Source organism: Arachis ipaensis, chromosome B4, assembly GCF_059453495.1.
Source record: "Arachis ipaensis isolate K30076 ecotype BB chromosome B4, ASM5945349v1, whole genome shotgun sequence".
Taxonomy (NCBI): Eukaryota; Viridiplantae; Streptophyta; class Magnoliopsida; order Fabales; family Fabaceae; genus Arachis; species Arachis ipaensis.
In genome coordinates this window covers 132,240,366-132,384,544 of record NC_142439.1, presented here as the reverse complement: position 1 = coordinate 132,384,544, position 144,179 = coordinate 132,240,366, and the positions used below count along the sequence as shown (strand labels likewise).

General features: G+C 32.9%; 9 protein-coding genes, 4 long non-coding RNA genes, 1 other non-coding gene and 1 pseudogene across 15 annotated transcripts; 8 read left to right on the top strand and 7 right to left on the bottom strand.

Moving 5' to 3' along the window:
• Positions 1 to 9,228: 9,228 nt before the first annotated feature.
• LOC148569272 (small nucleolar RNA R71) lies at positions 9,229 to 9,336 on the bottom strand. Its single transcript, XR_015881871.1, has one exon. It is a non-coding gene; the product is annotated as a small nucleolar RNA R71 (small nucleolar RNA).
• A 25,564-nt stretch (positions 9,337 to 34,900) lies between these two features.
• On the bottom strand, positions 34,901 to 35,559 carry LOC107637083 (uncharacterized; annotated as a pseudogene).
• A 635-nt stretch (positions 35,560 to 36,194) lies between these two features.
• On the top strand, positions 36,195 to 40,615 carry LOC107634979 (acetyl-coenzyme A carboxylase carboxyl transferase subunit alpha, chloroplastic). Its single transcript, XM_016338322.3, has 11 exons — positions 36,195 to 36,480; positions 36,563 to 36,998; positions 37,108 to 37,182; positions 37,694 to 37,801; positions 37,904 to 38,064; positions 38,279 to 38,393; positions 38,500 to 38,654; positions 38,748 to 38,799; positions 38,884 to 38,952; positions 39,049 to 39,126; positions 39,494 to 40,615. The coding sequence occupies exons 2-11, from the start codon at positions 36,606 to 36,608 to the stop codon at positions 40,484 to 40,486; spliced, it is 2,199 nt and encodes a 732-aa protein (XP_016193808.1). The 5' UTR covers positions 36,195 to 36,480; positions 36,563 to 36,605; the 3' UTR covers positions 40,487 to 40,615.
• Positions 40,616 to 41,706: 1,091 nt separating this feature from the next.
• LOC107634978 (DEAD-box ATP-dependent RNA helicase 8) lies at positions 41,707 to 47,321 on the top strand. The gene is made up of 10 exons (XM_016338321.3): positions 41,707 to 42,572; positions 43,415 to 43,475; positions 44,028 to 44,262; positions 44,759 to 44,997; positions 45,331 to 45,582; positions 45,670 to 45,850; positions 46,183 to 46,271; positions 46,352 to 46,425; positions 46,502 to 46,629; positions 46,819 to 47,321. Exons 1-9 carry the CDS (start codon positions 42,268 to 42,270, stop codon positions 46,578 to 46,580), a joined length of 1,515 nt encoding a protein of 504 aa, XP_016193807.1. The 5' UTR covers positions 41,707 to 42,267; the 3' UTR covers positions 46,581 to 46,629; positions 46,819 to 47,321.
• A 7,258-nt stretch (positions 47,322 to 54,579) lies between these two features.
• Positions 54,580 to 58,054, top strand: MYB17 (myb domain protein 17). Its single transcript, XM_088483596.1, has 3 exons — positions 54,580 to 54,898; positions 56,074 to 56,203; positions 57,189 to 58,054. Exons 1-3 carry the CDS (start codon positions 54,763 to 54,765, stop codon positions 57,871 to 57,873), a joined length of 951 nt encoding a protein of 316 aa, XP_088339722.1. The 5' UTR covers positions 54,580 to 54,762; the 3' UTR covers positions 57,874 to 58,054.
• Positions 58,055 to 60,384: 2,330 nt separating this feature from the next.
• Positions 60,385 to 62,908, bottom strand: LOC148569271 (remorin-like). Its single transcript, XM_088483597.1, has 5 exons — positions 62,701 to 62,908; positions 61,935 to 61,976; positions 61,477 to 61,564; positions 61,267 to 61,348; positions 60,385 to 60,770 (listed from the first exon to the last, which is right to left on the bottom strand). Exons 1-5 carry the CDS (start codon positions 62,843 to 62,845, stop codon positions 60,573 to 60,575), a joined length of 555 nt encoding a protein of 184 aa, XP_088339723.1. The 5' UTR covers positions 62,846 to 62,908; the 3' UTR covers positions 60,385 to 60,572.
• Positions 62,909 to 65,866: 2,958 nt separating this feature from the next.
• Positions 65,867 to 67,532, bottom strand: LOC107634802 (uncharacterized). Its single transcript, XR_015881113.1, has 4 exons — positions 67,437 to 67,532; positions 67,252 to 67,356; positions 66,305 to 66,500; positions 65,867 to 66,195 (listed from the first exon to the last, which is right to left on the bottom strand). It is a non-coding gene; the product is annotated as an uncharacterized LOC107634802 (long non-coding RNA).
• Positions 67,533 to 76,862: 9,330 nt separating this feature from the next.
• On the top strand, positions 76,863 to 83,440 carry LOC107637082 (DEAD-box ATP-dependent RNA helicase 50). 2 transcript variants are annotated; one of them, XM_088483594.1, is made up of 10 exons: positions 76,863 to 76,956; positions 77,576 to 77,931; positions 78,683 to 78,903; positions 79,159 to 79,487; positions 80,601 to 80,795; positions 81,194 to 81,381; positions 81,899 to 82,112; positions 82,464 to 82,595; positions 82,698 to 82,873; positions 82,976 to 83,440. In XM_088483594.1, the coding sequence occupies exons 3-10, from the start codon at positions 78,729 to 78,731 to the stop codon at positions 83,205 to 83,207; spliced, it is 1,641 nt and encodes a 546-aa protein (XP_088339720.1). In that variant the 5' UTR covers positions 76,863 to 76,956; positions 77,576 to 77,931; positions 78,683 to 78,728; the 3' UTR covers positions 83,208 to 83,440. The 2 variants fall into 2 exon arrangements, with proteins under 2 accessions (XP_088339720.1, XP_088339721.1); XM_088483595.1 differs by lacking the exon at positions 77,576 to 77,931 and having other exon boundaries at positions 76,866 to 76,956.
• A 2,567-nt stretch (positions 83,441 to 86,007) lies between these two features.
• On the top strand, positions 86,008 to 88,394 carry LOC107637081 (LIM domain-containing protein PLIM2c-like). The gene is made up of 5 exons (XM_016340532.3): positions 86,008 to 86,336; positions 87,091 to 87,190; positions 87,304 to 87,332; positions 87,424 to 87,513; positions 87,807 to 88,394. Exons 1-5 carry the CDS (start codon positions 86,202 to 86,204, stop codon positions 88,137 to 88,139), a joined length of 687 nt encoding a protein of 228 aa, XP_016196018.2. The 5' UTR covers positions 86,008 to 86,201; the 3' UTR covers positions 88,140 to 88,394.
• A 1,604-nt stretch (positions 88,395 to 89,998) lies between these two features.
• On the top strand, positions 89,999 to 91,938 carry LOC148569270 (uncharacterized). The gene is made up of 3 exons (XR_015881270.1): positions 89,999 to 90,586; positions 91,076 to 91,499; positions 91,625 to 91,938. It is a non-coding gene; the product is annotated as an uncharacterized LOC148569270 (long non-coding RNA).
• A 4,401-nt stretch (positions 91,939 to 96,339) lies between these two features.
• Positions 96,340 to 97,083, top strand: LOC148569269 (uncharacterized). The gene is made up of 2 exons (XM_088484971.1): positions 96,340 to 96,956; positions 97,011 to 97,083. The coding sequence occupies exons 1-2, from the start codon at positions 96,340 to 96,342 to the stop codon at positions 97,081 to 97,083; spliced, it is 690 nt and encodes a 229-aa protein (XP_088341097.1).
• A 3,566-nt stretch (positions 97,084 to 100,649) lies between these two features.
• Positions 100,650 to 104,775, top strand: LOC107634976 (uncharacterized). The gene is made up of 12 exons (XM_088483955.1): positions 100,650 to 101,101; positions 101,174 to 101,302; positions 101,384 to 101,476; positions 101,627 to 101,706; positions 101,790 to 101,903; positions 102,464 to 102,537; positions 102,805 to 102,881; positions 103,189 to 103,272; positions 103,361 to 103,453; positions 103,567 to 103,674; positions 103,768 to 103,839; positions 104,069 to 104,775. Exons 1-12 carry the CDS (start codon positions 100,799 to 100,801, stop codon positions 104,516 to 104,518), a joined length of 1,677 nt encoding a protein of 558 aa, XP_088340081.1. The 5' UTR covers positions 100,650 to 100,798; the 3' UTR covers positions 104,519 to 104,775.
• A 1,395-nt stretch (positions 104,776 to 106,170) lies between these two features.
• On the bottom strand, positions 106,171 to 107,140 carry LOC148569268 (uncharacterized). The gene is made up of 2 exons (XR_015881402.1): positions 107,007 to 107,140; positions 106,171 to 106,453 (listed from the first exon to the last, which is right to left on the bottom strand). It is a non-coding gene; the product is annotated as an uncharacterized LOC148569268 (long non-coding RNA).
• Positions 107,141 to 112,210: 5,070 nt separating this feature from the next.
• On the bottom strand, positions 112,211 to 113,120 carry LOC110270771 (uncharacterized). Its single transcript, XR_002360404.2, has 2 exons — positions 113,054 to 113,120; positions 112,211 to 112,505 (listed from the first exon to the last, which is right to left on the bottom strand). It is a non-coding gene; the product is annotated as an uncharacterized LOC110270771 (long non-coding RNA).
• A 6,166-nt stretch (positions 113,121 to 119,286) lies between these two features.
• On the bottom strand, positions 119,287 to 138,555 carry LOC107637080 (phosphoenolpyruvate carboxykinase (ATP) 1-like). The gene is made up of 7 exons (XM_088484970.1): positions 138,492 to 138,555; positions 138,313 to 138,372; positions 138,057 to 138,155; positions 136,995 to 137,177; positions 136,743 to 136,911; positions 136,470 to 136,660; positions 119,287 to 119,381 (listed from the first exon to the last, which is right to left on the bottom strand). The coding sequence occupies exons 1-7, from the start codon at positions 138,553 to 138,555 to the stop codon at positions 119,287 to 119,289; spliced, it is 861 nt and encodes a 286-aa protein (XP_088341096.1).
• Positions 138,556 to 144,179: the final 5,624 nt, after the last annotated feature.

Here is a 144,179-nt window from a genome sequence, read left to right as displayed (position 1 = left end):
GGCCATTCCCGTTTAGTAACCTGGTTGCTTATACTCTGCAAACATCATAGCAAGTTTTTTTTTTTTTTTCTGAAATGATTTGTTTAACAATTCAAGTAGAAGGTAATGTGTGTTGGGATTTGGATCTTCTCCATTTCCTTAGAATTAATATTTATGATGTCAGATTTTATAAGGAGAAAATACAATAACTACATGCCTGCATTTCCTCAGTGAATTTTCCATGGAGTTCTTCTTTCAGACTTTTAAAAGAGGCTTCTATTATCTGTGGCAAGGTTGAAACTACCAAAGATACTTCCTCTAACTTCTCTTGGCTTGTAAACTTGCACAGTGTTCAGATAACAATTTTAAGTTCCCATCAATGCTTGCTTTGATTTCTTCTTGTCCTTTTATCTGGTTTAAAACGTCTCTTAGCTGAATGAACATAGATCAGTTAAGAAATAATGCAAGACAAAAGAGAAATTAGTTATTATTAAACCACTCTTCCACCTTAACTCATGACAACAATAAAGACGTTTCATGACCCACAAATTCAGCCCAACAGAATACACAAATTAAATTATAATTTAGTCTTTATCTTATCTTTATCTTTATCTTTATCTTTATCTTTATCCTTATCTTTATCTACTTTTATCTTTCATAGGCCAATACTCTATATATACTTAGTTTTACCTTCATAATTTAAAATTCATTCAATCAACAATCAATAAAATTTCATCTTTTCTTTTTCACAATTCTTTTATTTTCCCATTCTTTCACAATTTTATTATGGCATCAGAGCTCCTCTTGAGCTCTGCTGACATCCATGGATCAAGGAGAAATGGCACACCAGCAACTTCATCCGGAGCCTCTTTTGGACCTTTCGTCAGCCCAACACTTTTCTTTCATGGCACTTCCTTTCAATGAAAAAGCTCATCCTTCAAACCAACTTGAGCTTTTGCCAAGTCCAACTACTCATTATCTTTGTTCTTTTAATACCTTTTCTACGGTTAACAATTCTTCAAATCGAGATTCATTCTTGAATACTTGGATCATTGATTCTGGTGCCACAGATTACATTGCATCAAATTTGTCTTGGTTTATTTCTTACACACAAATTTCTCCTATTATTGTTCATTTACCAAATGGTTCTCGAACTACTGTTTCTTATAAAGGCATCGTTCGATTTTCACCATCCTTGGTTCTTCATGATGTTCTTTATTTACCTCATTTCAACTTTAATATTATCTCTGTTTCAAAAATTACTTCAGCACTCATATGTGAACTCACTTTTTCATCTTCTTCTTGCACTCTACAGAGCAACAATTTGGGGACAATTGATTTGGCCAGAATGAGAGAGGAATTATATATCTTTGAACCAAATTTCGGTAAAAATTCATCCACTACACACTCCATAAATTCCATCCAATCTCCACCCATTACACCTTCCAATATATGGCATTTTCGTTTAGGACACCTTTCTGGGCAAAGACTTAATCATTTACATAAACAATTTCCTTTTATCTCTATGCATCATGACGAGGCTTGTGACATTTGTCATCTTTCTAAACAAAAAAGACTTTCATTTTCTCAAAGTTTTAACAAAGCCAATGCAAGTTTTGATTTATTACACTTTGATATTTGGGGTCCGTTTCGACAAAATTTTATTCATAATCATAAATATTTTTTTACTATTGTTGATGATTTTAGCCGCTTTACATGGGTTACTTTATTAAAATCAAAAGGAGAAGTACAAAATCAAATAAAAAATTTTATTACTTTAATTGAAACACAATTCAACTCCAAAGTCAAAACTATTCGTTCCGATAATGGACCAGAATTTATTTTACCTGATTTTTATGCTTCAAAGGGCATTATTCATCAACGTAGTTGTGTTGAAACTCCTCAACAAAATGGAAGGGTAGAACGCAAGCATCAACATATTTTGAATATAGCTCAATTATGAAGGAGGAGCAGCAAAGACAAGGAAGAGACATAGAAGAGCTCAAGGACATCACTAAGGTGGACTCATTCCTTGTTCTTACTTTTTCTGTTTTTCGTTTTCTATGTTATGTGCTTATCTATGTTTGTGTCTTCATTACATGATCATTAGTAGTTAGTAACTTTGTCTTAAAGTTATGAATGTCCTATGAATCCATCGCCTCTCTTAAATAAAAATTGTTTTAATTTAAAAGAACAAGAAGTACATGAGTTTCGAATTTATCCTTGAACTTAGCTTAATTATATTGATGTGGTGACAATGCTTCTTGTTTTCTGAATGAATGCTTGAACAATGCATATGTCTTTTGAAGTTGTTGTTTAAGAATGTTAAATATGTTGGCTCTTGAAAGAATGATGACTAGGAGACATGTTATTTGATAATCTGAAAAATCATAAAAATGATTCTTGAAGCAAGAAAAAGAAGCAAAGAACAAAGCTTGCAGAAAAAAAAATAGGCGAAAAAAATAGAAAGAAAAAGAAAAAGCAAGCAGAAAAAGCCAAAAGCTCTTGAAACCAAGAGGCAAGAGCAAAAAGCCAATAACCCTTAAAACCAAAAGGCAAGGAAAAAGGATCCCAAGGCTTTGAGCATCAGTGGATAGGAGGGCCTAAAGGAATAAAATCCTGGTCTAAGCGGCTAAACCAAGCTGTCCCTAGCCATGTGCTTGTGGCGTGAAGGTGTCAAGTGAAAACTTGAGACTGAGCGGTTAAAGTCAAGGTCCAAAGTAAAAGAAGAGTGTGCTTAAGAACCCTGGACACCTCTAATTGGGGACTTTAGCAAAGCTGAGTCACAATCTGAAAAGGTTCACCCAATTATGTGTCTGTGGCATTTATGTATCCGGTGGTAATACTGGAAAACAAAGTGCTTAGGGCCACGGCCAAGACTCATAAAACAGCTGTGTTCAAGAATCATCATACTGAACTAGGAGAGTCAATAACACTATCTGAACTCTGAGTTCCTATAGATGCCAATCATTCTGAACCTCAATGGATAAAGTGAGATGCCAAAACTATTCAAGAGGCAAAAAGCTATAAGTCCCGCTCATTTGATTGGAGCTATGTTTCATTAATAGTTTGGAATTTATAGTATATTCTATTATTTTTATCCTATTTTGATTTTCAGTTGCTTGGGGACAAGCAACAATTTAAGTTTGGTGTTGTGATGAGCGGATAATTTATACGCTTTTTGGCATTGTTTTTAGTATATTTTTAGTAGAATCTAGTTACTTTTAGGGATGCTTTTAATAGATTTTATGTTAAATTCACATTTCTGAACTTTACTATGAGTTTGTGTGTTTTTCTGTAATTTCAGGTATTTTCTGACTGAAATTGAGGGACTTGAGCAAAAATCAGATTCAGAGGTTGAAGAAGGACTACTGATACTGTTGGATTCTGACCTCCCTGCACTCAAAGAGGATTTTCTGGAGTTACAGAACTCGAAATGGCGCGCTTCCAATTGCGTTGGAAAGTAGACATCCAGGGCTTTCCAGCAATATATAATAGTCCATACTTTGGCCAAGAATAGACGATGTAAACTGGCGTTCAACGCCAGCTCTCTGCCCAAATCTGGCGTCCAGCGCCAGAAAAGGATCCAAAACCAGAGTTGAACGCCAGAAATGGATCAAAACCTGGCGTTCAACTCCACAAATGGCCTCTGCACGTGGAAAGTTAAGGCTCGGCCCAAGCACACACCAAGTGGGTCCCAAAAGTGGATTTATGCATCAATTACTTACTCATGTAAACCCTAGTAGCTAGTTTATTATAAATAGGACCTTTTACTATTGTATTTGACATCTTTGGATTACCTTATGATCCTTTGATCACGTTTTGGGGGCTGGCCATCTCGGCCATGCCTGGACCTTCACTTATGTATTTTCAACGGTAGAGTTTCTACACTCCATAGATTAAGGTGTGGAGCTCTGCTGTTCCTCAAAGATTAATGCAAGTATTACTGTTTTCTATTCAATTCATCTTATTTTGCTTCTAAGATATCCATTCGCACCCAAGAACGTGATGAAGGTGATGATTATGTGTGACGCTCATCACCATCTCCCCTATGAACACGTGCCTGACAAACACTTCCGTTCTACATGAAATAAGCTAGAATGAATATCTCTTAGATCTCCTAACCAGAATCTTCGTGGCGTAAGCTAGAATGATGGCGGCATTCAAGAGAATCCGGAAAGTCTAAACCTTGTCTGTGGTATTCCGAGTAGGATTCGATGAATGAATGACTGTGACGAGCTCCTAACTCGCGATTGCAGGGCGTTAGTGACAGACGCAAAAGGATAGTAAATCCTATTCCAGCATGATCGAGAACCGACAGATGAATAGCCGTGCCGTGACAGGGTGCGTGAGCATATTATTCACTGAGAGGATAAGATGAAGCCATTGACAAGGGTGATGCCTCCAGACGATTAGCCGTGCCGTGACAGGGCATTGGATCATTTTCCCGAGAGATGACCGAAAGTAGCCATTGACAGTGGTGATGTATCACATAAAGCCAGCCATGGAAAGGAGTAAGACTGATTGGATGAAGATAGCAGGAAAGCAGAGGTTCAGAGGAACGAAAAGCATCTCCGTTCGCTTATCTGAAATTCCTACCAATGAATTACATAAGTATTTCTATCCCTTCTTTTATTTATTATTCGAAAACACCATTATCACTTTATATCTGCCTGACTGAGATTTACAAGGTGACCATAGCTTGCTTCATACCAACAATCTCCGTGGGATTCGACCCTTACTCACGTAAGGTATTACTTGGACGACCCAGTGCACTTGCTGGTTAGTTGTATCGAAGTTGTGAACCATGGTATTGGCACCATGTTCTTGGCGCCATTGCCAGGGAAAGAAAGAGTCATGAATTTTACATAATTAAAGTGTAATCACGATTACGCGTACCAAGTTGCTCACGTTGCCAGGGATTGTTTGAGCCTGGACATCACAATTTCGTGCACCAAGTTTTTGTGTGATGAGCGGATAATTTATACGCTTTTTGGCATTGTTTTTAGTATATTTTTAGTAGAATCTAGTTACTTTTAGGGATGTTTTTAATAGATTTTATGTTAAATTCACATTTCTGGACTTTACTATGAGTTTGTGTATTTTTCTGTGATTTCAGGTATTTTCTGACTGAAATTGAGGGACTTGAGCAAAAATCAGATTCAGAGGTTGAAGAAGGACTACTGATACTGTTGGATTCTGACCTCCCTGCACTCAAAGTAGATTTTCTGGATCTACAGAACTCGAAATGGCGCGCTTCTAATTGCGTTGGAAAGTAGACATCCAGGGCTTTCCAGCAATATATAATAGTCCATACTTTGGCCAAGAATAAACGACGTAAACTGGCGTTCAACGCCAGCTCTCTGCCCAAATCTGGCGTCCAGCGCCAGAAAAGGATCCAAAACCAGAGTTGAACGCCAGAAATGGATCAAAATCTGGCGTTCAACTCCACAAATGGCCTCTGCACGTGGAAAGTTAAGGCTCGGCCCAAGCACACACCAAGTGGGTCCCAGAAGTGGATTTATGCATCAATTACTTACTCATGTAAACCCTAGTAGCTAGTTTGTTATAAATAGGACCTCTTACTATTGTATTTGACATATTTGGATTACCTTATGATCCTTTGATCACGTTTTGGGGGCTGGCCATCTCGTCCATGCCTGGACCTTCACTTATGTATTTTCAACGGTAGAGTTTCTACACTCCATAGATTAAGGTGTGGAGCTCTGCTGTTCCTCAAAGATTAATGCAAGTACTACTGTTTTCTATTCAATTCATCTTATTTCGCTTATAAGATATCCATTCGCACCCAAGAACGTGATGAAGGTGATGATTATGTGTGACGCTCATCACCATCTCCCCTATGAACACGTGCCTGACAAACACTTCTGTTCTACATGAAATAAGCTAGAATGAATATCTCTTAGATCTCCTAACCAGAATCTTCGTGGCGTAAGCTAGAATGATGGCGGCATTCAAGAGAATCCGGAAAGTCTAAACCTTGTCTGTGGTATTCCGAGTAGGATTCGATGAATGAATGACTGTGACGAGCTCCTAACTCGCGATTGCAGGGCGTTAGTGACAGACGCAAAAGGATAGTAAATCCTATTCCAGCATGATCGAGAACCGACAGATGAATAGCCGTGCCGTGACAGGGTGCGTGAGCATATTATTCACTGAGAGGATAAGATGAAGCCATTGACAAGGGTGATGCCTCCAGACGATTAGCCGTGCCGTGACAGGGCATTGGATCATTTTCCCGAGAGATGACCGAAAGTAGCCATTGACAATGGTGATGTATCACATAAAGCCAGCCATGGAAAGGAGTAAGACTGATTGGATGAAGATAGCAGGAAAGCAGAGGTTCAGAGGAACGAAAAGCATCTCCGTTCGCTTATCTGAAATTCCTACCAATGAATTACATAAGTATTTCTATCCCTTCTTTTATTTATTATTCGAAAACACCATTATCACTTTATATCTGCCTGACTGAGATTTACAAGGTGACCATAGCTTGCTTCATACCAACAATCTCCGTGGGATTCGACCCTTACTCACGTAAGGTATTACTTGGACGACCCAGTGCACTTGCTGGTTAGTTGTATCGAAGTTGTGAACCATGGTATTGGCACCATGTTTTTGGCGCCATTGCCAGGGAAAGAAAGAGTCATGAATTTTACATAATTAAAGTGTAATCACGATTACGCGTACCAAGTTGCTCACGTTGCCAGGGATTGTTTGAGCCTGGACATCACAATTTCGTGCACCAAGTTTTTAGCGCCGTTGCCGGGGATTTAATTGTTCCTGTTTGGCGCCAAGAATCGTCTGAGATCCCAATCCCGGCAACAACACCAAGTTTTTGGCGCCGTTGCCGGGGATTGTTTGAGTTTGGACAACTGACGGTTCATCTTGTTGCTCAGATTGGGTAACTTTCTTTTCGTTTTCTTTTCAAAAATTTTTCAAAAATATTTCAAAAAAAAATTTTTTTCATCTGTTTTCGGAAAAAAAAAAAAAGAGAGGGTTCTAAAATAAAAATGTTTTCAAAAATATATTTTCCTTTCAGAATTTTTAAGAATGAATTCTAGTGTTTCATGGAGCATGTTGAAGCCTGGCTGGCTGTAAAGCCATGTCTAATTCCTTTGGGAATGAGTATGTCAGGCGTGTCATGTCTGAGTTACATACTAAAGCTTGGCTGGCTATTAAGCCATGCCTGACCCTTTGATTGGAGCTTTAGAGCATAAGATTCCTGGAATTCATATTAAAAATTTTGGAATCCTTATTTTCTTTTTCAAAATAATTTTTCGAAAAATATAAAATAAAAATCCAAAAAAATTAGAAAATCATAAAAATCAAAAATATTTTTGTGTTTCTTGTTTGAGTCTTGAGTCATATCATAAGTTTGGTGTCACTTGCATATGCATCTTGCATTTTTTCGAAAATTTCATGCATTCATAGTGTTCTTCATGATCTTCAAGTTGTTCTTGGTAAGTCTTCTTGTTTGATCTTGATGATTTTTTGTTTTGTGTTGTATGGTGTTTATCATATGCATTCTTGAATTCTTAGTGCGTAAGCATTAAAGAATTCTAAGTTTGGTGTCTTGCATGTTTTCTTTGCATTAAAAATTTTTCAAAATTGTGTCTATGATGTTCATCTTGACATTCATAGTGTTCTTGGTGTTCATCTTGACATTCATAGCATTCTTGCATGCATTCATTGTTTTGATCTAAAAATTTCATGCATTGCATAATTTTCATGTTTTTCATAAAAATTTCAAAAATCAAAAAAATATATTTCCCTTTTTCTCTCATCAAATTCGAAAATTTGAGTTGACTTTTTAAAAAATTTTTAAAAATCAAGTTGTTTCTTATGAGTCAAATCAAATTTTCAATTTGAAAATCTTATCTTTTTCAAAATCTTTTTCAAAAATCAAATCTTTTTCAAAATTCTTAGTTATTTTCGAAAATTAAAAAAATATTTTTCAAAAATCTTTTTCTTATTTTTATATCAAATTTTCGAAAATAACATAATCAATTAATGTTTTGATTCAAAAATTTGAAGTTTGTTACTTGCTTGTTAAGAAAGATTCAAACTTTAAGTTCTAGAATCATATCTTGTGATTTCTTATGAATCAAGTCATTAATTGTGATTTTAAAATTCAAATCTTTTTCAAAACTAATTTCAATCATATCCTTTCAAAAATATCTTCTTATCTTATCTTTTTCAAAAATATCTTTTCAAAATATCTTTTCTAACTTCCTAACTTCTTATCTTTTCAAAATTTGTTTCAACTAACTAACTAACTTTTTGTTTGTTTCTTAACTTTTTCAAAACTACCTAGCTAAATCTCTCTCTCTAATTTTCGAAAATATCTTCCCTCTTTTTCAAAAATTTCTTTTTAATTAACTAATTATTTTTATTTTTAATTTAAAAAAAATTTTCGAAAAAATACTAACAATTTTCAAAAACCATTTTCGAAAATCACTAACTCTTTTTCAAAATAATTTTCGAAAATTATCCCTCCCCCATCTTATTCTATTTATTCATTCATATCCTAACATCTCATCTCACATCTCTGCCATCCTCACAGTTGTGTTTCTTCCATTATATTACATTCTTTGTCTCCCCCTCTTCTTCTACTCACACAGGGATCCCTATACTGTGGTATAAAGAATCTCTATTATTATTATTATTTTTCTGTGCCCTCTTCTTTGTCATATGAGCAGGAGCAAGGATAAGAACATTCTTGTGGAAGCAGATCCAGAACCTGAAAAGACTCTGAAGAGAAAATTAAGAAAAGCTAAAATACAACAATCCAGAGATAACCTTTCAGAAATTTTCGAACAGAAAAAGGAGATGGCAGCCGAAAATAATAATAATGTAAGGAAGATGCTTGGTGACTTTACTGCACCTAATTCCAATTTACATGGAAGAAGCATCTCCATTCCTGCCATTGGAGCAAACAATTTTGAGCTGAAACCTCAATTAGTTTCTCTGATGCAGCAGAACTGCAAGTTTCATGGACTTCCATCTGAAGATCCTTTTCAGTTCTTAACTGAATTCTTGCAGATATGTGATACTGTTAAGACTAATGGAGTAGATCCTGAAGTCTACAGGCTCATGCTTTTCCCTTTTGCTGTAAGAGACAGAGCTAGATTATGGTTGGATTCTCAACCCAAAGACAGCCTGAACTCTTGGGATAAGCTGGTCACGGCTTTCTTAGCCAAGTACTTTCCTCCCCAAAAGCTGAGCAAGCTTAGAGCTGATGTTCAAACCTTCAGACAGAAAGAAGGTGAATCCCTCTATGAAGCTTGGGAAAGATACAAACAGTTGACCAAAAAGTGTCCTTCTGACATGCTTTCAGAATGGACCATCCTGGATATATTTTATGATGGTTTATCTGAGCTATCAAAGATGTCACTGGACACTTCTGCAGGTGGATCCATTCACCTAAAGAAAACGCCTGCAGAAGCTCAAGAACTCATTGACATGGTTGCTAATAACCAGTTCATGTACACTTCTGAAAGGAATCCTGTGAGTAATGGGACGCCTATGAAGAAGGGAGTTCTTGAAGTTGATACTCTGAATGCCATATTGGCTCAGAATAAAATATTGACTCAGCAAGTCAATATGATCTCTCAGAGTCTGCATGGAATGCAAGCTGCATCCAACAGTACTCAAGAGGCTTCTTATGCAGAAGAAGCTTATGATCCTGAGAACCCTGCAATAGCAGAGGTGAATTACTTAGGTGAACCTTATGGAAACACCTATAACTCATCATGGAGAAATCATCCAAATTTCTCATGGAAGGATCAAAAGCCTCAACAAGGCTTTAATAATGGTAGAAGAAACAGGTTTAACAATAATAAACCTTTTCCATCATCCACTCAGCAACAGACAGAGAACTCTGAACAAAATGCTTCTAATTTAGCAAATCTAGTCTCTGATCTATCCAAGGCTACTGTGAGTTTCATGAATGAAACGAGGTCTTCCATTAGAAATCTGGAAGAACAAGTGGGCCAGCTGAGTAAAAGGATCACTGAAATCCCTCCTAGTACTCTCCCAAGCAATACAGAAGAGAACCCAAAAGGAGAGTGCAAGGCCATTGACATAAGCACCATGTCCAAACCTGTGAGGAGAGGAGAGGACGTGAATCCCAAGGAGGAAGACCTCCTAGGACGTCCAGTGATCAATAAGGAGCTTCCCTCTGAGGAACCAAAGGACTCTGAGGCTCATCTAGAGACCATAGAGATTCCATTGAACCTCCTTATGCCCTTCATGAGCTCTGATGAGTATTCCTCTTCTGAAGAGAATGAGGATGTTACTGAAGAGCAAACTGCCAAGTTTCTTGGTGCAATCATGAAGCTGAATGCCAAATTATTTGGCATTGATACTTGGGAAGTTGAACCTCCCTTGTTCATCAATGAACTAAGTGATCTGGATCAACTGACATTGCCTCAGAAGAGACAGGATCCTGGAAAGTTCATAATACCCTGTACCATAGGTACCATGATCTTTAAGGCTCTGTGTGACCTTGGTTCAGGAATAAACCTCATGCCCCTCTCTGTAATAGAGAAACTGGAAATCTATGGGGTGCAAGCTGCTAGAATCTCATTAGAGATGGCAGATAATTCAAGAAAACAGGCTTATGGACAAGTAGAGGACGTGTTAGTAAAGGTTGAAGGCCTTTACATCCCTGCTGATTTCATAGTGCTGGATACTGGAAAGGAAGAGGATGAATCCATTATCCTAGGAAGACCTTTCCTGGCCACAACAAGAGCTGTGATTAATGTTGACAGAGGTGAAATAGTCCTTCAATGGAATGAGGACTCCCTTGTGTTTAAAACTCAAGGATCTCCCTCTGCAACCATGGAGAGGAAGCATGAAAAGCTTCTCTCAAAGCAGAGTCAACCAGAACCCCCACAGTCAAACTCTAAGTTTGGTGTTGGGAGGCCACAACCAAACTCTAAGTTTGGTGTTGAACTCCCATATCCAAACTCTAAGTTTGGTGTTGGAGAGTTTCAACAAAGCTCTGCACATCTGTGAGGCTCCATGAGAGCCCACTGTCAAGCTATTGACATTAAAGAAGCGCTTGTTGGGAGGCAACCCAATTTTTATTTATCTAACTATATTTTCCTTAGTTATATGTCTTTGTAGGTTTATGATCATGTGGAGTCACAAAATAAATATAAAAATTGAAAACGGAATCAAAAACAGCAGAAGAAAAATCACACCCTGGAGGAGCATCTGTCTGGCGTTCAAACGCCAGAACAGAGCATGGTTCTGGCGCTGAACGCCCAGAATGGGCAGCATCCTGGCGCTGAACGCCCAGAACAAGCATGGTTCTGGCGTTCAACGCCAGAAATGGCAGCAAATGGGCGTTGAATGCCCAAAATGGGCACCAACCTGGCGCTAAACGCCCAGAGTTGTGTGCAAAGGCATTTTACATGCCTAAATTGGTGCAGGGATGTAAATGCCTTGACACCTCAAGATCTGTGGACCTCACAGGATCATCTCAGGATCTGTGGACCCCACAGGATCCCCACCTACCTCCACTCACTCTCTTCTCTCTTCTCAATCATCCTCTATTCCCAACAAACACTCTTCCCTATTAACCACTCACATCCATACACCCACTACCTTCAAAATTCAACATCTCTCTCTCTCAATCAATCCCACCCATATGGCCGAATACACACTCCCATCCATCTCCTCCATATCTTCTTCTTCTATTCTTTCTTCTTTTGCTCGAGGGCGAGCAACATTCTAAGTTTGGTGTGGTAAAAGCATAGCTTTTTTGTTTTTCCCATAACCATTGATGGCACCTAAGGCCAGAGAAACCTCTAGAAAGAGGAAAGGGAAGACAAAAGCTTCCATCAAGGGTCTATAGCTCAGTGGTAGAACATTTGACTGCAAATCAAGAGATCCCTGAGATACCTCAGGGGATACATTTTCTTCCACACAATTATTGGAAGCAACTAAGGGTGGAACATCAAGAGCACTCCATCATCCTTCAGGAAATCAGAGAAGATCTAAAAGCAATGAAGGAGGAGCAGCAAAGACAAGGAAGAGACATAGAAGAGCTCAAGGACATCACTAAGGTGGACTCATTCTTTGTTCTTACTTTCTCTGTTTTTTGTTTTCTATGTTATGTGCTTATCTATGTTTGTGTCTTCATTACATGATCATTAGTAGTTAGTAACTTTGTCTTAAAGTTATGAATGTCCTATGAATCCATCGCCTCTCTTAAATAAAAATTGTTTTAATTTAAAAGAACAAGAAGTACATGAGTTTTGAATTTATCCTTGAACTTAGCTTAATTATATTGATGTGGTGACAATGCTTCTTGTTTTCTGAATGAATGCTTGAACAGTGCATATGTCTTTTGAAGTTGTTGTTTAAGAATGTTAAATATGTTGGCTCTTGAAAGAATGATGACTAGGAGACATGTTATTTGATAATCTAAAAAATCATAAAAATGATTCTTGAAGCAAGAAAAAGCAACAAAGAACAAAGCTTGCAGAAATGTGATGAGCGAATAATTTGTACGCTTTTTGACATTGTTTTTAGTATGTTTTTAGTAGGATCTAGTTACTTTTAGGGATGTTTTCATTAGTTTTTATGTTAAATTCACATTTCTGGACTTTACTATGAATTTGTGTGTTTTTCTGTGATTTCAGATATTTTCTGGCTGAAATTGAGGGACTTGAGCAAAAATCAGATTCAGAGGTTGAAAAAGGACTGCTGATGCTGTTGGATTCTGACCTCCCTGCACTCAAAGTGGATTTTCTGGAGCTACAGAACTCGAAATGGCGCGCTTCCAATTGCGTTGGAAAGTAGACATCCAGGGCTTTCCAGCAATATATAATAGTCCATACTTTGGCCAAGAATAGACGACGTAAACTGGCGTTCAACGCCAGCTTTCTACCCAAATCTGGCGTCCAGCGCCAGAAAAGGAGCCAAAACCAGAGTTGAACGCCCAAACTGGCACAAAAGCTGGTGTTCAACTCCAAGAAAGATCTCTACACGTGTAACAATCAAAGCCCAGCCCAAGCACACACCAAATGGGCCCCGGAAGTGGATTTATGCATCAATTACTGACTCATGTAAACCCTAGTAGCTAGTTTATTATAAATAGGACCTTTTACTATTGTATTGGGCATCTTTGGATTACCTTATGATCCTTTGATCACGTTTTAGGGGGCTGACCATCTCGGCCATGCCTGGACTTTCACTTATGTATTTTCAACGGTAGAGTTTCTACACTCCATAGATTAAGGTGTGGAGCTCTGCTGTTCCTCAAAGATTAATGCAAAGTACTTCTGTTTTCTATTCAATTCTTCTTATTTCGCTTCTAAGATATCCATTCGCACCCAAGAACGTGATAAAGGTGATGATTATGTGTGACGCTCATCATCCTTCTCCCTTATGAACGCGTGCCTGACAAACACTTCCGTTCTACATGAAATAAGCTAGAATGAATGTCTCTTAGATCTCCTAACCAGAATCTTCGTGGCGTAAGCTAGAATGATGGCGGCATTCAAGAGAATCCGGAAGGTCTAAACCTTGTCTGTGGTATTCCAAGTAGGATTCAATGATTGAATGACTGTGACGAGCTCCGAACTCGCGATTGCAGGGCGTTAGTGACAGACGCAAAAGGATAGTAAATCCTATTCCGGCATGATCGAGAACCGACAGATGAATAGCCGTGCCGTGACAGGGTGCGTGAGCATATTATTCACTGAGAGGATAAGATGAAGCCATTGACAAGGGTGATGCCTCCAGACGATTAGTCGTGCCGTGACAGGGCATTGGATCATTTTCCCGTGAGATGACCGAAAGTAGCCATTGACAGTGGTGATGTATCACATAAAGCCAGCCATGGAAAGGAATGAGACTGATTGGATGAAGATAGCAGGAAAGCAGAGGTTCAGAGGAACGAAAAGCATCTCCATTCGCTTATCTGAAATTCCTACCAATGAATTACATAAGTACCTCTATCCCTATTCTATTATTTATTATTCGAAAACATCATTATCAATTTATATCTGCCTGACTGAGATTTGCAAGGTGACCATAGCTTGCTTCATACCAACAATCTCCGTGGGATTCGACCCTTACTCACGTAAGGTATTACTTGGACGACCCAGTGCACTTGCTGGTTAGTTGTATCGAAGTTGTGACAAATTATGAATGTGTAATCACGATTACGCGTACCAAGTTGCTCACGTGCCAGGAATAGTTTGAGCCTGGACATCACAATTTCGTGCACCACTCGTGCTCTTATGTTTCAATCTAATTTACCATCATCTTTTTGGTCTTATGCTGTTAGACATGTTGTTTATTTACTTAATAGAGTTCCATCATCCGCAATTAATTTAAAAACACCATTTGAGATTTTATTCAATCATCCACCAAATTATCATGACATTAAAGTTTTTAGATGTTTATGTTTTGTTTCTACCCAAATGGCAAACAGATCAAAATTTGATCCAAGAGCCAAAAAGGCTGTATTTATTGGCTTTCAATCTGGTTTTAAAGGGTATATTGTTTATGTTTTAGAAGATAAAAGAATTGAGATTTCTAGAAACGTGATTTTTTATGAAAAGATCTTGCCCTTAGTCACAAAAAATGTCCAATTTCAGACACTTAGCCCAACATTGCCAAACACACCTTCTCAAAAACAAGATTCAGTTAGTCTTCCAGTTGAACCCTCACCTATACCCATTGACCAAACTCCACCTAGTTCTTTATTTTCTCCAACAACCTCTCCTTCTTCTTCACTATCGTTTCCTAACCAAGTTGAACCCATGACCACCGAATCACTTTCAACACTAGACACCATCCACCATCACCTTCTCATCCCCCGTCACCTTCTTCACCACCTGAGCAACCCCATCCTCGTCATTCCAACCGGCCTCACCGACCTCCAGCATATCTCTCTGATTACTTGTGTAATTCCTCTCTCATCTCTACAAATCAATCTCCCTCAAAGTGCAAGTATCCTTTGTCTTCAGTCATGTCTTTTTCTTCTCTTTCATCTTCACATAAAAAGTTTCTTTTATCTCTACATTCTGACATTGAGCCAAAGTCTTTTAAGGACGCCAATCAACACTCTAATTGGCGTAGTGCTATGAAAGATGAGTTGGATGCTCTTGAGCTGAACAAAACTTGGCGTCTTGTTGATTGCCCTGCAGGGGTTAAGCCGGTTGGCTGTAAATGGGTCTATCGCATCAAACGTAAGCCTGATGGTTCAGTTGATCGATATAAAGCACGCCTTGTGGCTAAAGGATTCACTCAAACTGAAGGTGTTGATTTCTTGAAAACTTTCTCCCCTGTTGTCAAGCCTGCCACTATCAGATTAGTTTTGGCATTGGCCTCTATGAAGCATTGGCCTATACATCAGTTGGATGTCAATAATGCTTTCTTACATGGGGATCTTTCTGAGGATGTTTATATGACTCTGCCACCCGGATTTATATCTCTTCAACCGAATCAATGCTGTAAGCTACTAAAGTCACTGTATGGTTTACGACAATCTAGTCGTATGTGGTATGAGAAACTTTCTCATCTTTTGCTATCTCATGGATATTAGCAGATCTCATCTGATTATAGTTTATTTGTCAAATTCATTGGTGATCAAATTTCTATCCTTTTAGTCTATGTTGACGACATTGTTCTCACTGGTAATTCCATTTCTGAACTTGTTGCCATTAAGTCTATTTTGCACCAACACTTCCGAATTAAAGACTTGGGCCCATTAAAATATTTTTTGGGTATTGAAGTTGCTCAATCAGAGAAGGAAATTTGCTTATCTCAGAGAAAATATTGTCTTGATCTTTTGGAGGATTCTGGTTTATTAGGTGCTAAACCTGCCTCTGTTCCAATGGATAGTACCACAAGACTATATCAAGACAAAAGTCCCCTGCTATCCGACCCTTTTGTATATCGTCGTTTGGTTGGCCGTCTTATCTATCTCACCACTACTCGACTGGACATCATGTATGCCACTCAACAATTAAGTCAATTCATGGCATCTCCTACTGAATCTCATCTTCAAGCTGCCAAGCATGTGTTACGATATTTGAAAACTAGTCCCGGCAAAGGACTTTTCTTTCCAAGGGAATCAGAAATTCAGCTTCTCGGCTTTAGTGACTCTGATTGGGCCGGATGTCCTGACACTCGGCGATCTTTAACAGGTTATTGTTTCTTCTTAGGCAGTTCTTTAGTCTCTTGGAAGACCAAGAAACAAACCACCGTTGCCCGCTCTTCCACGGAAGCAGAATATCGTGCACTTACCAACACAACTTGTGAACTTCAATGGATACTAAATGTGTTACAATTTTTACACATCTCTCCTATCCGCCCACCAGTTTTATATTGTGATAATCAGAGTGCTCTTCATATTGCTACTAACCCGGTTTTTTATGAACGGACCAAATATTTAGAGGTTGATTGTCACTTGGTTCGACAAAAAGCTCAAGCTGGAGTGATAAAACTTCTCCCAATTCCCTCTTCTAGGCAACTAGCTGACATCTTCACCAAGCCTTTGTCTCCTCAACCCTTCCATCTTAATGTAAATAAGTTTAGTGTTCTTGACATCTTTCATCCTCCAGCTTGCGGGGGCGTATTAAACCACTCTTTCACCTTAGCCTATGACAATAATAAAGACGTCTCACGGTCCACAAATTCAGCCCAACAGAATACACAAATTAAATTATAATTTAGTCTTTATCTTATCTTATAATTATCTTTATCTTTATCTTTATCTTTATCTTTATCTACTTTTATCTTTCATAGGCCAATACTCTATATATACTTAGTTTTACCTTCATAATTTAAAATTCATTCAATCAACAATCAATAAAATTTCATCTTTTCTTTTTCACAATTCTTTTATTTTCCCATTCTTTCACAATTTTATTAGTTATTACCATTAGTTACAGTGAGTTATCATGAACGATCAACTTCTGCGGAATGCATTCCACTGAGTTGAAAGTGACAAGTTAAAATTATATAATTGTGAATCAAACTTATAAGTAACAGATGAGGCTGCAAAAATATACTTAGACTATAAGTATTTGAAATTAGATTTAACTTGGTTAACCAAACAAAGTCCAGGTTGAGCAAACAGACATCTTATATAGTTATATTTCAGAAAATAACATTTTTTAACAGAATATTTTGGAAAACAGTAATTATGACTTTAAGGTAAAAATACAACAAGATATGGTTCCTTTTCCAATCGTATGATTTTACTTGTATATTGAATATTAAAACACAACTTCCATAAATTTTTTCAGAACATTAAATGAATCACTTGCTCTCTAAATTATTTTCCTTTGTTCCTTTGTTTACTTGCATTACATCACTTTGAACAGAATCCAAAATCATTGCAAGCCTGCTCAATGAAGTTTCCATTATCCCAATTCTGTGTTCAAGTTTCTTCACTTAACTGATCTGCAAGAGCAAATAATGGAATTGAGCTGTAGAAGCAAAACTCATACTTTCATGAAGTGCCCTTACTTTTAGGATCTGCAGAATTCTATTTAGGCAAGAAATTGGATGAAGACATCAACTTAGGTTGTTGACCATCTTCCTGTGAGTATGTGAGACGGGGTAAGCAATAATTTCTCCTGGTAGATTTTTTATGTTTTTGAGAAAATGCTCTCTAGTAGGACTAAATAGTACAACAACATAAGATTAAAACTATGCAATGTAAACGTTCTTGTTTTAAAAATCAATTAAAGGCAATAAATAAAACAAACAAACAATCTTGTTTTACTTAAAAACGTCTAGTATTAGATAGTGGTGTTAAACCAGTGTTTCTACCAACCAGAATAATTAACATGGTTCTATACTTATAGCACGTTTCAAAAAACTAAACAAGATAAAACAAATATTATGAAAGGATTTCATAAACAAATGTTAGTTTTAGAAAATAAAATTATAAATTTATATTTCAGTATCATCTTAATTACCTTTATTGATTGTCCAAATATAATATTAATAAAAAGAAAATATTGCATCCATAAATTAAGTATATTCTAAACTCAATGCTAAACCAGCTTCATTGAATCTAAATAAGAGAACAATACAAGAAAATATACCTAATAGAAACCACCGATGGGGAGAGCAGCTTTTTTAGCCACTTCTGATTATGTATGGTTGCGTCGTAGAAGGCAGTAAAAAAATGACCATTATGCCGCCGATGTAAGCTAAACGTCGGTTTGGATTTCATAAAATAATTCCGTTGCAAGTATAGTTCTAAACCAACAAATAATCCGAATCAAAGTTTAATTTTGTTTGTCACAAGTGCAAATCAATAAAAAAATACCGAGAGTATTAGATCTCAGGTTGTTCTCCCTAGGAATTGCAATCAAGTACTCATCATTGGCTATGGGAATTGTGGTTTTAGATCACCATTGACAAGAAAATTAAAGGACAAGAAAGTAAATAAGCATGCAAAGAATTAAACTCAAAGCAATTAATTAAGGAAAAGAAAATTCAAATGCTAAAAAGAACCTCTTGGCAAGGGGTTGAGATTCAAGATTTTCTATTCTAGTCGTTGACCACAATCATGGCAATTATAAAGAATTAATCCTATTTAGTCAATCCTAACATCGAGGATAAGTCAAATAGGCATAATTGATCTCAATCTAGAAATTCTAGTCAACTCGCTAATTAACTTAGTGAAAGACTAGCATTAGTGGAAACCAAATCAACTAACAACCCTAAGTCCTCAATCCCAAGCCAAGAGTGCAAAATCTACACTAAAATTAGAAGAAATATTTTATCGAACACTTAAAAGGCATAAAAGTAAAATATGATCAATTACAAAAATTAATAGAAACTATAACTAACCAATGCATGAAATCATTACCAACAAGTTAAACAAACATATAAAACTCAAAACATCAATTTTATTAATGAAAAAAATTCAAGATTCAAAGGTTCAATATTCATAAACTAAGAAAACAAAACAAGCTAAATAACACAAAATTCTAAGAGAATTAAGATGTAAGAATATAAATTCAAGTATCAACACTATTATTAAACAAAACTAAAACTTAAAACTAATGAGAAAATAAACTAAAACCTAAGGAATTCTAAAGAGAAGTTGGAGCTTCTCTCTCTAGAATCCTTCTAAAACCTAAGAAAAAAAATGTAAAATGTAAATGTATATGTGTGTCTTTCTCCTCCCCTCTTTGGCACTCAAAATACATCAGAATATATGTGAGGGAGAGAGAAAGAAAAGGAAGGCTAAGAAAAGGAAGGCTAAGAGTTATTATAGGAAAGTTTTATTTCTATCCGTTGAAATTATAGCATATAACCACTATATAAACGTTTGTAGAATTTCAATTCAATCATCATCAACAATAACAACTACATTCACATCTTCTTTTCATATTATTATTATTATTTTATTTTATTTCCTTTTCTCTTTAGTAATTATATAGCGAGTGCATTATTGTGAGTAGTGTTCAATTTCATATTACTTTGTAGCTATTAGAAGTCAAAATTCCGCTGCAGACTCAACAATTGGTATCAAGAGCCAACGTTATATTATTCATTATTTAAGTGGTAAAATTCAATTTTGAATATAATGGCTTCTACTAGTAGTAATGTCAAAGTAGGAAAATATGAAATCGAGAAGTTCAATTGGAAAAATGATTTTTCCTATTAGAGGATGCAGATGAAAAATCTGCTTATATCACAAATTACACAAGGCACTGGCAGGAAAAGAGAAAAAGCCAGAGGAAATGAAAGATGAGGATTGGGAAGAATTAGATCTTGAGGTGCAGGCTGCAATAATCTTATGCCTTGAGAGGGATGTTGCTTTTTTGGTAAATGAAGAAGCAACTGCAGTAGGCGTTTGGTTAAAGTTAGAAAGTAACTTCATGACGAAGACTCTAACTAACAGGATCTACTTAAAATCCAAATTGTATACATGCAAGATGGAGAAAGGCACCTCAATCCAAGAATATATCAATAAGTTTGACAGGATCATATCAAACTTAAAGGATATAGATGTCAAGGTTGATGATGAAGATCAGACACTCATATTGTTACTTTCATTACCAAAGTCCTATGAAAATCTGGTGCAGACATTGATGCTGGTGGGTGACACTCTGACCATGGATGAGACGAGTGCATCACTTTTAGCGAATGATCTACATAAGGTTGCTACAAGTGTAATGTCATCTTCAAATGGAAGAGAGTATAATGATCAAGCACAAGGATTGTTCGCGGCTAGAGGAAGGACTAATGAAAGAGGAAAAGATAATAAGCGTGGAAAGTCTAGGCCAAAATCTAGACCTCACGCGGAGAGAACATGCTTTAAATGTGGTGAGGCTGGACATTTCAAAGCAAATTGTCCAAATAAGAAGATAACTTTCAAGAAACAGAACAACGACAACCCAAAAGAAAAGCAAGAAGCAAGCTGCGTCTCAAATGATGAGGAAGATTGTTACTCTGTGACAGAACAATCTTATGAAATCTTCGATAAGTGAATTCTTAATTCAGGAGCCTCTCACCATATGTATCCAAATAGGAAGTGGTTTACTACCTATGAAAGCATAAATGGTGGCACAGTTTTAATGGGCAATGATCATGCTTGTAAAACTGTGGGGTTGGGTACTGTAAGAATCAAGATGCATGATGGTGTCGTAAGAACCTTAAAGGATGTGAGACATATTCCAGACTTGCGGAAAAATCTAATCTCCATAGGTTTGTTGGAGAAAAATGGTTGCAAAATAGTTGCGGAAAATGGGGTACTGAAAGTTGTTCGTGGTTCTTTGGTAGTGATGAAAGGAGTTCGTCACGGTAATTTTTATTCTCTTTTGGGGACAACAGTTATAGGTGAGTTAGCAGTTGGAATCGGTGGAAGTAGAGATCAAACAGATTGCACGAGAATATGGCACATGCGGCTTGGACATATGTCAGAGAAAGGTCTATCATTACTTTGTAGACAAGGTTTGCTGAAGAATATGAAGAAACCACAAATGGAATTTTGTGAGCATTGTGTGTATGGAAAGGCACATAGGGTGAAGTTTTCTACAAGCAAGCACAAAAGCAGAGATTTGTTAGACTACGTGCATACTGATGTTTGGGGACCGGCTAAAGTTACTTCCAAGGGTGGTTCCAGGTATTTTGTTACTTTTGTTGATGATTATTCCAGGTATATTTGGATTTACTTCCTCAAACATAAGAATGAGGTATTCGACACTTTTAAGCGGTGGAGAGCAATGGTTGAAAATCGAACGGGTAGGAAGTTGAAAACTCTACGATCAGATAATGGCACAGAGTACACAGATGGAGCTTTCAAGGAGTTCTGTGATCGAGAAGACATTGCAAGACACTGGACAGTTAGAGAAACACCACAACAGAATGGAGTCGCCGAACGAATAAATCGTACGCTACTTGAGAAGGCAAGGTGTATGCACTCTAATTCCGGGTTAGGCAGAGAATGGTGGGCAGAATCGGTTGCTACAGCTTGCTACATAGTGAATCGATCCCCACATTCTTCTCTAGATGGAGACACACCTTATAAGGTGTGGTCAGGTGAACATGCAGATTACGAGAAACTCAGAGTCTTTGGATGCACAGCCTATTATCATGTCAAAGATAATAAGCTTGATGATAGAGCTAAGAAGGCAATCTTTTTGGGGTATCCAAGATGGGTTCAAGGCTATCGCCTTTGGAGTGTAAATGATTCTAAGTTTGTAATTAGCAGGGATGTTACCTTTGATGAACGATCTATGGTAGCTTTGTCTAAAGATGTGGTGCCAGATGATGGTGATGTTGGAAAAATTTCAAATACTCAAGTAGTGGAGATAGAGTCTAAATACCAACAAATAGACTCTAATAATGTTCAGGTGGAGCATCCTAATGCTACTCGAGATGACGCAGAGGATGAACTTGATCATGAGGAAATTCAGCGAGAAAATGCACATGCATTACAACAGCAGCAGCAGGATTCTTTGGCATCTACTAGGCCAAAGAGGAATTATAAATTTGTTCAGAAGTTCAGGTCAGACAAGCCTTTGAGACATTATGGGCAGCTAAACTTGGTAGATTATGCACTCTCAGTGGAGGATGATGAGCCGGTCACCTTCAAACATGCTATCAAAGACAAAGTTAGAGAGAGTTGGTTGGTCGCTATGGAGGAAGAGATGCAATCTCTTCATAAGAACAAGACATGGGATGTGGTCCCATTGTCCGTGGGAAAGACTGCAATTGGTTGTAAGTGGGTGTATAAAAGAAAAGAAGATCCTACTAAGTCAGATGGTACAAGATTCAAAGCTAGGTTAGTAGCAAAGGAATTTGCACAGAAAGAAGGTGTTGATTACAATGAGATATTTTCTCCAGTGGTGAAACACACTTCCATACGGGTGCTTTTAAGTGTTGTCGCTCATGGTGATCTTGAGTTAGAACAACTAGACGTGAAGACTGCGTTCTTGCAAGGTGACTTAGAGGAAGAAATCTACATGTATCAACCTGAGAGTTTCAAGGTTGAGGGTAAAGAAAGTCATGTATGTCGCTTGAGAAAATCGCTATATGGATTGAAACAATCTCCTCGGCAATGGTATAAGCGATTTGACTCCTTTATGTTGAAACAAGGTTTTTCCAGAAGTAATTATGATTGTTGTGTATACATTCGTACGCTTCCTGGAGGTGATTATATCTATCTTTTATTGTATGTGGATGACATGCTTATTGCCTCTAAGAGCAAGGTAGAGATAGATATGTTAAAAGTTCAACATGGTAAAGAATTTGAAACAAAAGACTTGGGTGCTGCACGAAAAATATTAGGCATGAAAATTAAAAGAGAGTGATCAAGCCAAAAATTGTTCTTGAGCCAAAGAGGATACATTGAGCGCGTCATTGAAAGATTTGAAATAAAAAATGCTAAATCGGTGGTAACGCCGTTGGCTCCACATTTTAGGCTCTCTGGTAAACAATCTCCCACAACAGCAGAAGATAAGTCTTACATGGAAAATGTACCTTATGCTAGTGCAGTCGGTAGCCTAATGTATGCTATGGTATGTATACGCCCAGATATTTCACAGGCAGTAAGTGTTGTTAGTAGGTTCATGGCAAACCCGGGTAAGGCACACTGGGAAGCAGTCAAGTGGATATTAAGATACTTGAAGGGCACCATTGACACAGGTTTATGCTTTAGTGGAAAATCATGTCAAATCAGCGGCTTTGTTGATTCTGATTATGGTGGTGATCTAGATAGAAGACGTTCTACGACTGGTTATGTATATAAAATACAAGGTGCTCCAGTTAGTTGGCGATCGATGTTACAAGCTACAGTGGCACTATCTACTACAGAAGCTGAGTACATGGCAGTAGCAGAAGGGGTGAAAGAAGCATTGTGGCTAAGAGGTCTTCTAGATGATTTGGGGTTGAAGCAAGATTGCGTGGATCTGAATTGTGATAGTCAAAGTGCAATTCATTTGGCTAAAAATCAGGTTCATCATGCTCGTACCAAGCATATTGATGTTAGATATCACTTCGTGCGTGATGTTATGGAGAAAGGTGACATTTCTCTTGTAAATGTACACACGGATGAAAATCTCGCTGACATGTTGACTAAAGTGGTGTCAGGAAGCAAGTTCCAACACTGTTTGAAATTGCTCAATATTGTTCCATGTTAGGCAGTCATTGTCAAATGATGCAACTGAATACGAATACCATTCTTTGATCGTCCAAAATTTGCGTAGATTTCAAATTGTGAACGAGGTGGAGAATTGTGAGGGAGAGAGAAAGAAAAGAAAGGCTAAGAAAAGGAAGGCTAAGAGTTATTATAGGAAAGTTTTATTTCTATCCGTTGAAATTATAGCATATAACCACTATATAAACGTTTGTAGAATTTCAATTCAATCATCATCAACAATAACAACTACATTCACATCTTCTTTTCATATTATTATTATTATTATTTTATTTTATTTCCTTTTCTCTTTAGTAATTATATAGCGAGTGCATTATTGTGAGTAGTGTTCAATTTCATATTACTTTGTAGCTATTAGAAGTCAAAATTCCGCTGCAGACTCAACAATATAGCAATTGGGGGCCTTTTGGAAGCTTAAAACGAAGATGCACGTGTTTCATTAAACCAAGTACGTGGAGGATTTTAGCGCACACGAAATTGGCTCGCTCAAGTGGGAATTTAGCTTACGCAAGATTTAGTAGCTCAGGCGAGAGACTCGCCCACGCAACAAATGTCGCCTACGTGAGACTTCAGCAAACTCCAATCCAAATTGCATCCCGAACTCGCTTCTTCGCTCCATTCTTTTTTATCCTTTGAATCCAATGAAGCACCTTAACCTTAAAATACTTAAACAAAATTGATCACGATATCGAATAGTATAAAAAAAGAATTAAAAACCAATGATTAAGAGCATACAGAGCATAATTTTCACTCATGAGTTCATTGGAAGCAATAAATGAAAAACTCCATGAATTAAACCAAAATTGTATAATTTGGTTGATAAAATCCATACTTTTCAATACAATTTATAACAATAAAATGGAGTTTATCAGCTACTCACAGCGGCCGCCACTGCACCTACCACGAAGGTGAGCAAGTTTCCACCTCTAAACATGTTGTTCCATGGCAGGTTAGTATTGCACTATAATATGCATACATCATACATATATACATCTTGCTGGCCAATTCAGTTATTCCAAATAAAAATTTTTTAGGGGTGGTTCTAAAAATAGGTTAATATATTTGTCCTGATAGATTAATTAGCTTTTATATCAGTATTAAAGATATTTTCAAATAGATAACATAAATGATACAAATTAAGGATATTTACTTGTTCTAATTAATATATAAGTTATACAATTAACAAATATATTCTGACCTTCGAAACCCCAATTGCAAGATTGAGAGATAAACCTGAAAAGTTTCAACATGAAAAATGCTTGAGTATGTGAGACGGGATACGCAAGAATTCCTGTTGGCAAATTTCTGATGTTCTTGAGAACATCCTCTCTGGTAGGACTAAAATAGTACAATAACATAAGATCAAAACATTTTTGTTTAAAAAATTAATTAAAGGCAATAAAAAAACAAACAAACAAACTTGTTTTACTTAAAAACGTCTAGTATCAGGATAGTGGTGTTAAGCCAGTGTTTCTACCAACCAGAACAATTAACAAGATTTTATACCTATAGCACGTTTTAAAAAGCTAAGTAGGGTATAACAAATGCTATGAAAGAATTTCATAAACAAATGTTAGTTTTAGAAACTGAGATTATAAGTTTATATTTTAGTATCATCTTAATTACTTTTATTGATTGTCCAAATATAATATTAATATAAAAAAATATTACATCCATAAATTAAGTATATTCTAAACTCAATCATAAACCAACTTCATTGAATCCAAATAAGAGAATAACACAAGAAAATACACCTAATGAAAACTACCGATGGGGAGAGCAGCTTTTTTAGTCGCTTTTGATTGCGTATGGTTGCATCGTAGAAGACAGCAAAAAAAATGGCCGTTCAGCCGCTCACAGCAGCTGCCACTGCACCTACCACGAAGGTGGATAGGTTTCCACCTCCAAACACGTTGTTCCATGGCAGGTTTGGTGTTGCCAATGTAATCTGCATACATCATACATACATACATTTTGTTGGCTAATTAAGTTATTCCAAATAAAATTTTTTTAGGGGTGGTTCTGAAAATAGTTTAATATATTTGTCCTGATAGATTAATTAGCTTTTATATTAGTATTCAAGATATTTTCAAATAGATAATATAAATGACACAAAATGAGGATATTTACTTGTTCTAATTAATATATGAGTTATACATTTAATAAATATATTCTGACTTTCGAAATCCCAATTGCAAGATTGAGAGGTAACCCTGAAAATTTTCAACACGAAAAATGCTTGAGTATGTGAGACGTAGTAAGCAAGAATTTCTCGTGACAGTTTTTTGATGTTCTTGAGAACATCCTCTCTAGTAGGACTAAAATAGTATAATAACATAAGATCAAAACTATGCAATGTAAATTTTTTTGTTTAAAAAATAAATTAAAGGCAATAAATAAAACAAACAAACAATCTTGTTTTACTTAAAAACGTCTAGTATCAGGATAGTAGTGTTAAGCCAGAATTTCTACCAATAAGAACAATTAACATAGTTTTATACCTATAGCATGTTTTCAAAAAGCAAAGCAGGGTAAAATAAATGTTGTGAAAGGATTTCATAAATAAATGTTAGTTTTAGAAAGTGAGATTATAAGTTTATATTTTAGTATCATCTTAATTACCTTTATTGATTGTCCAAGTTTAATATTAATATAAAGAAAATATTGCATCCATAAATTAAGTATATTCTAAACTCAATCCTAAACCAACTTCATTGAATCCAAATAAGAGAACAACACAAGAAAATATACCTAATGAAAACCACCGATGGGGAGAGTAGCTTTTTTAGCCGCTTCTGCGTATGATTGCATCATAGAAGGCAGCAAAAAAATGGCTATTCAGCCGCTCACGGCGGCCGCCACTGCACCTATCAAGAAGGCGGGAAGATTTTCGCCTCTAAACACGTTTTTCAATGACAAGCTTAGTTTTGCCACTATAATCTGCATACATCATACATACATACATCTTGTTGGCTAATTCAGTTATTTAAAATAAAAATTTTTTAGGGGTGATTTTGGAAATAGTTTAGTATATTTGTCCTAATAGATTAATTAGCTTTTATATCAGTATCAAAGATATTTTGAAATAGATAACATAAATGACACAAAGTAAGGATTTTTAATTGCTCTAATTAATATATGAGTTATATATTTAAAAAATATATTCTAACTTTCGAAACCTCAATTGCAAGATTGAGAGGTAACCCTGAAAATTTCCAACACGAAAAATGCATGAGTATGTGAGACGTAATAAGTAAGAATTTCTCCTGACAGTTTTATGATGTTCTTGAGAATATCCTCTCTAGTAGGACTAAAATAATATAATAACATAAGATCAAAACTATGCAATATAAACATTCTTATTTAAAAAATTAATTAAAGACAATAAATAAAATAAACAAACAATCTTTTTTTACTTAAAAACGTCTAATATCAGGATAGTGGTGCTAAGCCAGAGTTTCTATTAGCCAGAAAAATTAACATGATTTTATACATATAACACGTTTCAAAAAGCTAATCAGAGTAAAATAAATGCTGTTAAAGGATTTTATAAATAAATGTTTATTTTAGAAAGTGAGATTATAAGTTTATATTTTGGTATCATCTTAATAATCTTTATTAATGGTCTAAATATAATATTACTATAAAAAGAATATTACATCCATAAATTAAGTATATTTTAAACTCAATCCTAAACCAGTTTCATTTAATCCAAATAAGAAAACAACACAAGAAAATACACCTAATGAAAATCATCGATGGGGAGAACTGCTTTTTTAGCCGCTTCTGATTGCGTATGGTTGTGTCATAATAGGCAGCCGCTACTGTACCAACCAGGAAGGTGGGCAAATTTTTACATACAAACACGTTTCATGGCAGGCTTAGTGTTCCCACTATAATCTGCATACACTAATTACATACATATATCTTGTTGGCTAATTCAATTAATCCAAATAATTTTTTTGTGGTTCTGAAAATAGTTTAGTATATTTTTTCTGATAGATTAATTAGATTTAATACCGATATTGAATATATTATCAAATAGATAACATAAATGACATAAAGTAAGGATATTTACTTGCTCTAATTAATATATAAGTTAAATATTTAATAAATATATTTCTGACGAAACCCCAATTGCAAGATTGAGGGGTAAACCTAAAAACTTCTAACATGAAAAATGCTTTAGTATGTGAGACAGGGTAAGAAAGAATTTCTCCTAGCAAATTTCTGATGTTCTTGAGAACATCCTCTCTGGTAGGACTAAAATAGTATAATAACATAAGATCAAAACTATGCAATGTAAACATTCTTGTTTAAAAAATAAATTAAAGGCAATAAATAAAATAAACAAACAATCTTGTTTTACTTAAAAATGTCTAGTATCAGGATAGTGATAAGACACCGAGCTCCGTAATCGTCCAAGTTAGCGTAATACACCGAGCTCCGTACCAGTAGCCTATGGTATATAATGGTATTGCAACAGAGTAAAGCTTTCCATGCTCCTCACCATACACCTCGCTCCCCATCCAATCAGAGATGTACCAGAAGAACCTGAACAAGGCCACCCAGTTGAATGCCACAACCGCCATCAGCCGTAACATCGGTTTCTTTAGCCCCTTCGTGGTCCGAAATATTTTCGGAAGCATTTAACCACTGCCCATCTATCATCTTCCTCTTCTCTCTCACGTGACTCCTCCTTAGATAATGTCGGCTTGTCCTGGACATATGATAGAGCCACAGCCATCAAACGGTAGAAGAAGGATCAAGAAAATTGATAAGGTTTTCACATTTACGCGTGGCATGCTTTTGTCATAAATGACAACATATCATCGAATCTCCAAAAGAAGACGGCGAAGTAACATAGTTCATTTTCCACTGCTATGAAATGAGAAGTACATGTATGCCGGTCTAATCGTCCGTTGGTCTCTCCTGGTGTTACCTAAATTATTTATCAATAATAAGTTTACCATTGTAATTATTATTTTAGTGAGAGTACATAAAGAGTACATAGTATATAAGGTGCAATAACTCAACAAATATTTTTTAAGAGAATTTTTCATTCTCTTAAAAAAAAATTTTCTAATAACTGCATGTAACGTACGGTAAAGTAACGTCACATTAAAAAAATAAGGAAAAACCTTTATGGTTCGTGATGTTTTGTGCTGTCGTCTTCCCACAAATCTTATTCGTCAGCTTGATGGATGGTAACATAATTTGGTAATGCTGTTCGAATAACTCGTGAATAGCATAGTTTTTGAAATTCAACAATTTTAGGCTTGTTATACGCTCCAAAAGGAAGGTTAATATTTGTTGATTTATTACAACATCCCCTTAGAAATTTTTTTTTAAGAGAATGCAAAAATCTCCTTAGAAAATATTTGTTGAGTTATTACACCTTATATACCATGTACTCTTTATGTACTTTCACTAAAAAATAATTACAATGATTTTGTTTGAAGAATATTGATCTGAGTAGTCTTTTTCTCCACAGTGATATATTCTAGAGAATGCTGAATGTCTATTTTCTTCAAATACCTATGGTGAAAATGAATTGGCAATATAATGACAAACTAGAATTGGAACTAGCCCATTTCTATATATCAGCCAATAGACCGTGTTTAGGAATTGAATTCTCTTAGGAACATTCCAAAAGAGAATTTGATTCATCCCCCACCTTATTGTTAAGGGGATAATTGTCCCTTGTCTATATTTTATTTGGAGAAAATCCAGTTGACAATAGTATAGTTTTTGAATTTCAACAATTTTAGGCTTGTTACCCGCTCCAAAAGGAAGGTTAATATTTGTTGAGTTATTACAACATCTCCTTAGAAATTTTTTTTGTAAAGAGAATACAAAAATTTCCTTAGAAAATATTTGTTGAGTTATTACACCTTATATACTATGTACTCTTTATGTACTCTCACTCAAAAAATAATTACAATGGTTTTGTTTAAAGAATATTGATTTGAATAGTCTTCTTCTCCATAGTGGTATACTCTAGATAATGCTGGATGTCTATTTTCTTCACATACCATGGTGGAAATGAATTGGCAATATAATGACAACCTAGATTTGGGACTCGCTCATTTCTATATATCAGCCAATAAACCGTGTCCAGGAATTGAATTCTCTTGGGGACACTCCAAAAGAGAATTCAATTCATCCTCTACCTCATTGTTAAGGGGGTAATTGTCCTTAGATAATAACATAGTTTTTGAATTTCAACAATTTTAGTTGTTACCCACTCTAAAAGGAAGGTTAATATTTGTTGAGTTATTACAACATCCCCTTAGAAAATATTTTTTTAAAGAGAATGCAAAAATTTTTTTAGAAAATATTTGTTGACACCTTATATACTATGTACTCTTTATGTACTCTCACTAAAAAAATAATTACAATGGTAAACCTATTATTGATAAAGAAATAATCTAGGTAACAGCTAGCAAGGTCATCAAGGAAGTCTTTGTAGCGAGCATCTATCATGTTAATCGAAATCTCCAACATCCATAATCTGATCCCAAAAATAGCTAAGGCGCGTGGTCGAATTTTTTCGGAGAGGTTGTCCCCAAAGGCGTGGCCGATGTCTGCGGTGAAACCAATTGTCAAAAAAGCTATGGTGACGACAACGGCACCCGCAAAGATGAAAGGACAGTGCCGCCCGAGTTTACAGATTTCTCGGTTGCTGTAATAATTGAGGATAGGATGGAGAACAGAGCTACAAACGGCGTCGATGAGCCACACCAAAGAGGCCCATCTATCCAGTACTCCGAGGATCACGTAGCCTGTATTAGCCATGTTATCTGGATAGCGTTGACAAGGTGGATCCCGGCGGCCATAGTGCCCAGTGTTTAGGGGTGGTTATGAAAATAGTTTAGTATATTTGTCCTATAGATTAGTTAGTCTTTATATCAGTATAAAAAATATTTTCAAATAGATAAAATAAATTACACAAAGTAAGGAATAAGGGTATTTACTTGCTCTAATTAATATATAAGTTATACATTTAATGAATATATTCTGACCTTCGAAACTTCAATTGCAAGATTGAGAGGTAACCCTGAAAATTTTTAGGGTTAAGTATGATTTTGGTTCCCAACGTAGGGGTTGAAAATTTATTTCGTCCCTCGCCTTTTTTTCGCTCCAAAATGGTCCCCAAAGTTTCAGTTTGTTTTAAAATCGTCATTTTTACCAATTATATTTTTTTATTACCAAATTATCCTTTATTAAAAAAATTATAAAATAAAATAAATATAAAATAAATAAAAAAAAAAGAAAAAAAGAAAGAAAGGGGGATACAGAAGCGGGGTGGGAGAGGGGGGGAGGGGGGCCGAGAAAGGTGTGGGGGAGGGGGGAGGGTGGAGGGTGGAGAGAAGAGGGACGCCATGCCGCCGCACTGCCGCCCGCCGACCCCACCGCCGCACCGCTGACCTTTCTTCTTCTTCTTCTTCTTCTTCTTCTTCTTCTTCTTCTTCTTCTTCTTCTTCTTCTTCTTCCCCACCGCCGCACCGCCGCCCGCTGTTCGCCTCTTCTTCTTCTTCTTCTTCTTGCTGATTCTGGATTCTTGATGATGATGATGATTTTCTGATTCTGAGTAATATTGTTGTTTGATTTTTCTGGATTTTCTGAATTCTGGGTTTTGATGAGGATGACGATGATGATATTGATTTTCTGATGTTTTGGTTTTTCTGATGTTAATTTTTCTGGATTTTCTGATGTTTTGGTGTGATGGATGTTGGTGATGGAGTGGCAGTGGATGGGGGGTGGTGGTGGTTGTTCTGATTCTGAGTTCTGGTGGTGGTGGTGGTGGTGGTGGTGGTGGTTGTTCTGATTCTGAGTTCTGATAATGGTGGTGGTGGTGGTGGTAGTGGTAGTGGTGGTGGTAGTGGTAGGTGGTAGGTGGTGGTGGTTGTGGTGGTGCTGGTGGTTTGCATAATTTTGGGGAAGAAGGGAGAATTTTGGGGAAGAATGGATAGGGGCATTTTGGTCCGAAAGACGGTTTTAAAACAAACTGAAACTTTGGGGACCATTTTAGAGCAAAAAAAAAGGCGAGGGACGAAAAAAATTTTCAGCCCCTACGTTAGGGACCAAAATCATACTTAATCCAAATTTTTAACATGAAAAATGCTTTAGTATGTGAGATGGGGTAAGCAAGAATTCTTTCTGGAATATTTTTGATGTTCTTGAGAAAATCCTCTCTGGTAGGACTAAAATATTACAATAACATAATATAAAACTATGCAATGTAAATATTCTTGTTAAAAAAATAAATTAAAAGTAATAATAAAATAAACAAATAATCTTATTTTACTTAAAAACTTCTAGTATCAGGATAGTGGTGCTAAGCCACTGTTTCTACTAACCAGAACAATTAACATGATTTTATACTTATAGCACATTTCAAAAAGTTAAGTAGGATAAAACAAATGCTATGAAAGGATTTCATAAACAAATGTTAGTTTTAGAAAGACAGATTATAAATTTATATTTCAGTATCATCTTAATTAACTTTATTGATTGTCCAAATATTATATTAATATAAATAAAATGGTGATTTCTTCGATACCCAATTAATTTGAGGGTATTACATACTTTTTTTACATGTTCCAATTAATTGGTGATAAGTGTATTCGTTAATTTCAATCAGCAAATGAATTTTTAATTTTTTATAAATAAAAAATAATAAATTTAATACATGTATTAAATACTTTATATATACATATCTTAATACAGTGTACATACAGTTAACTATAAAAAATAATTGATCGTTCTTAAGGAAAATTTGTTATGTTGGCAACTTTGAATGGAAGAACAGTAAAAAAAAAAGATCGATTATTTTGGGTTCCAACAATAAAATCGGCGACTTTGAATCGAAGAACAGTAAAAAGAACGATGGATTGTTCTGGGTTACAGCAACAAGATCGACGACTTTTGAAGATTAGAAGGAGGAAAAAGAAGGTATATCTTGAGAGCGAAGGAGAGGGAAGAAGACGAAAACAAATTTTTTTCTGTGAATATAGAAAAGAGAAGAAGACGAATTTAGATGAAAATGATTAGGGTTCTATGTTCTTTCCTCTTTCTCCAGCAGCATATACAACGGTCCAATTCTAATTCTTTTTCTTTTTTTTTTTAAATAATTTATTTAAAGTTTACCACATATAGTTGTTTGATTTAACCAGAGTTAAATGTATGTACATTTTATTAAGATATATATATATATATATATATAAAGTATTTAATACATGTATTAAATTCATTATTTTTTATTTTTAAAAATTAAAAATTCATTTGTTTATTGAAATTAATGAATACACTTGTCACCAATTAAGTATATTCTAAACTCTATTCTAAATCAACTTCATTGAATCCAAATAAGAGAATAACACAAGAAATTACATCTAATGGAAACCACCGATAGAGAGAGCAGAAGGCAGCGAAAAATGGCTATTCCACTGCTCACGGCGGCCGCCACTGCACATACCAGAAGGCAGGAAGGTTTCCACCTCCAAACACGTTGTTTCTTGGCAAGCTTAGTGTTGCCAATAGGAGACTCGAACCCGCAACCTCTTAAATGAGTATGGGGAGACTATGCCATTTGAACTATAACTCATTGGTACAAAATAAAGATATTTACTTGCTCTAATTAATATATAAGTTATACATTTAATAAATATATTCTGACCTTCGAAACTCCAATTGCAAGATTGAGAGGTATCCTTGAAAATTTCCAACATAAAAAATGCTTGAGTTTGTGAGACGTAGTAAGCAAGATTTCTTCCTGGAAGTTTTCTGATGTTCTTGAGAACATCTTCTCAAGTAGGACTAAAATAATACAATAACATAATATCAAAACTATGCAATGTAAACATTCTTGTTTATAAACTTAATTAAAGACAATAGATAAAATAAACAAACAATCTTGTTTTACTTAAAAATGTCTAATGTCAGGATAGTGGTGTTAAGCCAAAATTTCTACTAGCCAAAAGAATTAACATAGTTTTATACCTATAACACGTTTCAAAAAAAGCTAATCAAGGTAAAACAAATGATATGAAAGAATTTTATAAACAAATGTTAGTTTGAGAAATTGAAATTATAAGTTTATAGTTTAGTATCATCTTAATTACCTTTATTAATTATCTAAATATAATATTAAGGTAAAAAAATATTGTATCTATAAATTAAGTATATTTTAAACTAAATTTTAAACAAGATTTATTGAATTCAAATAAGAGAATACAAGAAAATACACCTAATAAAAACCACCGATAGGGAGAATAGTTGTTTTAGCCGCTTCTAATTGCAAATGGTTGTGTCATAAAAAACAGCCAAAAAATGGCTATGTCCGTTTACGAAAGAAGAGAAGGTATCAGAATATAAAAGAAGAAAAATTAGGATTGAGAGTGGTGGAAAGAGAGAAAAAGTGGTAACTAGTAACAAAGATTATTTCAAAATGCCTAGAAATAAGACTCTTAGAAATAAGAATCTAGTAGGTTGGCTCTGAACATGCCTGAAAAAACAAGTATGATCCCCCTTTCTTGTTCTCTTAAAAAGAAAGTATAGGTTGGCTCCGATCATGCCTGGAAAAACAGGTACGATCCCTCTTTTAAAAAAGTTTCAATTTTTGCCAATTGTGAATTTTAGAAAAAAAAATTTAAGTTTTTGTGTTTGCAAAAAATGAAAATTACTTTGCAAAAAATGAAAATTATCAAACTTTGATAATTAAACTGACATATTGAAACTCATATTAATAATTAACTAATAGTAAAAAAATAATGAATTTTGATAATTCTATAATATTTTTAAAGAGGTAAATATCAAATCGGTATTCGAAAGATTCTGACGCTGACAAAATTGTATTTGATCTTTGTTATTGACAAAATATTTTTCGAAAGATTTTAAAATTTGACGAAAACGAACAACTGTTAATTGAGTTACCTGGAGTTAAAATTTAAAGGTGACATGTCAGTTAACAATTATAATAATTACAAAATTTACTCAATTTTAATTTTTATAATTTTAAAAACACCCCAATTTCAATTTTTTAAAAACCCTAATCCTTTTTCTTCTGAAACTCTCATCTCTTCCCCTTCCTCATCATCATCCACCAATTTTCTTTTCCAATTAAATCCTCTTCATTTTCATTGGTTGCTGCCTTTACCTTCTTCCTTCCTCTTACTCTTCTAACCAAAGATGCTTCTCTAATACTCAATTCTTTCTTCTCAAGACTCAATCCCTTTTTCATTTCTCATTTTTTTTCTCATATGCCATTAGCTCTTCCAAAAGCTTCTCCACTTCGTAGCTCTTCTTCTTTTCTTGATGTTGTTGATCACCACTTGATCCACCTGCCACCTCCGATGACAAACCAGAACCAGACTCATACTCAGAATTATCATCAACACAACTCACAAATGGATCTGCATTGATGGCACCACCAACACCAATAGTTCCTCCATGATTCAGATCGTAACCAAACTCTAAGTTGAGGTTCAGAGTGTTACCTGGTTGTTCATGTTGTTGTTGTTGTTGGTATCACCATATTGATACAAAGGAGGATGATTACTCAATCTTCAAATGGGAGGAGGAAGAATGTTTGGAATAATGTTACGAGATTGTTGAATGGAGTGCTCGTCATCCTCGTTGGGAAAGTTCACTTTAGCTTTCTTTCCGGAAATTTTATGAGCTTCTCTGTCATAGGCCATGGCAGCTTCTTTGGTGGTGTTGAAGGTTCCAAGCCAAATGCAAACACCTTTCCTTGGATCGCGAATCTCCGCCGTCCATTTTCCCTCTTCTCACACCTTCCCAATCGCAAACTGAATCATCATCTTAAGAACACAGGATCTTCCATGTGATACCTCTACAGCAGATCTCACATCTTCTGCCGCTATCACCACCACCATCACCACAATTATAACTAGAGCCTTGTTAATCACTACCTGATTCCCAAAAATGGCATCATTGAGAGGAAAAAGAAGAAGAAAAAAGGAGATTACGGTTTTAGAAAATGATGATGATTTAGAAAAAGAGATAAGAGTTTTAGGGGAAAAAAAAGAGGATTAGAGTTTTTAAAAAATTGAAATTGGGGTGTTTTTAAAATTATAAAAATTAAAAGTGAGTAAATTTTGTAATTATTATAATTATTAACTGATACGTCACCTTTAAACATTAATTTTAGGTAATTCAATTGGTAGTTGGTCGCTTTTGTCAAATTTTAAAATTTTTTGGAGATCATTTTGTCAATAACAAAAATCAAGTACCATTTTATCAGCGTCAGAATTTTTCGGATTCTGATTTGATATTTCCTCAATTTTTAAAAGAGAAATGAGATGAAAATAAAATTTGAGAAATGAAAAAAAGCACATGTGCATGATAGTGGGACCCTTTGTTGAGTGATGGGTGTGATCAGTTATCCATATTTGTGATGATGTGTACACTATCCTCAATTGTAAGGATTTACTTGTAATTTTAGCATTTCACAACACGTGTAACGCACTCTCCAATCACAACCTTTTTCTTCTCCCTAACCATCCAACTTAGTTGGAAACACCACCATCTATCAGAAATTCAGAATCCACACACAGTTTCTTTTATCCTAACACAATTCATCAGTGATCAATTAATATCATCTCTTCTTGAATCTCTCTCATAACTCACAACCCTTCAAATTTTCCAAGGTATTCACGTGCTTAGAGCTTTAGACAAATAATGGAAGTTGGCCTATAATTGTATTCTAAACACACTTCATATTTTCTTGTTTTGCTACTGAGAAGGCTTGAGGAGAAAAAAATAGTATAAAGGAAGTAATTTGTGTAATGGAAAAGGTAATCTGCATTCCTCTTTTTTTTTCTAATTTTTTCCTTTTTAATCTCTTTCTCACTTTCATTTTTCTTCTTTCAATGTTAGTTTGCATGTGCCTGTATATGAACAAGAAACTGAGCTATTGAAGATGAATACCATGTCACTCACAAGAGGGAATTATTATATGGATGGAAGATTGATTATTGAAGAACATGGAATTGAGTCAGCAAATCAATGTGTTGGAAAAGATTTTCTTGGAGGCTCAAGGGCAATTTGCATTTGGCCAAAATATTTAACTAGTTCAAGGAATAATACTAATACTAATCCTAATAACAATGGTAAGTGGCAAAGGTTCAATGTAGCTGCAAAGATTAGAAAGGGAAAGAAGCATGATTATCCATGGCCTGATAAGATGGATCCAAATATCAGTAGTGGATACTTGACTTACCTTTCTCACTTTAAGCCTCTGGCTGAGAAACCTAAACCTGTCACACTTGATTTTGAGAAACCACTTGTTGATCTAGAGAAAAAGATTATAGAGGTAATAATTAAGGAAAGAAGATCTCATTTTTAGTAGAGCAATATAATTTGATGAATTATTTGTATCATGCAGGTTTACGCTTAAAAACTTTGTCGAATATTCATGACAGGTACGTAGTATGGCAGATGACACCGGCTTAGACTTCAGCAATCAAATTGAGGCTCTGGAGAGCAAATATCAACAGGTAAATGGAAACATGTTTTGTTATGTTGTTAGATTATTAGATATTTGCATGAGATGTCTTAGGGTTTAATGATGACTTTGGTACCTTCTTGTATTTCTTCAGCTTCAATTGATTTCAATTTAAAATTGAATGTTATGAGGAATGCAGTAACTGAAACCAACATCAAAAGTATCATGGACTTATGATATATGCAATAAAAAACATTACCTTATTCAGCAGAGTATTTAGCTTTCTTTGTCAAATTTCATTGATATGGGTAATTTAGTTAAATTTACTGAAGACAGACCTAGCATAGATCTTGGTGCTGCAAACTATGCAGCTCATACTATACTAGGGACAAAACCAATGGCCAAATTTCATCGGTATATCTGTCGATAAATAACTTATCGGCAGAATATCTTTCTGTAAGTTCCTTGTTTGTTAGTAGTGAAACTTCTAACACAAGGAATTTCATATATTGACACAACTTCAAGATTGTCCTAATTCCAAATTTCTTTTAAGTTGAAAACAGGCTTTGAAAGATCTATACACACACTTAACACCATTCCAACGGTTGATGATTGCGCGACATCCAAATAGGCCAACAGTTCTTGATCATATACTTAACATCACAGAGAAGGTATATCAGAGGCTTGTTTGGTTTCTGTTTTCAATTTCTTTTCTTACTTTTATAGAAAATTTCCCACTTAATATTTTCTATGTTAATTTTGGAACCTTTTAGTGGGTAGAGCTTCATGGCGATCGAGCAGGCTATGATGATCCAGCTATTGTGACTGGTTTAGGGACTATGGATGGTAAAAGTTACATGTTCATAGGCCATCAGAAAGGTAGGAACACAAAGGAAAATATTACTCGAAACTTTGCAATGCCAACTCCTCATGGGTATGCTTCATCTTTCAATTGATTACACTCTACACCAAATAGTTATAAAAATAAAACTAAGAATTTAAACAATGATGTTTTATGAAAATTTAAGTCATTCTATGACCTCCTCCAAGATTAGTGGATATATCGCTTAATCACGGGAAGTTCAGTGTAATATATCCTCTTTGTTTTGAAGATTAATCAGCCTTCACGATTGTTGTTTTCGAAACAGTTACCGGAAAGCTTTGCGCATGATGAAATATGCAGATCACCATAAATTCCCTATAATTACATTTGTGGACACTCCTGGTGCCTATGCTGATCTAAAGTCTGAGGAACTTGGTCAAGTGTGTGTGTGCACATTCATTTTCTTTTCCATTAACCTTGGGAATTGGACTATTAGTACATAGTTTAATTTACTTCACATTGATTAATGTACATATGCTTGTGCAGGGTGAAGCAATAGCCCATAATTTGAGGACAATGTTTGGTCTCAAGGTACCTATACTAACAGTTGTAACCGGCGAAGGTGGTTCAGGTGGGGCACTTGCCATTGCTTGTGCCAATAAATTGTTCATGCTTGAGAATTCTGCCTTTTATGTAGCAAGGTAATTATATTAATTTCCCCTTCTTTTTGAAAAAAAAAATCACATATATATTGAATATTTTCTATTGTTTGTTGATGAACTTCTATCATCTAGCCCTGAAGCTTGTGCTGCAATATTGTGGAAGTCTTCCAAAGCTGCTCCTAAGGTAATCAATTTAAATCAGTTCTGATTTTTGGCTTACTTTGAACATTTGAGCAATTTTGTAGTGACTTTAGTTAGTTTTGTATAGGCTGCTGAAAAGCTAAGAATTACAGCTCAAGAACATTATAGACTTGGAATTGCTGATGGTGTTATTCCTGTAAGCAAATTGAAAATCCCTGCTAGAGATTTTGTCTCATGACCTTCTTTGTGTTTTGAGTTTTGAAATGATGTTAGTACTATGATCTTCATATAGGAACCATTAGGTGGTGCACATGTTGATCCTACTTGGACTTCTCAGCAAATTAAGCTTACACTCACTCAGGCCATGGAGGTAATTAATAAAACTAATCTCATCTTTGTGAACATGTGATTGCATTTTCTTCTAAATCAAGAAATCATAAAGAAAATTTGTGGAATTAAGGTTGTGCATGGAAACTGTCTCAAAACAAGATATACAGAAAAATGTGCAAATTTTGTCATAGGACAAAGACATGTTTGTTTTCGAATTATTCATTTTCTCTAAATAGATTTGTGTCTCATGGTATCTCTATATTTCTGTCTCGAGACAGTTACCAAAGAAGGGCTAATGCCTAAGCTATGACTCTTTGTATTTGCTCATTTGATCTAGTGGAAAAGATTTGGTTGTTTTTGTTGTTCTTATCTACCAATTATGCAAACATTGAAATCTTTTACAATAGGAGCTGACCAAAATGAATGAAGAAGAGTTGTTTCGCCATAGACATCTCAAGTTCCGGTCGATTGGAGGATTCCAAGAAGGCATACCTGTGGAGCCAGAGAGGAAGAGAAACATGAAGCCGTCCGATGTAAACTCGTCCACTCTTACTGATATCGAGTCAGAGCTCCAAACTCTGAGAAAGCAAATTTTAGAATCAAAGGGACCAACTGATCCTATCACGAATGAATCGATTCAGAAGCTTGTAAAAGAAGTAGATGAGGAGATCACCAAAGCAATCATTTCAATGGGGCTAGCAGAGAAAGTTCAATCAGTAAGAATGGAGTTATCTAAGAACTCAAACCAACCTCTTAGTACTAACATGGAGGAAAAAGTGGACAGAATCATGGAAGAGATAAATATGAAGATGGCGCAGCCGGGAGCATATCTAGGACTAAAACAGAAGCTTAAGAAGCTAGACACTATAAATAGTTTCATAGAGATGAAAGTAAAACAAGAGAAACTAAGAAACGAGCTCAACGAGAAACTCTCGGCCGATACCAAGGCGAAGATTGCAAGCCTGATGGATGCTCAGGAAAGGATGCCGGATCATGAATTGGTAGAGAAAGCAATGGAAGTTCAGAGAGAGTTGGAAGAGGTTTTGAAGTCAGCTAACTTGGAAATTGTTGGAGTGATGAAGAAGAATGTTGAAACTCCACCAGCAGATATAAAACAGAAGATTGTAGAGTTGAACAATGAGATCATTGGTGAAATTGATAGGGTGGTGAATGCAGAAGAAGGCCTTAAGGATCAAATTAAGGAACTGGAGAATATGATAGCACAAGGCTTGGATTCTAAGGATGTTGAGAAGATGGAAGCCGGCATAAAAGAGCGAATCCTCGCTGCTTTGGATGCTGCTGGAGTGAAGGAAAAGATTGAGAGAATGAAGGAGGAGGTAGAATCTTTGTCCATGGCAGGTTTTGAGGACAAGATTGGTGAGGAAAATGGTAGATGCTAAAGCAAGAATTGAATCATGATCATGTGTTTTTATGTCTAAATTATCATCTTAGTCAATATTGTAGAAATGAAGGGGTTAAATAACATCTTGTGATCTTGAGTTGCACATATATATACACCTGTTTATGCATATCAGTCTCGTTAGATAGTTTTGGATTCAACCTTATGCATTTTCAAGTTGAAAATTTGTTAAGTGAAAAGTAAAATTGGATAAAGAGTAAATTTTTTTACTAAATTTATAAAGAACTTGTGCATTGCACATAATAATTTTTTTTTTGTTGGAATTTTTCTTTACTAAAAAAAAACATCTTCACTCTTCACCAATAGCATTTCCCTCTCAAGTCTCAAGTTATGGTCTTTGTGAACTTTCATCAGCACCATATGCATGATTCACTATGCTATCTTGTTTCTACATTTCTTATATCAAATATTTCACTTCCAATTTTTTTATTATTTATTATTATTCCTTTTCCAAATCAGTAATATATTCTTACCTTAGAAACACTTTTTTTTTAGGGAAAAAATACAAATGATAGACCATTATGTTAAATATTTATTAAATTAAAAGAGTGTTTAAATAAGTTTTTTTTTTATTTTTATAAATATATTTATTAATCTTAGCCTTATTACTAGAGATGTTAAATATTAATTTATTACATTATTTAACTTATTTAACAAAATAAATTCTAAAAATAGACTATTTTCAAATTTTACTAATTAAGACAAAAAAGATAATCAATCAATAAGACCAAGCCCATTTGGAGACTCATTAATTTAGATATGTTTTATCTATGTGTGTAACCCATTGGCATGGAGTAAAGGAGTGCTTTACAAGGGTGTGGGACAGCTTTTGGCTTCGGAGGGAGGGAGTTGTGAGGTAGCTTTTGGCTGTACCAATGGAGCAAGAAATCGGAGGGAGGGAGTTGTGTGCCAAAAAAAATGAGGTACTAAATCGGAGAGTCCGAAATGTGAGGGATGAAAATTTTAAATTTAACAGTGAACTAATCGGACCCTCCGATTAGTTTTTTTTTTTAATTAGAAAACGGACCCTCCGAATTTGCATGAAAATTTATTTTTTTGAAAACGGACCGTCCGAGTTCTACCACTACAACTCCCTCGGTCCGAATTGTGTTTCACTGTCACCACATGCAGGTCAAGCACCTGTGTACTCCATAACGAGGCAAGACACCAAACTTACCTCCATATTAAAAATAAAAAACGCCATTTGGAGCCTAAGTCCCTAACCTATCAAATGCCGAATAAAAAAAAAGAAAAGAAAATCACACACTTTTTCTCTCTCTCTCTCTCTCTTCGAATTCTTCATCATTTCAACAAATCATCTCTCTCCTCCGATCAAAACTCAAAATCAAAATCAAACCTTTCAACTCTTCGCTGCTTACTAGATCTGTGTACAATAACAACACCACCACCGAAGAAAAAAGAACCATTTCCCCCTCCTCAAACCACCGGAAACCAAACCCTAAACTACCCAATTTTTTTTCGTTGGGTCCGCTTTCTTGTATGATTCGTTGAAAGTAAAAAAACTTCCAGATTTTCTCCCAGATTTTGTTAGTTTAGGTTTGAATTGAAACCTCATTTCCATTAGAAAAGAAAAAAACCCGTAAAGGGTTCGGCATCCAATATCTCAGCGATCCAGAGGATAGAAAACCCTAGCTTCGTAGTTTTAGAGAGAGAACAGATTCTTGTAAATTCTTTTTTCGTGTAGTGAAAATTCTTCTTTTTTCTTTTCCCTCTTGTTTGTGGGTTTGAAATTTGGTGGTGATGAACAACAATAGAGCGAGGTACCCACCTGGGATCGGATTAGGTCGTGGAAATGGTGGTTTCAACACTGGGTTTCAACCAAGGCCACCTCAACAACAGTATGTGCAAAGGCACATGGTTCAGCCGCAGCATCCTCATCAGTACCAGCACTATCAGCAGAATCAGCAACAACATCAACAACAACAGCAGCAACAACAACAACAACAGTGGTTGAGAAGGACCCAATTGGGTGGCGGTGGAAGTAATGACAATAACGTTGTTGAGGAGGTTGAGAAGACCGTACAGTCTGAAGCCGTGGACTCAAGGTTGTATTTTGATGCTTTCTTTGTGTAATTTGTGTTTTGGTACTTGCCCATATTTATTTATGAAGTTATTTGTATTTACTTTCTCAAATATCAGATTTTGTGTATTTCGGTGTATGCATTCTCTATGGACATGTATTTGTGTTGTTTGATCCATGTGACTGATTCCATTCTGTGGGAAAAGGTGGTTGTTGGTGGTGATGATGTGCATTTCATTTTGAAGAGGTTAATGAGTGCTAGAGTTATTGGCTAGAACGTGGGTTAGGATTTCATTGATGTTAGTCACTCTTTTCAGTGGGTGATAGCCAAACAGTGATTTAGAATATGTGCTGAATGATAGGAATAGCAGTGAGGCAATCTTCTTATATATGATATTTGTGATTAATGTTTGTTGATGCTGTACACCTGTTATTTAGACAGCTTGAGTATTTTCAGCTCAAGTTTTCTTCATTTCAATGGCGAAACCAGCATGCTACCTTGGATGCTAATTTGAATTTGCTGGTTTATCTACTATAGTTACTTTTGGTTTTGCTGCTACTTTCTATTTGGTGAAGACTTGAGTCATGCTAATTGAATTATGTGATTGGAATATTTGTGTGTAATATGGAAATTTGAAAGATGATGTCTTAAATGGGCGTAGAACATCAACTTTGATTACCAAACGAAATTTTTTATTGTCTAACATAACCAAAATTTTGTTGATATTCTGTTGCAAAATGTTTTATGATAAGGAGTGACATTTTCTTTCCTTTTTTTTGGTTGGATGAAGCTATAACACCTTTTGTTGCCTAAGGAAAAATGTGTTCTAATATTGTGAGGTCCTCAATTTGATTTCCTTTATTTAGTTCACAAGATTGGAAGGCAAGATTAAAGGTTCCACCGCCTGATACACGCTATAAGACTGAGGTATGATAATGAAAAGATTAAACTATTATCTTATGCTCCAAGTGATTGGTTATATGAAATATGGATTATTTTCTATCATATTTTGTTTGAGATATAAACTTTGTTTTTCCCTTTGAGATCCTTGAAGTGGTGCAACTATATATATATATATGATCTGGGGAATTTAGTTCATTATGTTGATTAATGCACCATTTTATGTACCCTGTGCTCTTTTTGGCATTTGAGATTGCCATCTTTCAGTACTTAGACATCGACTTTAAAATACAGCCATACATGCAAAACGTACAAACTGCATTTGCTATGACTTCCTTTGCAAGTTCTATTCTTTGTAAATGGTGAAATGGCATTTAATTTGGTGACTGTGTTAATTGTTTAAACATTTTATTCATGGGGTTCAGAGTTTTCATTTTTGTTGGATTTATGGGCAGTAGGATCCACACTTTGTACTTTTAGCTTCAATTTAGTACTTTTTGAAGACAAAAGGTTTGAAGTTAGTAATTATAGATTAACAACAAATTATATATTTATATCCCGATCTTCATTTTATTACAGGATGTAACGGCAACTAAAGGAAATGAATTCGAGGATTACTTTTTGAAGCGTGAGCTGCTCATGGGAATATATGAGAAGGGTTTTGAGAGACCTTCACCAATCCAAGAAGAAAGTATTCCAATTGCTCTTACTGGCAGTGACATTCTTGCAAGGGCTAAGAATGGAACAGGCAAAACAGCTGCATTTTGTATTCCTGCATTGGAAAAAATTGATCAAGATAATAATGTTATTCAAGGTATGCCTTTTTTACCATAAGCATTTAACAAGATGCGCTCTCATTGAAATTTTGTTTGTTCATTTTTTGTAATTCTTTCTGTATACTTTTGCTTCTTCCAAGCACTGAATTTGTCGTTAAAACTGGGAGAGAAGATAGGAAAGTTCCAGCAAGTTATATTTTTTTTCTAAATGTTCACTTTTCAGCTTTTTTATTAGAGGAAGATGCAAAAGATCCTTAGAACTGCTTTATTTCAATTAAACTTATTGAAATTCCTGTATGATTTCACTGATTTCTGGTTTGTAAGTTGTTGCACTTGAAAAGTAATGTAGTAATGAAACAAGGCATTGATGGATTTTGGTTGCCCAAAAAAAGAAAGAAAAGTAAAGGATATGTTTGATTGCTTGTTGATGCATGATTTGATTCTTCGTTATTCTTTAGTTCATGGCTAATGGGTTTTTGATCGAGTATTGATGTTATATTCTGGTAGTAAATTTGGATTTGTTCTATGATGCAGTTGTTATATTGGTCCCAACCAGAGAATTGGCCTTGCAGACTTCTCAAGTGTGTAAAGAACTCGGAAAACATTTGAAAATTCAGGTTATGGTAACAACTGGTGGTACCAGCCTAAAAGATGACATTATGCGATTATATCAACCAGTTCATTTGCTGGTTGGAACTCCAGGAAGAATTTTGGATCTTGCAAAGAAGGGCGTTTGTGTTTTGAAAGATTGCTCTATGCTAGTTATGGATGAGGTAATGAGTTCACCTGAAATGTATTAGATTATATAGTATCTCGGGGATAATCCTTAACTGTTTGAAAATGTTGTATATTAAAGGAGAGTAGGAGATTTAGGAAGATGACGGTAAAAAATGATTTTATGTTGATAGAAGGGATTGTCCTCTACATAGGTTCAGCCTGATCCACTAGGTTCTCTGATACCTGTTTATTGCATCTGGGATTTTTGTCGTAAATATTCACTTATCAGTAATCTCAGATTTTTCCGTTGCATTTTATTTTGTGGTACTTTTAACATCAGCCCGGTAATCCAATTTTGTCTATTGAAGCTCTATGCTGTTCTTTTTCAGGCTGATAAGCTTCTGTCCCCGGAGTTCCAACCTTCAATAGAGCAGCTGATTCAATTTCTTCCTCCAACCCGTCAAATCCTGATGTTTTCTGCAACATTTCCCGTTACTGTAAAGGACTTCAAAGATAGATATCTTCGAAAGCCATATATCATTAATCTTATGGATGAGCTAACTCTGAAGGGTATTACACAGTATTATGCATTTGTGGAAGAGAGACAGAAAGTCCACTGCCTAAATACTCTTTTCTCTAAGGTATGTGCTATCTATGTCAATACTGGATTTTCCCAATTTTACCAGCTGTGAATTTATTAACAAGTCAACAATGTCAATATTTTACAGCTTCAAATAAACCAGTCAATCATCTTCTGTAATTCAGTGAATCGGGTTGAACTCCTTGCCAAGAAAATAACAGAACTTGGATATTCTTGTTTCTATATTCATGCCAAGATGTTGCAAGACCACCGTAACAGAGTATTTCACGATTTTCGCAATGGTGCATGCAGGAATCTTGTTTGTACTGGTATGTTGTTGGCATTATAGCATGCTTGCTAAAGTTAGCAAAATTATTGAGTTCTTTGAGTTGAGTCAGGTTGATGCTTATCCTGCTTGATGTAGCCATCTAAAATATGCAAATTATTTCTGTGCCTGTTTACTTTATTTTCTTAGAATTATTATTAGTAATTTTCATTTTTGTATGTTTGACATCAATTTTCATTGGTCGAGTCACTGATTATGTAAGAAAAACTGACAGTGGATGCTGATCCCTTGTTAATTATACCTTATCAGTTGTTTTATTTTTCGAAGATAGATTGTCCTAACCATTTTTTAAAAAAAATCTTGTATCAACCGCAGATCTTTTTACTAGAGGTATAGACATCCAAGCAGTCAACGTTGTTATTAACTTTGATTTTCCGAAGAACTCAGAAACCTATCTGCACAGGGTATGCTTGATTTCTACTTTCTTCACTATATTGGTAGTGGTTCTTTCTACTCGTCCTTATTGATGTTCCTTTGATTTCAGGTTGGTCGTTCAGGAAGGTTTGGACACCTTGGTTTAGCAGTAAACTTGATTACATATGAGGATCGCTTCAATTTGTAAGTATTTGAGTTAGGTACAAAGCTAAGATATACTTTCTGCAGTTTTCTGATTTGTTTCCATCAATTTGTGCAGATATAGGATTGAACAAGAGCTTGGCACTGAAATAAAACAAATTCCACCACATATTGATCAGGCTATATATTGCCGGTGAGTGGTGCTAAATACCCGTGTCGGACCCTTGACAGTGGCGAATAGTCATGGTGAGTACTTAGTCTTGTTACTGAATTATCACTTCTGCAAATTGTTTTCATTGGAAACACAATGATCCCACAAGAGAGTTGTTGATGTCAAAATTTCGGTTGTTTCTACTTTGTTCACCAATTTGTTGTCTGTGATTCAGTTATATTTTTCTGTTGTGTTGTTGATTGCTGCATGTATGTTTTTTACAGGTTTTAATGAAATATGAGGGTCGTTCAAGCACGCGCGCATGATTTTAAATGTGTATATGCTATGAAAATTGTGGTATTGTCATTGTCAGACACTTCCATGAACGAACACTGTTTCGTTCATTTCTACTGTTGATACTTGAGAGCCCTGGGACATTATTAGGACCTTCAGCATGTTTAATGTTGACTTTTAAATGCCAGATAACATATGCAGATGTGTTTGTTACTAAATAGTCTTTTTCGTTTTGTTTGACTTTGTTGGTAATCCCCTCAACTATATTTAGGAATGTACCATGTTTGTTATGAAGATGTCCCTTGGAATTCTACTATGGTATTGTGGATTTCCCTATAAGGTTCTTAGTGGTGGTTGATATTTCAACATAGTATGTTACATGAACATTGTTTGTTTCATGGTGATCCTGGTTTGTGTTGATTGCATTCATGGTGATGAATGCAAAGTTGTAGCAGCATTTTGTATCCAAGGTTATGCTATTTTAATTTTTCAATGTGGTTCACTTCACAATTAGTATTGCACAATATAAGGTGCACATTTTGCATCTCCTTGTGGAAATTGCGAAGTTGCAAAACTCAATTTCATGGGTTATAAAATGGCTATTAGTTTCACGTGACATGCAATAGAAAACGATCATATCGGAATGTTGTAATTGTTTGTATAATGAATTAGTCTTACTAAAAACAATGTGAAGTTTAGCAATGAAGATGGGTGCTCATGTTTTTATTTTTTTAACCAATGAATCTGATGTTACAAACATTAGCACAAAGGATAAGCGTGTGTTTATTTTTCTTATTTATATGGCATAATTTATTGAACCAACACAAAGGGAGAGGACAAAAGATTTTTTCCTTTTTTTTGGGTCAGTGCCTGGTGCCAAACAAGGCCCAGGCCAAATCACAGAACCCATGCCCCGAACCGAACCGAACTTGATGGCTCAACATTTAACCTTAAGTTCTACCTTTGACCGAATCCGGCTGAGAAAATTAGAAAAGAAAATGTTACTTGAATATAAAAAAATGGTTTTTAAATTAATTATTATATATATAAATATATTATTTATTTAATTTTTAATGTGTATTTTATATTTTAACTTGTATTTTTGTATGAATAATTAATTTTTTATTTATACTTAAGTATGATTGAACTAAAGATAAAGGTGTAAAAATAGTATATTCTCTCCGTATTCATCTAAAATTGCAAGTTTGAGTGTCTCTATTTTTGGTAAAAAAAAAAAAAGTGTAAGTTAGTTATTTATATAAATTTATTTTGTAAAGATAATCACTAAAATGTCTTATCTATACGTAATATATTAATTTATTTAATTAAATATGTTAGCTTATTTAATAAATTTTAATTATTGTATTTATATGAAAATATTTTTATAAATAATAATTTTTTTAACAGTTCAGTTAATTTCAAGAATTTTTGCTTGTAGGTATTATTTAACAATACATGCATGAGTTTTTTTTTTATAAACAAACTAATTATACATTAATATTTTTTAAAAAAAAATCTTACATTTTCTATAAATAAGAAAATAAAAAATTGTAACAAAGGCGCTGCAGATGAGATTTTGTGTAGTAAAGATAAACTTTGAAAACGGCATGACTTCAACTTGCCGTTGAAGAAGTGTTTGACTGCATTTATTATTGGCACCTTTTTGTTGTGTGTTGGTTTATATTTGACCATCAGTTAGAATTTCCTTCTCCATCCAATTACCTAGTCAACACTCAACAGTGCCCGAGTGGCTATTCTTTAGTTGTACAAGATTAAAACAGCTATGAGGGAATTTTTTGAGAGTAAATAAGTAAAATAATTAAATAATATTTAATTATTTATAAATTTATAATTTTTATCATTTATAAATTTATTATTATTTTAAAGTAATTAATATATTATTTTATTAACTTTTTTATTTTGAATAAATTTAATATGTACAAAATTATTATGAATATTAAAAAGTTTTAGAACTAAAATAAAAATGCGTTTGCTCTTCCTGATTAGATAATGAAAAATAAATGTCTTATAGACACTTGTTAAAAAGTATTTTTTTTTGTTTGGAAATTGTAACACATGCAAAATGTTTCAGGTTTAATTATTTTTAAAACTTTTTTTATATTTTTACTTAATTTTTAATTTATTCTTTATAAATTAATTATTTGTAATTAAATTTTCATAGTGTCAAAGATGTAAACTAAATAAAACCTAATTAAAAAAATAGGTAAAGTATACTTTTTGTCCCTAAAGTTTGACAAAAGTTTTAAAAATACTCCTAAATTTTATTTTATTTCAATTTTGTCCCAGAAGTTTTTGATTTGTATCAAATATACCATCGACAGCTAAATTTTCAAAAATTTAAGACCAATCTAACAATAATACATGAAAATTATGCTTGATTTGCTTGTGTTGAGGGGTTTATTTTATGAAATTGTTGTTGAATCGGTCTAAGTTTTTTGAAAAATTAGCCGTTAGGAGTATTTTTGATGCAATTCGAAAATTTTTGGGACAAAATTGAAATAAAATAAAACTTAGAGATATTTTTAAAATTTTTGTCAAACTTCAGAACAAAAAGTATACTTCATCCTTACAAAAATTAAGTAAAATATCCGACTAATGTCTTATGTAGTTCTCCTCACATTATGTGAATCTGTAATAATGTGATGCCATAGCGTTTATTCTAAGACCCTTCATCGGCTAATATCATAGACATAGGATCCTGTTTTGAATTTTAAATTTCTACCAAGAAAATCATACGAAGAATTTTAGGTAGTCTTAGTTGTTGATCTTCGTTATAAAAATATATATAATATGTATTAATTAAAATTAATAATTAAATACTGATATTCTAAAAATATTTAAAAAAATTTTAAAATTATATCCCAAAATCATTCTAACAAAAACCATTTCCGTTAGAGTTATTTTAAAATAATTATGTTAGATATATATTAAAATTATTTATCAAAATTAATTATTAATATAAAATTAAAATATAAATTATATATTAAAAATAAGTTAAATTATATATGTATTTATATAAAAATATATAATAATTAATTTTAATATATAAATAATATTTTTTATTTTTAAGATATTAGAAAAGATTTGTACATATGATAAAAATTCGGAATATATTTTATGAAAATATGAATTTTCGTTTTTTATACAATATGTACAAAAGAAATTTTATAACCAACTTCTCAATTCATCTAAATATACAAATGAATCAAGTTTTTTAATAAAAATGTTAGTGAAGTATAAAATAAGAACAATGCTGTGTGCCAATGAGTAATAGCTCAAATGGCATAATCTCTCCATACTCAATTAAGAGGTTGTGGGTTCAAGTCTCCTATTTTTAGTAAAAAAAAAAAGAACAATGCTGTGAGTATTTTTCAATAGTTAGGGACGAAAATGTCTACGGAGCAAAAAGTCAGGGACCTATTTGTCCTTTTCTTTATAAAATATATATTAAAAATAAATTAAATAATATATATTTATATATAAATATATAATAGTTAATTTAATGACTTATTTTTATGTCTTTTTAATCAAATGAATATTTAGTAAATTGAACACTCAAATAATATAAATTGGTTTAAAATAAGGGTTGATTTTTTTTTTTTTTGTTATGAAAGTAAAAGTAGTGATATTCTTAATATTGTAATTTTTTATGTTTTTTAAAATTGTAGAAAATACACAAATAGGAGGGTCCGATTTTTGTACCTCTATAAATCGGACGATCCAATTTGTATACCTCTAAAAATCGAACGATTCAATTTCTGTACCTCTAATAAATTGGATAATCTAATTTCTATTTCTCTAATTAAAGTTTTACAATTAAAAATAATATCCTAATAATTCATATTTTAAAAAAACTCCAATATTAAAAATAAAAAAGTTCTAAAATAAGCATTACTGTAAGATGTAATAATCCAAAAAAGCTAGTGTGTCCGTACCTGGATGAAAATAAATGCACGTTACATTAAATGCTGATGTCCTTCTCCTGTAACTGTGTGAGTGTGTTGGATGTTTAATCCCAACACTGACTTTTCTGATAGAGAATCCTCCATTAATGCATTCCATTTTCTTCTCACTTCTCTATGCCATTAATGCTGTCACCATCATCATCTGCATTCTCTCTCTCATCCCTCTTCTGTGCAAACTGAAGAACCAAAATTTGCATTGCAACATTAAAAGCTTAATTGCTTTTTCATTCATTGTTTGTGCAACTTCTCTCCATGACAATGATGATGCAACTTCTCAATGTTAACAGCACTCACATTTATTGCTTGCTACTATCTTCCAATACATATCTTCATCTTTATCTCGTTTCATTAAAATCACATTTGCTTGCGGTATCGTCTGCAAATTATTGCTTGTAATAAATTCTATGCTCATTTAATACACATATCAAATAGTTTTCTATACATTTTTTATTTTAAGAATTTAGCTAATATAAATTTTTTTAATGTATTTGTTATTTATTTTTTAAGTAAAAAATTTAACAATTTCTACTCACGATAACCTTAACATGTATTCTAACTATAATTAATTTAGCGTATATTTTTTATTTTATAGAAATATTAAAGTTTTATAAATATTTGCTAACATACACTTTAGTGCGAATTTTTTATTTTAATATTAAAGAATAAATAGAGTTTTACGTTAATATTATAAAAAATAGTATTTTTTAGTATTTTAAAAGCGTCGTTCTGTATAAGTACAATAAGCAGAATATATATTGTATTGATAATACGTAATTTGTGTATTTATAATACTGTGATTTTAATATTAAAATAATATAATACATTTTCTGCGTATTATTTTTATAAATATTTTGGTTGATGAACTAAAAAAAATTTGCTCTGACAATTTATCCCCTATAAATTTTATAATCGCAAAATTTTGCAAAACACCGTAACTTTTAATATTAAAAGATTACACTCATCTTTATCCAATATCTAAAAAAATAACCCTTTAGTGCATGTTTCGAAATTTATTTGTTAGAAACAAGAAATTAAACTGGAGGAAAGATTTGTGTATTATTGAGTATAATCAAATTGTCTATTCAAATTGTCTACTCAAGTTGTCTGAAATGATACAATATAAAAGGGTATTTATAGGTGCTAAGAGAATCGTAATAATCAATGCATAATATTCTATAATAAATATTCTGTTGAAGGTGCGGAAGGGGAGTGTGAGAATAGAGCAAACTTAGAAACAGGGAGAAGAAAATGAGAGTACTTGTTCTCTCAGTGTTACAACAATCAGATATATATATTGGTCATCTAACCAACTGAGTTAGAATAATTAGGGGCTAACTATAATTTCTAACTAATTTGTTGTTTCTATTATAGGCTACTTGTCTAACTAATTTGTTGTTACAACTAGTAAATCAATTAACTACTAATTGCTAAGCTAGTATATCAAGTAACATATTCAAATATACTAAATAATTCTAATTGATCCTAATTATATTCTAACATCCCCTCAAACTCAAATGACAACTTGAGTTTGAAACATTTTTAAAACAACCAAATAAAAAATGCATAAACTAATAGAACGGATGCAGACGGAACTGCTGCTGTCGGAAGGAAACGCAGATGGAACTGCCGCGGGTGCAGACAGAACTGCCATAAGGAAGCGCAGATGGAGCTGCTGCTGTCTGAAGGAATCGCAGATGGAACTGCCGCTGTCTGAAGGAAGCGCAGACGGAACTGCCGCTTGTGTGAAGGAAGCGCAGACGGAACTGCCGCTTGTTTGAAGGAGGTGCAGATGGAACTGCCATAAAGAAACACAGACGAAACACACGGAACTGTCATGAGAAAACGCAGAACTGCCACGAGAGAACACAAACGAAACTGCCACGAGAGAACGCAGATGGAACTGCCACGAGAGAACGCAGACAGAACTACCTAAAGAGAGGGAAAACTATATGATTTCTTCATGAAAATAGGTAAGCAGCGGATGACAATGGTGTTTGATCATTCGACTCAAAAAAATACAGGACAGATAAAATATGCTAGTTGTTGAAGTGAAAATGTATCAATGGAGTTACAAAAGGTAAGGAAAAATGTCATAGAAAAAAAAAGTGAAAAAACTACGATGATTTCATCGCAAGAAAAATAATATATTCTCTTCGAGGAGGATACCATGGCTCTGATACCATATTAGAAATAAGAGACTAAACTGGAGGAAAGATTTGTGTATTATTGAATGTAATCAAATTGTCTATTCAAGTTGTCTGGAATGATACAATATAGAAGGGTATTTATAGGTGTTAAAAAAATCGTAATAATCAATGCATAATATTCTATAATAAATATTCAAATATACTAAATAATTCTAATGGATCCTAATTATATTCTAACATAATTTTTGTCCAAACTTTAATTATGAATTGAATAATTGAAAATATGATTAATTTTGTATGTTGAAGATAAGAGTCTTGCAATCATATATTTTAAGAACATATTTTAAAATATTAATTTATTTTATTTTTCTAATACTTCAGTTGTCGTTTTCATCGGATTTGGTTCTGTTTCTCTGAAATGAGAAATCATGGTAGGCTTGAGAAGTATTTAGATAGATTTTTTTTTCATAAACTAATAAAAAAATTATCACATACTCATGAATCACTTAAGTAGATAATATTTTTTTCATCTATTTATTAAGTAATTCGTTAAATAAAATTATATAATATATATCATAACAAAAATCTGTATGTAACTCTATAAATAAATAAAATACAACCCATATAAGTGTTTCATAAACTCTAAAGTGTATGTGTATCAATAATAGAGTATATTATTGTAATAAATGTTGATATATTTGTCACTTTATGAATAAATAGATTATAATATACTAGAATATTTTATGAGCATATATAATAAACTTCTTTTACTTAAAATCTTATTTCATCCTATATAACAAGAATATGAGTTAACTCGCCATATGATACAAAATTGATTCATCCAATGTTTTTTAATAGTGTTATTTGCAAATAAAATTTTACCTCCACATATAAGTAGATGCCACCAATTTTTTTTTTTCTTTTTAATAGTGTTATTGGCAAATATAAATTGTTGACAATAAACTTTTGACTAAAAATGTTAATATGAAAAAACTAATAAGTGTATATGCTTAAAAATGGTTCTGCTTGTGTAACTGACATATATACGAAAACATGCAATTTGTTGGGCCAAAAAATTCTTTTACGTAAAAGACGAAAAAACACGAGTCAACAAACAACAATAACAAAATTAATAAGTTTTTTCTTTCCAACAAAATTGTTTTTCTCTATAAAAGATTCTCACTGTATTAACTATTTTGACTTAGTTTTCTATAAAACATCATTTTTTCATCCATTTAAAATATGAGATTAATTTTGATATACTAACAGTATAAAATATCTTATACATTCGTATAATTATATTCGTCCATTTGAATAATTATTCTGTAATTAATAAAAATAATAATTATTTTTTATGATGTACATGTAGAACTATTTTATTCTGATAGTGTGTCAAAATTAAATTTTTAAAATATATTAACAGTAAATTTTTAATCTAAAATTTTATACACATCACCAAAATCCAGTCACCAGCCAAAATATACAAAATTTGATTTGTAATTTTCTATATATGTATGAAATTTACTAGCATGGTTGATTCCTATATTTATTGCTATGGAGCCAGCTTGAGAGTTTCTGATAGTCCTTACACACAAGTCCATATATTCAATAATAATGTCACCTCAAATCCCCTCAGAAAAAGATATCACTCTTCACACTCACTTTTTCAACATCCAAACTAGTCCTTCCCCTATTTATGCTCTACTTCCTTAGACCCTTCAACTCCCCTCTCTCTCTCTTTTCAGCATGAATTCAATTCAATTCTGTAAAGGTGATTAATACACAAAAGTGTAATTAAAGAATGGGAAGGAAGCCTTGCTGTGAGAAGAAGGGTTTGAAGAAAGGTCCATGGACTGCTGAAGAAGATGAAATCCTTTCTAACTATATCAAAAACAATGGTGGCCATGGTAGCTGGCGTTCTCTTCCTAAGATCACAGGTTTATTTAACTTTATATACATTTTCTATCATCCTTTAATTTATTTATTTAATTTGCTCTGTATATTCTGTTCTGTCTCTCATTTTTAGTTACTATAAACTTTGATTTTATTAGTAGTATTTTCAAAAGGGTAAAACTGTATTTTTAAACATGTTTATCAATTATTTTGAGAATGTATATGATGTATCTTGAATGACCTTTTTTTTTAATAATAAACATGGTGCATTTATCTTATAACTTCACTTTGAAATGGGGTTAGTTTAATAATGCTTGTTACTTTTTACAAATATTTGCCATGTTCTTTTTGGATGTTTTATCTATTCTGTCAACTATGTTGTGATTTTGTAGCATGTTTTGTTTTTCAAACACAAATATAAAGATAATAAATATAAAAATTCATTTAGTTATAAAGATAATTTTGTATATTTTTATCTCTGTCTTCCTCTATTTTTTTTTTCTCCATTTTATATATATTTTTCGTAGTGACAGAATCTAAAATTTAACCTTAGATTTATATTGACCACAACGAATTAAAGGGAATGAGAAAGTTCCATTTTTTTTATGAACTCTCTCTGCCACAGTAACAGATCAAGTACTAGCTTAACCAATAGAAAAGAAGTTGAAGCTTATTACTCCTTTTTCATGTTCTTAAAAAGTTAAAAGGCATGATTGAATATAAAAGGGAAGACAAAAATGTTATTGTATACTGAAAATTAGTTCCCAAATTAATTATTAATTTATAATGTATTTATATATAAATAATTTGTTTAACTTATTTTTAATATGTATTTTATATTTTTAATAAATTTATATAAATAACTAATTTAGTAATTGATTTTTGGTTTACACGCAATATGAACGAAAAAAAGATTCTTTGAAATATGAAGTATAAGACAAACTAACATTTAGGGCTGTACTTGAAGCTTTACATGGATCATGTTTGCATTACCATTTTTAATCTTTAATGTTTGTATATCCTTACCAAAACTTCAGCTTTTTAACCTACTTTCTTCAAAAACATTTTTTCTTTGCTTCTAACTATGTTGAAAGAAGGAGGGAAAAAAAGACACTTGATTATTTATTACTATATTCTTTTTTCTTTTTGCTTTTTTTTTTTATTTTAAAATCAAATTTGATACACATGAGCTTCTTGTTTTTGTTTCCATGGATTTCAGGACTCCTTCGTTGTGGTAAAAGTTGCAGACTTAGGTGGACAAATTATCTTAGACCTGACATTAAAAGGGGTCCCTTTACTTCTGAGGAAGAAAAACTTGTTATACAACTTCATGGCATCCTAGGAAACAGGTAATTAAGTAATTAATAAACCCTTTTTTTTATTTGTGGTGGTTATATTCATATATTTGGATAAAACATTGATCTAAATTTATAAGTATTTTATAGAAATTGATATTATTACTCCTATTTTGATAATATTACTTTTTTTTGGTACAAATTTATACAAACATATAATGAAAAAAAAAATCATGTATAGATTGATATTATGAAAAAAATAAAAGTGACAATATTATCAGCCGTATATCATTTGTGCTTATTATTAAGCTTTTTCCCCCGAAAAAAATTTCTTACCTTCAATACTATTTCATTATTGTCAATTTTTGTTTGGTGTTAAAATATTTGTTAGTAAAATTGTAAAGAAAATTTATCCCAATAATTGGCCAGGTAATACGAAGAGTAACATTATTTAATCAATTTATTAAGACAGATTAAAAAAGAGCACTGAACTTTCAAAAAAAAAAAGTGAGATTTAGAAGTGTAAACCTTACTTAATACCTTCCATAAAGAAAAGATTTCACAAAGTTTTTACGGATGCATTCAATTACGTACTGCTGCTGCATCATCAGTAAAAATAACTATCTTTTATATTTGTGAATGGTCATCTAAAAAAGAACAAATGTGATTGTATTGTAAAACGTTTTAGACTGTCAGTGTATTAAAATTAAGGAAAAGTATAGGTAAATAATGAAAATACTAAACAATGTGAACAATGGATATATTGGATGTTCATTTTATTAGGTGTGCGGATGGTTATTCTAATATTAAGATTTAGGTGGGTAATTTGGAAGTGTAGCGTGTTTTGATTTGATTGGTGGTTGTTCATGTTGTTCAATAAAATTATTGGTTACCTAGCATTATCCTAAAATTAATTATACTGCATAATACATTATGGCAAAGTCTTGATTGGTGAACCTTAAAATAATAACAATGTATTAAACGTTTAAAATTTGTTAGTAGCAAGAAATTTTCAACAAACTTGCCCAATTTTTTCCAGGTGGGCTGCTATTGCTTCTCAGTTACCAGGAAGAACAGATAATGAGATAAAGAATTTATGGAACACACACTTGAAGAAGCGGCTCAAGAACATGGGAATCGATCCGAAAACACACGAGCCGGTTGCCTCGCCACATTACCCCCTCGACAAGGCACACTCCTCGTCGATTTCCACGCGCCATATGGCTCAGTGGGAGAGTGCAAGGCTTGAAGCAGAGGCAAGGCTCTCAACAGAATCATCAAAATTTAACAAGAATAATCCTTCTTCGCTCGGCGAAGGCAAAAGTACTAATGAATCCGATTACTTCCTCCGGATTTGGAACTCGGAAGTAGGCGAGGCGTTTCGCAGTGTTGGTAAATCGGAAAACAAAGGTGGATGCTGCCAGAGTGATAGTCCTATTTCAGCAGGATCATGTTCTAACAAATGTGAATCAATTTATAATGTGACTGCAGAATTGGCCTTAAACCAGTTAGGTACCTCAAACAATGGAATTGGAGGGAATCATGTGAAGGAAGAGTTAGTGTTATGTGCTGAAGAAGAAGGTATGGTTGTTCATGGTTCTGATTCTTCATGCTCTAATGAATTGGAAGATTCATCTGACACTGCATTGCAGCTATTGTTAGATTTCCCCATAAACAATGACATGAGCTTCTTAGAGGGAAACTCTTTTGATTGCAACATTTAGTAGTTATGTTATGTTATGTATGATATTGTGTAATATTAATGTAGGTTTTGGTTTGGTATTTTGTAACACACTCGTATTTATTTTCTAAGATATTGAGGAATTATGTGAGAATGAGATTAGCTGGTTGTTGCTTGAATATATATATAATGGTTAATCAGCCATGCTGACATGGAAGAAATTTGATGTTAAATTCAAGCATTGACCTAAAGCTATGTTTGGATATGCTTATAAGATTGTTCTCTTCAATCACATACAATTTTGTAGAAACGAATATAAATATTGCTTCCCTAATCTTCATATTATTTTTTTTAGTAAAGTATCGTTTTTCTTCTCAACTTTTGGGATAAGTTTCAAAGTTATCCTAACGTTTGAATTGTCCTATTTAAATTTCTAACGTTTTAAAATTAACTAAATATTGTTCTGCCGTTAGAAATCTGATAACGGAATTAACAGCAGGACAAATTGAGATGATTTTGAAAAGTTAAGGGTTTAAATAGAACGAACACGTTGGGGACGAAAATAATATACAGAAATAAATTTAAATTTTATCCTTCAATAATATCAATTTTTTACGGTACATGGTTATTCAATTATTTTTTAATCACATCTAAGTAAATTACATTTAATAACATTAATTTTATTCTAAATAAATTTATTTTTTATAATTTTATTCTTAAAAATTTTTACTCATCATAAAATATTTGTAGAATGACCAGTACATAAACTTGTGGAAAAAAAATTGATAAATATACAGTAAAATAATGTGATTCTAGTTATTTTACAAACATTTTATGATGAGTAAAAATTTTTAAGAGTAGAATTATAAAAAAAATGAATTTATTTAGAATAAAAATAATGTGATTAAAAAAATTGAATAACTATGTACCATAAAAGATTTATATTAGTGAAGGATAAAATTAAAATTTATTTTTATGTATCATTTTCGTCCCCAACGTTTTCTTCCTATTTAAGTCCCTAACGTTTCAAAATCGTCTCAATTTTGTCCTACCGTCAATTCCGTTAACAGATTACTAACGGCAGGATAACATTGAGTCAATTTTAAAATGTTAGGGACTTAAATAGGACGATTGGATGATTTAAATGTTAGGAACAACTTTAAAACTTACCCCAAACGTTGGAGAAAAAAACGATAATTTACCTTTTTTTTTTTCATATTACAACACTCACTCACACTACATACTCACATACATAATATTAAAAACTTTTATTCACGTGTAAAGTCACAATTAAATCTTTGAAAATTTCGATTTGAACTAATTAGTCCCTAAAAAAAAGTACCAATTTGGTTCTTCAGAATAGCAAACAGAAGACACCTGATGTCCTTTTATTAATTCATTAACTAAAATTTATCGGTAATGCTTATATGTACTGTTAATTACTTTGATATGTCTATCTATAAAAGATAGTCATATAGATAATAATTTTTGGAACGAAATTTTACTTGTTTTAATAAGATTTGTGATAAATAGAAAGCAATTGATAAATGATATATGAAAACTCAAAAGATAATAAATGCTTTACTGTCTAAAACTACAACATTTTTCTGCTTATATTATATGACAAGAACGAAATATACATCACTGTAAATAATAAAATACGTGGATAATTCAGTTTCATTTTATATTATTTATTGACAGAAAGATATACATGTCCACCATTTACTATTTTGGAGGACCTAATTAATACTTTTTTTTTCTTCAAAGACTAATTAATTCAAAATCAACATCTTCAGAAATCTAATTGTCACTTTACTCTTTCAATTAGACTTAGAGAAGTCTCAAACTCAAATACACTTATAATAAGACAAAGATCATCATCATGACATAATTAGACTATGACCTTGTGGGATTTGGATCTTTTAAAGTTTGAATTTTATTTTAAAGAATAAAGAGTGATTTTCTACCCTTGAATAATTTTTCTTTTATATTTACTTTTAGTCCCACCTATGAAATCAATAGTGAGAAATCACACTTTACTCTCTAAAGTGAAATTCAAATTTTAGAGGATTCAAATCCGACCTTATGTGTGTAACCTTTATGTAAAATTTATGAATCCCTTCTCAATACTTACTAATAATATGTTCATTTGAAAATTTTATAAAACGTCATCTTTGCTGATATTTCTAAATCTTATATGTACCATATCAAAATTATGTTAAAATTTTGTTAGAATTGGTAAGACAAAAAATGTCTAATTAGACAAGACATTTAGTTGGTGCGCTTAACATGCAAAATTAAGAAAAAGAATGTGAAACTTATGCATACAATTTAGCCTATAAGTTTTATACATAGTTCAAGTTGGTATAACTTACTGAAATTTTCAAATTCAAGAAAATTTCACCCATTTTTCAAGTTTTTTTTTTTAGAGCTACATTCTCTGTTCACTTTCCTTTAAAATCCGAGTAGTTTAATGAGGATGATGCAATAGCAACAAAGAGAACTTAGAAAAAATAGAAACACAAACAATTACTTGATAAAAATTAGATTATTCTTATAGTAATAAATCATCAAAGAACACTTCATATTTTTGAATGTTCTACAAAACTTGGTGATTTATCTTTCCCCTAGTGCATTCTCTTCCACATAGAGAACGACCTAGACAAAATTTTCTAATACAAATCACTATTAACTTTCTTGACATCAAAGTCAGAAAATTAAACTAAAAGATAGCTAAATAATTTAGAAGCACCCCATGGTAGGTTTCTTTGGGGTGGTTCCGGTTGCGCGGTGCTTCGCGGCCATGTCCTCAATCTTAAGGACATTTTCGCCTCGCTTGGCTTCAATCACTGCCCTCTTCTCCTCTGCTTCTTGGTGAACCATGGCTGCCTTGTTCTTCATCTTTTCCGCATAGGCGGCTTTCTTTTTCTCAAGCTTTTCCTTTATGAAAAAGAAAGTAATGTTTAGAAATGTGTCTAAAACATTGAATCTCACTTTTTTTTAACCTAATTTCTAACATCATGATGCTCCAAGAAATTTTTTTATTGTATACCATGCACCATACTTCAGTTTCTTATCACGCAAGAAAACATAAACATCACCATTTCCTTACCTTTTCTCAAATATTTCTTTCATAAATATAAATAGTGGTTTTTTTTTAATCAAAATCACTTAGAAAAATTGTGTAATTAAGCATTTTTAAAAATTTATTCAAGTAAAATAGTCTTCGTAACGATAAAGAATGTCTTTCCTTCTTTGAATTTTATGCCAGCTGCGTAATGTATATTTAATATATTTATTTAGTCTATCACGGTCTTTGTTCAATATATTCTTAAATCATAAATATATATATTTATATATAAGTTATTTTTATCTAAATATAATTGATTCATTTTCTAGCAACGAAAAAAGCGCTGAAAAACAATTTAATTCTAACCTCAAATTTTTTGAGCTCAAGAAAAAGAGCTGCCTTCTTTTTATCTTCCCAAGCAACAACCGCAGCATGATGCTTCTCAGCCCTGTTAACAAGATCCAATAATAATGTCTTTAAAATTTAGCTTCAAGAATTTGGAGCATGAAAGAAAATTTGCAAAAAATTCGTAATATCTTTTTTTTTATATTATTTTATTATTTATTTTTCACTAACTTGTTGCCAATTTTGGTTTTTTCACTTTCTTCCCATGCCTTCACATAAGCCAATTTTTTCTCCTTTGTCACTTCTGCCAAAGCTACATCTGTAAAAGTAAAAATAACCAATTAATTTTTTCAAGTACTTATGAATCCAATACAAAAAATAAAAATAAAAAATATATTATTATTCAATTAAATCCTTTTGTTTATATCTAAATTTGTGCACAAATGCACAATTTTATCAAGAATATTTAATATTCGAACAGCCATTAATTTTGTTTATTTTTAAAAAAATGCTATTTCAAAAACTAAAACTAGTTTAATAATAACAACTGGAGATAAATTGTCCAAATTGCCATTTTAAATTTGTTAATATTTAACAACTAAAGACAAATTAGATAACTCTTCCATATGTTAGTTAGTTTCAAATTACTTTTAGTTGTCAAAATAATAAAAAAAAAATTTAATACTTACCCCTATCAAGGGATCCCCTTGACTCAAGCTTTTTAGGAGGGGCTGGAAGAAAACAGAAATCATGGTAAACAAACTGATATGAAAGGAAATTACAAAAGTATAGATATCAAAGAAGCACAATTAAAATATAAAAAGATTAAATCAAATCAACAAATTTATATTATGCTCAAACATAAATATATCTAAGCAAATGAAATAATTAAATTCCAAAAGTTGACTCTTTATAATAAGAATTAATATGTATTAATGCTTGTGTTGGACGCCATTATTTTAATAAAAAAAGATCTTTTTTAATAAATTTTTTTTTTATTTTTTAACGTGTTTGACAAATTTTTAGTAGTAAAAGTAAAAGTTCTAGAAAAATAAAAAAAAAAACATCTTTTTTGAGAATTTGTAATTTATATCTTTTTTTAAAAGATTTTTTTTTCTTAAAAAAATATTTTTCATATAATAAATAAACAAAAAAATACTTTTATATCGTTATACCCAAACATAATTGATAGATAAAAAGATTTTTTTGCATGAGATACCAAACATAAAATTACTTTTACTTTTCCATAGGATCTTTTAAAAAAAGATAACTCGAAAAAAGATTTTTTTAAAAAACTCACCCAAATAAACTCTTAGATAACATTTAGTTAAGATGATGCTTTTACACCAAGAATCCTTTCACAATAAGGAATGAAAAATTGAAAATTCATGTCTATTTTTTTTAATTAGGAAAAGTCTTCATGAAGGTATATCATGAAACATATGGCAAACTCACTTTGAGGCTGAGGCACAACAACAAGAGCTTTAGAATCATCAGAAGGTGTGGCATTGTTCAATGGCACTTCAGCAACAACCGGAGGCGAAGCCGGAGCCGAAACCAGAGCTGATTCGGCTTCCACCTTCACTTGTTGCTCTGCCATTGCTCTTGAAAAAAATTTGGATGAAATAACACCAAATTCACAAGAACAATGGCAGAAAGAGCAAGAAAGAGTGATTGATATTGGAGATGGAAACACTATTGAGTTTATATAGCATTGCAACTTCTTAATAATAGCTCCAAGAAAAATGGTAAGCCCCTCATACATCCGTGGAGAATGCAATGATTTACTTAGGAACATGCAAGAATTTTTCATGGTTGATATTGGATGTGGTTTGAAATCTATTGTATTCCTCTAAATTAATTTGGTCACTGGAAAATTAAATTGGAACATTTTGAAAATCATATGTTTAGACATTAGATACTATACGAGAGATTTCAAGTTAATGTAGAAATTTGTGTGAATATTGAAATTGTTGGATGGATGGACGTACATAACACTCTAATTAATGACTGCAGAATTTTTGTGATGACAAATATTTTTAGTATTTGTTTTGTTACGATGATAAATTTTTGGGTCCTTATACTGTACATATAAAAATTTGTACAGATTTACAGAGATTCTATTTTAATCATGGTTTTTTTGACATGTGTCCATCTTTTATCTTGTAAATGAAAAGTTGGCTCATGGCTGACTTTGAAGCCTGGAAATAAAACAAGCCTATTTATTTTAAGGGGATGCTCCCATAAAGTTACTGAAAATGACTTTTTATAAAGACGCCTACGTGGCATCATATTATTGGACTTTTTTAGTGAACCGATTTTTTAAAAATTTTTTAACTAACCAAATTAAAACCAATTTTAATATTCTAAAATCCGGCCAGACCGACCGGTCTAACCGGTTCAATAAAAAATCGATTTGAAAAATAATCTGGTCCACTTTCCAAACCCACCCCTTTCCCCTAACAAGTAACACTCGCCCATTTCCTTCCCCAATACGTGAATCATATATCACTATCACCTGAAGTCTGAACCCATAGCACCTTCCAAACTCACCCTACCAAAACCCTAAGTTCTCCCTGCAACTGTTCTGTCGCGGTGCCGCCGCTGTCCGTGCTGTCGGCGCCTCTGCTTCCTCTCTCGTAGTTCGGCGTCCTCCTTCCCCCTGTCCCCGTCCTCACTGGATTCTCTCGAACTTGGAGCAGCTCGCCGCTGTGTTGCCACTCGCCGGGCGCCGTCTATGTCGTCGTCGAAGGTTAGCGGCACTGCCTTCACTTCGGTTCTTCTCTTCCTTTTATGCCCTGTTGTTGGCTTTTGAATGTGACCTTGTTGATTTTTGAATGTGAAACTGTGACTGGGTTAATGGAAAATCAAATAATTGATTTTGTGTTGTTGCTCTTTTTTTAATTCCTGAAGCTTTTGTTGAAATTTTCTTGCTGCTGCTAAAAATAGAAATCAAATCATTACTGAAATTTTTGTTTAGCTTTATTGATTTCAGGTTTAGTGTGATTAGGGATTACTTGTTACTGATTTGTAACGATTGTTGCTGAATGCTAAAAATGAAAATCAAATCAAGTGTTGTTTGCCTGAATCTCTTGGTCTCAGTTTGTATGTCCATGAAGGGCTTCTTCAGCATTGCACACCACATGCTTGATTGAATGCCTATGTAATATTTTGCATTTTATTTATGTGTTGTATCTACTATAAAGATTAAATTGCGAAAATGTTAGGCACACTGTTCTTGGATGAGGCACTTTTGGCTATATTTTGATGCTTGTTCAACTTACAATTCATTAGCACATTGATTTTGTTGTTTTGTCAACACCTATAGGATTTCTATGTTCATAATTCTTGAATTTTGGGTGAATCCTCAATTTGTGTGCATTTAATTTGTTGTTTTCTACAAGTAAAGAACCTTCATCGACAGAATGTTATCTACTAAAAAAATGAAAATAGCTAACAACTTTGAGTATGCTTTATTTTTTGTTCTGGAAAAGAAGGATGGTATTTCAAAATTTATATAGGTTCCAATGAACAACATGTTCTAATAGATAAAGCATAATCCTAAGATGTAAGCTTATGATAGTACTGATGTAAGCATGGTCTGAGTAAATTGGTGCCATCTTCATTTGTCCACTATAGACATTTTAACATAGAGCAATACTTGAGATGCCAAATTTCCAAGGTCCCATCCACTTTAGGTAATTTGGGTTTGTAGCTTCTATCTATTTCTTTCCAGTAGCCCACCACTTGCCAATAACTGCTGGATGCCCCTCATAATTTTTTGTTCCTGGAGTTTTGAGTTATCACAGATAAAGCACTGTCTTTGTGATGAAAAAAGAAAAATTTTAATAACTCCATTTATTTATTCCTTTGAGAAACTGCTTTTAGATGGGCTTTCTGCTTTGCTTCTAGTATATTTTATGTTGGTCCTTGTTTTCAAGTTTGGATATGATCTTGCAGGGAAGATGATAAATGCTGTCTTTTTCTGGTCATCCTTTTTCTGTTCAAGTCGATACAAGCTCGCTTTGTCAATTGGCACATAGCAAATAGAGAAATCCAAGATTTTTCTCTCTTTTTGTCCGGATTCAGATGCTTTTTGGGCTCATGAACCTGGTTTATGATAGCAAATAGGAGGAAAGAAGTATTAGAATGTGAACATGGATGTTAAGCTTTTTGACAAACCCATTGCTTAGAAGGAGGCTTTGTTTCGTCGTGGTTTTGAGTCATGCTGTGTAAATACATTTAGAGATATGTATAGGAGAATCAATCAAGTACAAATCTGTAGCTTTGCTTCATTGTAAAAAATCAGAGAGTACAGCTTCAATGGATAATTTAACAAAGTCTTTAATTGTAATTAACTTTTTTATGGCTTTATTATGTGTTTATAATCTCAATGATGTAATCTTGAAAAATTTGTTTACAAGAGAATGATGCATGCCGTTCCAACCAAATCTCTAACTAATTAACTATCATTTCTCTCTCACAGAATCTAGTGGCTAAGACTTCAATTGAATACAAGTTATAAAACTTTGGGCAGAAATATAATTCCATATGATCCTATGCAACATTGTATATCAGAGAGTAAAATTACAGTGAATACCGCTTGAATGAACAGAGATTACCCAAAGAAAACAAGTTGTCGATTAACAAGAGTAATTGGAATTAATAAGATACATTCAATACTCAGCAATATATTCCAGATTTCCAATGTTACTTTTCCCCCAAAGTTGACTACAATTAAATCCCAGCGTAACCAACCACAGTAACACAACCATCCAGGTTTCTGCACTCAATAAAAGTAAGACAACTTTATTTGTATATCTGACATGTAAAACTGTCCCATGGTTGCCACTTACCCAGCTTGAGTGAAAGTGGAGATTCAGCATTTGAACTCACATAACTTGCCATATTAACAGTGACCTCTCCAAGGATACTAGACCTTGATGGTCCCTGTTAAGCCACATCATAATTCAAACAAACTTCTAACTGATAAAGAGACATCTTAACTACAAAGTAGAGTATACACAATAGGAAAAGCAAACAGCAATAGTATCAGCACCATGGCAACAATAAGCTTGAGGAGACATTCATCAATCTCCTTGAAAGAATTATCTCCTGGAAACAATACAAATTCTGAAAAAGAATCTGACCACTGACAACTCCCATATTGCACCAGCACCTTGCTTGACTTTGCAATAGCTTTACCACTTTCTACCGAAACAACAGAAACAAAGAGCTTCCCATCCCTTGGGTACCTACAAACAAGAGAATCAGCATTTGTTATTATTAACAGAACCATCTATTTCCTTTATTTCCCCGCACACTGAATTACTATTTAAAACAATTCTAAAATCAACATACAACTTTTTTAGCAGCAAAATTTGGATATAAAGAGTATAATTTTGGTGATTTAAACATTTCCCCCCTTGATTACAACTACTTTAGAACTTAAAGATAAGTCATCTTTGCTTACTTTTAACATGTCACTGTAGTCATTCAATATTATGATTTGTCCCACTGCTTAGTATTATTTTATTAATAATGTGAACAAAAATATGTATGAACACTTGTTATTCATATCAAACCAACAACCCAATCCGCTACTTGCATTTGATAAAACATTCAAGTCTCAAGGATTCTATATTATAGCTCAACAGAACAACTTCACTTTAGTTCACCTTAATTAATTATCATCCATTTCCAAAATACTAAACTTCTTCACATAATAAATTTCATCATCTTTGATAAAATTCAACAAATAAAGCACTAATTTTCGCTGTTTCTAAATTACAATAGTAGGATCTAAGATTCTGAGGCTTGCATTGCAAATTGCGCACCAAACGCATAATCAGTTCATCACCGCGGATCAATAATTGCGAACATACGAAGCGTATTAAGCTAACGTGAAAAAAAAAAAAAACAGAACTCTACTTCACACACTATTGCATTAGCATTTATCAACGTAAATGGAAGAATAAGGGAAAAATAAAAATTAAATTAAATTACCTGAAGAGCCTTAAAATGAGAGAATCAGAACTCAAATCTTGTATCAGCTGCAGATTTCGAATAAGCCTTGTTCTTACTCAACCGAAACATCCTCTCGTCTCTCTTCTGAATCACACTCGCGTTCATAATCGGTAACTGGTAAGGTTTCATGTGATTAATCGTAATGAATGGAATACAATACTTACCATTCCACGTTTCTTGGTGACTGCTTGTGCTTCGGTTCAAGGGTGTCGGAAGAGTACCCGTATGGATTGTGCGTTACAGCCACACCAGGATTCACCTGTGTTGATTTGCTTGAAATATGTCTATGTATGTTCCTATGGCTCCAGAGTAACATCTTCCACCAGAGTCTCTTACTTCCAGAAGGAAGAACTTGGCTTGAGGAATGCCTTCTCAACATAACTCTATTAGCACTGCAATGAGTCATCACAGACCTGGGCCTTTCAAGATTAGTAGCCACTTTACCTGCTGTAAGTTAAGTTCCTGTAAATTCTCGAAAGATTGCGACTTTGAATTTGGGAATTGATGAATTGTATTACCGAGAACATTCCTTCTTTCCAGGTTTGAGCATGATCGAGTGAGTTTGGGGGAATCTCAGAAGGCTGCAAATTATTTCACCATTTTACCGATAGGCTTGAATTTGGGCTTGGACAGGATAATGGATTAGGGTTAGAATTATTTTTTTATGGGGGTTTAATTGTATTTTTAAATTATTAGAAATTTAAATATTTGTAAAATTAAAAATTAAGGATATATTTGTCTTTTTATAAAAAATTCAAATATAACTCGGTTTATATTGTGTAAATTGATCGGAACAAACCGAATCTAATAATTATAATACGGACAATTAGGTTTATTATTTTTTTTAATAAACCGATTTTATTCTGAACTATTAAAAAATAGCTTATTAACCAGTTTAATAGAGATGTCCAATCATACTATGACACCTATAAACATCTTTAAATAAAGACATTTTTTGTGTCTTTATGTAAGTGGTCTCCTTTATTTTAAGGGTAAAGTATATTTTTTGTCCTTGATGTTTGCTAAAAATTTCAAAAATATCCCTAAGTTTTAATTTGTTTCAATTTTATCCCTTAAGTTTTCGATTTGCATCAATTTTATTCTTATAGTTAATTTTTTTATAATTAATATTTTTCTTTCCAATTATACCCTTGTCTATCCCCCCCCCCAACCATCATTATCATCATCACACTCCCCTCTGTTTTTCTCTCTCTCTATACCCCTCGTCTATCCCCCCACCGTCATCATCATCACACTCCCCTCTCTTTTTCTCTTTCTCTTTTCCCCATTCTCACCATCATCTCTCCCATCGTGAATAACCATTATCAACCTCCTTCTCCATCATCATCGGCCATACCCCTCTTTTTCCTTCTTTCTCCTTTTTCCTCCGACCCTCCATCTCCACCAGCGTCAACATCAGCCGCAAGTCCTTCCGCCTTGGAAAATTCGTCCAAGACCTCAACGCACTCCAAGTCCTACACAAACCGCACGTCTCCTCCGATCTCAACTTCTTTCTCTCCGTCGTCGACTTCGACAGCGAGGGAGTCTATTACTTCATTGAACAACTCGTGTGGCTCGCCAAATCGGGACCCATCGATCTGAAGTGGTCACGTTCGTTCAGAGGAGGTCCGAGGAGATGGACGGAGATGAAATAGGGTTAGGAGCACTGAAGCCAAACGGAGCTTCGAGGAGAATTTTGCGTTCTGTGAGGAGCAATAGGGTTAGGAAAAGTCGTGGAGTTGGTATGGTTTTTCAAAATTTCATGTCAATTTTTAGTTCAAATTAATGAAAATTTTTTTTCTGAAATGGTCATTGATGGGTACAAATTTGAGCTTGAACGCTGACAAAAGATAAATATTATTGTGGCTTGTGGTGGTGAAATATTACATTTATTTTTGCAGTTTTGTAATTGACACCAGCAATAGCCATGAGGACAGAGCATGAATTAGAAAAGAGAAAATAATGCTTATTCCAATTGAATGAGTACTCTTCATATTCTATGGGAACTTGAAAAGAAATGCTCCTTAATGTTAAATACAATTGAATAAGTACTCTTACATAAGAGCATCTCCAATGGTGAGTTCCTCTTTGACTTTTTTCTGATATATAGGAACTCTAACCATTGGAAGAGAGAAGGAGTGAGTTCCCGCACAAGGATCAAGGTAAGGGAGTCCCTCTAAACAGGGACTCAAATTAACCAATAACAACTTGCCATTTGGCAAGTTATTATAAAAAAATAATAATATAAAATCTGAAATAATTAAATAATTAAATAATAATTAAATTAGTAATAATTATAATAAAAATTATATTTTTATTTAATTAATAATTTATATTAATTATTTAAATAATAATTAATTAAATAATTAATTAGATTAAATAATTAAGTTTTTATTTAATTAATTATTTATATTATAATTAATATTGAATATTATTTATATTATTATATTAAATTATAATTAATTAAATTTACTTACATTAAAAAATAAATTTAATTTTTATACCTTATAAAATAATTTTTAGTTGAGTTGGTTATTTTTATTTTTAAAATTTAAAATGCTAATGATATTATTAAAATTAGCAGTTGTAAACACAAAACTATAAATTAGTATAATCTCGAATTATATATTGTGTATTATTATTATATATGAATTTATTTAATATTAATATCTTTTAATAATAAATTATTTTTAAATTTATAAATTTAAATAATATTATTGAAAAAAATTAATTATATTAATTTTAAGTATTTTAATTAATTAATTAAGTGGGACCACAATAGAGACTAAAGTTAGTTCCTCCTAATGGAGAAGAAAGAGATACTTTGAGTTCCTATTTATTGTTTATGACGCAAAAGCTGATGTGGAGTTACTTTTATGACAGGTGGGCCATAAACAGGAACTGGGATGAGTTCCCTACTGGAGATGGTCTAATGGTTGTAATGGAGAGTCGGAGGAGGAAAAAGAGAGGTATGGATGGAAAAGGAAGTTGATAGTAGTTGTTTGATGATGATGGTGGTGGAGCTCATGGTGAAGACGGAAAAGAGAAAGAGATGATGATGATGAAGATGATGGGATAGGAGAGGGGTATAATTGGAAAGAAAAATATTAATTATCAAAAAATTAACTATAAGGATAAAATTGATGCAAATCGAAAACTTAAGGGATAAAATTGAAACAAATTAAAACTTAGGGATATTTTTGAAACTTTTAACAAACATCAAGGACAAAAAATATACTTTACCCTTATTTTAAAATTTGTGTACGGTTCACCTACAAATACATTGATTTTTATACAAGTGTCTCAATAATTGATAGCATTGTTTATTTTATTTTGTTAATCCAAATAACCCAATAATTTTTTTCTTAGTATTTTATAATAATTTTGATCTCACATTTAAATATATATTTAACATTTTTTTTACAGGCATATTAGTAAATTCAAAATTTATAATGTTAGAATAAATAAAATTATGATATAACATAATATTTATTATTATAAATACTGATTTGATAAAAATTATTTTAAATTATAATTTATATTATACAAAGTATTGGAATAACTTAAACTATAGATTTTATATTTATAAATCTAAATGAATATAGTAAAAAAATTAAAAAATATTAGATAAATAAATTATTTTTATAATCAAATTCAAAAAGGTTTTTTTTTTTTTCTTATGTGCCTCCTCCTTATTGTTAACTTAAGGTGGTTTATATTGTGTCACAAAATTATTAAACTAATTTGATTAAACTTAAGTATCAAACCAACTTGGTGTAATTATGGTGTAATTATGTAACATCACCATATAATTATTTTCCAAAAAAAATGTGATACTCATATTACTATCCACTACAAATATTTTTATTGCAGATAATCATTGCGATTTTTTTTAAGGTTCTTTAAGAACAACTAAAATTAAATAAATGGTCAAATTAATCTCTATAAAAGATTACTTGTTCTTTAAATTGGTTCTTGAAATTTTTTTTAATCAAATAAGTGTATTAACCCATGACATGCACGTGATAAGATTAAAATTATAATTTTAAATTATTTTGTTAAAATTAATTTAAATTATAATAATTTGATTAATAAAAATATAATATGTTATGTATTATTTGTTTTTTCTTAATCTAGTATTAAATATATTAATTCTAAAATAGTTATTAATTGGTTTTAGTAATCTACTTTCTTTAATAAATCAAACATATATACTCAATGTGACCATAAATAACTTAATAATACTTAGACCCACCAACAAATTTTTATATGTTGTTTTACTGTCAAATAAGGACATATCAAAATTAGATCAAAATAAATAATAAATTATTAGAAAATTCTCTAATGCACAAAATTCTCTAATAAACAATAAATAATTTAAATCTACTAAAAAATAACTCAACACTTTTCTTTGATGCCTGCAAAACATATACCTGAAATAATATTATATCATTGTTAGTATACAGTTTTACAATCATCGAGGGCATTTACTATACATGACTCCTTCTTAAAAGTTATTCTACACACGTGTGCAATTGGAAGATAAATTACTGGACTTTATTTTATTTTTCTAAATTATTATAATTATGCATTATTCATTAAATGCTAATTGTAATATTGTAATATAATTATTAATAAAGATATTTTTCTAAAATAAATTTAGAAGAGAGAATAGTGCTTTTATTTTGGAGAAAAAATGAATTCATGAAGAATAGACACCTCACTTTTATTAGTTGATAATGTATTAAATATTGATTTTATATAATTATAATAAAAATATTTCTCTAAATTAGTATAATTATGCATTATTCGTTAAATGTTAATTGTAATATAATTATAATAAATATATTTTTCTAAAATAAATTTAAAAAAAAATAGTGATTTCATTTTAGAGAAAAAATGAATTCACGAGGAATTAACACCTCACTTTTATTAGTTGGAGAAAAAATCCAATTTTAGTATATTTTGTCATTATTATACATTTTTCTCTAATCATATATTCATTGTTTTCTTTTCTTTGTTTCAACATTTTGAACCTGGGTTTAACTTCTCGTAGTTCTCACTTCTCAGTCATTCTATTAGATGTAGTTGATAATTATTGAAATTCTTCGATTAATATAGAAGAAAAATATATTATTATATGATAGAATTAATATGAGTATATTTTATTATTAAATAAGCAAAGTTAATATAAAATAAAATTATACATAAGAAAAGCAAAGAAAATAAAATTAAAATAGCAAAAGTAATAAAAAGATTATTTTTATAATTTTGTTTTGTCATTTTTATGTATAGAAGAGTAGAAAATAGTAAATTTTTAACTAAATTAATTTATATTTGTTGTATTCAATTTAAATAAATAATAAATTATTTTATTTTAATTTATTCCTTAAATTTATATATCATAAAAATTAAATCAAATAATTAATATACATAATTTTAAATTATGTGATACTTAAATATCTATTCAAATCAATTAGTTGATATAATTAATTCATCATAATGAATTGTCTTTAGTGAGTTAAACAAAATAAAGCAGAAGCATACTACGTTGATTCTATCATTAAAGATAAAAATTCGATTTTTATATAATAGAATAGATTCGTTCTTTAAAGATTTTAAATTAATCATGTTAGTTTTTTTGTCACTTTGTTTATTGAAGGTATCAAAATTTACTAATGTAACATACACATATGAGTCTTAATTAACTATTAACATTATTAGTTTATGAAATTAGATCAAATCAACCCCAAATTAAGAAATTTCAATGCCTCAAGTTTTCTCTTCAATTAAATTTTGATTTGATCTAATTTCATAAACTAATAATGTTAATAGTCAATTAAGACTTCTAAATATATGTTGGATGTTATTTAATGTGTTATATCAACAAACAAAATCATTTAATTTAATCTAATTAATACAGTTGTTACAGAAAACAATTAAAACTAATATAAAAAAAATTAAAACTAATATAAAAGAAAAGACCTAGTACAGTGGTTCTTTTATTTATAGTTGACAAGTGCTTCTTCGTAATTTATGGAAGGCGTGGTGCTACATTCTATCAAGGCATGCCACCACAGGGTGTTTTGTTGGTTTGCTAGTTAATGTGCTATTTATTATATATATTATATATATACACAATTAAATTATTTTATATTTATTTAATTTAATTTTAGTTTTATACTCATTTTTTTAATTTATAATTCTTTAAAATTTATATAATTATTAAAATAAATATTAAATATTTTAATATTTACATTTACATATTAAAATATTAGTAAAAATATTCATTTTAAATTTTTTAGAATATTGAATCAAGTAGTAGGTCTTCGACAATTTTAACTTTGGACTAATTAGTAGGACATATAATTATCACCATTAAATTTCATATAATAAATTGGCAGAGGAACATAATGTGTCCACCGTTTATTATCATGGAGGACCAAATTGGTACTTTATTCTTTTTAAGGGCTAATTACTCCGAAGTTAAAAACTTCAAGGACCTAATGGTCACTTTACTCAACTTTTTACTATTTTATATTTTTTATTTATGTAGGACCGATTCTACCGATTCAATCAGTAATTTATCTATTAAACCAATAAACTAATGAACTAATAAACTAATGAACCAATAACTTGATCGGTTCGATCACCAGTTCGGCTCTGAAAATTATGGCTTCGGCAACTCTTTCCCTATCAGAGAAGTTGCGATTCAGCCATCCTATTAGGAATACAGAATGTTTTGGTTGAGAAAGATTGAGACAATTCTTACATTAATTTCTAATTTCTAATTTTTAATTTTTATGAGTAAAGGTACGCATTCGCACTATAATATATATTTTTAATGATTTAATATGGATGATCTTGGGATTAAAGCGACTAATGTAATAATATAAATAATAAATAAAATATATGAATTTTGTTCGTTATTATTTTAGTCAAATATAACAATAGAATCTAATAATTTTGGTTATTTTTAAAGAACATTCTAAAAAAATTATGTTGATTATTTTCAATTATATTTTGACAAATATTTTTATAATGAGTAGTACCATGAATATTATTCTTTTTTATATGTATCTAGATTTATAGATATAAAAAATATATCATGATTTTTTAATTTTAACAGTATAGATTTTGAATTTATTAATATACTTATAGAAAAAAAAAAGTGTAAAATGTATATTTAACTATGAGACTAAAATTATTGTAAAATATTGAAACAAAAGTTTATTGAGTTATTTGAATTAACAGAATTAAATAAATACTGCAATTGTTTTAAGAGACATGTATAGAAGCCAATTAATATGTATTCATATTATATGTGAACGTGAACAAGCTTCCAATATTAATAAATAAACTTGCTTCATCTTCAGACTTTAAGCCAAAGCTGAAAGCCAACTTTCATTCACAAAAGGATAGATATGTGTCAAAAATTGTATGAACAAAAAAGAATCTCTTTAACTCTATACAAATTTACATCTATATATTATAACTGTCCTAAATTTTTTTTGGTTACATAATGATGATAAATTTATATGTACTAATATACTAAAAAGTGAAAATTTAGGTGCAGTATTTTTATCTAATGACTCTCAATGATCAACTTCACGTGAAGTTGACTGCATATGAATTTTCACTATAATAAAAATGTAAATAAATTAAAGAAGAAGTATAGGAAGCCAATACATGTGTCGTACAATACATACAATGGGAGTTGATTTTACTAAAATAACACATTAATTATATTATTCACATTAGTATTTATTTATTTATTTTTAATATATTATTTCATTGTTTTTACTAAAATATCTCTACAATTTAATCAAAAAGACAAAAATATCCTTCTATTTGATTTTATAAAAAGACATAAATTTATTTATTTATGTGTTTGACAAAAATAATCCTATTAAATTTATCAAATTTCAAATAATTTAAAAAACAAAATGAAATTTGTTGTCCAAGACAAAACAAAACAAAATAAATCTGTTGTTCATCTTGTTCCCTTTTGCTACGTCTGGAAAGAAAAAGCAGTTCTTGATGAGTGACTCTTCCGTCTCTTCTCATTCATTCTCTGACTAACACCGCTCATTCTAGAAAGGCCCCGCCTCCCTTTTCTCCTGGTAAATGTTAGCATGCTTTAGCCTTGCTCATACCATTACTAATTGGAATGTCTTCAAACGGGACATGATTTTAATCACTTTTTTTTTCTTTGGTTCAATCTCTTTATTTTGTTTCTTTGTTCTTGTCAATGTCTGTTAATGGGAGGATTTCTCTTTTTTGGGTTCATATTTTAATAAGTATTTATGTGCTTAGAAGAGAATTGACTCTGTGGTTGGTGGACTAGCCTGGCTTGCTGGATTAATTAATTAATTAACAATCTTCATTCACTCTGAAACAGCAAGTCATGTCTCGGTTTCTTGTATCGTTCTGTGACTTATTTTGGGTTCAAGGCTTGATGTTTTGATGTTATGGTGGGAAACGTGGCTATACTATAATGATAAATGCTGGATTTGCAATTTACCTTGGTAAATACTTTAGTTACATAATCATGTGTACCAATCTTGCAATGGCCTCTTATTTCACTGAAATTTCACCATGTGAAGGATTATTTTTCTTTTTGGTAATAATTAGGCCCTGAAAGATTTATATATATTTGGTTTGAGGGATTATGTCAACAAGTTCATCCTTTAGGCCCTGTATGAAAAGCTCCTTCATTCTAATTCACCTGCTGCCCTTCCTCTCAACAGATCACTTCAGGTAGTTTATTCTTACTCTTGCATTCTTGAGTGAAACATTTGCCATATTTTTTATGTCCTAGGATTCAGAAAACAAATAATCGAACGGATAGAACAGGACTTCTTGGAACTACTAAAAAAGAAAGACAACTGCTACAGCAGAACCTCCAAAATTTGAGTATTAAGAATGACACTTCAAGGGATGATCTGTGATGTTATTGTTGATCTATTATTTTTAGTTTTTTACATTATAGTCTAGTTTTTATCTTTTGTTGCTGTCTTTGCTGTACTGTCTTGGTAGATTATGTTTGATTGAGAATTAATAACTATAATATAAATATATAGAGAAACTCAGTCAATGTTAATTCATTGTTTTTGATATTATTGTTATTGGTCTTTTTCGGTTATGGAAGGTGTTGATGCGAAGCAGTTACATAGCCATCTACACAACATAAGACCATATTAATATAATTATACTTTCAATTTTACTTACTAATGAAGGATTATACTCTCTCTACCATTCAACAACAAACAATATTCTACCTGTAAATAAATAAATAAATAAAATGAGGTCCAAGTGAAAATATCACAGGCTAATCACTTTGATAAAACCAAAATGTGACCAATTACCACTTATAACTACAATGAGGAAAGGAACAAAAGATATATATTAAGCAATGAATATTCATAAAAATATATTTAAGCAAGTATATCAAAGTTATTGTCATTTTGGATACTCATCAATTCCTACTTTATACAAATATAAAATTATTAGAAGCATGAGTAGCCCAACCGGCCCATACCCAACAGAAAACCCGAGTATATATATTAGATGCATGAGAAACCCAACCCGTTGCCGAGACAGAAACTCTAGAGTCTAGACACTTTCTTATCTGCCTCCTCCCTCAAAACCGTGACTCCTCAGCAACGCACGCTTCTCTGTTCTGTGAGTTCTCTTCTGTTTTCTGCTTCTTATATCTGTTTTTGCCACTGTCATGCTGTAAATTATTATCTGCTTGACACTCTCTTCTGAGTAAATGATCGATGTTATTATTGGTATTATTCTTTTTATTGATGTTTTTTATTTTGTTTTTGTTTTTATTTGGATTTTCTTTCTAATGTATGTTTGCAAAAGTATAACATTATCAAAATAGGAGCGATAATATTTATTTTCTGAAAATTATTGATGTTATTCTCTTAATTTTCCAGTTTATATTATTTTGGTTTTGTCATAGTTTAGTTTGATTAATTCCTTTTAGAGTTCTTGCTGCGGGGTTAGGTTGATGGTTTTCACCGCCGGTTTCTTATCTAAAGAATAGAATCACCTATGTGTTCTGTTTTTTCAAATAACATAGTGTAGATACTCTCTTGTTGCAATTTGAATTTCGGTTTTTCTGTTGGATCTCTAATTAATAGTTTCATTTTAGACCATTTTTATACAAGACGGGTTCTAAACTGTCTGAATCGGTCGGTTTTATAAGTGTCACCGGTTCGGCCATTACGCTTAAAACGACGCCGTTTTAATGTTTATAAAGAGGAAAAATCTTACCAACATTCTCTCGCAGTCGCAACCACTACCTCTTATCGCAGTCACGCCCTCTTCTCCGCTGGAAAGGAGCTGTTACCGCCGACGGGGACAGACCGTGGGTGCCGTTGCCGCTTGTGTAAGGTCTGTATCTCGGGCCCCATCGCATCGTTCCTCTTCTCGCCGTCGCCCGAAAGTCTACGTCCAGCTCCTCGCCTCGCATTCGCCGTCGCGAAGGTTGCTTGTCGTCGTCCCTTCGATCTCTCTCTCTTTCTCAAGTGTCTTTCTCTCCATCCGAGTTCGGTCGTTTCTGTAGCAAAGGTTTGCTCTCTGTCCGAGGCTCCGAGCTAACTTCCCTTCCTCGTCGCCGTCACTTCCATTCCACCCTCGCCACCGGTAGGCACTGCTGCTTCAATTTATTTTTTTCTGTTTTGTATTTTTGCTAATAATACTGATTCTGAGTTGCCGGGTTTACTGATACGGAGTTGCTGATTTTGTGGAATAATGGTTGAATGATTTGGTTGAATATTTTTTGCTGAGTAAATGTTGTTGATGGCTAATTTTTTTTGGCTGAATGTTGAAGATGGAAGAATCACAAAGTTCTCAATTTCAATTTCTAAGATTCGGAGTTGAGTTTGTGTACTAGATTATGAGTTGAGATTGTGTTCTTAGTTGGGATTGTTGCTTATGTGATTCTGAATTTAGTTTCGATGCTGAGTTTGGATTCTTTGCTTAGTTTTTTGGTTTTTGGATTCTGAGATGTTGTTGTTGATACTTGATTAGAAGTCTTTGTTGAAATTTTTTGTGATTCTGAATTCTTTGTTGCCGATGGTTTGAGTTTTTGTGTAAGTTTGGGTTTTCCACTGTTGCTAATTACTTAATTATTAGATGTTATTGTTGAAATTTTTTATTCTAAATTTTTGTTGCTGATGTGATGAGTATTGTTGCTGTTTACTTGATTAGAACTTAGAAGTTAATTAAAAATTTTTATTGTGAATTTTTAATGGTAAAATATGAATAAGTTATGATGTGAAATTGTAAAATTTTGAATTTTATTAGTTTAGAAATCATTGAATTTGAATATTTGAAATTGTATATTGAATTTTTAATAATTTTATTGTATATTTAATTAAACCAATTCAACCAGGGTTCGATCCCGGTGGAACCATTGAACCAGTCACTTGACCGGTTCAATGACCAGTTCGGTTCTCGCAACCTTGGTCCCCAGTTCCAATTACAATTCCAGACGATGGTGGTGGTGGGACTGGCCATCACTCTCTCAAAGGCCTTCACTGATTTCTCCTTGGCACACTACTCCCTCCATCACCACCACCACCACCGCCTTCTCCTCTCAGCAACAAGACATCGGTCTCTCTCTCTCTCTCTCTCTCTCTCTCTCTCTCTCTCTCTCTCTCTCTTGCATTCATTCAAACATGTGGTCGGGATGACATTTTTGCTAACATATATTTGTTATTTGTTATTATGGTTGGACAGCGGCAGGCATCCTCTCTCTCTCTCTCTCTCTCTCTCTCTCTCTCTCTCTCATACATTCATACAAACGTGGTTGGGATGACATTTTTGCTAACATATATGTTATTTGTTATTATGGTTGGACAATGGCAGGCATCCCAACAAGCATTGATTCGTCCTCATCCTCAATAAGCCCGAGTTTCGAAAGACTGAAAACTCAGAAAGTCAAAGCTCTCGTCCACAGGTCTAAGCAGCACAGAAACAGAAGCACTGACAATGGTCGACCACGTGATTCATCGCCAAACCCTCGTTCAAGAGGAGGATGGGGGGACGCTGGAGGATCCTTCCGTTCTCTTAATTCTCAGGAGCTTGCTCCCGACACCAACTTCTTCAGTGTCAAGTCCTTCAGGGAACTAGGCTGCGCTGACTACCTCATCCAATCACTCCAAAAGCTCTCTTTCCCGCGCCCTTCCAATGTACAGGTACTTCTTTCATTGTTGGAGTGTGGCTCTTCATTTATTCAGTTTTATGTGAATCATAGTTACATAGAAATCTGGCATGGGAACGGTATTCAGTGCGCGTTATGCAATATATAAATATTTTATGTGAAAAATATACACATGCTCAATTCCGCGGATGAAATAGTACGTGGTACGCACGAATTGTTATGCAATAGATTATCGAGTTAATACTCAAAGTGGTCCTTGAACTTGCAGTCGAGCCTCAATGTCGTTCCTGAATTTAAAATTGCCCCAAATTTGTTCCTAAACTTAACAACAGTCGTCCCTGAGATACTTTCCGGTGACGGAATAATGATGTGGTTAGATGGAGGGAATGCTAAAAGCTATGCTGCACTGGTAAAATGTCGCCATTTCATTTTTGGCGCCCAAATATAACATAAACGACATCCTTTAGGGTATTTTGATGTTAAAACCCCTCATAATATCTGGCCCCGAGGAAGCTAGATTGTGGCACTCCAGTCAGCCATCTTGGTCTCACTCATTGGGGATCAGAGACAGGAAGCGGGCTGATCCATGAAGCTCAATAAACGCTTTACTCCAATGAACAAACGAACCGAATCCTTCGGTGTAGCTATTTCCTTTTCTCTCAAAAGGTCAGCTAGCTTAGCTTCTCCTAAATTTGGATTTTGGATTTGGATTAAGGAATCTAGACATTCTTGCCAGTCATAACAACCAGAACGGGTTAGCCTTCGGTTGCCCTGGGTTTTAACTCCCCACAAAATACCCTAAACGATGCCGTTTATCTTCTATTTGGGCGCAAAACATGAAACGACGATGTTTTACCAGTCCAATGCGGCTTCCAGCGTGGCTTCCGTCCAACCACGTTATCATTTCGTCATCGGAAAGTATTTCAGGGACGACCGTTGTGAAGTTCAGGGACAAATTTAGGGCAATTTTAAGTTCAAGGATGACATTGAGGCTCGACTGCAAGTTCAGGGACCACTTTGAGTATTAACTCTAGATTATCTAATTAGTGAATTCATGTAACTATGATATAAATTATAAACTGTGTGATTGCTTTTTAGTTTTTATGCTGTGGCTGATTTCTATACTCTATAATTTGATTTCGTGTAGGCCATGGCATTTGCACCTGTTATTGCTGGAAAGACTTGTATTATAGCTGACCAAAGTGGTTCTGGAAAGACTTTAGCATATCTTGCACCAATAATTCAGCGTCTTCGGCAAGAAGAACTAGAAGGACACAGTAAATCCTCTCCTCAAGCTCCTAGAGTTGTCATACTAGCACCAACAGCTGAATTAGCTTCCCAGGTTGTTTTGCTTCTCTTATTGAGCCCCATTAAACAAATATTCACTTTCAAGTCAGTGGACCACTTTTAACATTTTTTACCATGTTTCTACATTATTGTTTAGAATCATGTTGGTTATTCAAGGACTTGTCTTAAGCTTTTAGTTATTTTTTGGGTAATTTCAAAATATGAGGTTACAAAAAATCCAAGAATAGTGTGTCTACTTGGGATTCAAAGTATGTCTCATTATTTCACATGATAGTATTTGAAACTCAGTCCCTAAAATCATAATACTCGTGGATTACGAGTATGCAGGGCCATGCCAATCATCTGACTGCACAAACACAAGTTTAGAAAAAGATGTGCAGTTTCATCATTTGGAGAGTGGTATAACTTTTGTTTGTCAAAAATTGCTTGCAGGTCTTAGATAATTGTCGATCACTGTCTAGATCTGGGGTTCCATTTAAATCTATGGTTGTCACAGGTGGCTTTCGACAAAGAACTCAACTGGAAACTTTACAACAGGGTGTTGATGTATTAATAGCTACACCTGGCCGTTTTTTGTTCCTTATGAAGGAAGGCTTCTTGCAGTTAACAAATCTAAGATGGTAAAAGCTGATCTCATTTGGGTTGAATTATAATTTAGCGTTGGTAATGTCAATATTCTGCTATGTTGGTTTTATCATTGAACTAACAATGATGCCATTATTAATGAGATAATTATGATTTTGCTGACCTAACGGACGGTTGGAGTTAGCTTAATCTGCTATCAACATGCATAAAGCATCCAATATGTGGAATTTACATTCTGTTGGTGTTGAAACTTGAACAATGTTTGATATCTGGAATAGATGTTAGCCACTGCAGATATATAACCATTGGGATAACAAACTTTTCTATTTCAACACTTAAATTTTTGTTTCCAATACATTGAGTACTTCAAAACCTTAAAAAATTTCCATTATCATCTTCTTAAAAAACACCCTTAGAATATCTTTTAGCAAAGTCCCTAATAACATGTACTAGATTTCTATGCCCGTTAGTTCCACTATCAATATTTGTAGAATTAATGATATTTTGTTTTCCAATTGTATAATTTGACCTAACTATAATAATTTGTTGCAGTGTTGTTTTGGATGAGGTAGATATTCTCTTTGGTGATGAGGATTTCGAAGTGGCTCTTCAAAGCTTGATCAATTCCTCACCCATAACTACACAATACTTGTTTGTGACTGCAACTCTACCAAGAGATGTTTACAGCAAACTGGTTGAAATTTTCCCCGATTGTGAAATGATCATGGGACCTAGTATGCACCGAATAAGCCCACGCCTTGAAGAGGTACATTCCAGTTGAGAAAACTGGAATCAGTATTCCTGTATGAGTTGAGCATGAGAAACCATTGCTGGACTGTGACTTGTTCTTCAGCTTTATTTACTTTGTTCTGTGATGTAGGATATGTCACTGCAGCTTCAAAAATATAAAATTGGTTTCTTTATATTCTAGAAATTCTGGTTCATTTTGGTGTCAAAGCCATGTAACATATAATGTCCTTTATAAATCATATTATAAACTTATAATGCAAGTGATATTTCCAATATAAACAGAATTGATAATTGAATCTTGTACCATTTTAAAGAATCATAAAATTCACGGTAAATGGCCATGCTGATTATTTTCTCATTTGTTCAGATCATAGTAGATTGCAGTGGAGAAGATGGGCAAGAAAAAACTACTGATACAGCATTTCTGAACAAGAAATCTGCTCTTCTGCAGCTTGCAGAGGAACGGCCTGTTCCAAGAACTATTGTGTTTTGCAACAAAGTATTTCAATTCCTATTTATACAATATTGAATGTTTGTTGCGATTATCTTTTTCTTTTTATTTATTTTATTTGGTTTATAATTATCTGGAAATAATTTGCAGATTGAAACATGCAGAAAAGTAGAGAATGCATTAAAGCGTATAGATAGAAAGGGAGCAGTTATACAAGTTCTACCTTTCCATGCTGCCATGACACAGGAATCAAGGCTTGCCAGTATGAAGGAGTTTGCACGTTCACCGTCAAAACAAGTGTCCCAGTTTATGGTTTGCACTGACCGGTATTCATCTGTTTTAAACTAAGTCTTGCATTTACAGTTGTCTATTCTGATAATGATATAAGTAAGTAGGGTGATGAAAGCATGGTAACTTGTTGAGTGCAGAGCATCAAGGGGAATAGACTTTTGGGGAGTGGAGCACGTGATACTGTTTGACTTCCCGAGGGATCCAAGCGAATATGTGAGGCGTGTCGGAAGAACGGCGAGAGGCGCAAAGGGTGTGGGGAAGGCATTCATATTCGTGGTAGGCAAGCAAGTATCGCTTGCACGCAAAATCATGGAAAGAAATAGGAAGGGTCACCCGTTACATGATGTCCCTTCTGCTGTTACCTTCTAGTTTTCAGGTCGGCGATGGTTTGCAATGCATGAACTCATTTTTAGTGTATGAATGAAGAAAAATTCACGTTTGTTAGTTATGGTAATGTGCGAAATCCAAAGCAACTATTAATTTATTCTGTGCTATTATCTTATACTAGTATAAAGCCCGGGCGTAGGTAGTGTACATTATCTATTTTATTGTATTTATATATAGTTTATTTATAAAAAGATTAATATATATTTATATTCTAATGTATATATATCAACTATGTTATCTTGTAGTGACTATATATTCATTAATATCAATAGTTATTACTTTTTCTTTGAAAATTTTTTTCTGCATATCAATAGTTATTACTTTTACTTTGAAAAATTTTTCCTGCATAAAATTCATTATATAGAGTAAAATATTGTTCCATTCTCTATTTTTGATAGTCGAAATAAACTTTTTTTTTATTTCATATTAGTAGATTTCACTTATATGTGAAAAAATTATTATGTATGGGAATTTTAAAAAAAATTGTAATACTATGATATTGTTATACATAAAAAAATATTAAATAATTTATACAAATAGTTTTTATTGTAATTACACAGACAATGATAATTAACTATGTGACATCAACTATATATTTAGACCCGAATTTAACTAATTCATGAACTATATATTTAAATAATCCGTAATCAAATAACAAATATAAAAGTTGCATCAATGTGTGTTATTTAATATTCATGAACTGCGTTGAAGTGTGTAGTAAAATTCTAATAAGCATATTAAAAGGTCTTTAGATCATGTCGTTGACACATAACGAACTATATTAATTGAATCATAATATTTACCGTTCTTGTAATGGAAAAAATAATGGTTATCATTATATCACCAACTTTCTATCACAATACTACTTTTAGTTATTTTAAGTATAAAATCACTATTACATTACCAATTCTCAATCATAATGCTACTTTTAGATACCTTAAGTATAAAATCACTACAATCCTTCCTTCTCTTATCTAATATGCGACTGCAAAGAACAACTAAATTTCTAGCTGATATACACACATTAATTACATTATCCTGCGATTCAAATATATGCAATTCCAAATCCGGACTCCTTTGTTTTCATGTGGTGTGAAATATTCCTTTTCATACGATCCCTAAGTGTGGCTTGTTTGATGTGACAAAACTCATGGATCGGTATACTTAATTTATTTTATTATATTTATGTATAATTTGTTTATAAAAAGTATTAATGTATATTTATTAATAAGATTAATTTACTTAGTATATAGATAAATTAAGTGATTAACTTCTTTTGTTATATCAATGTTTAGTGTTTATTTGGATGTCATTATTTTAATAAAAAAATCTTTTTTTAATAAAAATGATCTTTTTTTTTTTATTTTTTAGTATGTTTGACAAATTTTTAGTAGTAAAAGTAAAAGCACTAGAAATTTTTTTTTTTTTGAGAAGGTGCAATATACAATCTTTTTTTAAAAGATCTTTTTTCTTAAAAAAAAAGATATTTTTTATGTAATAAATAAACAAAAAAATACTTCTATATTATTATACCCAAACATAATTGATAGATAAAAAAATATTTTTGTATGAGATATCCAAACATAAAATTACTTTTACTTTTCTATAAGATCTTTTAAAAAAAAGATAACTCGAAAAAAGATATTTTCTTAAAAACTTACCCAAACAATTTTATTAAAAACTTAATATATATAAATTAGCATAGTTAATAATTTTTAATATGTTAGTTTACATTAATTTGTATATTTTTAATATTTTTTTTTCAATTAGTAACCTTTGAAGAAGCACATTTGAACTAAATCTATAAAAATATAAATACATTCCAATAAAAATTACTCAAATACCGCATAAACAAATTCCAATTACTAATTATATAAACTAATAATTTATTCTTAGAAGATTAAACATATTTATCATATAATTTCATTAGCATAATTATTTCAATGAAACAAAACAACAATTAAAATGTAGTTACTTAACATAATAGTTGATACAACAACATAATTAATATTTTTATTCTACTTAAACATATATAATTGGCTAATTTATTAAAGTTTCTGCCTTATCAATTCCAGTCTTTATTTCAAAAATTGTTTGCTTTTGCTTTGCATATTCAATATAAGATACACAAGTTTATCATAAAATATATTATTCTAGTATAAAAAAGATTAAGAATAAAAATTTTAATACCAATATTTTTAAATTAAGTAAAAATGAATACGATAATTTATTTTTAGACAATATTAAAAATAATATCACAAAGTAAAAAAATTACAGACCAAAAAATTATAACACTCTTCTATGTATACGTAAAAATTATAACATTTTTCTTAATATAGTACATTTTTTTCTCTTTCTTTAGGTGGAATCGTTAATATAATATTTTTCTTCACCGACTAAAATGAGATTTATAAAAAGAATAAAAATTAGACCAGATAAGAATCATGACTCATGATGCTATAGCCTCTGATAAACCCTTAAAAACAAATAAATATTATGTTTTTTCAAAAAAAAATTATGCACCAAAAAAAAAGGAAATAATAAATGTAGAAAGCAGATGGTGTTAATTATTATATTTGCTGGTATCTAATTGATCCCAAACAGTTGAACGGGTCTTCAGAGACAAACCTGTTTTCCCTCAAAAACACAAATTTATAACCACAAATGAAAGCACCAATAATCCATATTTTCCTCAAAATTTCTGAGGTCTCCAATCACTTGTTAATCATTGATAAATTACTTTGATTAGACAAATCAAAGACTTTGTTCAACACCCATTTTTGTCTTTTGAGGTTATGAGTACTATTCTCTCTTTTTGAGTTTCTCTTTAATCCTTAGATCCCGGGTTAAAGGAAAAAAATAAATAAATTACTAAAAACAATTTAGAAGAAAATAAAACACAAGGAATAAATTTCCTTAGCCTTGTTTTGAGTTATTGTTGAGAAAAGGAATAAAGAAAAAAAAAATATTTGCAAAATGTCATTCACAGGAACTTTGGACAAATGCAAGGCTTGTGACAAAACTGTTTATGTGGTTGATTTGTTAACTCTTGAAGGTATACCTTACCATAAAAACTGCTTCAGATGCACTCACTGCAAGGGTTATCTTACGGTATGTTTAATTCTCCAACACCCTTTTAAATCTTGCTTTTCAACTATGTTATGTTTATTTCTTTCATTCATTCATTCATTTCTTGTCACATTCTATTATTCTTGCCTGATCAACCATTTGTTGAAAGAAAGAACATAATACCTATCTTCTCTTAAAAACCATTTATCTCAAAATGTAAGCGGAGAAATATTTTATCTTCTAAAAACATATTTAGTATCGGTCTTAAAAATATCTGTAACAATTTATTTTAGAATTCAATTTTGATGCAAAAAAAATTATATAGGGATTTAATCATATTTTTTTGAAATAATCATTCACGTGATCAATGTAAAAAATTATTAATTTTAATGATATAACATTATATGATTAAATGTACATGTAAAATTGATTTATACGGGATTGATAAAAAATTTCATGTAATTGAGTAAAAGCGACAATAATTCCATTATTGCTAATTTTGTTCATGTTATTGGATGAATAATGAGACAACAAATGATGAGACATTTTTTAAAAATAAAAGAAGAAAATAAAAAATAATTAGTGGTGAAAAAGCGAGAATGTCTACAATAGGATTGAATAAGATACGATTTGAAGGGTTTTGTAGGTTCATTGATCGGGAATTAAAAAAGCATCAAAATTAAATTTTTTCATTTTATTTAAAAATTATATAAAGTATAAAATATGAGTAGCTATGATGTTCTTTAATTATGCATTAAATTGGTTGCATGAATAATACTAAGTTATGTTGGTTTAGATGAGTACCTATTCCTCAATGGATGGTGTCCTGTATTGCAAGACACACTTTGAACAGCTTTTCAAGGAATCTGGAAATTTTAGTAAGAACTTTCAAACAGGTAAAGATTCATATTCTACAACATCATCTTCTGATTCTGTAGTTCTCTGCCTTCTATTTTTGCTCTCTGGCTAATAAACTGTGTTGCATTTTTTGCGACGATTAACACGACAGCAAAGCCTTCTGAAAAATCAAATGATGGGGTATGTTTACGATCTCCAGGAACCTAATAAGAATGTGCATTACAATTTTGAGTGGTTAATTTCAATTTGAATGATTTTAATTAATTTGCAGAACAAGGCTCCAAGCAGACTCTCATCCATGTTTAGTGGAACTCTAGACAAATGCTCAGTTTGTGGAAAAACAGTGTATCCACTGGAGAAGGTTTGTGAAAATTATACAAAAGGGACTAGTAACTTTCATCACAAACTTGAACATTTTATGCATTTATTATCTGAAAAATTATTGTGTTTAACTTGTAGAATTTGTGTGCATTTTGTCTGACAGATGCGTAGCAGTTAAAATTTCGATTTAACTTTTAAAATCTTTTGATATTACAGTTTTAAATAAGCTAATTCATTTTATAAAATTTATGCTAAATTTAACGATTTAAATACTATTATTTAATTTATTTTTGTGATTTTACGTAAAGTCTCGATTTTCTCTATTTTGCATAGATGTCGCTGGAAGGAGAGTGCTATCACAAGACATGCTTTAGGTGTGCTCATGCAGGTTGTCCTCTGACACACTCCAACTATGCTGCCCTTGATGGTGTCCTGTATTGCAAGCACCATTTCCAGCAGCTTTTCATGGAGAAGGGTAACTACAACCATGTACTCCAGGCTGCTAAGGACAAAAAGGTCAATGCCACTCCACCTTCTGAACAAGCCGATGCTGAAGATGGCGAGAAGCCGGAGTCTGAGGAGAAGAAAGAGGAAGAAGAAGAAGCAGCTCATGAAGAAGAAGAATCTAAGGAAGAGGAAGAGGAAAAGAAAGATGAGGACACTTAGAGTGGTTGTCATGCATTGGAGAAGCATATATATGAAGTCAAGTTCTTTTTCTTATTAATTAAAATTTTACTGTCTAATATTTTTTCTTCACATATTGCTTTTATTTTTTCGCTTCAATTTTTATGTATTTATATACAAAAGAGAGATGTTCAGTACAATATATTGTTTTGTTCAATTTTGATGGAGGTTTAACTTCTCCAGGATATGTATGTCATTACTATGTAATAACTTTTGATAGTAAAGCAGGTAATACAAATATACAATGTTATGTACAATTTTCTCTCTACTTTTCAACAACAACTAATTTTAATGGAGAGAAAACTTATATGCAATTGATAAACAAATTGATAATTAAAAATTATTAAATGATAATTTGGATCTAGAATAAAATAGTAAAGTGAGGAGTTAATTACTTTTAAATTAATATAGTGGGACATGCTGTTTATGAAAGTTACAAAATCAATAACGATTAATTCTTTATTTTATTACTTTACTAACTTTTTCACTTTAGATAATCTAAATTTTAATAATTTAATTAAATATGTTAAATATAAAGATAACTATTCATGAATTTTTATTTTTTTAGCAGCATCTCATTTATGTCAAAGCAACTATTAGGATGTATTTGTTTATAGATAGAAGTATAGGACACTCATACAATAATATAAAGACATAAAATTATATCTAGTAGATGAGACATGGACATAATATTGTGTTTAAAAATATTAAATTAGTGCATTTTGAGTCTGTTTGAAAGAAAATATTATCCTTCCTAATAGAAAAGATATAGAGACACTAATAAAAGATATAATTAATTTTTTATTAGTTTTATTAATTTTTATAATTATATTTTTTCTTAAATTTTTTGTATGAAAAAAATTAGAGTAAATTAAATTTTGATAATTTGTTCTTTCTTATATTTAGTTTATCATTAAATAAAATACAATAATACTAATTTTTATATCTCTATCTTTTGTATTTTGTTTTTAGTGTCTTATTTTATTTTTTTTAGAATTAAAAACAATTTTAGAGTTTATTTGAATGAAAAGATAGAAGTATAGCAGAAAAAAAAGGTAGAAACAAAGAAAGAGGAACCAAAGAACGTAAAATTTTTAATACAATAATATTAAATTAACTATTTATATAAAATATATATTAAAAACAAAATATATCTTTAAAAATAAATTAAACATTAGATAAAAAAAAGGAAAGGATAAAAAAGATGAGTGTTTTAAAAAGGATAATATGAATTTTTTTTGTCGTTTTCTAATTTTAATCTATTTTCTATCTAGGTTTTGGATCCTCTAAATTTTGAATTTCACTTTAGGGTAAAATGTGATCTCGCCATTTATTTTATAGGTAAAACAAAAAAAATATATATATATAAAAACTATTTAAAGGTGAGCACACTTTATTCTTTCAAATAAAAATTTAAAATTTAAAGAATTTAAATTTTTCTATCTGAGGACAAAGGAAAGATTTTTGAGTGGATTTCACACTCATTTTACACTCAAAATTTTTAAGATTTTTATTAAAACAAACAAAAAATAAGAAATAATTGATATTTTTTTCTTATTTCCTCCTCTGCTTCTTTTTCTTTTATTTTCTATTTAAACAAACAAAACCTTAGTCTTAATGTAATGCACTAATGATATTAGTAAAATTTATATGTCAGTAGCAACAATAACTTTTTACAATTTACGAAAAACATAAATGACCAACGTAAAGCTTTTCGTAACAGCAAAATATATTTAGAACCTTCTACATTAATAGTTGTTTTTTTGCAATTTGCAAATTGTGTGGTATCAATATTTCAAAAATCAGATTGAATTGGCCGATTCAACTGAGAATGGGTTCTTTATTCGGTCTAGTTAATGCCAAGAATCATTTTTAAAAAATCGATAAAAAATTGGTCAAATCGAAAGTTTACTGATGAACTGACAGAATTGAACCAATTTTTAAAACTTTTGGTCTTTGATCCAGATCAAAATAGCGCTGTTTTGATATTTGTATATATCTAGAAAAAAAATCCAATTCAGCAGAAATTCCTCCCCTTTCTCTCTTCCAATTATAACGCAGAAGAAACCTAAACCTAAACGGATCAAAGGAGCAAAGCCATTGAGCCACCATCAGCCCTCATCACTATCGGCGTCAATGTGCTCTTCTCCTCGAAGGTGTACTCTTCTCCTCGCATCGCCAGAAGGTTGCTCTTCTCCTCGAAAGTGTGCTGTTTTCCTCACATTGCTAGAAGGTCGGTTCGGAGTTGCTGTTGGCGTCACCGGCTCTATCCTCGTCAAGCCTGCCTCTGTCTTCGTCGTCGTCAAGCCATCTCTCTCTCTGTGTCTCGAGTCATCTGTGTGTGTGTGTCAAACACACCGCGAAGTGCGAATATCCCTTTTCTGTCGTCGGACTCTTTGTCGTCTCTCTGTCGTCGTGGAATTCACAGGGTGATTATGTTATTCATTTCTTTTTGTTTCTTGAGCTCTTCAAATTTTTTTTTGTTAATTATAGTGATTCTGAATGGATATATTTTATATTTTACTGTTTTGGATTACGAATTTTGGTTGTTGGACAAAGTGTTTGTTTAGCGTCATTAAATCGATAAAAAGATATTTTTTTAATGAAAAATCTTTTTTATTTTTTAGTGTATTTGACAAATTTCTAATAGTAAAAGTAAAAGCATTAGAAAAAAAAAACATCTTTTTTAAGAAGTTACAATTTACATCTTTTTTTTAAAAGTTCGTTTTTTTCCTAAAAAAATATTTTTCACATAATAAATGAATAAAAAAATACTTTTATCTTATTTTACCTAAATATAATTGAGGGCAATTCACTTAAATAAATTGTTTCACCCTCAATATTACGTAAATACATTGTTTCCAAAACGAATACGCAAATACATTGATTCACGTATCTATATAAACCGCTACTGGCAGTAGCGGTTTACAGGTGAACAGAAACCGCTAGTACCAGCCGCGGTTTACGTGCAAAGGTGGCAGAACAGAAACCGCTAGTACCTGCCGCAGTTTACGTTTGATCTGGCTTGGTCATAAACCGCTGCTGCATTGGTGTGCGTGCGTTTATGTGCGTTGGTGTGCGTGCGTAAACCGCTAGAGCCTATAGCAGTTTACGTGTAGGATGGCTGCCTATATAAACCGTGGAGGCAGCCGTGAATTATTCATTTGGAGGGTTTGTGAGGTTGGTTAGAGAGAGGAAAGTCTAGAGAGAGGTCAGAGCAAGTTGAGAGCGGGTCCGAGGTATTTGAGCGGCGACCTCCGACGGGATATCATGGTAGACAGAAGGAGCTTGTACCGACTGAACGGTGTTGCGCATATTGCCGGTTCCATTGGTGACTAATGCGTGAGCATCTTTCCTATCTTTTCCTAGTGAATTTGCATCTAATTTGTTGAGTTTAATAAATAATTAATTATATTTTAGCCACTATGGATGCTACTTTGAGTCTTTTGCAATTCTGTTTATTTTAGGTAGCATTCGGCCGGATTTGATGGAGTTTCCGCAGAACAAGAATCAAAGGAGATGGTAGCGAGGAGCGACGCGTACGCGTGACTGACGCGTACGTGTGATTTGAAGATTTGCATAGCGACGCGTCCGCGTGACTCGCGAAAAAGACCATCGACGTGTACGCGTGGCTGACGCGTACACGTGACATGCGCCAGTGCAGAAAAACGCAGAAAAACGCTGGAGCGATTTCTTGGCTGTTTTGACCCAGTTTTCAGCCCAGAAAACACAGATTAAAAGCTGCAGAATGGACAAAGCAAGTGGTCCCCACCCATCAGCTGAAGACTTGTTAATTAATTCAAATTTAAATTCAAATATTATTTTTAGGAAAAGATATTATTTTTAGTTTTAGATATTAGATTTTAAATTATTAGGATTATATATAAAAGGAAGAAACCTTTCTTCCCAAGGAAGATCGAATTCTATACAAATTTACATTCCGTATTCCATAGCTTTTTACTCTGAACCATGAGCAACTAATCCTCCATTGTTAAGGTTAGGAGCTCTGTCTATTTGTATGGATTGATTTTATTGCTTTATCTATTTTAATTCATGTATGAATTTACAATTTAAGAATTATTTTCGCTCTTTATCTTATGAATTTGGGTGGAACGGACGTATGACTCTCTTTCTATTTGAGTTCTTGTATAACTTGAAAAAGCTCTTTACTTTAACAACAGCTTGAAAACATATTCTCCTAAATTTTAATTATCTAGATTTAACGAGATACGTGACATATAATCCTTTTATTTTTTGGTAATTAGAGTTTTTGTGGCATATAAACTGGAATTTGATCATGTAGCTTCTAATTGGAATTAATTGACCAAGGAATTGGCAGTTAATGAATTTTAGAGGAGACTAGAAAGGTCTAAGAAATTAGGGTCTAGTCACATATAGTTTGCCATAAATTAAATCGTACATAATTAAAATAGTTAGTAAGAAAAGTAAATCTGGAAAAATAGATAACTCTGAAGCCTTAACTGCCTTCTCAATATTTTATTCCCAACTTATTTATCTACTTATCTTTAATATTCTAAATTTACTGTTAATGCTTTTGAACTTCCAAACACTATTTTCTGTTTGTCTAACTAAGCCTGTCACTCAATTATTATTACTTAATCCATCAATCCTCGTGGGATCGACCCTTACTCACGTAAGGTATTACTTGGTACAACCCGGTGCACTTGCCGGTTAGTTTGTGGTTGTAAAAATCCGCACCAAGTTTTTGGCGCCGTTACCGGAGATTGACTGTGATTAACAACTATTAGTTGCTTGATTGTTTAGATTAGGCGTTTTAATTTTAATTTTATGTAAATATTGTTTTATTATTTTTCGAAAAAAATAAAAAAATTTTAAAATTAAAAAAAAAATTCCTTGTTTTCTTTTTTTCGTTAGCAAACCCCCTCCCCTGTTTCGTTTTCTTTCATTTTTTTTATTATTTAATAAATATAAAATAATATATATATATATATATATATTTTTTACATTAGTACTAATAAATTTTATTTTTAGTTTTTGAGATTAAGTTTGGTGTTATCCAGTTAATTTTATTTTAATGTTTTTGTTTATTTTTCCTTTTAATTTTTGACATTTTTTTTTATGGATAGGATCCAGCAGGACAGATCCGCATATGATTCCTCCCAATCGCCATAGATCTGCGCTACTACCTTCAGCTTCGCCAACCACACCTTCCGATAACTAGGTCTGAAACCATATGTCGCCTCCGTTGCCTCTTGCAACACCTTAATCGACACCAACGCATTAGCTCTAACCAATAGAAAGATTCTCGCACAGATGACATGATAATCAAGCTGCTTGTGGTCGCTCGATATCGATGTGGCCATACACGTGTGTGGTCCGTTGTACCTCCTAACTTCCCATGTGCTCTTCTTTTTCCGCATGACTATCCGAATCAACCACGTGCACCCGTTACCAAACTCCTTGCATCTCTCTTGGTATTTCAGATTGTCTGACTCCATAACCCTATACTCAACTCCACGCCGGATGCTGTAATCTTTTACGCTCAGCACGACTTCCTCTTTACTCTGGAACGATTGGCCAATCTAAAATTCAGTCAGAGGTGTCCCATCATGCATACCCTGCCCATCGAATGTTGCCTCTACATTCTGGTGTTGGCCGATAGCTTCCAAGTTCAAAGACGACAGGTGGGGAGGGTACTCTTGTGTTCCAGAACTGGAACCTCCATGGGTTGTACGTGTACCTCTTGGAATATCATCATCACTGTCTCCACCAATATCGACCAGCTCCTCATCCGAATCATCGTCACACAGCGCATTCTCAACTCCATCCGGTCCGGCCTCAAATTCAAAATCAGGCACAACAGGAGGCACACTTGCATGAACAGCCCCAGCATGTTCGGGCTCAAGAATCAGAACTGCCGCTGCTACCACAGGCATCGATGTCAAGGCACCACCGACTGTGGTCGACTGAGGATTCAGTGCCGATGCCCCGGAGCTCTCCACACCATCTTCCAACTTCGCAAGCAGCTCAGGTATCCTCACCTCCGAAAAACTACGCCAGCAGTGAAACAAGACCTGTAGGTCTTCATCCGACCCTATCACAAAGGTCTCATATCTCACACCAGTTGACACAACGACAATGGGAATCTTGTAAAACAACTTTTTTACCCACTTCGTCCCACAGGTACCGAACTTCCGTAATATGCTGAGCTTAATCTCTGCCAATGTACTCGAAGATCGGATAAAAATACTAAGCGGTTCTCTATCTGTGAATTTCACACCATGCCTTTTGCTCTTTTGAATTTTTCCAGAGCAGTAGACCAGAGCCACAAAACTATCCTCCCCTCCATTTGTGAATAACACTCTACCTCTCCACATTTGGCCCCTCCATGGTTTATATAGGCAGCCCCATTCACACATACTAAATGTAAACCGCTATAGGTTCTAGCGGTTTACGCACGCACATCAACGCACATAAACCGTTGCTGGCAGCAGTGGTTTATGACCAACTCAGATTGCACGTAAACCGCGGCTGGTACTAGCAATTTCTGTTCACCTGTAAACTGCTACTGCCAGTAGCGTTTATATAGATACGTGAATCAATGTATTTACGTATTCGTTTTGAAAACATTCTATTTACGTAATATTGAGAGTGAAACAATTTATTTAAATGAATTGTCCTATAATTAATAAATAAAATTTTTTTACATGGGATATCCAAATATAAAATTACTTTTATTTTATAAAAAATATTAAAAAATGATTTTTTTAAAAATAGCGTCCAAACAAATCCAAAATAGATTATGCATTTTGGTTGATTATGTTTAATATAATTGCCGGAGGGAATAGTTCAATTTGATTAACTCTATTGAATCTTAAATGTATAATTTACTATTTTTATTAATGTTAAATTTATTATTTTTGATTAACTCCGTTCAATTTGATTAACTATGAGTGTGCATTTTTTTATTGCTAGAATTTTATTTCTTTTGGATTGGGACATTAAAATACTTAACAATAAATATGATTTCTTATGAGAAGTGTCTTTTGTTTAGTTAAATATTTGTTTGTTTAACATTTTTATTGGTGGTAGAACATTATGTGGTTCTCATTTATGTAGGTTTTGATTTTTTTAGTTTTGATGTTTAAAGTTGTTTATGAATTTTTAATAATAAATTATAAAAAATTTATTGTATGAAAATTATAAAATTTTAAATTTTATTAATTAAAAAATTACTAAATTTAAATATTTAAAATTATATATTAAATTTTTAATAATTTTATTGTATATTTAATTAAATCGGTTCAATCACAATTTAATTCTAATTAGACTCTTAAATTAAATGAGTTATGCTACGTGTACACCAAAATTAGCCATAAAAGTCAGCCACTAGTATAAAATACATGCTGGAATACAAATACACATTGAAAACAAATTAAACCACACATGTATTTATACACAAATACATTGATGGTTGATTTTAGTGACTGATTTTAGTGTACAAATAGCATTTTTGTAAATTAAATCATTGAACAAATTACTTGACTGGTTCGGTTCTCACAACCTTAATTGGTATCATGCAATTTTTTTAGCAAGTGGCAAAACATGATAGGGTCATACTTAGATATTTCAGGATTTTTTATTTTAATAATAAAATAATTATAATAATTATTGAAAAAAATTTTAAAAATATTTACCGAAATAAATACTCATCTCTTATCTCGTTTACACTGTAAAAGAGATAATTTTGTACGTATTTCGTTTACAGTGTAAACGAGATATGACACGTCAGCCTGAAACGTCTATATCTCGTTTACAATGTAAACGAGATATACTTATAAAAGGATGTGTAACCTTTGGCATTCTCTACACACATTTTATATCTTTTTCTATCTCGTTTTTCTCATAAAAATAACGCAACAATGGCTAGTAACAGCGTATACATAGTTGTGTGTGTTTATCCTAATTATTGTATGAGAAATGGCAACAACGGGGTGACATTTGAGTGTGAGAATCCGATATTGTTGCGCACTCAACGTCTAAGTACGTTGTCGGACTTGAAGAGTTTGATATTGAGCAACCTCGGTGGTACAGAAGCGAGGGAGGTCGGAAGGGTGGGGTATAGGTTGCTAGCACCTATGGTAATGGAGTTTTCCAGTTTCGACTATTTCGACTTCTAGGGGACGAGCATGTTCGACTCATGTTCGACATCCATGGGAGGATCATGGCGGAACAGGTGATGGAGCTTTCTGTCGAGGTTGGAGATGTAGATTGTGGTGGTTCTGTACACTCGACCTATGTCCAGGACGACCGACCTCTTGCACCACCACCGATTCATCTTGCCATTCCAGTTGACGAGGTGGAGGAGGGCGACGAGGAGTCAGACGAAGAATACATGGCGGATAGTGCCGATAGTGATTCTTCCGAAGGGGGCGATAAGGAGGAATTTGTACCCGAGACGCCCGCCCAAACTGTGGCGCGCCATGTCTTGCCTCCACCTCACCCAATTCCGGCGCTATCGACAGCACTAAGTCGCTATCATAGTCTGGATCTGGACGCCATGCATGAGAGGACTCCGTTTTCTGATACGGGAGAAGAGGATTACAACCTAGATGGTGTGGAAGAGTTTCGGGTCGGCCAAAGGTTTAAATGCCGAGATGCAGTGCTACAGGATATGAAGAACTACAATATTCGAAGGAGTGCTGAGTACTGGGTGATCGAATTGGACCGATTAAAGTACCATGTGCAGTGCCGTCAAGCTGTGGATGGGTGTCAATGGAGCCTCCGTGTGGCCCTTCGACAGAACCTCAGATACTGGTAAGTTCAACTTTAATTGTGCTTTTGAGAACTTTTGTGCACTATATTAAGTAGGATCCTGGGGTTGTTGTGCATGGTAATATGGTATGGCTGGAGCCCTCTGGAGGGTGGAAATGTGGCATACTGATGTAAATGACCCTGAGGGTGAGATGGTGGAGCTGATGGAGGGGTCACCTGAGGCTATGATGACGTCAGCAACATACCATAGTCGTAGGAGGGCGGGGTCACATACTGGCTACCTGGCCGAAGACTCGCCCCATATCTGTGGCATCCAGGAGGTGGTCTGTGCAGGAGTGGATGGATGCTGGTACTGTCCGATACCCTGCTCCCTACCGGTCCGGAATGACTCGGCAATCCGATGCATCGAGGCTGGATCGGCAGTGTGAAGCTGGAAGGTGTCATCAAAGAAGATCTCGTCAACCATCTCCTCCTCCTGATGGATGCTGGATTGACCTGCATCATGCCAACTTGGCAGTGATGTGTCCCAGACTGCTCGATGATGCAACCCTCCAGAACCGGATGGTGGATACAGTGTGTGTGCCGGGGGAGGTGGAGGAGGCAAAGGAGGCAGACCCGGAGGTGAAGCCTCTCTGTCCGGTGTGATGTCTCCGTGATCCTCTTGGCGGTCGAACTCCACCTCCTCGTCAGACTCTACATCCAACCTAACCCGACGAGGCCTGACCTTCTCCCTCCTAACTGGCTCGCCAGGCCAACGCTCTCTAGCGCCTTTGTCCCTCCTAGCAGGTCGTCGGGTATCCTCCCTGCCCTCCCTCACACGTCTACGCTGATCCGGCATGCCTCAAGGAAGGTGGAGATTGTCCCTAGGCTGGCTAGCAATAGGCTGTACGTCTGGGGGCAACTCCACGAGTCTCGGATCCTCCAAAACCTCCTGACCCGACAGATGCCTAACACGGCAAGTCCCATGCCACCAATCATAGTACTCTCGGGTCAGCCTGGTGTCAAATGTATGATGTATGGAGATCCTACGACCGGGATCAAATTGCTTGCGCCAACCATCGTACCAATCCTCAAGTCGATCAGGCCACCAGACATCCTCACCACGGCCAGTGGACGTCAAGAACCTATCAGGAAAAACAAGAAGTTGTATAATCTACTGTCACGTAGTGACACACACGTCATAATTGGAATAATTGACATTTAAACTCAGATAAGCAATGATAAATAAGACATCACTTATACCTGTCAAGGTTCACCAGAGTGCCAGGAACTTGCTGCTCTCCATTGAACTGCTACTTCACCCGATCAACCTAGTGAAACTGCACAATGTTAAAACATACCAGCAGGACGGCTGACAACTATGTCCCCCACTCCTCCTCCTCAAGGAACCAAGGAGGGCACAGAGCCTGCAGAGCAGGGTCATCGTACACTCTCCATGCAAACTGAAAAAACCGTAATGGACATAATAATATAACATTAAGAATAAAATGAATATGTGGTGGTGGTAAACATTGAACTAACCTCGTTAAATCGTAACTGATCGATCGAAACCCTCCAATGTAGGACCCTGACCTTATGTTGATCCCTGCTCTGTTGCTGCAATCCAACCAACCTGACACCAACCAAGAGAATATAAACAGTTCCTTAAGTAACAGGTTGTAAGAAGTTACAAATTAATTTAACTAAATACAAAAATAAACATTTGTTACCTCGCAGCCATGGGATACTGGTAGATCCCTCTATCAGGTGGACACCACTGAGAAAATCTCTGGTAGATCCAAGACATCAATAATGGAGTACAGCCGGCAATGTCCGTGACGCTCCGCTGTGCCGCCGAACACAGTGACTGGTACGTCCAGGTCAGCACGGCCTATCCCCAAGACAACGCCCGGCACTACCCAGAGTCCCGGAGAAGAGGGAGCCAACGCACGTGGACCAAGTTTTTGACTTGTCCATCATCAGATATCCTCCGATCAGTAACATAATGTAGCACCTGGCGTAATGTCGGAGGGTCTCCAGATCGTCTGGAGGGGGCATCTGGCGGACACGATCCCGCAAACAAACAAGCTTGAGCGTGAACGACTCCTTTCTCTGCGCCGCATGCTGTGGAGCCACTGGAGGCTTGACACCAAGTAGCTGCTCCACCAACGCCCACGTCTCCGTGTGGTACCACCTACCGAAATCATGGAGGCACCTCCAACTGAGGCTTCGTGTGTGCGTAGACCTAGATGGTACACCACGTCCTGCAAGGTGATAGTGACCTCACCCCCGAGAGACAAAACGGGTGCGTCTTCAGACGCCATCGCTCCATGAATGTCGAAATCAAGGAATTGTCAAAAGTGAAATCCCTGAGGGGCACCGTGTCGCCGAATCCAGCCTCAGCCAGATATGTGACGATAGCGTCGGATGAAGGATGGGTATGACTCACTCGCCGGGACAGTAGAAGGCGAGACCTCTGAAGAATAAAAAAAAATTCAGCCTTATAAAAAAATAATTTTAAAATTTTTGTTTATTGAATTCTTACACTTTTTTATTAGTTTTGTAATTATATCAATTTAATATGATATACAAAACATCAAAGTTAAATAAATATTTCTTTCTAACTTAAATCCACTTCTACTTAAAAACATATTTCTATGTTTCTAACTTACACATCTTTCTAAATTACATAATACATACTAAACAAAACCTAACTAGAATGTTATAAGTAGCAACAACCTAGCACAAGTAAAACAGAGTTCCAAACTAATAATTATGTCGTAACAACCTTCTACAAGCAAATAGAGTTCTAAATTTCTACTAGAGACCTATTGCTAAAGCTACAAACTATGTTCTAATTCTTCGCGACTACCTTAACTATGGTCACAGACAAAAAAAATTCCATATGCTTATTGCACAAAATTAAACACAACAAAACTAACCTCAAAGTCGGCTATCCCGGAATAATAGGACGTCTCGTTCAGCCTGTTGATGTCTCCGTCGTTCCCCGCCTGGCGCGCCATCGCAGTATCAGTCGATTATATGGTCAGAAAGGGATAATAGAGAGGAGAAAGTGGTTGATAAGGTCAAATTGGAACCCATAAGCACGCTGTAAACTACATATACTTATAGGCGTCGACATGCCTTATCTCGTTTACCGTCTCGTTTACACTTTAAACGAGATATACACGTGTCAGGCTGGCGTGTCATATCTCATTTACAATGTAAACGAGATACATACAAAATTATATCGTTTACCGTATAAACGAGATAAAAGAGGTATTTATTTTGGTAAATATTTTTTAAATTATTTATTTAACTAATTATTATAATTATTTTTTATTAAAATAAAAAATCCGATATTTCATCTAATAGACTCATTTTAATAAGAAATACTAAATTTGGATGCATATTAAATTTTTTATCCCATTTTATGTGTAAAAGTATTTAAGATAAATTTATTATGCAATAATATAGAGAGAATAATTTACTTCTTTTATGTGTAAAAAAGATTTAAAATAAATTTATTATAATTACTTTATAATCTTTTTTATTTTTTTTAATACACTAACAATGTAAAGATATTTTATATAATTGTCTAATTATATTTAATTTTTTAAATAATTATTTATATGATAAATATAAATGCAATTATTTTTTTGACATAACGTTACGTAATTAGATGACATACTATCATAATATATCAAAATTAAATTTTATAATTAAATATATATTTTTAATTTTCAATTTTCAAATTTTAATTTTAATTTGTTAATTTGGGCAGAGATATTTATAGGTTTATATGGGGTTTCACCTCTGAGGCCTTGTTCCCGCCGCATTCCTTTCTGTTTGACAGTTAGCTCCATCCAAACGTTCTGTAAAGCAAACAACTTCACTTCAATTCAATGGAGAACCAGCGACACCAAGAAAGAGAACCAGAAGAACAAGTATTAGTAGTAGATGAGGTTGATGATGATGATGATGAAGAAGAGGAATCGTTTTCTTCGGATTCCGAGATTGGTGACGCCCTTGACTGGCTTGACTCCAAGGACGATGACGACGTCGTCGACGCTTCCTTCTCTCTCAATTCTCGCCGCCCCAACGCCCATGGCGGCCACCACCACGCCGCCGTCAACTCCTCCACCCTCCAGCCTCTCTCCAACCGCAACCAGAAGTTCACTCACCACATTCGTGCCTCTCCCTTAGAGGTAAACCCTAAAATTTAGGTTTTCACATATATAATTGGATTAATGACTCAAAATTTAGATTTGGTGGTGCAGGAGTGGGAAGGGAGGATGAATGTTGGCATGTCTAACTCTGTGAGTACGGCAATTCGTGGTAGTGTTCGAGAGATGGCCATTGGTAAAACTAAAACTACTGATAAGGCAGACCGCGCCACTGTTGAGCAGGTGATACTACCCTAATCACTCTTAAACTTGTCTGTTTGCCAAATATAATTATTACTATGCAACTAACTCTGGTTTTCCTAGGCAATTGATCCTAGAACGCGCATGGTTTTGTTCAAAATGCTTAACCGAGGTGTGTTTCATGATATCAATGGATGCATTTCAACTGGAAAGGAAGTATGTGGTGCACCAGAAACTTTTATTTTGTGTTTTCCTGTTTCTGAACATCATGGTTTAGGTTCCAAGATGATGTCTCAGACTATTCTGTTGTGACAATTAGTTACATGTCATATTGAGCTCGTTTCTTCCTTTTTCTTTGTTCTAAAGGCAAATGTTTATCATGCAACCAAATCTGATGGTCAAGAACTTGCAATTAAAGTATACAAAACATCCATTCTGGTTTTTAAGTAAGTATAATGAGTGTTACATCGTTCAAAGTTGCATTTTTATTAATTATATAAACTGAACTTTATTCTCTGAATGATATCAGGGATAGAGATAGATATGTGCAAGGAGACTACCGTTTTAGAAATGGATACTGCAGGCATAATCCCAGGAAAATGGTAAAAACATGGGCAGAGAAAGAAATGAGGAATCTTATGAGGTTTGCTTCCTTTTCTCCCCCTTGTTTGTTTCCCTGTTGGTTGGTTATGAACTTTACTAAAAGAAGTGCTATGAAAATTCATGTAAAAAATTAAATTAGATAATCAAAATAGTTGGAAAAGAAGGTAAACTGTAAACATATTTCTCAGTCAGATGTTCTTTACGGGGTTTTTTGTCATTAATCCTTTTGCCTTTAAGCTATGCATGAAGTGCTACGAACATTCATCTGGTTTTTCCTATCAAAATAAAAAAAACAGTTTAAAATTATTTGGGTTTATGGCAGTTACTTAACCAGGTACTAGAGTAATAATCATTTGTTACAGTTCAAAGATCTTTTATGGATTCGATGTATATCTGATAGGGAATAAACTGAAATGAACCTAGTAAATCTTTATGTGTGTTAGAGACTTAGAGGGCCAGTCCCATGTGCTTCAATTTTTTAAAGGTTTTACTTTACCTTTTCTTTTATTTTTCCAGTAAATCTGTATCAGAGAGTTTGGATCCATGCATACCTAACCTTAATTATTTCCTTCTCTCATCTCTTCCCAAATTGAATTGCAGGCTAAAGGCAGCAGGACTTAGGTGCCCTACACCTCTTCTTCTGAGGCTACATGTTTTGGTTATGGAATTTATAGGTACTGCTTTTATTCTCCATATTCACAAAACATCTATACTGTGATCAATGTAATTCTGTGCACATTTGATACAGTGCTTTCGTCCATCTGCTGTTCATTATCTGGTATAAGAAAAGGAAGAAAAGAAAGCGAGGCAGATGTTCACTAATTTTTGTCACATATATCGAAGTTGGAATTGATTGTAATTGCCCCCAATATTGATCATTCATAAGAAACATAAGTACAATTTCAATTGAATTTCTCAGTTTCTTTTTTCATTTTTCACAGGAAAGGCTGGTTGGGCTGCTCCTCGTCTTAAAGATGCAAACTTATCTTTAGACAAGTTACGTGAAGGCTATCTTGAGGTGTGTCAAATTACTACAATAGTCTATTGTGATGCTTGCATGATATAATTTAGAACTTGGCCTTTTAGCTGATCTCTCAATTCTTAAAGATTATACCTTAAAGATGCTTTGATGTGATGTCAATAATAGAGTAATAGTAAGCAGGGTCCCCTGAACCTTAACTTTAGTGAGTCGACAGTTTTGAGTATTATTTTAGGGATCCTTAATGGAAATACTGTCGCACATTTTTTTTAGTATTCTAAGGGCATTAGGCTCTTCTGTGCTACCAAGTTTTTAATCTGAAATTATAGGAGGATTTGTTTTACAGATGATTATTGCAATGCGGACATTGTATCAAAAGTGCAAATTGGTTCATGGTGACCTCAGCGAATATAATATACTTTATTTTGAGGTGATCTCCTCTTCACCTGTTTACATTTCATTGATTAAATTCCTCTGTCAAGTGTCAATAGCTAATATGGTTGTTCTCTATTTGTTAGGGTCACTTGTATATTATTGATGTTTCTCAAGCTGTTGATCCTGACCATCCTCATGCCCTTGATTTCTTGCGTGAAGATTGTATTCATATATCAGTAAGCACTTGTAGCAATAAATTATTGATTTCTTGTTCTGTTTTTTATATCTCTGTAATGGGGATAATGAGGTAAAGGTGTGATTAAGTAGTTTTTGTCATGTTGATTTGCAGGACTTCTTTAAAAAGCATGGTGTGGCTGTCATGACGATAAGAGAACTGTTCGATTTTATTGTTGATCCAACTATTGCTGATGATGCTGTGGATGGTTATTTGGAAGAGGTATTTGTCTTTTTGTTTTCTTATGAGTTATTTCTCTGCATTTTCTGAACAACTTTAAGAAATAATTTTTTTATGCTTCTCAAAAAATTCTAGATGCAACAAAAAATCTCAGCAAGAGGAGATGTATCTGTAGAGGATGAGATTGCAGACTCAGTATTTATGCAGGTAAACTGATTTGTTATGTCAGCTTCTTACTTGATCCTTTTTCTTAATTAGTATGATATTTAAGTCAATCTATAGATATGAGTTTGATTTCACTTGTTTTGCTTTTTATTTTGAATAATTGAAATGGGGTTCAGATTTGGTCTTTGAATCAACCGTGTTTATAGTCTGGTCAGCACAGTGTTCTTTTGTTCTTTCTTACATTTTCAGTTTCCTGAATTCTTTGTTACAGACTTACATTCCTAAGACGCTAGATGATGTTAAGAATGCCGAGGAGGATGTGCAACGCATAACAAGTGGGAAGGACACCGGCGATTTATACTATCAGACCATCACTGGACTTAAACATGCATTATCAATATCACAACCTTCGTCGCAAAATGACAAGCAGCATGTGAAATCAAATCCTACAGAGGTTTCACATATCAACTCTGATGATAAATCTGGCCTTGCAAAGGCAGATGGCGACTCAGAGTCCGACGAGGATGAAAATGATGAAAGTGGTTCCGGAGTGGATTCATCTTCTGAAAGCGATACACAGACACCTGCAGACAGGAAAGCGGCTAGAAAAGAGAACAAGAAGAAGGTGAAGGAAGAGAAGAGAGAAGCGCGGAAAAATAAAATCCCCAAGGCTGTCAAGAAAAGAAAGAAGAAGTTGGCTAAAGCCAAAAAGACAAGGTAGGCAGAAGCAGCTTCAAGTTTTCGCCTTCCAGGTAGTAGGATTTAGGTAGAAATTAATACACCATATAAAAATTGAGCAATTTTGTTGAGTGGTTTCAAAGCAGTATAACAGTTGCTGGTGTGGGGTTTTCTAAGTGTGTCTCACACAATTCTTAAATATACTAGTAATATATTTGTCCACACTATTTGCTTTTGTTTATACTTTATACTATTGTTTATGGAAATTTAGAAGTGGAAGTGTGATTGATTTTTATTTCTTATTTTATTTTTTGGTTAAATCTTCCTCCATTTAGTTTCATGAATATGACTTCCGTTTTCTTTTATTTTTTCACATTTTTTTGGACGTATATATAGGATTTTTTATTTTAATAAATAAATAAATTATAATAATTACTGAAATAAATAATTTAAAAAATATTTATCAAAATAAATATTCTTCTTATATAATTTTGTATGTATCTTTTTTACCGTGTAAATGAGATGTGTAATTTTTCAATTTTTATTTATATATCTCATTTACAAAACGAGATATATATATATATATATATATATATATATATATATATATATATATATAATTAAATTTAATTTTTGAAATTAATAAAAAATATTAATAATTTAAATTAGATTAAATTTTTAAAAATAGAACGTTCCAAATAATATAGGAAAGATGGACGCTTATTTAGATAAACAATCCAATTTGAATAATAGGAAGATAGACCTTCCATTTAAAATAAGCACATTACACATTAATATGTTTATTTTTCTTAGTTGAAATAAATTAAAGTAAATTGCTACTGTTAACACGATTATTTTTTTCTCCTTCCATTTACTTACTTCTATCCATTGACAGTTTTTTATTATAATTTATATAAAAATTTAAAATTTTATTTGTGGTATGAGAATACATAAAAAATTTTGTTTCGTTTGTTGTATGAAAGTACATACAAATTTGTTTATTACATGGAAGTACATAAAATTTTAAAATATAATTTAAATATTTCCATTAATGAATAAGACTCCATCCCTATTTGATGGAAAGAAAGGTATCCATGTTAATAGTGGGTAATTTAACGATGCACTTGCGTACTTTCAAAGTAAATGTGTTAACGTACAATCTATCTTCTCTGTTATTTATTTAAAATGTACTGTTTATCTTCCTTATTATTTAAAATCGTCTATCTTTTCTATTATTTGAAACGTTTCATTTAGTCACCAAAAAAAGAAACGTTTCATTTTTAAGAGTTTGGTCTAATTTAAATTATTAATATTTTCTATTATTTTAAAAAATCATATTTAATTATTTATAAATATATATATCTCGTTTACAGTGTAAACGAAATCTTATTTACAATATAAACGAGATAAGAGAGAAGTATTTATTTCGATAAATATTTTTTAAATTATTTATTTCAGTAATTATTATAATTAATTTATTTATTAAAATAAAAAATTCCGTATATATATATATATATGAACGTCAATTTCAATTACACCCCAAATGTTGTCTTTGACATTTCTAATTCTAAGCGATATTAATTTTTTAGTTACTTTTTATTTGGGGTATAAATAATTACTCATAATATTCTTTAACCTTATAAAACTAAAAGTAACTAAGAACGAGAAAAATGAGAAGAAAGTAAATAAAATTGATTCATAGAAACATCATTTATTTATATATTTTAAGCTTTTGATTTTCCATTATTGAAACATTTATTCAAAGGGAAAATGTTGCAAACATAGGGCTACAAATTGTGACATGGAGGTGGGTACTGACACATACATTTGCTATTAATGCAAAACCCACTTGCTAGCCTTCCAAAACGGTTTTTGCAAATATCGTCGCACTGGTGATCTGCTACACATATTTCACTGTTGAGTGTTTGTGTACAATGGTTTGAGACCGACTCTGTTACTTTCACTAGCCTTTCATTCCCTACATATACACATCAAACACATAAAACAATTACTACTTGGACAGTTGGATGTGCAATCTAAACTAAAATAAACAAATAGAAATTTATAATTTTTTTTTGGTTTCTATTAAAAAAACCTGTTTTTTTTTTGTTGAAAAAATCACTTTTTACCGTATTTTTATAATTTTATAAATTAATCAGAATTTAAATAAAAGTCAGTTATTTTTTTTTGTTTGGAGAATCAAAGAGACTATATTCTTATTAACATCAAATTTTAAATAATTTTAACTGCATGAAGAGAATCAGATTGCAAAATTACTTTTCTGAAAATCATAAACAAACACCGCCTCAATTCTTTTAATTCTTTTTTGGCAATTCTTTTTCGTCTAAGAAAAATGACTTTCTTTATATTTGTAAAAATTTATAAAATATTAGCTTTTTAACAATATAAAATATAACATGTAAAACTGTTCCTTTTTAAAAATAAAAAATAAACGACAAACAATTTATTTCTTGAAACAAAAACATAGAAGATAAGAAAAATTAAACAGTGTCTATTAGATAGAAACATACCTATGCCAATGGAAAAAACAAGGAGACTGATCAGAACATAAGTAAAAGCCTTCATCTTACTATGTACTTGAAAGTTGAAAATTGAAAGTATGAAAGAACCTGTATATGTCTATCTATATATAGTAAAATCATATACGTTTAATGGTATATTTATTATAAAAATAATACTACACATTTAAATCTTTTTGTTAATTAAATATAATTAAATTAATTTAATATAATAAAAATTAGTTATAATTAATATTATTTTAAATTTTATTATTTAATTTAATTGAATTTAATTTATAAAAAAATTTAGATGTACAGTATTATTTTTACTATGATTGATTAAATTAATTAAATTTTTACCGAATAAGAGGAGGATATTGCTTTAAAAGGGGGTCATAGCACACAATCATTAATTATTTTTGACTTATAGTCTTAACAAATTAAATTCGTCAAGCACCCCATTATTAAGGTCAAACTAAATAATTATCCTTACGATAAAAAATATTAGGATTTTGCTAACTTATATCTTAAGATATAAGTTAAAAATACTATAAAAAAGTATTTATAAAAGTTATTGAAAAAACAAATATTTTTGTATTTCTAATGTATTAAATATATCAAAAATATTAAAAATTTATTATTAATATATTTTTAAAACATGCTCTTAAAAAATAAGTTAGTTAAATTAAAAAATTATTATAATTTTTTTATTGTTTATATTATCTTTTAACGTGACAGGTCAAAGACTAATTTATCATAGATATAAGTAACATTTAAAAATTTGTCATTGACTAATGAGTTATTGCATACATAAGATCAAATTTAAACTCTAACACTTATTTAAATAGTTGAGTGAACTAACTGACCAACTAAATTAATTTCCTGTATGATTGATTTTATCTAAAATATTTTTAGCTAAATCAATCGTATAATAATTGCAAAAAAAGAAGAATAATCTAAATAGGACAATAATTTTTATTAACTAGAGAATTGTATCACCAAATATTATCATGATCGTATTATTATAAAATATATAACATTTTTGCATTAGCATGTCGACATGATGTGTTCTAGTACAAGTGTATATATATGTGTACGATGCATGAAAAATAATTTTTTTTATTTATGTCTAAAATATGTTTTTTAAAAAAATTTATCATAAGTATATTTAATGTATATAAAATAATTTTATATTTTTTATCATTTATACAAATACCAAACAATAGTATACAATAGAAAAGTTAATAATAATAATAATAATAATAATTATTGTACCTTCAATATCTTATATTCTTATATGTATTATAAAAATTTATCTTGATTATAACAAGTCAATTAATATATGTTTTATACTTCTATTCAATGATTATTTTATATAAAATAAAATTTAAAAATATTTAATATTATTAAAAATACTTTTTTTAATAATTGTGTGTTCCCAAAATACCCATGTGTAGTTAGAGAGAAAATAAAAAACATCAAAATAAAATCATACTCATCATACATTAGAAAATAAAATCCTAAAAAATATCTAAAATAAACTAATAATGATATTAACATATTTATCTCTTAAGGTGAGTCTTTGCATTTAATTATAATACTTTTAAGGTTAAAAAAAACTATTAATTAATTATATATATAATAATTTAATTTTCTAATCTAATAACAAATAATTATGTGTAATTGTAGTATAATTTATATAATTTATATTTAATATAATTAGTGATAAATTAAAATATTATATTTTTTCTAATAATATAATAAACACATTCCTACCATTAATTAATTTAAAATATTATTACACGTATTCTAACTTTAATAGTATATAAATATTTTTTTTCTCATAATCATATAATATACACGTTCCTTTCATAAGTATAATACTTTTGAGATTAGAAAAAAAATTATTAATTTGTTAATTGTACAAATAATCTGGTCGTATATAAGCATGATTTACAATATGGTTGTCATATAGTTTTTTCTCTATATCCCTGTAATTTAATTAATTAATGACTTTTTGAAATAATAAAAAAAAAATTAATTTACAACAAAATAAAAATTAAAAGAGACACTTAATATGGAAGAGAGAGTATCTTGTATTTTTTTTCTCTTTCTACTATTAATACTATCTCACATAAATTGTTTTTCTTTTTCTTTAATTTTTAGTAATAAATATTAATGTATATGTTAACCATAAATCCAAATACCATTGAATTATTAAATTACTGACAAAAGCGATAAAAAAAAGGATAAACAAAAGACTGATTTTTTTTTTTTGGACTAAAAACAAAAGACTGATTGAAATTGAATGAAAAAATAAAATTGAAACTAAAATAGAAAACAAAAGGGACAAATTTAAAATTGAGTATAAAAAAAATCACTCTATTTGTTATTCAATTTTTTTATGTAATAAGAAGGGGACTTTTCAACTTAATTTGTCTACACTATAACTTGAGAATTGAATCTAAAAGATTCACTCAATCTTCTACTAAATTTTTCGATATAACAAGAGATGAATTCACTCAATCTCACTTGTTTACACTATAATTTCATCATGAAACCAAAAAGTGCTTTGACACTCTTCTAATCTTTTTATACGACGACTAGTTTAAAAGGTATTTATTAAAAAAAAAAAAACCTAAGCTTACACACAGTACAATTTAATAACTAAATAAAAAAATAAAAATACATCAAATTAAATTAAACATTCTAAAAATATAAACTAATAACTTTTAAATAATACTTAAACTCTTTATATTAGAAATATTTAAAGCACGTACCAAAGACTCTCTAAATTTCTTAACAGGTAAAATACCCTTCAAAATACTTTAATTTGTCACCTTGTCCATAAATAGGTTTATACTACAACAATTCCTTAAGATCGCGACGGTTATTTTGCGGCGGTTGTGTGAAACCGCCGCGAAAAGACAAATTGCAGCGCATATAGCGGCGGTTAGAGGTTGGGCTGCAATAGGCCTACATTTAGCGCGGTTTTTTTAAAACCGCCGCTATATTTCCATAAAGTTTGCATTTCACGGCGTCTTCTCAAAAACCGCCGCTATATGTGCGCGGGGTGATTTATTGTTTTACATTTTGCGGCGGTTTTGTTTAAACCGCCGCAAAATGCGTATTACCACATATTGTAATGTTTTCTTTAGTAATAACCATCTGAGTATAATCTAGTTAAGTAAACACTAGTATCTTAAGATACATGTGTTTAAATCATTGTTACATCTATTTATATATGGTCCAAAAGTGTATAAAGAGTATAATGAAGAGTACATTTAATAATACCCATAATGAATATAATAAATAGTACATTCAATAATAAATAAAAATAATAATAATTATAAAATTTTTTTTATAAATTATTAAAAATCAAACATTTTCTAAAAATAATAATTATAAATATTTTCTATAAAGTATTAAAAATAATAATTAAAAATATTTTCTACAAATCATTAAAAATTAAAAATTTTATATCTTTACCAAATTATAATTTTAAATTTTAAATTTTTTATTTTAATAATTTGTTAAGCATTTATTAAAATAAAAAATTTAAAATTTTTATTAATAACAATCTTAACTTGTATTCTTAGATATAAGAATTCATAATAACAAAATTAAAAATTAATTAATATTTTACCAAAACTAAATACTAAATAGAATAAAAATATTTTTAAATAAAAACCAATTAATGATTTGCATATTATCATGGTTAATAAATTCAATAATACTAACTGACCAACAAATATAATGTTTTTGGCAAATATTTCACTAATTTTAAATATTAAAGACTAAATTCTAAATCTTAATAAATATTTTTAGAAAATGTTAGATTTTTAAGAATTTATAAAAAATATTTATAATTTTTATTTTTTTTATTTATTATTGAATGTACTCTTTATTGAATTCATTATGGATATTATTAAACGTACTCTTTATATATGCTTGGATCATATATAAATAGATATAAATTAATTTGATCTACTATGGTCCAAAATTAATTCGAAATGGACCGATTTGAATTACTAAGGACGTCCTATCATGCATAATTTGAATCACCCTATTTCGAACTCTCCTAACATTACATGCAAGCATAATTCGAATTGGGCAAATTTGAATTACAAGCATCACTACTAATTCGATTAGGACTAATTCGAATTAGTGTTGGTTTGTCTCATTCGAATGGGATTGATTCGAATTACATAAGAATGTACTTTTGGGATATCCTAGTAATGTTTTTCAATTTGGTAGATTTGTGTAATTTGGTCGTCCATTTGGTTTAATTGTGCATTTTGCCCAATATATAAGGTGCCTATAATAACTATGATAAGATATAAAGTATACAACAAGAAATTGTGTGGCAATAAAATATGTTCATATGATATACATAATTATTAGCGTTATATATCAAAGAGTCATTTGGCTTGGTGGCAGCATAACATTGTTAAAGCTTTTCCTTCTTCCAGGTTCAAGGTTCGAGTCCTGCCTTCTTCGTTTGTCATAGTTGATCCACACGAAATACTGAAATTTGGCGGCGGTTTAGAACCGCCGCAAAACAAGTGCTATTTTCTTTATTTGCTATTTAGCGGCGGTTATAATAACCGCCGCAAAACCCATTCACATTTCGCAGCGGTTGACTACAACCGCCGCTATCCGTTTTGCCGCGCCCTATTTTCCGGCGTTTCATGAAACCGCCGCGAAATGTTTTGCGGCGGTTCAAAACCGCCGCTAAACGGCTCCAGGAACCGCCGCTAAATGACGTTTTTGTTGTAGATATTCTTATCAAGTTGATCATGTGATATTAAATATATATTTTTTATAAATTTAATTTTGACATGATAGTGTTAAGCAATTTTATGCATATATTATTTAATTATGTAACATTACATCAGTAAAAATAATTATATTTTACATTGATCGTAGAATGGTCATTCAAAAGAACATATAATTGAAAAACTATGTAAAATATTTTACACCGTGGCGTCAATACATCCAAATTAATTTTTTTAGTATATAAATAAATTCCATTTTATCTTTTTTTGTTCTTATTAATCAATTTTAATACTAACAAAAAAAATATCATTCCGCTACCAAATAATAACGAAATCTTAGCCAAGAAAACTAGGAACTACTTATAACATTTCTTCTAACCTTATAAAGTAAAAAATAACTAGGAACGAGAAAGATGGTAAACAAAATTGGAAACATAATTTTGATATAACATTTATGCTTTTCATTCATTGTCCACTATTGAAAGTTGAAACACACATTTATTGAAAGGGGAAATGTTATAAAGATAGGACTAAAAATTGAAACAAGAGTATTGGCAAACACAGTTGATATCATTGCAAGATCCAGTTGCATTCCATCCATAGTACTTTTTGCAAGAATCTTCACACTGGTGACCATTTGATGATCCACATAGATTTATATTGCCAGTATTGGCCAGTGTCTCTGTACAATTCTTTGAGACACACTCTGTTCCTTTCATTAGCCTTTCATTCCCTACAATACAAACCTATAATTATTGTGTGTTTTATTATTACAAAAAAACCAGATATTTTATTGGAAAAAAAAAATCACTTTTCACCCTATTTTTATATAGATTTTATAAATTAATCAGAATTTAAATGAAAACCAATTATTTTTGTTTGGGGAAGATCAAAGAGAGTAGATTCTTATTAAAATCATATTTTAAATAATTTCAACTGGATGAGAAGAATCAAATTATAAAATTACTTTTCTGAAAATCATAAACAAACACAGCCTTAATTCTTTAAACTCTTTCCTGACAATTCTTTTTCGTCTCAAAACATCAATTTTCGTATATTTGTAAAAAAATTTGTAAAATATTACGTTTTTAAAGAAAGAGTTTCTTTTTTTTTTTCGAAAAGAAACATAATTTTTTTTAACTATTTTAACAATGTAAAATATAAAAATAATTCTTTTTTAAAAATAAAATAAATAAAAGACAAACAATCTTATTTCGTAAAACAAGTACATATAGAAGATAAGAAAAACTAAATATTGTATATTAGATAACTAAAACATACCAATGTCAATGGAGAAAACAAGTAGAATAACCAGAACATAAGTAAAGGCCTTCATCTTCTTAGGTACATGAAAGTATGAAACAACTTGTACATGTCTATCTATATATATAATAAGATTTAGTTTTGGTGAAACTTTTATTTTTCAAAAGCAATTTTAAAAAATAGTTTTTAAAAGATAATTTTTTTTCTAAAAATTATAATATTAACATTTGATAAATTAAATTCAAAATTAACTTTTAATAAACTCAAACAATAATAATTACGTTCGATAAACTAGTTTTTAAAATTTATAAGTACTATAATAGATATAAATATAAGAATTAAATTTAAAAATTAATAATATATGAGGTTATAGTAATTTTTTAATTTTGATAAGCAAAAACATTATAATTTTTTAAAAACTACCAACATAAATACTTAGTCTTTTTAATTTATTAAACACAAAAAAATACTTATATTTTTTTTAAAAAATTTATCAAACCAAACTTAATTAAGTCATATACCGTTGGTGTCATATTTACTATAATTGATTAAAATTAATTACATTTGAACCGAATAAGAGGAGGGATATTGCTCTAAAAGGGGGTCAGAGCACACTTAATTTTGTCAAGCACTCCATTATTAACGTCAAACCAAATAATTATCATCTCCAATAAAAAAAATAAAAATTTAGTTAATATGTATTCTAAATACGCAAATTACTATTACCAATTTTAATATATTTGTTATTCATTTATTAAAATAAAAATAATTTTTTATTAATAATAACCTTATTATAGTTAAACTAAAAAAACTACTTTCTATTTCATATTAAGTACTTTTTTATTTTTATTTTATTTCAAATTAAGTGTCATTTCTAATTTCAAGAGGTTATTAGTTTTTTTTTTTATATTATGCCCTTTATTAGTAATATAAAAAATAAAAAGAAAAAGAAAATGTTAGAAGACTAAATAATTAATGAAGAGAAAAATAGTATTTGGATACTTTTGTCTTCCTCTTTTAGTTGCTTAATTTTCAATAAAATTTAATAATTATCTTAATATCGGTGTGAAACAATGTTCTGAAAATCGGTTCGAATCGGTCAAATTAAAAACCATCAGTTCGAACAAAAGATAAAACCGTCAAATTCAAAAACCGAAATTGAACCGTCAAATCGGCCAGGAATCGGTCGGTCGAACCAAACCGTGATCCGGCCGGTTTTTGAATTTTGCCAAAAAAACGCGTTTTGACTTGGCCCTCAAAAGGAACCCTAGGACTCTTTCACCCAGACACCCACACTGCACACACCCACTCTCGAGCCTCCCCTCCAACCCTCCATTCTCACCTCTCGCTCTCTCCACGTTCAGTCTCCACCGTGAGCTTCCGGTGCAACCTCCGTCCAGCCACCGTCGCTGTCGCAAGGTCCGTGGAAGTCACTCACCTGCACAGACCTGTGGCGCCAGCTTTCTGTTCGCGCAACCAGCTTTCCTTTCAGCCGTCGAAATTGCAGCCACCACCAGCGCCAGTTGCCGTCGTGAGTGTCTTCCTGCTGGCGCCAGCTCTGTTCGACCCTTCCACCCCACCCACTGTTCCTGTCGCCGCCAGCTCTGCATTCTTCCCTATCTTCCACTAACCCTAGGTATAAATCTAATTTGTTGTAATAATAATTGTTGTATGATTAATTGTTAGTTCTACATCATTTCATTCAGCAACACCATTCGTATACGGGTCAACACCCATTTGAGTATTATTAAATGATTAATTGTTGAAGCTGATTGCTTGAAGGCTGAAGCATGATTAATTGTTGAAAAACTGTTTGTTTGAAGCACGATTAAATGATTAATTATTGAAGCATGATTAATTATTTGGATGTTGTTTGTTGAGATTATTGGGTAGTGGGTTGCTGTGATATTGTAATTAGATTGTATTGTTATTGCTCTGTTGAGTCTGTTCTGAATCTGATTAGTGATTTTCTGAATGTGAAATCAATCAAAGAAATTGATTTTGTGTTGTTGTCGAAATTATTGCTAAAAATGAATTTGTTACTCTGCTGCTGCTGTTTTTTAATTTATGAGTATGCTATTTTTTAATTTTTGTTGATAGATATATTATTTTGGAGTTTAGGGTGATTATCTGTTGCTGTTTTTTAATTTTAAACCAAATTGATGCTTTCAAAAAATTAACAAACAACAGATGTCCCATGTTATTTGATTTAGAGCAAGGAAATCATGAAGATGATGCTGTTGTTGGAGGTCTTGAGAGTGATGATGATGATGGTAGTGTATTTTTTTTATGCGGAAGACGGTGGTTCAAGGCTTCAAGTCACTCATTTCTAATGTTTTTACTTCATTCTTTAACTAAAAATTTGGTTTTTGATGCTTTTTAATGCTGAATTTGATTGATTCTGTGGATATTTAGACACCCTTTTGTTTATGATTCATGGAACTGAGAATTGGATTGTTTGGTACTGCTCTATATGTATATTTATTCTATATTTTGGTGCTGAGTCTCAGAAATATTCTCAATTACTTACAGCTATGATTTTCTTCTTGAATGGGATTTTATTTTTCCAAAAGAAATCATAGAGGATTAGGGTTGTGGATTTTTTAATTGAGTGATGAGTGTAAAGTGCTGACGATGATGACAAAAGTACTTGGAAATATATATTTTAAAAGTGTTTTAAAAATTTTTTTGAGTTTGTAAATTGATAAGGTCATATAGGTTTGGTGTGTTTATTTATATTTTATTTATTATTTTATTATAAAACAATTTTTTCAATTTAACCACGATCGAACTGGTTGAATCTATAAACCAATAAATCAATATTTAGAACGGTTCGATGATCGGTTCAATTTTCAGAACCTTGGTGTGAAACTAAAAAGAGGCGCTTAATATGAAATAAATAGAGTAATCATTAATGATCAAGTTAGCTAAAAAAATGTTCTAAGAACATTGGTTAAAAAATAATTTAAAAATTTTGGTTTTTCAATGCATTCCATACATAAAAAACTTAAAAAGTTTATAATTAATTTAAATTTTTTAATCAAAATTTTTCACTTTTGATGTTTTTAAAGTGTGTATTTATAGAACTTGTTAAGCACATTTTTATACTCAATAATATTTAAAATTTTTATCAAATTGAAAATTGCAAAAAAAAAAAAAAAATACAACAATTATTTTTAACCAGGTATTATATCACCAGTAATTTTTATTATGGTCATATTATTATCAAATATATAACATTTTAACATTAAGTCTACTGATTTAACGCGTTCTACTGTTCTAGTAATAGTCCTTGTACATTTTTTTCTCAACATTGTTCATGAAAAATATTATATATTAATCATGCTATCTATCAACAATTAATAATTAATTATAGTAATATTTGTCAATAATTAAAAGCAAGGTTCTTTATGATTTCTTTAACAATTATGTTGATTATCTTTTTTATTGAAGTTAATTCTTTTAAAATAAAAATTGGAATTTCGTCTTTTTTTAAATTAATCTAACCATACTTTTAATCCTTTAGTTATATAATCTTGGGCAAGTTTATAATTCTTTTTTCAATCATTAATTTTTGTTGAAAAATATAAGCAATCAAAAGAGAAATATAAAAAAATTCCTAGTATTTTTCTCTCTCTACATTAATTCTTTAGCCTTATAATTTTCTCTTTCTATATTTAATAATAAAAGACATAATAGGTAAAGTTAATTAATGTCTCCTTAAAATTAGAACACAATATTTAATTTCCAACAAAAATAAAAATGAAAAAAGATACTTAATTTTGTTTGGACACTAGTACCTAATTAAAATCAATTCTATAAAACCACTTTCATTCAAACTCTAGGTCAATTCAAACACACACTAATTTGTTATATAAAAAAAATTTCAATAAAAAAAAGTCTTTTTCTAGTATATTTGAAAACTTTTAGTAGTATAAGTAAAAGTGTCAGAAAAATAAAAATATCTTTTTTCATAAACTAAAATTCACATTTTTTTAAAAGGTCTGTTTTACTTAATTTTTTTTAAAAGCTACAATTCACATTTTTTTTAAAAAAATATTCTACGTAAAAAAAGATATTTTTATATAAAATATTTAAATATAAAATTATTTTTATTCTTTTAAAATATAAAAAAAATTCACTTAAAAAAAATTTTTCTATAAAAATTCATCCAAACAAGACCTTAATACGAAATGGAAGAAGTATCTTTTAATTTTTTTTCTCTTTCTACTATTAATACTATCTCACATAAATTGTTATCCCTTTTCTTTAATTTTAACACATAACTATTAATGTAAACCACCAAAATTGTTTTTAGAATATTTTAAGACACTTTAATACTAATCATTAAATACATATTTTTTAAAAAGAGCTTTAATTTAGAAATCGGATTTAGATATAAATTTTTGCAACCATAATAAAAAAAATTATCGTTAAAATTTAGTAATTTTAAGCGAAGTGTATTCTTTAAGGTTTTTGTCAATCGCCAAAAATATTTTAAAAATAAAATATTCATAGATTTACTTTTAGTTTTTTGCATTTACTTCTTAAATAGTTATTTAAATATTCCTAAATCAAATACACAAATGGCTTGTCAAATCCAAAAGCCATTTTACCATTTATTAAAAAAAATATTCTTTGGTTATTTTATCATGTTTAAAAATATTTTGAAGATATTTTTGTTGGGTTAATAGTTAAATTCGTCCTTGAAAGATCACCCATTCTTGAAATTAGTCCTCAAAAGATTTTTTAGTTATATTAGTCATTAAAAGATAAAATGTAAGTCAAATTAGTCCTTCCGTTAGTTAGATGATGATGTGTCATGTTAAAATATTTTTTTAATAGTAGATATTATTTCGATTAATAGTCAAAATCGTCCTGAAAGATTACCCAATCTCTATTTTAGTCTCTAAAAGATAAAATTAATCAAAGAGTCCCCAAAAAATAATCGTGTTAGTGGAGTTCATCTTTTCGTTATCTCAGTTGATAACGTGGATAACGTTGGCTAACCTCATCGCCAAGTAGCACTCTCATCATTCCCGAGGTTCGCCTGCACACAATCAAATACCATCATCCATCTACCTCTATAGAACAAAAAATAATCCACACCAAAACAAATCTCTCCAGTTCAAAATTCAAATTAATTTCTCTTATGAAGATGATGAAACTGAAAAGCACATAACAAAAACAAAACTACCAACTTCAAATAAAAATTTAACACATATATACATGTGAAAAAATCACAATAAATTTAGGGATGGCAATTCCCTCGGCTAGAGCGGGTATCCGCGGGGAATTACTCGTCGGGAGACAGATTTGGGGATCATTTTCTTCCCGCGGGGATGGGAGACGGGTATCCTTTAATAAACGGGGCGAGGGCAGGGAGAGAGGTACCTGCCCCGTGATACCCGTATAATATCCGTATAGATAAAATTACATAAATATATATATATATGATGGAAACATAAAAACCTAATTCACTACGCCTTTGCCTCACTCCCTCACTCTCTCATCAGATCATTCTCACTCTCTCAGGTCTCACCCTCTTCCTCTTCCTTCCTCGCTTGCCAATGTTGTTTTGTGCTTGCTTCTCACAGCGTTGGTGTCGCCTGCACCTGTGTCGCCTCTACTCCGCGAAGACGAAATTACTCCAGCCATGCCTCTGCATCCAGAGGAGAGGAGAGTCGTCTTCACGTTGCACGCCTGAGGAGAACCGTCACAGTTTTCGTTACTGTCCAGAGTAGAGTTGTCTTCGTCGTTGCCGTTCATAGGAGCGAGATCCGCCTTCATCACCGTCCAGAGAAGATCGTCCTTCATTGCCGTCAGAGGAGAGCCACTGCCGCTCATCTTCCTCCTCTCACTGCATCGCTCACTGCTTCCTGCTCAAAGCTTCGCCTCTGGTCCGCCTCTGCTCTGCCGTTTTAATGTATATTTTGATTTTTAATTGATGAAATTGCTATGATTTGAATTCTATTAATGTGAAATTGGATTTAGGATTAGGGTTTGAATTCTGTTAATTGGTAAATTTGGGTTTAAAGATAGATTTTGTTGTTGTGAAATTAGATTTAGGGTTTAGGGTTTGAATTCTTACTAAAAAATTGGAAAATTGGATTATAATACTGAATTTAGGGTTTAGACTATGTTAAATGTTAATTATCTTTTATTTTTTAATTTTTCTATTTTTTAAATATTTTTGAATTTTTTTAAAAATCTGCGGATATCCGTGATCTCCGGCGGATACGGAGTTCCCGTTACCCGTCGCAGGGACGGGGCGGGAACGAGGATGGATTATAGGTGGCGGAGACGGAGGGCATGTCCCCGCCCCCATGGGGACCCATTGCCATCCCTATAAATTCTACAAATAAAAACAAAAAGATTAAGACTTTGAGAAAAACTCACAGATTTTATGAGTTTAAAATTGAAGGGGGATTCACCATAAAAAATTCCAATTGACCAAGAACCCTCATTGTCCTCTTGACAACCCAAATTAGAAAGACCCGCGTGAGCAGCAGGTGAGAAAGAGAGTCACCTATAAAGAGCCACCCATGGGAGGTGGTAATGGAGAGAAACACGGCTGAATATCCCATCTTGGACATCAAACGACATCATTTCAACCCTTGGAGGTAAAAAAAAAAAAAAACAAAAAACAAAACTACGATGTTTTGGAGTGTGTTACGTTATCAATTAACGTTTCACGTCAGTGAACATTAGTCACATCATTAATTGAGATGACAGAAGGATGAACTCTACTCATACGATTATTTTTGGGAACTAATTTGATTAATTTTATCTTTCAGAGATCAAAATGGAGATTGGATGATCTTTTAGGGATGATTTTGACTATTAACTTATATTATTTCATTATCAAATAATTGGTTCAAATCGATAACTTGTATATAAACGGATTAAAACATGTTTTTTGATGCTAAAAATTATATATAAACTAGTTTCAATTAAATTTTAAAATTAAAATCCATTTTACTTTTGAGACGGTTTAAACTGACATTATGTAAACTGATTTCAAACCATTTTTCAAATTAGAAAATGATTTTATGTGATTTCCAAACCATTCATAGTGATTATAGTATGGTTTTTGGTTTGTTTTGTGAAATAAACATGGTTTTGAAAATTGGACTGAATAGGCTGGTCGTATCAGTTCAATTGTGAATCGGCGTTGAAAACGGTCCGGTCGGATGCCTAAAATCGCTGATTTGGAAACTGCTCAAAAACTGTCGAACTGGTCGGAAACCGGCCGATCCTTAACAAATGACGACGTTTTGATTGCTTTCTAAAAAAAAAGAAACCCCAACGTGTTCTCCTTTCCCCCAACACCCGCTCCTTTCGTCACTGTGAAAGAAATCAGAAAGCAAAAAAGCTCCTATCTTCAAAGTTCAAAAATCAAAATTCAAACCAAAACCCTAACTTCTTCAATGGTGCCGCTACCACCGTCCATAGTTGTCGATGCCTCCGTGGCTTCCTCCTTCCTTCTTTTCTGAACCCAAACCCTTTCTTCTAGCTCACGTCGTCCATCTTCTCGTGGCGTCTCTGTTCGAGGCCTCGAGCATCTCGCCGCTCGCCCTGCTCTCCATTGAAGGTTAGTGGCACTGGTTACAGGGTTTTGTGTTGTTTGATTGTTTCCTTTTATGCTCTGTTTAGTGACTTGAGTCTGTTTTGAATGTGAACCCAATCAAATGATTGATTTTGGATAGCTATTGTTGAAGTTATTTCTGAAAATGGATTTATTACTCTGTTGTTACTGTGTTTTAATTTCTGTTGCTATTTTTGAATTATTTCTAAAAATTGATTTGTCACTCTGTTGTTGCCGTGTTTTGATTTTATGTTTAGGGTGATTACCTGTTGCTGTTTTTTAATTTTTGTTGCTGATTGTTTTTTATTTTTGGCTATGTTCAGTACTTTGTTGTGCTATTAGTGATGGTGTTTTTCGATTGGGTTTATCGTTTGAGAGTTGCTGTTAGTATCGTGTTGCACTATTTCCTTATTGATTTCAGTTATGGACCTTATGGTATTATGGATGATTATTTAATTTCTGGCTGTGCTGCTGCTGTTTTTAACTTTGTGAATATTTTGTTGATTTCAGTTATGGATGATAGCATTAATTAAAAAGCAATTGCTGATAATAATGCTTTGTAAATAATAATTTGCCTGCCAATCTTCCTATTTCAAATGATGCTGCTAATCCTAATCCTCATTCATTTTACTATTTAACATTTGAGTTTGTATTTTGATAAGATCATATGAATTTGGTTCATGACATTTTCATGTAGTGTTTTAAATTTAGAAGATATTTTAAAATTTATATTATACTATAATTATATTTTAGAATGTTTATTTATAATTCGTTTATTATTTTATTCTAAAACGATTTTTTTAGTTGAATTAAAGTTGAACCAGTAAATCAATAAACCAGTAACTCGAACAGTTCGATGATTGGTCCGGTTCTTAGAACCTTGAAAATAAACCAACACCATAGTCTCACTCTTTTTCTTTTAACTCTTCAAATCAAACCAATTAAATATTGGCTAATTAATTTGTCACACTACCCATAAATAAGTTTATTCTTATCAAGTTGATCATGTGATATTAAATATACATTTGTTAAAAATTTAATTTTGATGTATAGTGTAAAACAATTTTACATATACATTCAATTATATAATATTAAATCAGCAAAAATAATTATTTTTTATATTAATGGTGTATATAACACCCTCACTATCAGAATGTCACGCTTCTGGTTATACTACTCTGATAGCAAGAAGTATTACGACGACTTCATATACTTAATGATAAAATAGGATCCTTTGACTTGAAATCGTATCACTGTTATTTTTGAAAACCGGAAAAAGACTACTTTTTAAATAAAACAAGACAAGCATATACATGTACAAAACTTCTTACTCAAGTAACCTATACATATTATATACATACAAATCTTACAACTCCTATCCCTCTTACATAATATAATATTGATGGTGAGGGGTAAGTAAATAAAAACTAAACAGCATTATCGACTAAGCGAAATGCAATACAACACTTCGTGAGCTTTTTCATCCGTCTCCTGAAAAGATAAAACTGTAAGGGGTGAGAACCTAATCACACGGTCTCACCACAGAGTTTCAGAATTGTCATAATAAAATATTTAAAGAGAAATCTATTTTTAAGCTCAGTGATTATTGTTTGACCTTTGAATCTTTTAAAAAAAACAACAACTAGTCATCCAAAAATCCTTTTTCAAAAATCAATATTTAAATATCCAGAAATCCAAAACCTTTCTTTTCTTATAAGAAAATCTTAATCAGAAACCAACTACGCAATCAATCAACACAATCATCAATTTAGCACCAAAGCACATTCTCAAAAGTAGCACACCAGGACAAATACAGGCAAAACAGACAAGGAAAGCACAGGTTTAGGTAGCAGTTACAGCAAATAGTTCAGGTAGCAGTTAATAACAGTTTAACAATTAGGCAAACCAAAACAAATTCAAACCCAAGCAAAGCATACAAATGCATATAATGCATGTTTGTCATATGGCTAATGAGCTCATCTGTCGGTTATACAGCCAACCCGACAAGTCCGGTTTGCTAAACCCTTGGACTGTCCCCCAATGCGCATCCCCATGAGTCTATGCATATCTTTTTCTCATATATATATATATATATATATATATATATATATATATATATATATATATATATATATATATATATATATATATCAAATTGCTCAATGGGGGTACCATTCCTGGGAATTTATAAGTGCCCGGTCACCCTTACGTCGTAGGGTCAACAGAGTATCGAGTCTCAACCTGGAGCAAGCGGTGGCAAGCCACTGTGTCTACCCAGGGAAACTCGTGTCTTAGATAATTCAAATTCATAAGCCATATGAATAATTCATTCAACATTCATCAATATCTAAGTCATTCTCAATATCATCATCATTCATCAATCCATATCTCATTTCCAAACTCATTCAAAAATTATATTTCAAAGTCAATCCTCGTCATCCTTCTTTCCATTCCGTTCATCAACAATCCCAATTCAAAACATAATTCTTTCTTTGCTAAATAAATCAATCTTAAAACATATAATGTTTAAAACCAAATCTTTTTAAATAATTACTTCAAATGAAACTTCCAATTTTATAAAATTTTGGCAGCATCTCCTCTAAAACTTGGACTCTGCCACCCTTTTCGGGTCACATCTAAACATTCCTCAAATCCTTTCTCAACCATTTCCAAATCTCAATCATTTTCCAAAATCCAACCTATTCTAATATCAAATTATGTTCAAATCCAACCATTTCCAATAATAAATATTTTTCAAAATTAAACCAGCTCAAATATTAAATCATTTATAAAATCAAACTAATTCAAAACTAAACCGCTTCCAAAGTTAATTCATTTTCATATCTTAAATCATTTCCAAAGCTGATTCATTTACATTATCAAAATAACTTCAAAACCAAGAAAAATCACTTTTCATAATAATCAACTAAATAACTTTTCAAACTAATTTCTTTTCAACAATCACACCACTCAAGCAATCAGTCATTCAGTCCAGCAAACAACCACATTTATAAGACAATCATAATCACAGACATATGTTTCTCACATGAATATCTATTTATAACAAATCTATAAGATAAAATAAATTTTAAAAAAACCCTACCTTAGTATTGAAACTCATAGAAATCAAAACTTCAGCAACCGGAACTGCAACAGTAGCAACAACATTAACTCCCCGTTATAACAACAATGACCACAACACCAAGAAAAGCGGTGGATTCAAATCGATCGGAGTGCAACAAGAATGGTACTGGAAATTCCAAGTTAAAGCAAAAGCTCATAATCAGAACAATAGAACAAAATAGAAGCAAGACAAATTCAAGAAAGGAAAAGCCAAAATCAGATTGGTACCAAGGTAGTGTTACCAGCGGATCTGAGTAGTTTTAGAAGTGTTTCTCCAGCAACGGCGAAAAACACCTGGGAAAAAGCTTGCAAAGGCGGCGGTGACTTCGGTTGGCACCAACGACGGCGGTGGAACCTCTAGCAGCGATGAGAACGGTCGTCTCCTTCCTCTCGTGCTCGTTCTCTCTCTCAGACGCATTTCTCTCTTCCCTACGCGAACTCGTCTCACTACAAGAAACACAATTAAAATCGACGGCCAAATCAACGGCTAGGCCGTCGATAATATTAAAAATTGACGGCAAAATCGACGGCAGTGGTGGTCGTGATGCACCACTATTTCGTGGTATATTTTGTACTTAATTGAGTCGATTTTATCCACTAAACTCACACTTATTCATATAATTCGCATGTTATACATTTTCCTTCTTAATTCTGTGCTATGATTGAAAACATGCTTCTTTGGCCTTAAAATTGTTAATTATTAATCCTCTCTCATTACCATTCGATGCCGAGATCTGTGCGTTAAGTGTTTTCAGGCTTTATGGGGCAGGAATGGCTTAGAGGATAGAAATGAAGCTTGCAAAAATAGAAAGAACACAATAAATAAAGGGGACAACCAGCGAGGATCGACACATGCGCGTACCTGACGCGTACGCGTGAATTGGAGTTTGCACGACGACGCGTGCACGTACCTGACGCCTACGCGTGACTAGCGCAGAAGACAAGCGACGTGTACGCGTGACCAGAATTTTTGTCAATCGACGCGTACACGTGACTGACGCGTACACGTGACTGACGCGTACGCGTGACATGCGCTACCTGTAGAAATCGTAGAAAATGCTAGGGGCGATTTTGGGCTGAGTTTGGACCCAGTTCTCAGCCTAGAAACACAGACTAAAGCCAGGGGACAAGCAGAGACTCAACAGACAATATTCATTCACATAATTTGAGATTTTAGATGTAGTTTTCTAGAGTGAGAGGCTCTCTTCTTTCTCTAGGTTTTAGGATTTCTCTTAGTTTTAGGTTTATTTCTTCTCAATTCCAGGTTCAATGTTCCTTTAATTTAGTTTCTCTTCTACTTTTATTTATTCTATTATTCTAGTTTATTTATTTTCCCAATTTGGTTTATGAACTCTATGTTAGATTTGATTTCTTTATTTAATGCAATTTGAGGTATTTCATATTTATGATTTTAATTTATCTTTTTACATTCTTAGCTTTGGTTGAGTAATTGGAGACTCTTGAGTTATCAAACTCCTTTGTTGATTGATAATTGGGAGTTGCTGGTTGGTTTGGATCCCTCTAAAGCTAGTCTTTCCTTAGGAGTTGACTAGGACTTGAGGAATCAAATTGATTAGTCCACTTGACTTTCCTTTATTCCGTAAGGGTTAACTAAGTGGGAGCAATGAACAATTCTCATCACAATTGATAAGGATAACTAGGATAGGACGTCTAATTCTCATACCTTGCCAAGAGCCTTTCTTAGTTATTAATTTACTTTCTTGCAATTTATTTTTCTTGTTCCTTATTTAAAAACCCCAAAAATATACTGGTGCACGAAATTGTGATCCTCAACAATGGCGCCAAAGGCTTGGTGCTCTCAAACGTGAATCACACTTTGTCACAACTTCGCACAACTAACCAGCAAGTGCACTGGGTCGTCCAAGTAATAAACCTTACGTGAGTAAAGGTCGATCCCACGGAGATTGTCGGCTTGAAGCAAGCTATGGTTACCTTGTAAATCTCAGTCAGGCGGATTCAAATGGTTATGGTAAATTGATAATTAAAGTATAAATAAAATAAAATAAAGATAGAGATACTTATGTAATTCATTGGTGAGAGTTTCAGATAAGCGTATGGAGTTGCTTAGTTCCTCCTGAATCTCTGCTTTCCTACTGCTTTCATCCAATCCTTCATACTCCTTTCCATGGCAAGCTGTATGTTGGGCATCACCGTTGTCAATGGCTACATCCCGTCCTCTCTGTGAAAATGGTCCAATGCGCTGTCACTGCATGGCTAATCATCTGTCGGTTCTCGATCATACTGGAATAGGATTTACTATCCTTTTGCGTCTGTCACTACGCCCAGCACTGGCGAGTTTGAAGCTCGTCACAGCCATCCCTTCCCAGATCCTACTCGGAATACCACAGATAAGGTTTAGACTTCCGGATCTCAGGAATGGCCATCCATGGGTTCTAACTTATACCACGAAGACTCTAATATCTCGGACTCGGTCTCCTGTATTAGATATCTAAGAGATACTCATTCTATCTCATCTTCATGTAGAACGGAAGTGGTTGTCAGGCACGCGTTCATAGGTGAGAATGGTGATGAGCGTCACATAATCATCACATTCATCATGTTCTTGGGTGCGAATGAATATCTTAGAATGAGAATAAGCTTGAATTGAATAGAAAAACAATAGTACTTTGCATTAATACTCAAGGAACAGCAGAGCTCCACACCTTAATCTATGGTGTGTAGAAACTCTACCATTGACAATACATAAGTGATGAAGGTTCAGGCATGGCCGAATGGCCAGCCTCCCTCTAAGTCTAAGGTAGCATAAAACTGATCAAAGATGATCTCCAGATGTAAATACAATAGTAAAAAGTCCTATTTATACTAAACTAGTTACTAGGGTTACAGAAATGAGTAAATGATGCAGAAATCTACTTCTGGGGCCCACTTGGTGTGTGCTTGGGCTGAGAATTGAAGCTTTCACGTGAAGAGGTCTTTCTTGGAGTTGAACAGTAGTTTATAACCTGTTTCTGGCGTTTAACTCCACTTTGCAATCTGTTTCTGGCGTTTGACTCTAGAATAGGGCAGGAAGCTGGCGTTGAACGCCAGTTTGCGTCGTCTAAACTCGAAAAAAGTATGGACTATTATATATTGCTGGAAAGCCCTGGATGTCTACTTTCCAACTCAATTGAGATCGAATCATTTGGACTTCTTTAGCTCCAGAAAATCCACTTTGAGTGCAGGGAGGTCAGAATCCAACAGCATCTGTAGTCCTTCTTCAACCTCTGAATCTGGTTTTTGCTCAAGTCCCTCAATTTCAGCCAAAAAATACCTGAAATCACAGAAAAACACACAAAATAATAGTAAAGTTCAGAAATGTGATTTTTATTTAAAAACTAATAAAAATATACTAAAAACTAACTAAATCATACTAAAAACTATGTAAAAACAATGCCAAAAAGCGTATAAATTATCCGCTCATCACAACACCAAACTTAAATTGTTGCTTGTCCCCAAGCAACTGAAAATCAAGTAGGATAAAAAGAAGAGAATATACTATAAATTACAAACTATCAATAAAACTTAGCTCCAATTAGATGAGCGGGACTAGTAGCTTTTTGCCTCTTGAATAGTTTTGGCATCTCAGTTTATCCATTGAAGTTCAAAATGATTGGCATCTATAGGAACTTAGAATTTAGATAGTGTTATTGATTCTCCTAGTACAGTATGTTGATTCTTAAACACAGTTACTTTATGAGTCTTGGCCGTGGCCCTAAGCACTTTGTTTTCCAGTATTACCACCGGATACATAAATGCCACAGACACATAACTGGGTGAACCTTTTCAGATTGTGACTCAGCTTAGCTAGAGTCCCCAATTAGAGGTGTCCAGGGTTCTTAAGCACACTCTTTTTTTGCTTTGGACCTTGACTTTAACCGCTTAGTCTCAAGTTTTCACTTGACACCTTCACGCCACAAGCACATGGTTAGGGACAGCTTGGTTTAGCCGCTTAGGCCATGATTTAATTTCTTTAGGCCCTCCTATCCACTGATGCTCAAAGCCTTGGATCCTTTTTTATTACCCTTGCCTTTTGGTTTTAAGGGCTATTGGCTTTTTGCTCTTGCCTTTTGGTTTTAAGAGCTTTTGGCTTTTTCTGCTTGCTTTTTCTTTTTCTTTCTCTTTTTTCCTTTTTTTTCGCTATTTTTTTCACATTTTTTTCTGCAAGCTTTTGCATTCACTGCTTTTTCTTGCTTTAAGAATCAATTTTATAATTTTTTAGATTATCAATAACATTTCTCCTTTTTCATCATTCTTTCAAGAGCCAACATATTTAACATTCATAAACCACAATATCAAAAGACATATGCACTGTTCAAGCATTCATTCAGAAAACAAAAGTATTGTCACCACATCAAAATAATTAAACTAATTTCAAGGATGAATTCGAAATTCATGTACTTTTTGTTCTTTTGTAATTAAAACATTTTTCATTTAAGAGAGGTGATGTATTCATAGGACATTCATAACTTTAAGACATAGACACTTAGACACTAGTGATCATATAGTAAAGACACAAACATAATTAAGCATGAAGCACAGTAAATGAAAAACAGGAAAATAAGAACAAGGAGATTAAGGAACGGGTCCACCTTAGTGAGGGTGGCGTCTTCCTCTTCTTGAAGAACCAATGGTGCTCTTGAGCTCCTCTATGTCTCTTCCTTGTCTTTGTTGCTCCTCCCTCATAGCTCTTTGATCTTCTCTAATCTCATGGAGAATGATGGAGTGCTCTTAGTGCTCCATCCTTAGTTGTCCCATGTTGGAACTTAATTCTCCTAGGGAGGTGTTGATTTGCTCCCAATAGTTTTGTGGAGGGAAGTGCATCCCTTGAGGCATCTCAGGGATTTCATGGTGTGGAATTTCCTCATGCTCTTGTTGAGGTCCATAAGTGGGCTCTCTTGTTTGCTCCATCCTTTTCTTAGTGATGAGCTTTTGAGATGAATCTCTCCATCTCCCATGACTCAGAAGTGGAAGCAATTGCCTTCCCTTTCCTCTTTCTAGAGGTTTTTCTGGCCTTAGGTGTCATAAATGGTCATGGAAAAACAAAAAGCAATGCTTTTACCACACCAAACTTAAAATATTTGCTCGTCCCCGAGCAAAAGAAGAAAGAAAGAAGGAGAAGAATAAGAAAGATTGAGGAGAGGGAGAGGGAGTGTATTCAGCCAAGGGGAAGAAGAAAGGGTTGTGTTGTGTGAAAATGAAGAAGGAAGGATGGGTTTATATAGGAGTGGGGGGAGGTGTAGGGTTCGGCCATTAGGGTTGGGTTTGGGAGGGAAAAGAATTTGAATTTTTGAGGTAGGTGGGGTTTATGGAGAAGAGTGGATGGATGTGAGTGGTTAAGAGGTGATGGAGAAGAGTGATTGAGGTGATTGGTGAAGGATATTTTGGGGAAGAGAGATATGAAAAAGGTGTGAAAAAGAGAGAAGAAGGTAGGTGGGGATCTTGTGGGATCCACATATCCAGTGGGGTCAAGGGCTTAACATCCCTGCTCCAATTAGGCGTATAAAACGCCCTTGCTGTGCAATCCTGGCGTTTAACGCCAGACTGCTGCTTGTTTCTGGCGTTAAACGCCCAAATGTAGCCTGTTTTTGGCGTTTAACGCCAGGTAGATGCTTGTTTCTGGCGTTTAAACGCCAGAATGCTCCTCCTCCAGGGTGTGCTATTTTTAATGCTGTTTTTCATTCTGTCTTTGATTTTTCAGTAGTTTTTGTGACTTCACATGATCATCAACCTAATGAAACACGAAATAACAATAAAAATAAAATTAAATAACATTGGGTTGCCTCCCAACAAGCGCTTTTTTAATGTCAATAGCTTGACAGTGAGCTCTCATGGAGCCTCATAGATGTTCAGAGCATTGTTGGGACCTCCCAACACCAAACTTAGAGTTTGAATGTGGGGGTTCAACACCAAACTTTGAGTTTGGTTGTGGCCTCCCAACACCAAACTTAGAGTTTGACTGTGGGGGCTTTGATTGACTCTGCAGTGAGAGAAGATTTTCATGCTTCCTCTCAATGGTTACAGAGGGAGATCCTTGAGTTTTAAACACAAGGTTGTCCTCATTCAGTTGAAGGACCAACTCTCCTCTGTCCACATCAATCACAGCTTTTGTTGTGGCTAGGAAGGGTCTTCCAAGAAAGATGGATTCATCCTCATCCTTCCCAGTGTCTAGGATTATGAAATCAGCAGGGATGTAAAGGCCTTCAACCTTTACTAACACGTCCTCTACCTGTCCATAAGCCTGTTTTCTGGAGTTGTCTGCCATCTCTAATGAGATTCTGGCAGCTTGCACCTCAAAGATCCCAAGTTTCTCCATTACAGAGAGTGGCATTAAGTTTATTCCTAACCCCAGGTCACACAGAGCCTTCTCAAAGGTCATGGTGCCTATGTTACAGGGAATTAGGAATTTACTAGGATCCTGTTTCTTTTGAGGTAATTTCTGCCTATCCAATGCATTCAGTTCATTAGTGAGCAAGGGAGGTTCATCTTCCCAAGTCTCATTACCAAATAATTTGGCATTCAGCTTCATGATTGCACCAAGGTACTTAGCAACTTGCTCTTCAGTGACGTCTTCATTCTCTTCAGAAGAAGAATACTCATCAGAGCTCATGAAGGGCAGAATGAGGTTCAATGGAATCTCTATGGTCTCTAGTTAAGCCTCAGATTCCTTTGGTTCCTCAAAGGGAAACTCCTTATTGGACACTGAACATCCCAGAAGGTCTTCCTCACTAGGATTCACGTCCTCCCCCTCCCTTGTAGGTTCGGCCATGATGGTCAAATCAATGGCCTTGCACTCTCTCTTTGAATTTTCTTCTGTATTGCTTGGGGGAGTACTAGGAGGAGTTTCAGTGACCTTTTTGCTCAGCTGGCCCACTTGTGCCTCTAAATTTCTAATGGAGGACCTTGTTTCATTTATGAAACTTAAAGTGGCCTTGGATAGATCAGAGACTATATTTGCTAAGCTAGATGGAATCTGCTCAGAATTCTCTGTCTGTTGCTGAGTGGATGATGGAAAAGGCTTGCTATTGCTAAACCTGTTTCTTCCACCATTATTAAAGCCTTGTTGAGGCTTTTGTTGATCCTTCCATGAGAAATTTGGATGATTTCTCCATGAAGGATTATATGTGTTTCCATAGGGTTCACCCATGTAATTCACCTCTGCTATTGCAGGGTTCTCAGGATCATAAGCTTCTTCTTCAGAAGATGCCTCTATAGTACTGTTGGATGATTTCTTCAATCCATTCAGACTCTGAGAAATCATATTGACTTGCTGAGTCAATATTTTGTTATGAGCCAATATGGCATTCAGAGCATCAATTTCAAGAACTTTCTTCCTCTGAGGCGTCCCATTACTCACAGGATTCCTTTCAGAAGTGTACATGAACTGGTTATTTGTAACCATATCAATGAATTCCTGAGCTTCTGCAGGTATTTTCTTTAGGTGAATGGATCCACCTGCAGAATGGTCCAATGACATCTTAGATAATTCAGATAGACCATCATAGAATATATTCAGGATGGTCCATTCTGAAAGCATGTCAGAGGGACACTTTTTGGTCAGTTGCTTGTATCTCTCCCAAGTTTCATAGAGGGATTCACCTTCTTTTTACCTGAAGGTTTGAACATCCACTCTAAGCTTACTCAGCTTTTGAGGAGGAAAGAACTTGGCTAAGAAAGCCGTGACCAGCTTATCCCAAGAGTTCAGGCTACCCTTAGATTGAGAGTCCAACCATATTCTAGCTCTGTCTCTTACAGCAAACGGGAAAAGCATAAGCCTGTAGACCTCGGGATCAACCCCATTGGTCTTAATAGTATCACAGATCTGCAAGAATTCAGTTAAGAACTGAAAAGGATCTTCAGATGGAAGTCCATGAAACTTGCAGTTCTGTTGCATCAGAGAAACTAATTGAGGTTTAAGCTCAAAATTGTTTGCTCCAATGGTAGGGATTGAGATGCTTCTTTCATGTAAATTGGAATCTGGTGCAGTAAAGTCACCAAGCATCTTCCTTGCATTGTTATTATTTTCGGCCATGTCTCTTTCTTTTTCGAAAATTTCTGTCAGATTTTCTCTAGAGAGTTGTGCTTTAACTTCCCTTAGCTTCCTCTTCAGAGTCCTTTCAGGTTCAGGATCAGCTTCAACAAGAATGTTCTTATCCTTGTTCCTGCTCATATGAAAAAGAAGAGAACACAAAAGAAAATATGGAATCCTCTATGTCACAGTATAGAGATTCCTTATGTAAGTATAAGAAGAGAAGAATAGAAGAAGGAAAAGATAAGAATCCAAACACAGAGGGGAGGAGTGAGTTCGAATTCTTGAGTGAAAGAGGTGTGTTAGTAGATAAATAAATAAATAGAAGAATATGAGAGAGAGGAGTTTTCGAAAATTAAATAAAATAAAAATATTTTTGTTTTTAATTTAAAGTTAAAGTAGAAATTCGAAAATAAAAAAATTAAAATTTAAAACAATTAGTTAATTAGAAGAATTTTGAAAAAGAGGAAGGTGATTTTCGAAAATTAGAGAGAGATAATTAGTTAGGTAGTTTTGAAAAAGATATGATTGAAATAGTAAACTTTTAAAATCAAACAAAAAGTCAAGTGGTTAATTGAAAAAGATTTGAAAATCAAATTTTAAAAAGATAAGAAGTTAGAAAAGATTTTGAAATTGATTTTGAAAAGGATGTGATTGAAACTTATTTTGAAAAAGATTTGAAAAAGAAATTTAAAAAGATTAGATTTTAAAAATTAAAGTTGGTTACTTGACTAACAAGAAACAAAAAGATATGATTTTAAAATTTAAAGATTGAACCTTTCTTAATAGGCAAGTAACAAACTTTAAAATTTTTGAATCAATCACATTAATTGTTAGCATTAATTTTGAAAATATGAAATAGAAATAAGAAAAAAATTTTGAAAATAAATTTTGAAAATTTTCGAAAATTATGAAAGAAAAATGAAAAAGATTTGATTTTTGAAAAAGATTTGAAAAAGATCGAATTTTTAAATTGAAAATTTGATTTGACTCATAAGAGACAACTAAATTTTAAAAAGTTTTGAAAAAGTCAACTCAAATTTTCGAAAATTTTGAGTGAAAATATGAAAAGATATTTTTTTTATTTTTGAATTTTTAATAAGGAGAGAGAAAAACACAAAAATGATGCAAGACATAAAAATTATGAATCAAAACAAGAAAAATATGCAAGAATACTTTGAATGTCAAGATGAACACCAAGAACACTTTGAAGATCATGATGAACATCAAGAACTTATTTTTGAAAAATTTTCAAGAAAAGAAAACATGCAAGACACCAAACTTAGAAATTTTTAAATTTTAGATACTATGAATGCAACAATGCATATGAAAAACAAGAAGAGACACAAAACAAGAAAATATGAAGATCAAACAAGGAGGTTCATCAAGAACAACTTGAAGATCATGAAGAACAAGAAAGAGACTCAATGCATGTGTTTTCAAAAATTTAAAGAAAATTATAAAAACATGCAATTGACACCAAACTTAAAAATTGACACTAGACTCAAACACGAAACATCAAATTTTTGGTTTTTTTTTATTTTATTAAAAATTTTTTGATATTTTTCAAAAATATTTTGGAAAAAGAAAAATAAGGATTTCAAAATTTTCAATAAGAATTCCAGGAATCTGCAATGTTAGTCTAAAGCTCCGGTCCAGGAATTAGACATGGCTTACTAGCCAGCCAAGCTTTCAGTGAAAGCTCCGGTCCAAAACACTAGACATGGCCAATGGCCAGCCAAGCTTCAGCAGATATTGATACCTCCCATGTATACAACAACTATGTGTGTAACTGCTAAATGGGTGAAGAACAACAAGCTCTTGTGATGATAAGTTGAAACCTCGGTCCAAAAGATTAGACATGGCTTACAGCCAGCCAGGATTCAACAAATCATCATGAAACATTAGAATTCATTCTTAAAAATTCTGAAGAAAAAAATATTTTTGAAAATATTTATTTTTATTTTTTCAAAATTAAGAATAATAAAAACAAAAAGCTTAAAATTAAAATAAATTTACCTAATCTGAGCAACAAGATGAACCGTCAGTTGTCCAAACTCGAACGATCCCCGGCAACGGCGCCAAAAACTTGGTGTTGTTGCCAGACCAAAAACATGGCACTGTTGTTGCCGACAACAAATGTGAAATTGTTGTTCCCTCCCCGGCAATGGCGCCAAAAACTTGGTGCACGAAATTGTGATCCTCAACAATGGCGCCAAAGGCTTGGTGCTCTCAAACGTGAATCACACTTTGTCACAACTTCGCACAACTAACCAGCAAGTGCACTGGGTCGTCCAAGTAATAAACCTTATGTGAGTAAGGGTCGATCCCACAGAGATTGTCGGCTTGAAGCAAGCTATGGTCACCTTGTAAATCTCAGTCAGGCGGATTCAAATGGTTATGGTAAATTGATAATTAAAGTATAAATAAAATAAAATAAAGATAGAGATACTTATGTAATTCATTGGTGAGAGTTTCAGATAAGCGTATGGAGTTGCTTAGTTCCTCCTGAATCTCTGCTTTCCTACTGCTTTCATCCAATCCTTCATACTCCTTTCCATGGTAAGCTGTATGTTGGGCATCACCGTTGTCAATGGCTACATCCCGTCCTCTCTGTGAAAATGGTCCAATGCGCTGTCACTGCATGGCTAATCATCTGTCGGTTCTCGATCATACTGGAATAGGATTTACTATCCTTTTGCATCTGTCACTACGCCCAGCACTCGCAAGTTTGAAGCTCGTTACAGCCATCCCTTCCCAGATCCTACTCGGAATACCACAGACAAGGTTTAGACTTTCCGGATCTCAGGAATGGCCATCCATGGGTTCTAACTTATACCACGAAGACTCTAATATCTCGGACTCAGTTCCCTGTATTAGATATCTAAGAGATACTCATTCTATCTCATCTTCATGTAGAACGGAAGTGGTTGTCAGGCACACGTTCATAGGTGAGAATGGTGATGAGCGTCACATAATCATCACATTCATCATATTCTTGGGTGCGAATGAATATCTTAGAATGAGAATAAGCTTGAATTGAATAGAAAAACAATAGTACTTTGCATTAATACTCAAGGAACAGCAGAGCTCCACACCTTAATCTATGGTGTGTAGAAACTCTACCGTTGACAATACATAAGTGATGAAGGTTCAGGCATGGCCGAATGGCCAGCCTCCCTCTAAGTCTAAGGTAGCATAAAACTGATCAAAGATGATCTCCAGATGTAAATACAATAGTAAAAAGTCTTATTTATACTAAACTAGTTACTAGGGTTACAGAAATGAGTAAATGATGCAGAAATCCACTTCCGGGGCCCACTTGGTGTGTGCTTGGGCTGGGCATTGAAGCTTTCATGTGGAGAGGTCTTTCTTGGAGTTGAACGCCAGTTTATAACCTGTTTCTGGCGTTTAACTCCACTTTGCAACCTGTTTCTGGCGTTTGACTCCAGAATGGGGCAGGAAGCTGGCGTTGAACGCCAGTTTGCGTCGTCTAAACTCGAAAAAAGTATGGACTATTATATATTGGTGGAAACCCTAGATGTGTACTTTCCAACGCAATTGAGACCGTACCATTTGGACTTCTGTAGCTCAAGAAAATCTACTTTGAGTGCAGGGAGGTCAGAATCCAACATCGTCTGCAGTCCTTCTTCAACCTCTGAATCTGGTTTTTGCTCAAGTCCCTCAATTTCAGCCAGAAAATACCTGAAATCACAGAAAAATACACAAACTCATAGTAAAGTCCAGAAATGTGATTTTTATTTAAAAACTAATAAAAATATACTAAAAACTAACTAAACCATACTAAAAACTATGTAAAAACAATGTCAAAAAGCGTATAAATTATCCGCTCATCATATACTTTTCCATAACCAATCATAAGCATACTTCCCTGCAATTCCTTGAGAGACGACCCGAGATTTAAATACTTCGGTTTAATTTATTGGGTTTGTTTTAGTGAGAATCAAATTTTTGTACGAAAGGATTATTGTTGGTTTAGAAACTATACTAGCAACGAGAATTCATTTGTGAAATTCTTTACCGACAAGAATCCATTTGTTAGGTTGCTATTAAACTTGTCGATTTTTCAAAATTCTAATAAAATCGACGGCTTGCCAGGCCGTCGATAATAATTCAATAAAATCAACAACCTTTCCGTCTATAATATGAGGCTAAGAATTTTACCTGCTTAATAAAATTGACAGGTTTGCCATCGATATTATTATTATTATATAAAATCGACAACCTTTTCGTCGATATTTGATTCATTAAAATTGACAGCACAGCCGTCGATTTAATTATTAAAATATCGACAAACATGTCTTCAATTTTTTTATTTTCTTTTGTCTATTTTAAATTTAAAAAGCGACAAGGGTGTCGTCGATTTTAATAGCCATATTTTTTTATTTTTTATTGAAAAAATAGTTGACAATTAATACAAATAAACTTTTAAATATAGAAATAAAATTTATACTAAATATTAGATAACGAGGCAACTAAACTTTTAAATATAAAAATAAAATTTGTACTTAATATTAGATATAATCAATTTACAAACTTATCAAAATAATAAATAATCCTCTAACATAAAGAATTAAAGATTCAACATAAAGTTTCAAGACAACATAAATATGATAGTCCTATAGGCTATAATATTTTGAATTGGTTAGACATACACACCCAACACAAACTACTAACAGCGTTAATAGGATCAAGAATTTCTGAAGGGACCCCTTCAACTTCAGTTGGGATCTCAAACCCAAAAATCTCAGTCTTTTTGTACTCAGCATTTAAGAGGCTTCCAGAGTGAATAGCATCAATGATTTTTCTTGTATAGGGTAGCTTGATACGGCTACCATAACCATACCTGCATTAAACAAGTAAATAATCCTATTAAACATGTAATTAACAAAAGCCTTAAAAAGGACAATCATTCCGACGACGCTTACCTGCCACCAGACCAACTCGTGTTAACAAGCCAGCCGGTAGCGCCGTGCTTCTCCATCTTCTCAGCAAGCATTGTAGCATACTTTGTTGGGTGTAGCATTATGAAAGCAGCACCAAAAAAAGCTGAGAAAGTTACTGTTGGCTCCTTAATACCATCCTCAGTGCCAGCACCTAAAGTTATCAATTAAAAATATAATTATCACCATAAGATAAGGTGTAAGAATAAAGATATAATTATGTCTATGATCTGATACATACCAAAGCAGTGTAACCACTGATGAAATGGTACATGGTCTGTGCAAGGTTTAGCTTACTAACAGGTGGTAGCACACCAAAGGCATCACAAGCCAAAAGTATAACATTCTTTGGATGAGGACCAACACATGGCAATTTGGCATTTGGAATGTACTCAATAGGATAAGATGCTATTGTATTTTCTGCACCATAAAATCAATCAGTGTTCAAATTCAACTATAAAATAAATGTTTGTCCTTATTCAATTGCTTTGTAGACATCAACATTTTTCTTGGACAAACGTTTGGGTCTCTATTTAATACTATCCTTATCCTTACCAGATGACAGGAGGTTTATGTCAGCAACATTGAGGTTATTTTATATGAGTTGACCTGACGCTTTTTTAGATAGTTTTTAATTTAAGTTATCAAGAACTTGTTTTAAAATCATATTAAGAATTAAGTAAACTGCATGTTGTTGTTATGACTGAGTCACAACTCCATGAATTGATTTTTAGTAATCACAACAATAACATTAATTTTGGTCCCATTTACTTAATTCTTAATCATTAACACAGTTGACTGAGTCCTACAAGTTCTAGTAAACTTGGATTTTTGGTCCCATGATCACCTAGGTATAACTAAATTCTGTCAATCTCTTCATACTATTATCCAAGCCAAGAATATAGTACCTTGTCATAACTGATTAAGGGATTAACTATCAAATCGCTATCTTTCCGAAACGCAGATAAAATGACTAGCAACTAGCAACTAAATTTAATAATTTTGACAGAAACTAATTTCAAACATATGATTGCCTGTAGACATTTCAAGAAAAATACAATGACAGCACTTCTATAAGAATGTTTCTACATTTGGGAAAATTGGTTGCCAAGGCCATGTTAATGGAATTTCAACTACACCAAACTGGCAAAATCATTCTCCTCCCCAACAGCCAAGTAAATCCAACTCCATAATAGATATATCACAGAGCCAAATTACAACAATCATGAGGCAATTGGGACAATAAGTTAAAACAATATCTACAAACAAGAACAAAAAAAAAAGAGCGCTACTTATCACCTCGGCACTCAGCACCAGCTTCACATCTTCTCTGATCTTCAATGGAACACTTCATATTCAACAAAATTACACTTTCAACTCCAACAAGCTCTTTAGCTCCTACCAAAACCCTGAATCGCCACGGATCAGTATTATATTTGGTGGGACTAAAAAATATAATTATTAAATTTCTAAGACTGCCAATCACACCAAATAAAAGATTAAATCAAAATGCATTTTTTAATTCTCACAAGAACCTAAAACAAGGAACACTAACCTTTTGCTGCATCATACCTAAGATCAGGGTCAAAAAGTTTAACCATATTAACATATTCACCTGATCATGAGAAAAAGAAGTTAATAGGAGAATTAGTGATGCTGCTCGACCTTATCTTTTGACATGTAAACATCAATGAAAAATAAAACAAGGAACACTAACTTTTTGCTGCATCATACCTAAGATCAGGGTTCTTCTATTCCAATAGTTTGCCAACAACAACAGCACCCTCAACTCCCGCATTGGTTGCAATTGTGTGCACAAGAGTCTGGGATGTTTTTCGATTCAGTTAGTAGTATATGTTAAATTAAATTGAATCTGACAACAGCTTTAACAGATAAAAGACATGAATTAAATTAAACTAAAATATTAAGGAAGAGAACCACACACCCAATCTAATTTAATCTAATCTTAATAGTAATCACTACTACTCTTACTACTACTAAGTTATCTTAGGTACATGCACAAGATAGAGAAGTGCAGGTTGTCCACGAACTTCATCAAGACTGATTTCACTGAGAACTTTCTCTTCATTAATATGCTTTGGCAATGGAAGCTAAACCAATATACTTGATTGCATACACTTTTTTGCCTCAAACATGAGCTAAAAATAAAAGCTTGGAATGGTAACAAGTAACATAAATCTAATACCGTGAACATCAGGGTTTGACATTGAGCTGGTGAACTTGCTTAATCAAATCGGATTCAGAAACTTGTTCAGGAAGGTCAATGTCGAAGGACTTAATCTCTAATTCAGCACATGCCTTTCTCTTCAATCCCACAAAACTTTGAGTCCTTCCTGTTTCCTACTATCACCACCGTCATCCTCGAAACCTGCAACAACACCATTACATTACATTATTCTAATTTCCAATTTTGATTAGGTTAGATTGGAATTGGGATTGGGATTGAGTACCTTGCCATAGTTTTGAGAGGAAGCGCACTTCCTCCGCGATCTCAGATCTGATAGTTTGCGCCACCGCCTGGCCGTCAATGACAGAGCGACAACGGTGCGATTGTGACGGAGCGACAGCAACGCGAGTGTGACAGAGTGACGACGGGCGCGGGAGCAGCAGAGCGACGATAGGCAAGGGCCATCGGAGCGACGACCGGCGCGGAGGTAGTGGATCCATGACGGCGCAGTAGCGGGAGAGAAGATGTCGCATTGGCAGCGGAGAGGGAAGGTTGTTGAAATGGTGGAAGTGAAAGGAGAAGGCGGTTAGTTAATTTTTCAGGTAAAATGTAAGTGGGGAATTGAGTGAAACACGGACGCGGGAAGTAAAGGCGGGGTGATTTTTTGGTTGATAAAAATTGACAGTGAATTTGTCGATTTTAGTTAAAATAAAAATCAACATTCTAGCAGTCTATTTCATATAATAAATCTATACCATTCATTTAATTTAAAAAGAGATCTCCATCGTTTAATATTATCGACGACGAAACTTGTCGATATTATAATTATTAAAATAGACGACCTGTATGTCGATTTTAAAAAAAAATTTCAACCAACCATTCCGTCGACAATGTGACGATAAAAAGGAGAGTGTTAGAAGGTTATCAAAATAATAGACGACATGGTCGTCGATTTTAATATTTTATTTCTAATCATTCCTTTTTCATTTTATCGATGACAAACTGTCGAAAATATTGACGGAAATTCTGGCCGTCGCTTTTTGGCATCGATAATTACACTGTTTCTTGTAGTGTCTCTCTCCGCGGCTCTGCTTCGACGGTGGATGTAACACCCTACCATACTTAATCTTATGCTTAAGTCATAAGACTGAGATAGTAAGGTATTACGACCTCTAAAAATAGAAATATATATATAATAATAGGAAAAGAGATACTTAACTAGGAGCCTTGAAAAATGGTTAAAACAAAATGCAAAATAAAAAGCGCGACGCTCAAGGAACAGAACTACTTGCGTGCTAAGAAACCTAAAGATTATAGATAAAAATAAGCAAAAGAACGAAAGAGAGCCAAGAATACAATGAAACTAGCTCCTGACTCAGCTTGCAAAGCCAAGGCTGGCCAGAGAATATTCACATATATATATACACCAGCGTCCCAAAATACCCAAAATACAGAAATAAAGTCCTAACTCTGCTGTAACCTCTATGAGGAACAAACTAACAAGTTTCTTGGAGAGCAAGCTAAGTAACTAAGTACATATATACATAAACTGATAAACCAAAATATCCCAGGGACTACTCCGCTTCAGGAATCCAGACGCCTAGCGAGAAGCCTCTCGACCTGCATCTGAAAACAACAACACAGTATGGAATGAGAACCAGAGGTTCTCAGCATGGTAAAGGTGCCACACATATAATAAATAAGGTCCTGGAAATGCTAGAGGCAATCCTAGAACTCCGTCATACAATTGTAAAACTTAATTTCTAAACAGAAGCCATAAATAAGGGTAGGTATATTAAACCTGCCTAAACTCACTCAATCTTAAACCTAACCTAACATCAAACCATTTCACCTTCCTCCATTCCTCCGTCATCTATAATTCAGCAAAGACAAGCAACCAGACAAATTCACTCACAAGTAATAGGCAGATAGTGCAAGTAGCAAGTATAGCAGGTAGCAGGATGTATACATACAGTTAGGCAAACTCAGGAAATGCATAGCAACCAAAACAAACAAATGCACATGATGCATGCCTGTCCTATGGCTGATGGGCCCATCTTTCAGTTATCCAGCCAATCCGACAAGTCCAAAAACCTTAGACTGTCCCCCGTCGTGCATCCCATGAGTCTATGCATAGATTTCACATTCATATATCAGTCAAATCACTCACTAGGGACTATCCATACCCGGGAATTTATACGTGCCCGATCACCCTTACGACGTAGGGTCAATAGAGTATCGAGATTCAACCTGGAACACGTGGTGGTGAGCCACGGTTCTGTTACCCAGGGAAACTCGTATCTCAGATATCATTATTCAAAAGCCATTTCAATTTGATTATCAATACATCATCAATTATCAAGCCTTAGTGTTAAACTTCGTTAACATTCTTATTTTCTTCATAAAAGCCACCATTTACATCTTACTTCACCCTCATGTTATCTTGTTTTCCTAGCTTCTTTTACCCTCTGGACCTAGAACCATATTCGAAGCCTTAAAGGGGAGAAAATGGAGGTTTAGAAGTGGAAAATTGGTTTAAAACAGTCAAAACCAGTTTTTGCAGCAATCAGCAGCCACGCGTACGCGTGAGTCATGCGTACACGTGAATATGCACACACGCGTACGCATGCTTCTCGCGCATGCGTCGCCAAAATTCCACGCCACGCGTACGCGTGGATGGGCATTTTTTTCAAAAATGGGCAGAATGCCCAGAAAGCTGCATAACCAGTTTTTAACCTACATTAGTCCAATTTCATACACCAATTTTTCATCGTCCATAACTTGCTCTACAAAATTCTATTTTTTACAAAATTGATATCGTTTAAAATTTTGCAAAACCACCTTTTATTTGAAATAAACCACATTTCCATCCAAAATTTGAGGAGTAAGTTATGGACTTCCAGAGTTCACCAAAAATTCACTTTTTACCAAATTATAACCAAACCCCATTTTTACCAATTCATGTTCCTTACCACCAAAACTTGCTCCTCCATCATATATCAAGTTTAATGTTATTAATCCTATCCACTAACACATTAATATCCACACCACATCATCAAACCCACACTTTATTCAAAGAATCCTCCCTTTCCATCCATAACTTTCATATTAAAATTCATCAATCCATTACCTTCGCTCATTAAAACCAAATCATAATTCTCTTTCACTATTTAAACAAGCCATAACCAGCAAGTTCATTTAACCCATATCAACATCACCATCAACCCATCTTTAATAAATTATAATCACACATATTCAACACTCATGCTCATAATTCCAATACTAACCCAATTACAAGAAACACATATTCAATAACATCAACAACTCATAATTTCCAACATAAGTTCAACCATAAATCCATCCAACAACTTCACAAGACTAATCATTAAATGCATCTAACAATTCAACTTAACCTATAGTTTCCTAGCCTAAGTTTTCACAACACCTTAAATGTTAAACGTGCGAAACCTAAACCATATCTTGGCCGATCACTGCGTTTAGTCCAAGGCAACTCACAAGACCAAATTGTAAGCCTCAATCACCAAAATCCAGCAACTAGAACTCACTCTCAGCTTCCAATTAAGCTCCCAACATATCCAATTGCTTCATATCACATATTTACATGCACCTAACATAAGTATCACAAGTATATTCCCAAAATTCAATAGCCAAAATACCAAATTAATGAATTAATTAGAGTTCTAGGACTTTCACCTTATCAACAAAAAATCGAGACAAGACCCGGCAAGTCCACCAAGTTAATTTGATCCTAAACACCGAAATTGAATAATTTTCAACATAATTGCTCATAGATTTTTGAAAATGTAAATGGGGAAATTGAGCAAGAAAACGTAAATTCCTTACCTTACAATGTACTAAGTTTTGTAGAGCTCGACACCACGAACGCGTGGCCGCAAACGGTGCGACGATCAAAACTCCGGATCAAAAGTTATGTTGATTTGAAATTAAAGAGAGGGTTAGGTTTCTTATGATACTCTCCCCCCTGTTTGCTTGCCTTCAGCGTGTTCTTGCATGCAGAACTGGGAAGAATGAGCTTCTTCTCATTTAAATGATGGGTCCGGTTGGGTCCATGGGCCCGGTTCAACCGGTTCGGCCTATCCAGTCCAACTTTGGGCCAAATTTTTTGAAATTGGTATCAAAATTCTCATTTTGATGAGCTCTATCCTATTTTGATATTAGTTTTGTATTTTTAATTTTTCTATTTAAAATTTGATTTATTGACTAATTATTTACCGATTTTAGCGGGGTTTACAGCGGCTCCAAGGTGGACCAGCGGCGGCGCAACGCGGTGAGCTTCTGTCCTCTTTTCTGCTGCGTGACTTCTCCTCTCTTGCTTGGCAACAAAGGCAACTGTGGCAAGCTCGGGGTCGGGGATGACAACAACTTAATAGAACAGCGACAACAGTCGGGCAGGATGCGGTGACAGCGGCGGCGCGGCCCACCAGCTTTGGCATGTCTTCTTCTTCCACCGGCACTCCCTTCTCCCTCCTCTCTCTCTCCGCTTCTCTTTATCTCTTCTCCTCTGTTGGCTGGTTACCTTTCTTTCTTTGGTTTTTATTTTCTGAATTATGCTGAATGTTGGATTTGTGTGTGTATAGAGGAAGAGGCGAAGGGGAATGGCGGTAGGGTTAGGGGGAAAAAGGTGAGTGTCAGTGATGGAGTGTGGGTAGGGGTTAGGGTAAAATTAGGATTAGAGTTAAATATGGGGATATTTAGGTTAATTCGGGTTTAATAATTTTATAAAATTGGGACATAGAGCATTAATTTGAAATCTTATTTAATTTCTTAAAATTATATTAGAAAAAATATTATTTAATTATTGATTACTAATCAGCTTTTGATCAAGTACAAGTGTATTAACCCGTGCTATGCACGTGATAAGATTGAAATTATAATTTTAAATTATTTTATTAAGATTAATTTAAATTATAATAATTTGATTAATAAAAATATAACATGTTATGTATTATTTGTTTTTTCTTAATCTAGTGTTAAATATATTAATTCTAAAATAGTTATTAATTGGTTTTAGTAATCTACTTTCTTCAATAAATCAAATATATATACTCAATGTGACCATAAATAACTTAATAATACTTAGACCTATCAACAAATTTTTATATGTTGTTTTACTGTCAAGTAAGAACATATCAAAATTAGCTCAAAATAAATAAAAAATTATTAGAGAATTCTAATGCACAAAATTCTCTAAT

What these genes read in the sequence shown, in the direction of transcription:
- LOC107637080 (XM_088484970.1), bottom strand. Translation starts at nt 138,555, where the DNA reads ATGCGGGAGTTGAGGGTGCTGTTGTTGTTGGCAAACTATTGGAATAGA. An exon ending in TAGAAGAACCCTGATCTTAG is followed by an intron (nt 138,373 to 138,491) that starts GTATGATGCAGC and finishes TCTCATGATCAG; the next exon opens with GTGAATATGTTAATATGGTT. An exon ending in TAGTAGTTTGTGTTGGGTGT is followed by an intron (nt 119,382 to 136,469) that starts GTATGTCTAACC and finishes TAGAATTTATAG; the next exon opens with GGATGGCAATGGGTCCCCAT.
- MYB17 (XM_088483596.1), top strand. Translation starts at nt 54,763, where the DNA reads ATGGGAAGGAAGCCTTGCTGTGAGAAGAAGGGTTTGAAGAAAGGTCCA. An exon ending in TTCTCTTCCTAAGATCACAG is followed by an intron (nt 54,899 to 56,073) that starts GTTTATTTAACT and finishes CATGGATTTCAG; the next exon opens with GACTCCTTCGTTGTGGTAAA. An exon ending in CATGGCATCCTAGGAAACAG is followed by an intron (nt 56,204 to 57,188) that starts GTAATTAAGTAA and finishes AATTTTTTCCAG; the next exon opens with GTGGGCTGCTATTGCTTCTC.
- LOC107634976 (XM_088483955.1), top strand. Translation starts at nt 100,799, where the DNA reads ATGGAGAACCAGCGACACCAAGAAAGAGAACCAGAAGAACAAGTATTA. An exon ending in TTTGGTTATGGAATTTATAG is followed by an intron (nt 102,538 to 102,804) that starts GTACTGCTTTTA and finishes CATTTTTCACAG; the next exon opens with GAAAGGCTGGTTGGGCTGCT. An exon ending in CAGACTCAGTATTTATGCAG is followed by an intron (nt 103,840 to 104,068) that starts GTAAACTGATTT and finishes TCTTTGTTACAG; the next exon opens with ACTTACATTCCTAAGACGCT.
- LOC107637081 (XM_016340532.3), top strand. Translation starts at nt 86,202, where the DNA reads ATGTCATTCACAGGAACTTTGGACAAATGCAAGGCTTGTGACAAAACT. An exon ending in TAGTAAGAACTTTCAAACAG is followed by an intron (nt 87,191 to 87,303) that starts GTAAAGATTCAT and finishes TTAACACGACAG; the next exon opens with CAAAGCCTTCTGAAAAATCA. An exon ending in CTGAAAAATCAAATGATGGG is followed by an intron (nt 87,333 to 87,423) that starts GTATGTTTACGA and finishes ATTAATTTGCAG; the next exon opens with AACAAGGCTCCAAGCAGACT.
- LOC148569269 (XM_088484971.1), top strand. Translation starts at nt 96,340, where the DNA reads ATGTTCGACATCCATGGGAGGATCATGGCGGAACAGGTGATGGAGCTT. An exon ending in CGACAGAACCTCAGATACTG is followed by an intron (nt 96,957 to 97,010) that starts GTAAGTTCAACT and finishes TATATTAAGTAG; the next exon opens with GATCCTGGGGTTGTTGTGCA.
- LOC107634979 (XM_016338322.3), top strand. Translation starts at nt 36,606, where the DNA reads ATGAATACCATGTCACTCACAAGAGGGAATTATTATATGGATGGAAGA. An exon ending in AGTCTGAGGAACTTGGTCAA is followed by an intron (nt 38,394 to 38,499) that starts GTGTGTGTGTGC and finishes ATGCTTGTGCAG; the next exon opens with GGTGAAGCAATAGCCCATAA. An exon ending in TCTGCCTTTTATGTAGCAAG is followed by an intron (nt 38,655 to 38,747) that starts GTAATTATATTA and finishes TCTATCATCTAG; the next exon opens with CCCTGAAGCTTGTGCTGCAA.
- LOC148569271 (XM_088483597.1), bottom strand. Translation starts at nt 62,845, where the DNA reads ATGGCAGAGCAACAAGTGAAGGTGGAAGCCGAATCAGCTCTGGTTTCG. An exon ending in AAGGGGATCCCTTGATAGGG is followed by an intron (nt 61,565 to 61,934) that starts GTAAGTATTAAA and finishes TTACTTTTACAG; the next exon opens with ATGTAGCTTTGGCAGAAGTG. An exon ending in AAAACCAAAATTGGCAACAA is followed by an intron (nt 61,349 to 61,476) that starts GTTAGTGAAAAA and finishes TCTTGTTAACAG; the next exon opens with GGCTGAGAAGCATCATGCTG.
- LOC107637082 (XM_088483594.1), top strand. Translation starts at nt 78,729, where the DNA reads ATGACCAGTTCGGTTCTCGCAACCTTGGTCCCCAGTTCCAATTACAAT. An exon ending in CAGCTGAATTAGCTTCCCAG is followed by an intron (nt 80,796 to 81,193) that starts GTTGTTTTGCTT and finishes AATTGCTTGCAG; the next exon opens with GTCTTAGATAATTGTCGATC. An exon ending in CAGTTAACAAATCTAAGATG is followed by an intron (nt 81,382 to 81,898) that starts GTAAAAGCTGAT and finishes AATTTGTTGCAG; the next exon opens with TGTTGTTTTGGATGAGGTAG.
- LOC107634978 (XM_016338321.3), top strand. Translation starts at nt 42,268, where the DNA reads ATGAACAACAATAGAGCGAGGTACCCACCTGGGATCGGATTAGGTCGT. An exon ending in ATACACGCTATAAGACTGAG is followed by an intron (nt 43,476 to 44,027) that starts GTATGATAATGA and finishes ATTTTATTACAG; the next exon opens with GATGTAACGGCAACTAAAGG. An exon ending in CTATGCTAGTTATGGATGAG is followed by an intron (nt 44,998 to 45,330) that starts GTAATGAGTTCA and finishes GTTCTTTTTCAG; the next exon opens with GCTGATAAGCTTCTGTCCCC.